This window comes from Platichthys flesus, chromosome 11, assembly GCF_949316205.1.
Source record: "Platichthys flesus chromosome 11, fPlaFle2.1, whole genome shotgun sequence".
In the NCBI taxonomy this organism is placed as follows: Eukaryota; Metazoa; Chordata; class Actinopteri; order Pleuronectiformes; family Pleuronectidae; genus Platichthys; species Platichthys flesus.
In genome coordinates, this window is record NC_084955.1 from 26570646 (window position 1) to 26713138 (window position 142493).

The following is a 142493-nucleotide window of genomic DNA, read 5'->3' on the forward strand; positions in this document are numbered from 1 at the left end:
TGACCTGCAGCAGCTGAACTGATCACAGATCAGTAAAGTTATTGATGATGGATGACGACCAAGCTGCAGATCAAACGTCACAACACAAGGACCAATCATATTCAAGATTAGAACCATAGGTAGGCTGTGACGTCAGACCAGCTGTCCCAATACTAAAATCAAAACAGATGTTTCCCGCGCCTCAGCTGTCAATCAAATCCATTCATCGATCCTTTGAGGATCGATCACTGATCGATTCAAACTTAAGTTCTCACATCAGGGACTGGCGCACGCAATACTTCTCCACGTACTTCGTTACTGTAACGTAGTACGGGTTCGGTGTCAGTACCTTGAACGTCCGGTGAGTCCAGAACTCCAGAGACAAGCGGGACACACAAGAGGGACAGAAGCACCGGGAGCATGACGAGAGGAACCGGAGGACCGGGGACGAGCTCAGCAGAACCGGAGAAGCACCGGGGACGAGTCGACCGAGCGGCAGCTGAGTCCGGGACCGAGTGACTGCCGCTGGCGCGCGCTCAACTCTCCTCCACAGGGCTCGTGCGCGTGGAGTTATTAGCTTAGAGCGCGCGACTGAAAGTAAACGCACACACACAAGATGAACGATAGGAAAGAAGTTTACCGTGACGTCAATATGGTGTCACTGTTTATTTTTATTTTATTTTTTATTTTATTTTAAAAGTCAGAGAGCTGAAGCTTTATCCATCACCTGATCCCAGGTCAGAGTCTGACCTGGGATCAGCCCTGCTGCGAGGGTCTCCATCCACTCGAGAGGGAACATGTGTCAAACACACAATCACACTTTCTACACACACGACGACTCTTTCATTCAGTTATTTCCCCTGAAATGTTTCATTGACTTCAACTCTGCACAAAGAAAATCTAACAATATCAAAAACAAAGATCCAAAGAAAGCGTCTCTTAAACAAAACATTGTGTTTGAGAAGCGTTAGCTTGTTTAAATAGGTTTGAATGTTTGTGTATAAATCTATTTGTTTCTTTCAGCTCCATAAGTTTGAAAAATGGGAGCACAGAATTCAGTTATTAAAGACTGAGTAAATGTCAGTTTATTTAAAAACATGAAATAAGCACAATGAGTGTGTGTGTGTGTAGTTTAAACTCTGCTGTGTTTTGTGTGTCGTCTCACACTTCACTGTTTGTTTCTCATTCTGGAGCGTTGCCGTGGAAACCTGTTTTAACAGCAGGTGGGGGTGGGGGGGGCTGAGATCTCAACACGCACGCGCACACACACACACACACACACACATTCCTGTGTGATGGCGTCATGTGCAGCTGAATGTCTCCGGGGCCAAGACCCACTCTGGGAAAAACCGGTGTGTGTGTGTGTGTGTGTGTGTGCGCTGGTGTGTATGTGTGGTCTGAATGTGTGAGCTTCTATGTAAAAGGTCTTATGATAATATATACTATCAATTGATGCTATGCAGATAAACTTGAACCATGTCCCATCAGTCAGTGTTGATGCAGCTGGAGGACACGTCACTAAGAACCCTCACATCCACTGAAGGACCAGTAGAGCCCTCCTGCAGGAGTATGAACTGTTCAAGGTTCTTGTTCTTCAGGAGATGCTAGAAAGTCATAAACCTCCACCTACATCCTGAACCTTCTCAGGAACCTGTAGAACCCTGTCAACACTAGGTCTGACTCATAAGAACCTGAAGAACCTCCTCAGTCACCCTGATAACCTTCTAATGAACCTCTGGAACCTCCTTAAGAACCTCTAGATCCTTCTGTAGGTTCCAATGTTCTGACATGGAGCCAGGATCCTCAACTCAGGTCAAGCAGCAGGACCTTCCATCACGGTGAACATCTTCACTGACACGTTGTCGACCCTCATCTTCTTCACCTCCTCCTCGTCGTGGATCCTTATCTGACGAGATGAAAACCATTCAGCTCACTTTCAGATGATGAAGCTGAGGAAACGTTTGTTTTATTTACAAATTTATTGTTTCATATTTTTATTCTGTTAAAGGAAGAAAATGAAAAGAGCTGTGATCAAAAAAAAGGTTTTTATCTAAACCAAAAGTCGATCGCGTTCTGGATCAAATAAAAAAATGTAACAGTTAAAAAGAGAAAATGACCAAAGTGACTGTTTCTTCAGGAATCACAAAATCATCGTTAATTAATTCACATTCGTCCAGGATGAGAATCTGTCTCCTGTCAAACATCCTGATCTCAACCTCCGTCCTTCATCACTCGTCTCCTTCCTCCTCGCGGTCTTGGGACCCGATGGTCTGCAGGTCCGGCGGCTCCTCCAGCGCCTCCTGCTGGACATGTTGGATGGACACCATGCCGGTCAGGAGGGCGTAGCTCAGCATGGCGCCCAGAGCCACCAGAGCCGACAGGAACTGCTTCCTCCGCTTGTTGGGGACGTGGTCGAAGTCTCCACCTTCGGGCTGAGACGCCATCTTGTGATTGGAGCTCTCTAAAAGATAACATTGAGGACGTCAGCAGTGTGAAACATCTGGGAGCACACAAACATCTGTCCTAGGACATCAGTGAGGTCACACGCTGTTTTTTCTGTTACCGTGGCTTCGGTTGACAAATGCAGTATTTTATTGTGAAAGGGCCAGCGGGAGCCTGGTCACACTCACCTCGGTCGTCTCTGGGAAAGTAGAGCAGCAGGATGTTGATGCAGAAGCTGCTCAGGTTGTCCAGAGACTTCAGATGCTGCTGCAGTTTCCCATTGGGCAGTTTGGATTTCAGGACCGGCGCCAGGCGACCGAACACGTAGGCGTCCAGAGACGACGGCCTGCGGACGACACGCAGCAGCTCGGACGTGTTGATACTGAGAACAACTTGAAACTGTCGATATTAAACTAAGCACTGAATATCAACTACAGAGTTAAATCTGTTTATTCTCAGATCTAAAACAAATATAACGTCCCGTCATGTCACTCGCTGAGAATCTGACGTCCTGTCGTCTTTGCCTCAAGTCTTGTTGCTCATTTTGAAATGTTTCCTGCTCTCAGGTTCAGAATCCCGTTTCTCAGACTGTTCATCGCTAACACCTGGTTTAGCTCCTGTCTGCTTTGATTGGTCAGCTGCTCAACTCTGTTGTGATTGGTCAGCCGCTTTGCGTATGTGTAGTCAATTATATATATATACATATATAAGCACAATACACAGCAGCTAGCTTAGCACCTAGTCTACACAATTGCTAGTCACAAAATGTGACATCATGATGACGAGGAAGTGTCCTCCAGAAACTTTCCAGACCTTTAACTATTGTAAACACCACAGGAAACAAACAATGAACAACCCTCCATCTCCTTTAATGTTAGCGGCTAAGGTGGCGCCGCCCTGCTGGTTACGAAGAGTAAAACACCAGAACAACTTACGAGTCTCCGAAGAAGAACTTGTGTGAGCCGAGTCGTTGGGACAGCAGGTTCATACATTCGATAGCATCACGGTACAACTGAAAAACAACGACACGAAGAAAATATGAGAACCAGCCATTGAGAACAATTGAAGAGCGGCAGATGAAACATCAAACAACATCTCTCTCTCTCTCTCTCTCTCTCTCTCTCTCTCTCTCTCTCTCTCTCTCTCTCTCTCTCTCTCTCTCTCTCTCTCTCTCTCTCTCTCTCTCTCTCTCTCTCTCTCTCTCTCTCTCTCTCTCTCTCTCTCTCTCTCTCTCTCTCTCCCTCTCTCTCTCCCTCTCTCTCTCTCTCCCTCTCTCTCTCCCTCTCTCCCTCTCTCCCTCTCTCCCTCTCTCCCTCTCTCCCTCTCTCTCTCTCTCCCTCTCTCTCCCTCCCTCTCCCCCTCCCTCTCTCTCCCTCCCTCTCTCTCCCTCTCTCCCTCTCTCCCTCTCTCTCTCTCCCTCTCTCTCCCTCCCTCTCTCCCTCAACAGAGTCACGTCAGGTTGTTCAAATGATTTACAAACTGTCGACTTTAATGATCTTCCCTTTAACGCTCCCTGACCTTTGACCTTTTTCCGAAGTGGAAGCTTTGTTCCTTACGAGCAGTTTTCCAACAGAGAGAACCACTGAGGAGTTTTTTCCTTTGCCTGTAAATGCTCCGACCACTTGAAGGATCGGCCTGGAAACACATGGAAAGCATCAGGTCGTGTTGTCTGTCACTGCTCCCAGTGATTCAGAGGTCGATTCACTGAGCTCGTGTCTCACGGCAGTAGAGTTTAGTTTCAGGTGAGAAGCGTCCTCACCTCCTTCTCCAGCTCCTCTCCGGCCTCCAGGATCTCTTCTCCTCGCAGCAGTCGCAGTTTCTCCAGCTGCTGCCGCTGCATCCGTCCGGGCAGGAAGAAGTTCAGAGGGAAAGGCAGGTGCTCTGCGTACCAGCGGCGAGTCACATCCACGTAGTTCTTTGGTTCGACCCAGAACGTGTAAATCTACAAAAGAATAAAATATAAGGATTTGAATCGAGTATAGGGCTAGGGTTACAACAGACACCAGACGAGCGTCTCACCAGAGCAGGCGTCAGCTTCTCCTCCATCAGAGAGATGAACGCCAGGCTGTCAGCACCTTCCTTCGCCGACAGATCGAAGTCTGCGTTAAATTTCTGAAAGTCACGTTAAATAAATGTTTTCAAGCATGTATGGGCGGGACCTCAATACCACGGATATTGTGAGGAAGAGGCGAGGCATTGTCTTTACATCTGGTTCATCTTTATGTCTAGAATAATAGTGAAGAGTGAATGAACACGCGTGAGGAAACATGAAGAGGAAAAACGACATGTGACTAAAAAACGATCTGCAGCTGAGCGTGAAGGTTTTCTGCTCCGAGCTTCTTCAGCAGCGCTTCTCTCGCTGTGGTTCCTCAGCAGCCGACCGCAGCCAGCACACTGGGTAATGTGTTCCAGCTGCAGCTCCGGCACTTGGCTCAGATCATCGGAACAAGGAGCAGTCAGAGAGCGCTGACGTCCACACGACTGGTTTGGAAACAGGACGTCGACACGTGAACACACACGCTCTGTCCTTCAGGTCGCTTACCGAAGTCTAGAATTCATCATCTACAGCTGAGCGGGAAAAACTAACTGGCAATTGTTTCATGAGAATGATTCATCCATTAGAAAAACCATGTTTTTTCAAACAAAAATAAAAATTTAACAGAAAAGAAATGTTAAATCAAAAGTCCAGTGTGCAAGACTTAGGTGAATTGAATATAAAATAATCATAGTAATGTTTTCACTGCTGTGATTCATCTAAATTGTACAAGTTGTTTCTTTACCAGTAAGGGCTCTTTATTTAAAGGGGACATATTATTCCCATTTCACCACAGTTGATATGGCTCCTTGGGGTCTTATTGAAACGTCTGTAACATTTTTTGGTCATAGATTCTCTGATTAAAATCTTAATTTAAACGATCTGATTTCAATTAATAAAAAGGAGGAATCAATCTTTTAATATTTTCCCATGAGTGAACCCTTTTACATAAGAACGGCAGAAACATTTGAGCCAATCAGTGAAGAAGCGAGTCGCTTCTCTCATTTCACAACTTCTGGAGATGGCGTTTACACTCACACGTTTGTACTTAGTGGGGACACTCATAATACATTCCTTAACCCCTCACCCCCTCACTCCTAGCCCCCAACCCTGAAGGCCGGCGCATGCTTCTGCGTTTTCAGGGACCCGCAAGCGCAAGAGCCCTTACGTGTCCTTACGTGTCCTTACGTGTCCTTACGTGTCTCTTCTTACGTGCTTTGTCCCCAATTTTTTTTTTCTATCTATAGACAAAGCTCTGCAAACCTCATGCAGCCGGCAAGGCTGTGATTGGTCCGCTAACTACATCCTTTCCGGAGTCACATTTCCGGTTTCATGTCCCATAATACCGGCAGAAACAACGGAAGACTAAGAATAAAGAATATGGACCAAATAGAAGAACGTTTGGCTCTGAGGAGCTGCAGTGGCGATGTTAATAAACAGTTGACGACGACTGCCACACACCACGAAGACGTCTCTAAGGTTCTCTCTTTGGGTCTATGCTTAAAAAGGTCCTCACAAAGGAACAAGTACAGGAACACCAACCTAATACAATTATTATCTTCCCCTGTTCATCAGGCTGGTAACAGTGTTCATTTATTTAATAACGCACCAGGTAAGAGATTTCCTTGTTCAGTTTACAGATTTCCTTCTGACAATTTCTTTATATCCAAGTAAAATGGTATGTACAATGAAATATCCGGAACTCAATTGATTTTAAATGAATTAGAAAAACGATGTATTTTCAGTTTCTGGACCTGAAATCCATCAGGACAGTGGATATTAGAACACATGAGGAGGAGAAAGACACAAGGACTCATGTTGACTTAGTGAGGGTTCAGCTTTTTAAAGGAAATTAGAAAAAGATAATTATCAGCTCTGATGGAATGTGCCTCTGGCTGCTGCTTCCTGTTGGTTAATGAGTTTTTCCAGTTGAGAGAGAGAGAGAGAGAGAGAGAGAGAGAGAGAGAGAGAGAGAGAGAAACACACACAAATTCTGGACGTATTCCTCACATGTTCCTCACATGTTCCTCACATGTTCTGCAGGTTCTGTCAGTGAGAACAAACGTCTGAGTCAGTGTCTCTGGTCAGATGTCACCAGCCTCCTGGTAACATCTGACCAAAATTAAACTCACACTGACTTTTAGCTCACACCCTTTCTCCACCATTCGGTTCCTCTGAGGAACCAACCATAGCTGAGCATCCATCTATATCTTCAAACAAGTTAAATTCATTTCTTCACGTCATCATCATGGTGGAATCAAGCCCTGACAAATGTGCAGGTGTTTCAAGATGCAAGACTGAAGAGTTTGAGTTTATTGTCATATGCACATGAAATGCTTGGGTCAAAGGCTCTCTTCTAGAAATGCTCAGATTATTACAAGTTTACCTGTTTCCTCAGGTGTATGATGATTTCAGAGGGTCTGGACAGACTTTCTTTTTGATTGGTCCTCAGAGCAGGAAGTGAACCTGAGGGAGCAGAGTCGACATGTGACTGAGAGAATTCTGTGAACTTGATCCTGAATGAGTGAGCGGGGATCAACCTCACCGCCGGGACTCCGCCAGGGGTTAGACATCTTCTTAACTTTGAGGGGAGCTCCTGCGAACTGAGCGTAGGCCTGCAGACACAAAACATCGCAAAAGATTACACCACAATCACAGAATACTCGCACAAAATAACCCACACACACTTAATGACAGAAAACGACACTATGCTTCAGTCCAGAGTTTCTTCCGTTTTATCTCTGTGTTGTCTGCAGCACGTCCTGTTGACTGTTGTACGGCTTGAGTATCTTGAAGGGCGCCCTATAAATAAAATGTATTATTATTATTATTATTATTATTATTATATAAAACGTATATAAAGACGATCGACTATACTCTATATTAGAGTCTGAGTCACATGACGACAGACTTGATAGATGTCTTTCAGCTGCTTTCTGTTGTGAGCACAGTGATGTCTTTATATATAATCATTAACCATCTTTATATACGGTCTATGACAGTTTAACAGTATGAGCACTAAGGCCAGAACCAGGCCACCGCCACAAGGAGGCGCTAACTCTATAACATTATTTCAGCGGCAGGCAGCTCAAGGCTTCACAGCCGAACTGATCAATAATCAAATCCTGATCTACAGCTGTTACTGAAAATAACGAGGAACACATGAAGAAAATGTATCTCAGATACCAACGCTGCCATCTTGTGGTGATGTACGGTCTGTGCAGCAGTGACTGTAGGGTGGAGCCGTGGTATCAAGATCCCGCCCTTTATACGCTCTGAACCAATCATGAGTCAGCAGCTGTAAATCATGACCTCTCAGCCCGTTTGTATTCTATCAATGTCAATATTTATCAGTGTCAATGCGCGATTGTCAGTGTGTATGTGTGTGTGTCAGTGAGTGTATATGTGTGTATGTCGGTGTCGGTCACAGTTTGCGTGTGTCAGAGTGTGTATGTGTGTGTATGTGTGTGTCAGTGTCGGTCACAGTTTGCGTGTGTCAGTGTGTATCTCCTTCAGTTCGGTTCCGTTCGTGTCCGGTCGGGTCCACACTCACCAGAACCACCAGACAGTCGGAGCTGACGGACGGCAGACCCCAGTCTCCTTCCCAACAAAACAACTCATCCGGCGCCGCCATCTTGAGCCCACACACTACTCTTCACCCGGCAGAGAAACTCATTTCCGGTTATTTCCAAAATAAGATGCTGTTTTCTGTGAGAGATCCTAGACTAAAATAATAACAGTATGATGTTTGAAATGTATTCTTATTATTTTCAGGAAACGGTTGTTTCCGAGTTGTGACACTAACTTCTCATTCTAATTTAGAACACAACACAAAACTTTATAACATCTCCTACTATAACAAATAATAATATATGAGCGATATAACATAATATCGCTCATATATATTATCACAAAAAACAGAGTACATCTTTGACAGCCGCCACTAGATGGTGCTGTGCTAGCTCTGCTATTGATAGTTACTCGTCTGTCTGTCTGTATCACATGTAGCTCTAGAGCTAACTGTTACGTGTGCCTGTGTTTGGGACAAATAAAAGCATCTTAATCTCTTAATCTTAATCATATATCATACACAAATACCCACTAGGCCACCTCCTCAAAGGGCCAGGCTTGGCTCATCACAGTGTGCTGCGTGTTGAAGTAGCAGCTGATAAAAAATCAGGTTCATCACATTTAAAATAAACCAATAATGTAAAAAAGTTGCATCTGATTATGAATGATATACGTTTTTGTAACTCAACTTTTACTCTGCATTTGATTCAAACTGGATTTTAACGGCTGGATTTCTTGTACAGATAGACGGTCCCGCTGATGAAGGGCTTCTCGGCCACGTTGTCCTCGTCTCTATCAGGACTCAGATTCGAGCTTCGCATGTATTTGTCTGCTTGTTTCAATCCAACTCGACTCCACAGCCCCTCGTCCTCCATCAGCTGCAGCTCCCTCTCCAGATCCTCCTTGTATTGCATTGCTTGTGTTTCTGTGTGGTTGCCTCTTGAGATACACACCAGGGCTCCTGCAAACCAAGAACAACTCTCTGAAGTTTTGTCTGAAGGTTTTCATCTCGGCTGTAAACCATCCCAACGACTGGGTTTGTTTCCTATTTTTTTCTAAAGCATTCAGTTTGAGAGCGTGCATTCATTTCATGCTTTTACTTGAACCTGTTGCTAACACTCAAACAGCCTCTGGTTGTGCTCAAACTGTTCGCTTGCACTCAGATATACTGTCAGGTGTAGTGATGACAGTATATCGTTTATGTCCTGTACAGTTACTTGAACCAGTTTTATACTCTCCCACCCTCCACAGCTTTATTTTTCCACCTGCTTCATGTCGGTGTGTTTGAAGAAAGAACAACAACACCTTCATGGAGCAGGACTCTGGCTTATCTCTGTGAACAGGGATCTCAAGGTTTTTACGTTACGTGAACACTGGTGCTAAAAACTCTGAAACGACACCCTCTCTAGTTTCTTTTGTAATTTAGGGAACAGCACCAACAACAAAAGAGTGCGTGAGAATTTCAGTCGTCTTCACTACACCTGACTTTCTATTGGTTGCGGAGTTACACAGACTTGTTGCACTAAAAAGGAGCAGATGTTTCACATGCACAGAAGCAGCAGGAGCGTGAGGAGAAGAGCTGAGGTGGGAGCGCAGGAAATCCCAAACAACAAAATATCAAGTTTGAGCAGAAGCAGCAACTGTCTGAGTGTGAGTGAAGAGTTCAGAGTAAAAGCATGAAAGGAATCGTTCCTGTTCTCAAGCTGAAGGACCACGCTCTGGAATAAAGAAGTAGAAGCACAAACCACCTCCCTGATTCATCTGCATTGTAAACAACATGTGTTTCAGAGTTTCACTCTCTAAACTAAGCCTGACTCTAGTTTTACTGTTCACTGAAGACTCGTGCCCAGTTGCAGTGACGGGGGTGAGCTGCTCACCTGGTTTGGCGGCATGGCAGAGTTCTCTGACAACACTGACCGGAGCGAAACCAGCACAAAGACCGCCGGCGATGATCACCACATCGAACGCACCTGAGGAGGAAGAGGAGTGGGTTCGGTTTCCGAGGCAGAAGACTTCATACAGCTGCAGTGTGCGTACAGTCCGTACATTGTGTGTGCAGTGTGTGCAGTGTGTGTGTACAGTGTGCACAGTGTGTATATAGAGTATATAAGTGTGCACACAGTTTGAGTATTGTGTACATAGAGTTTATAGAGTGTGTGTAGTGTACCAGTCTGTGCAGGCAGTGGGTCTGTTCCCAGTAAAGCCAGGGTCAGGTCCTGATAGAGTCCGGTCTCAGCAGCTTGTTCCATCATTTCTTTACTGCAGTCCACTCCCACAAAGTGTCTGAAGCCTAGTTCAAACATCTGGACTCACAACAACAAGATGAGCAACATCAACACCTGATGAGACTTCCACACAACACGTGTTCAGATTCTGAGGACGGTCCTCTTGAAGATGTTTTGTCACCAGAATCTTACCAGTTTAGCAACCCATCCGGTTCCACAGGCCACGTCCAGAACCAGAACATCTCCAGGACTCCCAGTGAAGTTCTCAGACAGGAACTCTACAGCCAGATGTGGAGATCTGTAGCTCATCAGAGAGCCGTCCTGTTCAGAACACATGTTCAGTTCCAGATGTTACAGCAGCTGGCTGACGTCTGAAGCAGCACTGATCCTGAGGCCCTGTCCCTACGGCTGCACTTCAGTTTGTTGCCCACTAGGGGGGAGCGAAACCAGCTGATCACAATGTTCTTTAAACAAGTGGTTCTCAACTGGTCTGGGTTCGGGTCCCACCATCACCCCTTACCGACAAGCCGAGACCCAATCGAGGAAAATGTTCCACTTCTCAAATTTATTTAATGAAAAGATGGAGCAATTTGAACCTGAGATAATACAGAATATCACAATATGCCAACACAATAAAACAAGTTTAATGATAAACCAAAAGGACCAGCAGGTGTTGATGCTAGAGAGGGAAATATTCCCTCTTACACTCAATTAGCTGCATTTTAATTAAAAACCAAAAAGTGCATCTTAAAGACACAAAGTCATACAACAGACATAACAACTCAGCAACTTTAGGCTTTTTTAACAGACTCAACGGTGCTGTCATACACTAACAAATAAATAAGTCTACTGAGATGTAGTTTTAAAATAAGCAAATGATGTAGCCTTAGCTGAGAATACGTGGGGGTGTTCTTCTGTGCTGTGAAAGTATGGGTTTCTATTAGCATTACAAGTCATAAACACCACATGCTGTTAAGGCAGGGGTGTGCACCCCTCTGGAGCCCCTCTGCAGTCGCTCCATGTACAGTGCTCTGCATGTTGCGCATATTTTTCACGAACGGTGAACTTAACGAATCACGTCCATTTTTGATATCATCATCGTGTCAGGCCGTCATGAACTACCAGGAGCGGGCGAACGTGTGGTTCTGTGTGTGTTTGTGTGTGTGTGTGTGTGTGTGCTCCAAGATAGTGCTCACACAAACACACAGATCCCGGGGCTCCGCCCCCGGCTCACTCGCTCAGAGAGGCATTTGCTTTCTCAGCTAACGATGCAGTCTGACCTGTATGCTTGATGTGTTTAAAGTTTAAAGATGTTTCCTGAGCGAGCACACAGAACCGGCTGAAAAGTTCCCAGCTGGAGAGGAGCAACAAAAGCTTCATTTATTTCAAAGTAGGCCTACACATGTATTTGGTTCTCCTCTTCATACGAGTTTGGTGTTTTCCTTTTTGTAATAATGATCAAAATAGCAATAAATGTCTTTTTTTTTATTGTCATTCTATAATTTAATAAATGCAACAAACTATATTTTTTATATATTGTATAACTATATATATATTACTGTATAACCTGTGTTATCGAATATGTTTTGTGGCTCCAGACAGATTTAATTTAGGGGAAGAGGGGGGGAAAATGGCTCTTTCGATAGTAAAGGTTGCCTACCCCTGTGTTAAGGAGCGTGAATAGGCTTTTCTTCAAAATGTTCTGTGCCCAGGTGAAGGCCGACCCACTGAAAACGGGACCCACAAGTTGAGAATCACTGCTTTAAACTCACTGTTTCGTAGTCCTTGGCCCACGTGTTGTAGAACTGAGCTGTATCTCTGGCTTGAGAACTCTTGCACGACTGAAGGGTGACTATGACTTCTTCTGCTGTTCTAGAGTCCGACATGATTACTGCGCCGTCACACCTGAGGAGACAAGTTGAGTTTATACGAGATTCTAAACTAACACACGAAAAACAAAGTAACATGGAGAGAGAACCTGTGAAATCAAAGACACGCTCTTCGTGTTAAAGGAAGCGACTTGCACTCACCTGTCTGAGACGCTCACTACTGACTGTTCACAGACTGTACTGACTGGATCACAAAAGCTCACTGAACCGGTTTGTGTTTAATGAGTGGGTGGGTTTCTGTTGTGTATTCGTTAGAGTAAAACATGTTGGTGAAAACATAATGATAGGCTTACACGTACGGTGCTTGCCCTCTGGCATTCTCAGAGAGTCCACCAGATGTTTGTCTTATTTACTCTTTACCTTTTGGGGACGACCTTTGACCTAGGGAATCATCTCTGACCAGCTAATGGATGGGTTAAGAAGGAATGTTCTTGATCAGTGTGTCTTCATGTTCGGACACAAAAACGTGCCCTTATTTAGTCAGAAATCCCATGTGGGATGTGTTTTACCTGAAGTCATGGGTGGAACCAAACTCCCTATATAACTGTGTGTAAGACCCCAGCACGTCAGATTTCACTATTGGCTGTGTGTCTCCGGGTATCTAGATGCCCGTCCGACCTGTAATTCCTTGTAATAAACTTCGTTACACTGAAACTACTGGGTCCTCGGAATCCTTCCTTCATCATCAACAACTTCTACAACATCATCAACCTCTCGGCTGCATCAAATATACGATAACTATCCCCAATCTGCTCGAAATGCCAGTCAGCTGAGGGAACCTTAGGCCATCTCTTTTGGTTTTGTCCCAAATTGAACCAGTTTTGGTCTGATATTTTCAATGCTTTTCTGAGGTATATGAGTGTAATATTTCTCCAGATCCAATCACTGCAATTTTAGGTGGCTCCCAGCACCTTTCTATGCTCACCAACGAACACCGTAGGACTATACAATACGGCATGGTCATAGCAAAATGGAACATACTAACTTTATGGAAGAGTGGTGAGGCGCCTTCCTTTAAGGCCTGGCTTTCAGAAACTACCAGTCTGCTGCATATGGAAAGGATCCGACACAATGTCTCTCTCAGCTCTGCAGCCTTTGATAAGATTTGGCAACCTTTCTTTTTATATTTGTCAAGAATGACCCAACAGTGATAGTCATGCTCCACTCACATTCCTTTCTACCAACGTAACTTCATGTTTTTGACTTCTATATAATGACAGGTATGTTCTGTAGATAATTGTATGTACTGTTTCAGAGCAGGTCCCCTTTATTTATTTTTTTTTAATTAATTAATTTATTTATTTTTCTCTGTCTCTCTCTCTCTTTGTACTCTCTGTTGTTTTTTTTGTTTTTTTTGCTGTCTGTACAATATGTGTTTGTCCATGAACACTTGTTCAATGTGTCTTTTTTCTGTCACAAAATGCTTATTGCCTGTTTTATATATTGAAAATTTATAAATAAAATATTGAAAATATACGATAACTCTTTTAGAGCTAACCTGTTTAAGACCCAATCCCATTTCACCCTACCCCTTGTTTTCGAGGCACATCTTGCCCCTTAAATGAAACTACTAGGGTTAGTGATTGAAATCTTCCCCTACGAGTTGGCTCAGTCCTTCAAGAAGCCGTTACATCATCAGTAGTCATCGATGTTACAGTATTTCTCAGTTGTTGACACACAAAAGGCCTCCAGTTCCTATCTGGCCAGAGGTCCTCATCCACATCACAGGCAATGTTCTCCCTGTCCAAGCAGCGTTGGAAGAAACACCTCGAGTGGCTCATGAAGCCCTGACAGGCGTCGCCACAAGCCTCCTCCATGGCCTGGAGCAGTGGGACCCGGTCCCACTGGTTTTCATTCATATACCTTCCACCTCCAAGCTGAAAAGAATTCCTCAATAGGATTCAGGAAAGGAGAATAAGGTGGAAGGTATAGAACGGAAAAATGTGGGTCATCTACCTGACCAGGTGGTACCAGCAGGTCATGCAGGCCATCCAGGAAGATGAGGAGACGGGCAGCGTTATAGAACCCTATGTGTGCATGGTGGTGCAAGATCCCATGGTGATTCATTGCAGCACACATTGTGATGTTCCCACCACGCTGGCCAATGAGGTTTCTGCCCCGCCTCCTCTTCAACAGGTTGAATCCCACCTCATCAATAAAGATGTACTGGTACAACTCATGAGCTGTGTCATGCTCCTTGATACGTCCTGGGTTTGTTCCCTTTGGGTTTAATGCATTTATTGTAAGTCGCTTTGGATAAAAGCGTCAGCTAAATGTAATGTTATGTAAATCCACTGACACAGACAGCATGACAATGCAAGTTACAGTATGGACACAGAGAGGTCAACACAGTGGGCTACAGTGAGACACTGTAGAAAAGGAACAATATTGGATTACAGGTACAATACATCCATGTGTCAGAGCTGAATGTTGGTACTTACAAGCACAAACTCTCACTGTAACTCCTTGATGCCTGTGTTCCGTTCAAATGGGACCCTGAACACTTGTTTCATCCACATGGCAGTCCTATGAAGAATACGCTCCAATGTAGAGAGGCTGACGGTCTGGACGTTTCTAAATGTAGCATGGTCAGCCAGGATCCTGGTTTTTATTTGTCTGAGTGTGATAGAGTTGTTCTCACGAACCATATCTACAATTTCAGTCTCCTGTTCGTCTGTGAAAATGAGGTGAAATTGCTCAACAGACCTGAATGTTTAGAGATTTGAGTATTTGTGTGTTGTAGGTTGATGCTTTGAAATTTTAATTGAGAAGTGTGTGCAACAACTGAACATTGTGTGTAGTGTTTTGACAACAAGGTGATGTGTAATTGACATCAGAGTGTAAAGAATGAAAGTCAGAGTCTAATGCAGATAAGGGAGTGGGAAGTAGTGCCAAACTGGGTCGAGTGATTGGTACATGAAGTGAAGGTTGTGCAAATTGTGCCGAATTTTCGCTTTTTGTGTGTTAACAACTGAGAAAAACTGTAACAATTGAGAAAAACTGTAAGAGATTTGATATCAAAGAGCCATCTTGCAAAGGGAGTGTCAGGTTTAGCCTTTTGTGTGTGAGGTTTTCAGTTGTCTGTGTGCAGTTTTGAGAAAGTCGTTATTGTTTGAAAAATGTGTGTTAACAATTGTGAAAAACTTTAACAGACAAGACAAAAGTTTTTTCGGGGACGTCACTTTAATAACATGCTGCTGTTTGACTACAGCGACAAACCTACAATATCCTAATCTGTGCTAATGCAGGTGAATCAATGACATTTGAAATTGAAAAGCTAGAGCTCGAGATTATTTACAATATGAATCAAAAGCTTCAGGCTGCTAGCAGTGGTCTGTATCAACCCTCAGGAGGGTTTTCATTAGAACAGGTCCGTTCATTAGCTGCTACCCTTCCATGAGCAGCTGGGACTGAAGAAAGAACCGACTCAAAACGGAGGAATCTGTAGCTTCCCCGGACCACCCCACAAGTAGATGGCAGGGGCCCTTTGGCTCATAATAATAATAATAATAATAATAATAATAATAATTGTTGTTATCCTGCTGCTCTCGAGTCAGAGATACCTGCGTTCAGGACCTGATCCAGAACTATAAACTTGATCAAAGACGAACCTTTTAAGTTCAACGTTAAATGTAGAGATGGTGTCAGACTCTAGAACCCAGAGTGGGAGCTGGTTCCACAGGAGAGGAGCCTGGCAGCTGAAGGTTCTACCTCCTGTTCCTCTCTTACAGACTCTAGAACCACCAGGGAACCTGTGTTTAGGGAGAGCAGTGATCTATCAGGACAGGACAGTGTCATGAGCTCGTTGATATGGGTTGGATTGTTCAGATCTTTCCACGTGAGGAGCAGGATCTTGATGTTCAGAGTTCCACAGGGAGCCAGTGCAGAGAAGCTCAGAGCAGTGAGATGATCTCTTCTGGTTCCTGTCAGCTCTCGTGCTGCAGCATCTTGGACCAACTGGAGCTTCTCACAGACTCACTGGGACGTCCTGATAATAAAGACTAACACTGGTCCAGTCTAGAGGGAACAAATGGAAGAGTTTCTCAGCTTCCTTCTGAGACAGGATGTTCCTCATGTTCATTATAGTGTGCAGGTGGAAGAAAGCTGTCCTACAGACTTGTTTTATATGTGGGTCACATGTCCTGGTCCTAACTGAAGGTTCCTCACAGTGGAGCTGGGGGACAAACTAACACCAAGGGGACTATCTGGTCCCACAGTGTTTCTCTCACATGTTTAGGGACCATTACAATGAGCTCAGTCTGAATTTAGAAGTCCTGGGTCGTCCAGACCTGGATGTTCTTGAGATGTTCCTGAAGTTGGACTCAGTGATTAGATTCATCAGCTTCTTATATGTACAGCTGGGGGTCGTCTGCGTCACAGTGGAGGTGGACGAGGGGCTTTCTGAGGAGGTGGCCTAAAGGGAGCAAAAGGTGAGAAGGAGTCTGAGCTTTCACATGTCAAGATCCTCTCTTGTGGAATCATCTCAGCTTCAGTTCTGGAGGGAGACGTCCTCTCTACGTTTAAAATTCAAACCTTCCTTTGTGATAAAGTTATAGTTTATACAGCTGGTCCAGGTTTGTCTTAGATCTTAGTTCTGCTGCTGCAGGTCTAGAAGGTCGGGGTCACATGACACCTGGAGCTTCTCGTTCCTCTTCTCCCTCTTCATCACATTAATGTCTCATCCACACATGAGGAGTCCTGCTGCTTTATCACTTGTAGATCCAGGCTCTGGCTTGATCGATGCTGGGGAAGTCCAGGCCGATTTATTATATTTACATAATCATGAGTTTATCATATTTTTATGAAGATCAGTTCATTATATTTTGATGATGTCATATATCAGCTGTTTTCCTGGTCTATGTTAAACGTGAGGAAGCAGCTTCAGGACGGAGTGACTCATCTCTGTGAGGACACGATCTTGGTCCAGCCTCATCGCGAGCGGCTCCGCGCAGACTCCCTGCATCATCATCCTCATCTTCCTCATCCTCATCATCTTCATCCTCCTCCTCACCATCAGCAGCACCGAGCGGCTCCTCTGCGGCTCCTCTGCGGACCTTCGAGCGGACCTATGCGGACTGGAGCTTCGGCAGCAGCGGCCTGTGCTCGGTAATTTCCCCGCTGGATGTGAAGCTCCGAGCCGGGAGACAGCATCTGTCCGTCGGTGTCGCTCCGTCTCCTTCTCCCGCATCCCGCTGCCCTCAGCCTCAAAATGGCGGACATGATGGAGCTGGGACCCGCCTACGGTGAGAAGCAGGCCCGCTGTGAGGACACACAACCCGGGTTAACTAGCAGGTGTAGCTCGGTGTATTCCAGGGAATCAGACTGAAATGTTATTTATTGTGTTTTTATTGATTAGTGATCGGCAGCTTTTTTGTTATTGATCTGTCTCTCGCCTTTAATGGAATCACGTTAATCAGTTTATCATTTTATTGTTTTATTAATTTTCCCACCTCAGATAAAAAATCGAATATTTGATCAATACAGAGGAAAATGGCGTACAGAGCATCTGCGTCACTTCCGCTCGTCTGTGATGAAACATTGTTTATTGGTCAATAATCGAACTGATGAGAACAACAGAACGCGGTAAACTGCGCGTCCTCGCGCTGGCTCCCTCTGTCTGGGGCCTTCACGTGCGTGCGCATGCCCGTCGGGGTGGGTACCAGGTGACGTCATGTCTGTAGATTTGAAAGTTTGTTATTTTGTCAGTTCTTATTTTTAATTCGGTCCATCTTATTTTGAAAACGGAATCCAGGTCCAAGTAATGGAGTATTTTTACTCACTACTACTTTTACTTGAGTCATACTTTTCACTACCTTCAGAGATTCAGAGAAAAGGGGCAAAGCTCAATACATCTGAAGTGTGTGTGTGTCTCTTTTGGTGTGTGTGTGTTTGTTGGTGTGTGTTTGCTTGTTTGTGTGTGTGTGTTTGTTGGTGTGTGTTTGCTTGTTGGTGTGTGTTTGTTGGTGTGTGTGTCTCTGTTGGTGTGTGTTTGCTTGTTGGTGTGCTTGTTGGTGTGTGTGTGTGTGTTTGTTGGTGTGTGTTTGCTTGTTTGTGTGTGTTTGTTGGTGTGTGCGTGTGTGTGCTTGTTGGTGTGTGTTTGTGTGTTGCTAGGTTGCGAGCTCAGCTGCTCTCAGCTCTTTCCACATCATGACCTCATCTGAGTGCAAAATAGGAAGCACTTTTATTTTGAAACAAACATCAATAGCTCATCAATGATGATGAAACAACAACTTTTGATTTTATTTAATTGTACACAACTTCTATGTTTAAATATGCAAATGAGAGATTGGTTGGTCGGGGTTATGTGAGCAAACAAAGGTCCTCACAAGGGGAGGAGAATGGGTTCTTGTTGTAGACAGAGAGCAGTGTGATGTCATCACTGTTTAGTCACACAATGTCATGATGTCATCACTTGTTATAGCACAATGACTTCATCAGTGACTCAGCTTGATGTCATCCTTTAATCCTCAGTCCAAACTTCCAGTTAGTGATACTATTCACCAGTGTTGCATTGTGGGAACTGTAGTCTCCCGTGTCAGTTCACATGTCAGTTTGATCATGGAACTCTTCTCTGTCTCAGCCATGTCTCCGGTGCTGGCGGGCTTCCTGGGAGCTGGTGTTCTAGTGGTGGTCGTAGTGGTTCTGGTTCTTCTCTGGTCCTTCTGTCAGCGCCGGTACCTGCGTGCCAGCGGGCGCTACAAGCTGCGTGGAGACCGCTACTGCGACGCCGAGGACCCACCCTACAAGTTCATTCACATGCTGAAGGGCATCAGCATTTACCCAGAATCCCTCAGCAGCAGCAAGAGGATCGTTCGCAGCCTCCGCCAGGCGGACCGGTCCGACCGCGACGGAGTGCGAGGCCCCACTGCTGCCTCCACGGCAGGGAGGGGCATGGTGCTGGTGGACGCTGAGAACAACATCCTGGATGTGCCGGGGCAGCTCCAGATGAGTCACCTGCTTCCCCCGGCCAGACAGGGTCCTGGCCACGGACAGGCCCGGCTGGAGCGGGCGCTGCCGGTCCGCGCCGACTACTGCTGCCTGGACAGCAGCTCAGCCAGCAGCTCAGCCAGCAGCAAGACGGCGTCCCCCTTCACCCCCGCCTCCTCTGAGCCAGAGCCGGAGCCGAGTCTCGGCACCATCAGCCTCACCGTCGACTACAACTTCCCCAAGAAGGCCCTGGTGGTGACCATCGTTGGGGCCCGGGGCCTTCCCGCCATGGACGAGCAGGCAGGCAGCTCGGACCCCTATGTGAAGATGACCATCCTGCCGGAGAAGAAGCACCGTGTCAAGACCCGCGTGCTGAGGAAGACCCTGGACCCGCTGTTCGACGAGACCTTCACCTTCTACGGCGTGGCCTACAGCTCGCTGCCCGAGCTCAACCTGCACTTTCTGGTCCTCAGTTTCGACCGGTTCGCCCGTGACGATGTGATCGGGGAGGCGGTGGTGCCGCTGAAGGGCGTGGACCCGAGCACAGGCCGAGTCCACCTGAGCCAGCAGATCAGCAAGAGGAACATGCAGGTGAGTGAAGATGGATTCAGAGACATGTGTCTGGGTTCTGTTGATCTAATTGAACCCTAACGCTACATATTGGGAAAAACATCCAACATTTTGCCTGCACGTATTTTCATAATGTTGAGTCGTCCCCGTAAAGTTACATCGTCCGTCCTTAACCCTCAACAAGCTTGAGAGGTAGACCCCTCCGAGCGTCACATGGTCCCTGTCCCGGGACGAACCGACGTGCAAGAGAGGCCACGTGATATTAGGATGTTATAGGTTTGTCACTTTAGTAACTGCAAACGATAGCGTTGGTTTATTTAAGATTTAAACGATGTTATTACAGTGCCCCCCCCCCCCAACCCTAACCCTGTTTACATTGAGGACCACTGATGATGTAACGGCTTCCTGAAGGGCTGAGCCAATGTCCTGCGTGCCCCCTCGTCTCTGTCCATCGAGCTCACTGTTCTCACACTCGCTCCGAGAGGATCACAAACTAGTCTGAGATGTCAACATCCAGCAGAGTGAGATCAGTAAGGGACAACCCAGGGAGCCGTTGGGTCATGTGACGTGACCCTCAGTGAGGACATCTTCTCTGTGTGTTTCAGTGTGAGAGTCGTGGTGAGCTGCTGGCGTCTCTGTCCTACCAACCTGTGTCTCATCGTCTCAGCGTCGTCGTCCTTAAGGCGCGGCACCTCCCCAAGATGGACATCACCGGGCTGTCAGCCAGTGAGTACGATCAGCTGGAACACCTTGAGAGGACTTTTTACTCTGTCAACAAACAGGATCAGTGACTGTGCTGGGTTAGGGTCAGGGTTAGGGTTAGGTAAGGTTAATCTCAACCTTTATGTGACCCTGTGCAGATATAGAACTGCAGATAAGAGAAAAGAGGAGGTGGTTCTTCACTCTGTCTTCAGCTCATGTAAACATGTTTGTACTTGTCATGACTTTATCTCCTCTGTGGCAGCTGAACTCGTGACTCCAGCCTTCAGAGACACAAACACTAGCCTAGCAATATAAATATAAAACATATAACCAACACTGTCAAATATGGTAATTAGACTGTTACTCTAACCAGTCTGTCTTATATTCAAGACATTAAGTTATTTACTTTTGTTCAAGTTCAGGAATATATTTCTTAAATGGTAAGTAAACTGGATTTTCTTCACACTCAACATATAGTCCAAAATAACGACTTTCTGACTTTCTGACAGAGATAACGCTGCATCCACAGAGACACGAGTCAGAACCCCCCCCCACCTGTTCCACATCCACCAAGTGATCAGGCTCATAAACAGACTGTGCCCCTCCCACTTCCATCTGCAAGCACCCACATACACACACACCCTGATTCCCCAACAAGTCATTATATTGTCTGGACTAAAATGCATTTTACATTAAAAGCTCTTTGAAGGGAAAACAGATAAATGTCAATGAACTCCTTCTGCTAACATTGGTTTTTAATATACTCTTGTAAACATTATTTATTGCTGTCTTTTTCAATTTTTTCTATTTTTGAAGCACTTTTCACTTGTGAGAAAAAACATGTAGATTTCTATGTGTATGAAAATGATTGTATATAGAATCTTCAATCTTGTGATAAGACAAAGTGAGTGTAGATGAGGACGTGTGTTGACCAGCTGCCTCCTCTCCTCTGCTCAGACCCCTACGTGAAGGTCAACGTTTTCTACGGACGGAAGCGAATCGCCAAGAAGAAGACCCACGTGAAGAAGGGCACGCTGAACCCGGTGTTCAACGAGTCCTTCATCTACGACATCCCGCCCGAGCTGCTGCCAGAGATCTCCATCGAGTTCCTGGTGGTCGATTTCGACCGGACCACCAAGAACGAGGTGCTGGGCCGCCTGCTGCTCGGCCTCCACAGCCCCTCCCCCTCTGGCCCCGCCCACTGGAGGGAGGTCTGTGAAAACCCCCGACGTCAAATCTCCAAATGGCACAACCTCAGCCAGTACTGAGGGGCGGAGCTTCACAGTCCAGCTGACAGTGGCCGCCAGCTTGGACTGAACCAGTGAACACCACTGGATATACAGACTGTCTGTACAGCACACACACATCAAACCACACATATATACACACATACATATATACATATATTAAAATACACACACATATACACATTTATATACACATATATATATATATAAATACACATACATTTATACTCATATACATACACACATAGACACACTTAAGAATACAAACGTACACACACAGACACACATGCACACAGACAGACACACTGTTGTGATCATTGTTAAACTCTACATTTTGCAGTTGTTTATTTGAGTCGATAGGAATCAAGCTGTTTTTAAAATAGAATCATGGCGTCCGACTCTCCTCATCTGGATCGTGTTTGTCGATGGGAACAAATGATCCAGTAAGACTTCAAAAAAGAAAAGATCTCCCCTCTTGCTGTTGTCATGCAGTTCATCGCATGTTGTCCCTGAAAAAAAGAGGAGTGGAGCTGCTGACGGACACGTGAAGAACATTTAACTCTGCTTTTAACTCAACGCTGAATTATCCTCGTAGACAAGTCCCCCCCCCCCGACCACATGTTCCACGTCGCTCCGACCGGCAGCATGTTTCCCGCCCGCAGCTTGACGCCTCGATTCCCAGTAGAGAATGAGAAACGGGTTCCAGTCTCAAAGTGTGGCTGAAGATGACGGACGTGTAAAATATGTCGGTCTGATGTTGAACTGAGAGCAGCTGTGATGTCATCAATCGTCATCTCGTCATTGATCACATCAGAGAGAAACATCTGGATGTTGTGGTGAGACCTCGAATCAGAACACACAGCTTCTCTCTCCTCTTCCTCCTGTCTCCTCCTCCCCCCTCCTCTTCTCCTCCTCTTACTCATCTCCTCCTGTGATTTATCGCTCTGCTTTTCTGAAAGACTTCTTGCTGCAGTGCTTGATCAGAAGGGTGGTGGCGCTGTTTCAGAAACACTTTGATGTTATGAAGTTGATTCAGATTTCATGAGAAGAACCAGTTCCACCTGAAGAGCTGATGGCTGCAGATGTGTACAGATGTGAAGAAGTTTGCTGGTTTCCTTCCTGTCTGATGCCCTCAGAGCTTAAGTGTGTTTGAGCGCCCCCTGTTGTTCACCTGGATGCTAACCTCTGTGTTGGATTTGTTAACACTCATTGGACGTGCAAATAAAAAACAAAGTTGGCCGTGACGGCGCTATCGTCCCACATCTGCTTCTGTGTCCACTTTGTTAGGTACACCTGTACAGGGCGACGCAGCATGTTCAGGTTCAACCACCTACACTGACGTATTCACCCTGACAACCATTATTCTAAATTTTAACAACTTTTTCATTAATTATGCATTACATATATGCGTTTTGTGTGTATTTGTGTCTCAGTATGTGAGACTATCTATAGTTATGAGGCCAATTTTGGTTCAATACCATCATTGTATGGACATTTCGTCTGGTCCTCACAATTTCAATGAGCTGTTTGAAGACTTGGTTTTAGGGTTAGGTTAGAGTTAGCATAGGTTAGGGTAGTAAGGGTTAGATATTTAGTTATGAGGGTTAGGAGCTAGGGAATGAAGTATGTCAATGTGTGTGTGTGCTAGGGTTAGGAGGTTAAAGGAAGGACCAAACTGGAGGCCACACATGACAACTTAAACTAAAATCAAATGTATTGAAGTAAATTCATTTAACTAAGGATATATGTTTCAGTTAATCAGTAATGTTTGTGTTTGGATGTGTGAATATGAGATGTATCTAAATATCTAAACAACCTCAATCCAAGCAGCCCAGAGGTGAGAGGGAGTGAACTCAGGTGTCCAGATAAACACAAAGTAGGTCAGAGGGCGAGAGGCCCTCACACCCACTGGATCAGACACAATTCATATCATACAATTATCCAATTAGATTGACTCATTTATTTTATTTTTTATAACCTGCAACTTTACTCTACCACTGACCAATACCTTTTTTACTTCACCCAGTTTTCATGAACCAACAACCTTGGATCCAAGGAAAGTGCTTTTACATAAAATACTGGAAAGAAGAATTGTAAAGGCCATCAAGTAAGTTACAGTACATGTAATGACCAAGGTCCTTGTGATAATGCATCTGTAACAACAACCTCCTATAAAATGGCGGCTGTCCAAATGATAGGCCTGCAAGAACAATCCCCTTTGCATTGCGTCTAATTCAGAACCTGAGTAATGAGTCGACTAGAAAATCACGTGTCCTCAGTGTTTTCAAAGAATGAATGTAACATGTCCTCCTATAACGAATCAAGTCTAGACAACATGTGACAATAAAAATAACCTATGAAGGATGTGTGTCAGTGACATGTAAAGCATCCTTGGGTCTCTTGAAAGGCGCTCTTTAAATTAGACCTATTCTTGTTATTGTTATTTGTTGAGTTTTAACCTGCGGACGTTGTTCACATCACAGTTTCACATTTCACTGTTTAACTTTCTTTCATGTGTTCATATCTGATTCCACTTGCACTCTTCCTCCTCTGTGAAATAAACAGCACGGGTTTGTGCTGCTGAACACGCCCCCTACAGGAGGGTTAGAGTTAGTTCAGTTAACACAAACTCAACAGATCTTAACCAGCTTTGAACGGTTTAACACAGTCACTGAACCAGGGTTTGTTAACCCGAGTTAATTCAGAGAAGGTTGAACCAGCTTCATAGAACTGAGGCCTGTTGCACAAAGTGAATTCAACATAACTTAACCAATCACATACCTGGACAGTTTGAGTGACAGCAGAGCTGAGGATCAAACTGTTGAATAATAAAAAAATCAGACGAGAACAAACATCCAGAATAAAAGACACAGCTCCAGCTGCATGTTTAATGAAGAGAGAGAGAGAGAGAGAGAGAGAGAGAGAGAGAGAGAGAGAGACAGGCAGACAGACACACAGACAGACAGACACACACAGGCAGACAGACACACAGACACACACAGGCAGACAGACACACAGACAGGCAGATAATTTAAAGGCAGTTTTACTGTTAAAAAATTAGACAAGTTCACTAGTTTTATTTCATTTTTTAATGAAAGGCAGGTCTTAAGTAGAGCTACATGATAGTCTGTTGAGGTATATTGTGTTATATTATTAGGGTAATGGAGAGGCGGTGGTCTAGTGGCAGAAACTTGGACTATGGGCAGAGAAGGTCTCTGGTTCGTCTCTGGTTCGACTCCACGGAAAGACAACAAAAGACGAACCTGGATTGATCTGTCCAAAAATCAAAGAGTCTCCCTACCCTGTCTAGTGCCCCTGAGCAAGGCACCTTACTCCCCCAACATCTGCTCCCCGAGCGCCGTACATGGTCGCTCACTGCTCTGTGTGTCCTGCACCAGATGGGTCAAAAGCAGAGGTTACATGTCCCTACCTGCATGAGTGTGTTGTGCATGTCTGTGCATGTGTTTGGGATGAATAAATGCATCTTAATCTTCATATTCCAAACTCTCGGCTTCATAATGAGAGTTCACAAACCAACGGTGACTTCACGCTAAGTTGCCTCTTGGGTGAAACCTTGGTGGCCTCAAGATCAGCTGCAGGGGATAAAATAAACTCTAAAGGCTGCTAGCATCCGTTTCAAAACCCTATTACTTGGTACCGTGCTGTGAGCGGCTCAGGACATGGTCGCACCTTACAGTCCACTACGCTCTGCTTGGGCCAATCAGCTCGTTGCTCCCTCACTGCTCAACCCTCATCAACATAACCCTAACCTTGGCTCCTGATTGGTGGAACCAGCTCCACATCGACATCCGGACATCGCAAAGTTTACACATCTTCCGCCGCAAACCATAAACACAGCTCCTCCGACTTTACCTTGAATAACATTTTAGGACTAACAATTTAGTCGCACTCTATTCTCACTTACTGATAGCACTTTGTAGTTTAGCTTTAGTTCTGGTTTGCTCCTTATGGTTGATGCACTGATTGTTAGTCGCTTTGAATAAAAGCTTCAGCTCAATGAAATGTGATGGACTGTTCCCAACAAAGAAGTGTTGGGAGCTGGTATTCGTGAACTATAGTTGGGCCTTACTGTTCTGGAGACAAAGGAGAGCCTCCAGAACTCAGTCTCCCAGGGTGCTTCAACTTCACACCGAGGTGGTCAACTGACCCTGGACACAATTTTCCACCACTATTGGTCACTCTGTGCCCCATGACCCATGAGGTCACCAGGAGAAGCCCAGTCCCCCTCTCTTCTGTCTGTTTCTGCTCCACTTCCCATAGAGGAGAGGTGCAGCTCCCCAGCTCACCCAGCCAGGGACACTTCCTCCCTATCCAGGCTCTACCAACCTCCAAGCAGCCTGGAGCAGACAGCTGAGACCTTCCAAGAGGCAGCGGCACGAGGTCCAGCCGAAGAACTTCAGAACAAAGCTGCATCGCACACAAAACCACCAAACAGGAGCCACACACCAGCAAGACGACTTCAGCCACAGTGGGTCCGTTGTCTTCATATGGGCTAGCCACCATCTTGAAATCACACTCACACACACACACACACACACACACACACACACACACACACGCATACTCACATACACATCTTTATATAGTAAGTACACCTTTAGTAGTTTTGTACTATTATTAACTTTTAACATTCATATATAATATTTTATTTTGATACTACTTAGTTACTCGTGTTGTGTTGTTGTATTAATTGTGTTGTTGTATTACTTGTCATGTTCTCATCATCACTCGTACTGTGTTGTTGTATTACTGTGTTGTTGTATTACTTGTATTGTTGTCGTTACTTGTGTTGTGTTGTTGTTGCGTTACTCATGTCCCACAGATCACCTGATTTCCCAAACTGAACCGAGAAGAAGAAAATGGATGGAGCAGAATTTTCACTGTGCATCTCAATGACTTGACAAACGCGTGTGTGTGTGTGTGTGTGTTTGTGTTTGTGTTTGTGTGTCTGTGTGTGTTCGATTTCTAATAAATGATGAATTTCGCGTCTGTTTCTCTTCTTTCCTCAGAAATGACCTCATTCAGCGGCTGGTAATTGATTCGTCCCTGACAGACACACAAACAGCAGACGATTGATAAAAGAACTCACTGCTGTGATGTCACATGACCCCGCGTCCAATCAGCTTGCACAGATCAGCCTCAAATACAGTTTCCGCTCAGCAGCAGCACTCACAACGTTTCTTCATCATCTCATTTGGTAAGACATTTCACTCTCATATTTCAAATCCTGCATTTTCTGTTTGTTCACTCGTTTATTCATTCGTTCATTACCTCATCCGTTTGTGTCGCAGGGAACAAATCGTAAAATTATGTCAATCAATTCCTGATTGTTAACAACTTTAAATTAAAATTCATGACGGTGTCAAATTGAAAAATAATAATAATAATTATTCTAATTATTATTTATTTTAAATCTTCTTTAAAAATGTAAGGTTTTCTCCCATCAGGCCTTTGGGTGTGGCTCTCACTCCTTCATATATTTTACAGTGTAGTAGTAGAAACAGATAAACACAATATTTTCATTAATCACCATCAATGTTTTTACTGATTTATTTTTTATCATAGATTTTTATTTTTGAGATTATATTATGGATAATTATTCAAAAAACAACTTTGTTATCAAACAAAGAAAATCATCAAATATTCATGTTTCAGAAATAAAATAATTACACTTGCTGCTCAATATGAATCAAATAAAAATTGTATACCAATAATTCTAAAAGAAAACAATTTAATAGATTAGAAAAAAGAACAGATCCAGGATAGACCAGAAACAGGTTCAGGTTCAGGATCAGGTTCAGGATCAGGTTCAGGTTCAGGTTCAGGTTCAGGATCAGGATCAGGATCAGGATCAGGATCAGGTTCAGGTTCAGGTTCAGGTTCAGGTTCAGAATCAGGATCAGGTTCAGGATCAGGATCAGGATCGGGTTCAGGATCAGGTTCAGGTTCAGGTTCAGGTTCAGGTTCAGGTTCAGGATCAGGATTCTTTTGAAGCTGATCTGTAACTCCTGCCTTGAGGTGATTTTCTTCTTCACGGTCTCTGTGCTCGTGAAGAATGGCTCTCTGTGCGTTTTGAGTCTCTTCAGTTTCATGCTGGTTTCAGCAGAACAGTCGAGTCTTTATGAGCCCATCAGCTGACTGCCTCATGCTGAGGCCTAGTGACGTCACGACCTCTGACCTCTGCTCGTCTCTCCTCAGATTCAGTGACGGAGAAATGTCCTATCTACAAAATTATGAGGTGAGTTCACACGAGTCCCCGCCCCCCCGGGTCACTCGATTAATGTAAACGTCACGAGATCTCAGATTTTGTGAAAAGAAAAAATGTCTGACTTTAATCTCAATAATGTAAATGTCCCTCTTACTCTCCGTATGCTAGTCCTTTGAGGAATGCTTGATTCATTTCAGTGTTTAGTGCTAGTTGAGTTTGTGACGTCACAATGAGACCAGTGAGTTTATTTAGTGTTGTATTACTTTAAGCCAGTAGGGCGGCGCCGTGTTAGCCGCTAACGTTGAAGGAGACGTGATCTCTCTCCCCTGCTCTCAGATCAGCGCCATGCTCAGAGTCTCTCGCCTGCCGCTGGTTCGCTCGGCACTGGAGTCGGTGACTTCAGTGTACTCAGAGGTTATAGGTCGTTACCCCCTGCTGGGGCTGATGGGAGGAGTGGCCGAGGTCGGAGTTCGCAGCGTCTCCCTCGTGGCGATGAAGCAAGCCACACCCATCCTGCAGAGCCTAGAGCCGCAGAGTATGTGTAGATAAATGCTACTGCTGCTACTGCTGCTAATGCTGCTAATGATGCTAATGATGCTAATAATGCTAATGGAGTTATTGATGTTAATGATGCTACCACTGCTAATAATGCTACTGCTGCTAATAATGCTAATGGAGTTATAGATGTTAATGATGCTACCACTGCCAATAATGCGACTGCAGCTAATGAAACCAGTATTGCTAACATCGTGGCATCGATGTGGATTAACAGCAGCAGTTTGTTTTCTCCTCAGTTGAAGTAGCCAACAATTTGGCTCAGTTCGGTCTCGACAGTCTGGAAAAGAACTTCCCGATTCTGAATCAGTCGACAGATGAGGTACGTTAAGAAAACTGCTTTAAACACCAAACTGTATAAACTTTAAACTTGTATATACTTTAAACTCTTTTAAGGGTATTAAACATACTTTAATACTTTCATGCGTTAAGTAGATTTATCCTGTGAAATAAATATTTATTTGGGGGACAGATAGTTTCAAGATTTACCTTGGGGCCGGCCCCCCCCCCCCGGGACATGAACCCTCACCACAGTGACTCTACACTGTTGTGTGGTGCACACTGTCCTTAAAGGGAAGACTGAGGAAAGTTTAAATCAACGTATGGTTGGTGTAATGGATCTCAGCCCCCCCGGGTTTTTATTGTTCAACAGTTTGATCCTCATATGCAGGAAACTCCGCCCCTTTTATCTGCACTGTACAGTTGGAAAGTCTGAGTTAACTTAATGAGTTGATACCCAGCGTCATGTGACCACTGAGCCTGACTGTGATTTTCAGGATAAGTTCAGCTGGATAAACAGATCCTGGACATGTTGACCTCACTTCATAGAACAGATGTCTCTCTTCAGGTCGTGGGTCACCTCAAGGACGCCCTCTTCCTGACCCTGGACGACGTGCAGCTGTGGGTGGTGGACGGTTTGGACGGCGCTCTGGATCAGCTGGAGCGTCTGGCCGACGCGGCGCGGGTGGCGGTGCGGCAGCTGCAGGACTCTCAGGTGGGTCGAGCGGCCTCGTCAGGACTGGACGACGTGCTGAGTCGTCTGGAGGATGCCACCGCCTACTACCTGCCCCTCCCACCCACGCTGCGTGAGTATAGGGCCTCTCTGGAAAAGCAGCGCAATGTTCTGTCATGTGATTGGACATCTGCTGTAAACATGGGTGCACGATGTGGGAGGAGTTAATAATGAGGAACAGTTATTTAATAATAGCAGTTAAAATAAAGTGTAGTAAAACTAAACAACATGGATACAATAGAATAGTGAGAACAGTCCACTCGGAGGTTTGGTGTGACACAAGACGCTAACTCATGTTTCTGCCATGCTGCAGCTTCACATCCTTAAAACCGGTGTCTTTGTTTTCTCCTGGTTGTTGTTGTGGTTGTTGTTGTGGTTGTTGTTGTGGTTGTTGTTGTGGTCAGGTCGGGAGTGGGAGATGCGGGTGCAGGAGTACGAGGACGAGGACGAGGATGACGAGCCCAGTCTGTGGACGAGGATGAGGAGTCTCCTGCTCAGCCTCAGTCTGCAGCTCTACCACCGAATGATGAAGGTCAGGGAGCAGCTGCTGACAGCCGCCGGGACGCTGGGAGACGCCGCTGACAAGGTGGAAAAATGTCAAACTGTCCATGTCCTTCCTGTCTGAGTATAAACCCCTGCAGAGCCACTGTCCACTTGTCCACCGGCCGTCTCTCTAGTCTACAGATGACACGCCAAAGGTCAGAGTTTGGTGACATGGTGAAGCAGCATGGGATTATGGGAGAACACACAGGAAGTCTCCAACCTAAAGGAAGATAAAGATGCTTCAGCTCGATTCTAAAACATCTGCCTCCTGAGTTTGATCTGAGGTCGCCGCCTCAGTTAAAAGCGGGAACGTGATGTCACCTCGAAAGTTACATCATCTAACAATGTCCTAAAAAACAGATGAGACAAGTCCTAACGTTTTATTTTCAAACCTGTGAAATCTGTAGTTTGAATCCAAGTAACTATGTGTGTCATTATAAGAAGTCACATTTTATGATTTTTAACTAAACATTAGCGGCAGCTCGAGTCTGTGTGAAAGAGCAATGTTGAGAATAATGGGAAAATGATTTTCTTCAGCTCTGACCCCGACACTAAGGCCCAGTCGACTGAGGGAATCTGGGTAATGTAGTTCAGGTAAACAGGTGTCTGCTCCTGGACTAACTGGTTCTGTCGTCACTGTCGTGGCAGCCCCATGTCCTCTGTCATGTCCTCTGTCATCACATGTCTCTTTCTGCCGCAACTCAGAGGTTTGGTTTGTTTCTCTGAGCCGAGACTTGACCTCTGACCCCCCTTCTTGTTCTTGTAACCCCCACATGACTCTGATCACCTTTAAGAACAGAGAGAGTGAACAGGAAGTAGGTGAATACTCCTTTGAAGTCTTACAAAGCATTTCCTGCTGTTTCCATTCAGGTGGGTCTGAGCCGCGTCCTTGAGCTGGTCGGTGAGCTGCTGCATCACCTGCAGAACCTCCTCGTGGCACTGGTGTACCGAGCAGAGCATCTCAGAGAGCTGACCATGAACCAGATCAAAAGTCAGGCAGCCATGTTGGTGGAGCTGAGTCCGGTGCGTCAGGTCCGAGAGCTGCCGCTGCAGATCCAGCAGCTGCTCAGAGACCTGCAGGAACTGTCCAAGCTCCTCCTGCAGCTGGTGATCAACGCCACGCCGCTCTACAACCTGGTGAGTCCAGGGGAGAAACACCTGAGCCGCATCTGAAAAGGGATCGGGTGTCTGACCAGTGTCTGAATGTTGTCAAATTGGTCTCTGCAAAATCAGTTCAACCTTGTGTTTTATTCAAAACATGTCCATTCTCCTCCCTCTTGTTCGTCACTTCCTGTAAAGCCTGGTCAAACTTCCTGTTCTCATGATGTTGCTTCTGTTTGTCCTTTTAGTTTTGGAGGGAACTAAAAGCAGTTTTCAAACATGAACTAAACCATGAACATGTTCCTGAGATGTTCCTCACATGCTCTGGAGGTTCTGCATGTGAAACGTGTTTGTCTATTTGTTGATCTTCAGCTGCAGCAGCCGACCGATCAGGAAGTCGAGGACTTTCTCAGCCAGGAGGACTTTTCCTTTGACGGCTCGTCTCGACGCAGCTCAGCTAACAGCCTCTTCCTGAAGGCGATGGACGGCCGTCCTCGTCGCCGCCGGAGTCTCTACTCCCGCGCCAGAGGCTCTGGGGCCCCCCAGAGCCCCGACCCTCCCAACGGTCGGTGCTCCAGCCTAAAGGATCCTGCGGCCCTGGAGATGGACGACCCGTACGTCCCTTCCGACAGCAGCGTCGTCCGCCGGCCATCGGCCGCCGAGCTGCTCCTCACGCCGCTCAAACAGTTCGTCTCTCAGAGCCAGAAGGCCTTCGAGTACCTGAGCCCCAACTCCCCCAACGACACCGCCATAACAACAGCCAACTGAGGTGTGACCCCGCCCTCCCCCACCAGCGGTCACTGCTGCCAACCCACGACCAATCACAGCCTCCCGTCCCCGGTGATCAGAGCTTCCTACCCGACCTGGTTTGTGCGTTCACGTTCTCCGACAGAGCTGTTGGCAAATTAGTTTAAATCGCTCATTAAAAAAAAACAGCGAGTCTGAAGTTAGTCCAAAAAAATGAATTCACACTTTTGATTTCTGCTTTGTATTCATTTGATTGGACCTCACCTCTTTAAATCAGTGATTTCATGATCATTTTAAACAAGCGATCTCCGTGCGACAGTAGATGACTCGTTCAGAAGAAGTTTTTGTTTTTTCCAGAACGTTCAGCCACGGCTTGGAATCAGTCCAGGACATGTGACTAAAAGTTCTTCTAACTGAATAAATGGGTTTTCTGAGATGTTTGTCCTTCAAGTCATTGGCTCAGTTTCCAGTGTCGTACTTTTGATTGAACCTGGATTCCTGAAAATTATAATCTGTGACATCATCAGTGGAGAGTTATGATGACTGTGCAAACGTTTCTTTTCATTATATTTTAATCCAGTGGAAACTGCTTATGGTGATCACGTTTGTGCCGGGCCAAAGTCATCATTATAGGCGGTTGATAACTATAAATGAATTGCATGATAGTCCCAGAGCTGGAGGGTTAGGTAACAAACACACACACTCTCCCACACACACCATGAAACACACATGATCAGAAAAGCGTGTAAAGGGTAAAAACACCAGAATCAGTAAACGATGTAAGTAGAGGAGATGGTTCAGTGATGAATGATAGAGACAGGGAGGAGCAGTAAATTACATAAAACAGATTTTACGTCCAAACATGAAAGACCTAAAGTGATCACTGTAAGGAGATTCTCCAAACAGCATTTGTATAGGAACGATTCTCACTGAAGCTTTGTGATCCATACATCCGGTTTCCACTTGAATAAAATATATATTATGTCAATAATAATAATCATTATTAACAAATATAACAATACTGTTTTTTTCTCCGTTTTCAAACAAAAAGTAAAATCTGTAAAAATTGGTTTTGTCCTGTTTCAATGTTATAAATAAAGTTTCCTGGATTCAAATTCAATGTGTTTGATAAAAGTCAGTTTTATCAGAAATAGACAGAATATATTGATAATTGTTAGTTAACCAGTTCATTTATCGATTCTTTTCCTGATCAATCCATTGTTTTTTAATATCAAAAACTTCGACGAACATGACTTTGATTTAAACCTGATTACTTCAGTTAGTTCCTCTTACGTTCTGACTGAAGTGGAGACGTTCATTCTGAACTGACGTGAACTGACGTTAAAGAAAATAACTTTTCAGTTTACAGTTAATTTGTTCTAATCTGTATCTCAGTGGATCAAAATTATTGATCTGTTCAGTTGAAATAATCAGCGGCTCAAAGGGGCTTTGAACAGAGCTTCAAAACATTCATCTAGATCAACTGACTGAAATATTTATTATTGGTGATTGATTGTTGCATCACAGTAAAAAAACAGCTTGAACAGTCATATGATCATTTCTATAAAAACACATTCACACAGAACAGATTATAAAGTGGTGCATCTGTTCAATTACCATCTTTGTTAGAGCCAGTCCAACAACCCTCAGACTGAAGTAATGAACATCAAGATCAAAAGTATCAATAACGCTTAGTATGAAATCAATAATTAATCAATTAACTTTTAACACTCAGAGTCTGCAGCTCAATGGCAGGAAGTAGAAACAGTTTTAAACAAGATGAACTTCAGTTTGTTCCTTTATTTAGGTTCAATATCATTAACACTTGTTTAGAGGTCGACTTCTTCTGGGTTAAACATCCGTCTTGTCTGTCTTCGTCCTCTTGGGTCCTGGGTGTCCCCTCATCTCCAGAAACTCCCTCAGCCTCTTCCTTGTCTTCTTCAGCAGTGACTCACTGGTGGAGCCACTCTCTGGATGACGTTGGTTTGAATCCAACTTCTTTCTGTTTGCTGGATGAAGCTCTGATTTGAAGGTTTCCATTAATTTGTTCCGAAAACTCTGACGTAGATTCATCAGGTCATCCTGAAAAACAATCAAGTCTTTATATACAGTCACTGATCCTCTTTATATAAAGTCACTGATCATCTTTATATACAGTCACTGATCATCTTTATATACAGTCACTAATCATCTTTATATACAGTCACTGATCATCTTTATATAAAGTCACTGATCATCTTTATATACAGTCACTGATCATCTTTATATACAGTCACTAATCATCTGTATATACAGTCACTGATCATCTTTATATACAGTCACTAATCATCTTTATATACAGTCACTGATCATCTTTATATACAGTCACTGATCCTCATTATATAAAGTCACTGATCGTCTTTATATACAGTCACTGATCATCTTTATATAAAGTCACTGATCCTCTTTATATAAAGTCACTGATCCTCTTTATATACAGTCACTGATCATCTTTATATACAGTCACTGATCGTCTTTATTACCTGTGAGGACGTGTTCTGTCTGAATAGACTCCAGACCTCACGGATGAATTCTACAGGAGTTTGATAAGCAGGAGGACGATGGAGAGTGAGACGCTCTGACATCAACATCAGACCAACCCAAACACAACCGACCTGTAAACAAGATAGAACTCATCAGTGGTGAAAAGGACTCATATGTTCTGTTGGAGCAGACTTAGTGGGTAGTATGCTGGGCCAACTCCCCCCCTGTCTAGGTAATACGTCATGTGACACTGCCAGATCACTTACTGTGTGATATGCCGAGTCCAGGATCAGTGTTCAGATAATGAAACGGGCTAAACGGGAGTATATTCTTTAAATACGCTTCTCTGATAGAATGGGTTTGGTCTTAGGTCAACTAGATTGTTTGTTTTTACGGTTTTGACTTACATTCAATTGAGAGTTAAAGAAAACCAGTCAGTGTGAAAGTGTTTGACTTTATTCCAATTCTGTTAAGGACTAAGTTCTACTTTACTTTCAACCTTTGAGGTAAATACACTTCGTCCTAATCAGGTTTTGGTAAATAGAAGATTTTGTGAACTCACAGATTAAGTTTCTCTTGTGTTGAACTCTGCTGAGTTTCTATTACTGGAGCCTGACTCATGAGCAGGGGGTGTGGACTCTGGTTTAAAACCAGGAAGTGTTTGAAGCGTCAGATTGAGTCTTTCAGGAGAGGAGTTTATAACACTGCTCTGTTTCCTTTTATTGGAATAACTGTTTTTACTTTCTGTGCCTGTGCTCATCGGCCTCGCACATCCATCCCCCCCGCTCCACACGTACCCAGCACCTTATCACAGGGGGCCTCTGGAACTGCCAGTCAGCTCCCAAGACGGACTTCATCTCTGCCTTTGCTACCCAGCAGTCGCTTCACATCCGTGCTCCCACTGAGACTTGGACCCCCCCGTCCTTGACTCACTCTGTCCTCTGACTTCACGGCAGGAGCCCAAGTCATCCCCAGCCCCGTCTCTGACTCGAGTCGACCGAGCCACTATCGAGCATCACAAAGGAAACGGTGAAAATCTAGACACCTTGACAACCTCCTCACTCTCCTCTCTCCTTTCTCTGCCTCTAATTCTGCAGCAAAAAGCTCTTTTTACAAAACTAGAATTCAATCCTCATTTTCGAACCCCCAAAAAACTCTGGTGCATTTGACACAGTGAACCACAGATCCTCATTTCCTCCCTTCAGGACCTCGGTGTCTCAGGCTCTGCTCTCTCCCTGCTCTCTTCCTACCTCGATGACCGAACCTATCTGGTAACTTGGAGAGGATCTGTGTCTGAACCTTGTCCTCTCACTACGGGGGTCCCTCAAGGTTCTGTCCTGGGTCCTCTCCTCTTCTCTCTGTACACCAACTCTCTCTGTCATTCACTCACATGGATTTTCCTACCATATCTATGCTGATGATACAAACTAATCCTCTCTTTCCCCCGATCTGAAACACAGGAAGCAGCAGGAGTCTCTGTCTGACTGACGTCTCTCAGTGCAGGTCTGCACACCACCTGAAAACCTGACTGAACTACTTCTCCTTCCAGGGAAAGACTCTCCCTGCCACGACCTGACTATTAACTTTGATAACTCTGTGTTAGCTAAATGAAATGTAATAGATCAGTGCGTCTTTGGTTAAAGACTCTTCAGTGGTGAACAGCGCTCTCATATAGATGAACCTCAGGTTCACAGTCACCACACACAAGCTCCACAGTGTCACTGTGGATGAACTGACCTTAGAGAGTCGACTGCAGCCTTCGACCTTCAGGTGCAGCAGCACACTTTCACACCTCTGAAACAAAACAACAGTTTAAAACATCTGCAGCTGATACCAGAAAACTATAAATGTTTTTGGTGCGACTTCAATAACTGATGGAATATTAGATTGGTGTGTGCAAACTCTGACCCTCTGGTCCATTAGACTGAGACAGGGACCCTGGGGAATCTTCGGTCTCTTGGATCTGTAGGGGTCTGAAGGGTCCGACAGGTCCTGACATAGTGAACAGTTCCACTCTGTCCTGTAAGACAAAGAGGAGGGATGAAAAGACACCGTATATTATGATGTGGCGCTATAGAATTGAATTAAAGTGCATAATCCAGCAAAACAACTAACTTCTCTGTTCTGAACAAATAATCTTCATTTAGGAGATTTTTAGTTGCACTGAGCAATGCTACAAGATTATGTAGTAAATAAGGTTGAATGTGTTTCACTGACCTGGAGCAGACGGCTCAGGGCAGGGGAACCTTCTCTCAACAATATGAAACGCTTATCTCCTCAGATGGTCATCATGTCAGGTAGATGACACCCAACTATTCCTGCCAGAAGATCCAAGGTCTCAACACAATCTGGGACATAAAGTTAGGTCCATAAATATTTGGACATTGACACAATTTTCACCATTTTGGCTCTGTACACCACCACAATGGATTTTGAATGAAACAATCAAGACTTTCAGCTTTAATTTGAGGGTATTAACATCCAAATCAGGTGAACGGTGTAGGAATTACAACACATTTTATTTGTGGCACACCCCTTTTTAAGGGACCAAAAGTAATTGGACGATTGGCTGCCCAGCTGTTCCATGGCCAGGTGTGTGTTATTCCCTCCTTATTTCATTTACAAGGAGCAGATAAAAGGTCCAGAGTTCATTTCAAGTGAGATATTTGTGTTTGGAATCTGTTGCAGTCAACTCTAATTGTGAAGTCCAAAGAGCTTTCACTATCAGTGAAGCAAGACATCATTAGGCTGAAAAATCAAAACAAACCCACCAGAGCGATATCAGAAACATTAGGTTTGGCCAAATCAACTGTTGGTACAATCTTAAAAAGAAAGAACACACTGGTGAGCTCAGCAACACCAAAAGACCCGGAAGACTATGGAAAACAACTGTGGTGGATGACAGAAGAATTATTTCCCTGGTGAAGAAAAACCCTTCACAAAAGTTGGCCAGATCAAGAACACTCTCCAGGAAGTAGGTGTGTCTGTGTCAAAGTCAACAATCAAGAGAAGACTTCACCAGAGTAAATACAGAGGGTTCACCACAAGATGTAAACCATTGGTGAACCTCAAAAGCAGGAAATCCAGATTGGAGTTTGCCAATAAACATCTAAAAGAGCCTGTACAGTTCTGGAACAACATCCTATGGACAGATGAGACAAAGATCAACTTGTGCCAGAATGATGGGAAGAGAAGAGTATGGAGAAGGGAAGGAACTGCTCATGATCCAAAGCATACCATCCCATCAGTGAAGCATGGTGGACATAGTGTAATGGCGTGGGGATGGGTTAGGGTTAGGGTTAGGCTGCCAATGGAACTGGTTCCCTTGTATTTATTGATGATGTGACTGCCGACAAAAGCAGTAGGATGAATTCTGAAGTGCTTCGGGAAATATTATCTGCTCATATTCAACCAAATGCTTCAGAACTCATTGGATGTGGCTTCACAGTGCAGATGGACAATGACCCAAAGCATACTGCGAAAGAAACCAAAGAATTTTTAAGGCAAAGAAGTGGAATGTTATGCTATGCCCAAGTCAATCACCTGACCTGAATCCAATTGAGCATGCATTTCACTTGCTGAAGACAAAACTGAAGGGAAAACGACCCAAGAACAAACAGGAACTGAAGACAGTCACAGTAGAGGCCTGGCAGAGCATCACCAGGGACGAAACCCAGCGTCTGGGGATGTCTATGGGTTCCAGACTTCAGGCTGTCATTGACGGCAAAGGATTTGCAACCAAGTATTAAAAGTGACAATTAAATTTATGATCATGTTAGTTTGTCCAATTACTTTTGGTCCCTTCAAAAGGGCGGGCCACATAGAAAATGTGTTGTAATTCCTACACTGTTCACCTGATTTGGATGTAAACACCCTCAAATTAAAGCTGAAAGTCTGCACTTAACGTTCATATTGTTTCATTTCAAATCCATTGTGGTGGTGTACAGAGCCAAAATGATGAAAATTGTGTCAATGTCCAAATATTTATGAACCCAACTGTATATACAGAAATGAAGGAATGGCACCTTCACCTAAACCTCTCCAAAGACTGAACTCTTCATCACCTCGGCCAATGAATGACGTCATTCTCATCAGAATCCCCTCTTCTGCTCTCACCTCAGCCTAATCATGAGAAAACGAGTCATGTTTGATGAGCAGGTCTCCAGCTACTAGTTCAGACCATAGTTCTGTTTTCGGACTCCTCCCTTCATGCTCAGTGATACTCTGACTGGTGATCCAGCAACTTCATTGATGAACTCCTGAATCATACTTACTCACTATTGGTAACTCGGTCTACAGAGAGCAAGACAATCTCTCGGTCTTTAATTAACTCCTGAAGCTCCTCTCCTTTCACCTCTAACATCCTTACATGACCTGACTGGGACTTCTTCACCTGTTCTTCTACTCTTTGTCTCAATGGATGGATACAGCTCTCCTATTGAAATAATGCAAGTCACTTTGGAAAACCCCTTTTTCCAACTTAAATGTAAATATGTAAATACTGCAGAAATCCCCAAACCTCACAAGCTTCACTGATTCTTACCACATGTCAGGTCCAACAGGGGGAATATGACAGTCTCTGTGATATCCTCGACCGCAGGATGAGCAGATTATTGAACTGTTATCAGATCCACATGCTGAGCAGTAAACTATCTCTAGTGTCACAGGAGACTCAGGAGACGAAAGAGGTTCTGTGAAATCCCCAAAGTCCTCCGAGATGTCACTGATGTGGGACTGAAACACAAGAGAGCAACGCTAGTTGTTTAGCTGGTTAATGTGTTAATGCTGCCTGGTCCAGATTATTGGCTCAAACATCATGATTGACACGTGACTTCCCACCTGACAGTCCTCATCCAGCTCTTCCAGGGAAGTCTCATCGTCAGCATCTCTGGTGACAACACCAGGGAGTGAACGTTGAGTTGGTAGCAGGGACAATGGCAGTCTGAGTAGTGACACTCTGGGCTGACGTTTGCTCAGACAGAAGTCATGCAGTCCAATCACAGAGCTCAGATCTTCAGCAGTTCTGTCTGTTGTTTGAGCTCGTTTCCCTCTAGATTCTGTTCCTTCAGAATCAATGAATGATGGTTTGTTAAAGTTTGGTCTCTTCTTTGCAGGTTCTGTTTCCTCAGATACGATGAAGGTTGGTCTGTTGAAAGTCGATTTCTCCTCCACGAGTTTGGTTTCTTCACACAGGGTGGAGGTGGGTTTGCTCTGGGCAGGTTTGGTTTCTTCACACAGGGTGGAGGTGGGTTTGCTCTGGGCAGGTTTGGTTTCTTCACACAGGGTGGAGGTGGGTTTGGTTTCTTCACACAGGGTGGAGGTGGGTTTGCTCTGGGCAGGTTTGGTTTCTTCACACAGGGTGGAGGTGGGTTTGGTTTCTTCACACAGGGTGGAGGTGGGTTTGCTCTGGGCAGGTTTGGTTTCTTCATACAGGGTGGAGGTGGGTTTGATTTGGGCAGGTTCGGTTTCTTCACACAGGGTGGAGGTGGGTTTGCTCTGGGCAGGTTTGGTTTCTTCACACAGGGTGGAGGTGGGTTTGGTTTCTTCACACAGGGTGGAGGTGGGTTTGCTCTGGGCAGGTTTGGTTTCTTCATACAGGGTGGAGGTGGGTTTGATTTGGGCAGGTTCGGTTTCTTCACACAGGGTGGAGGTGGGTTTGCTCTGGGCAGGTTTGGTTTCTTCACACAGGGTGGAGGTGGGTTTGCTCTGGGCAGGTTCTGTTTCTTCACACAGGGTGGAGGTGGGTTTGATTTGGGCAGGTTTGGTTTCTTCACACAGGGTGGAGGTGGGTTTGCTCTGGGCAGGTTCTGTTTCTTCACACAGGGTGGAGGTGGGTTTGATCTTGGCAGGTTTGGTTTCTTCATACAGGGTGGAGGTGGGTTTGATTTGGGCAGGTTTGGTTTCTTCACACAGGGTGGAGGTGGGTTTGCTCTGGGCAGGTTTGGTTTCTTCACAGAGGGTGGAGGTGGGTTTGGTTTCTTCACACAGGGTGGAGGTGGGTTTGGTTTCTTCACACAGGGTGGAGGTGGGTTTGGTTTCTTCACACAGGATGGAGGTGGGTTTGGTTTCTTCACACAGGGTGGAGGTGGGTTTGGTTTCTTCACACAGGGTGGAGGTGGGTTTGATTTCTTCACACAGGGTGGAGGTGGGTTTGGTTTCTTCACACAGGGTGGAGGTGGGTTTGGTTTCTTCACACAGGGTGGAGGTGGGTTTGGTTTCTTCACACAGGGTGGAGGTGGGTTTGGTTTCTTCACACAGGGTGGAGGTGGGTTTGGTTTCTTCACACAGGGTGGAGGTGGGTTTGGTTTCTTCACACAGGGTGGAGGGGGGTTTGGTTTCTTCACACAGGGTGGAGGGGGGTTTGGTTTCTTCACACAGGGTGGAGGTGGGTTTGATTTGGGCAGGTTTGGTTTCTTCACACAGGGTTGAGGTGGGTTTGGTTTCTTCACACAGGGTGGAGGTGGGTTTGATTTCTTCACACAGGGTGGAGGTGGGTTTGGTTTCTTCACACAGGGTGGAGGGGGGTTTGGTTTCTTCACACAGGGTGGAGGTGGGTTTGGTTTCTTCACACAGGGTGGAGGTGGGTTTGGTTTCTTCACACAGGGTGGAGGTGGGTTTGGTTTCTTCACACAGGGTGGAGGGGGGTTTGGTTTCTTCACACAGGGTGGAGGGGGGTTTGGTTTCTTCACACAGGGTGGAGGTGGGTTTGATTTGGGCAGGTTTGGTTTCTTCACACAGGGTTGAGGTGGGTTTGGTTTCTTCACACAGGGTGGAGGTGGGTTTGGTTTCTTCACACAGGGTGGAGGGGGGTTTGGTTTCTTCACACAGGGTGGAGGTGGGTTTGATTTCTTCACACAGGGTGGAGGTGGGTTTGGTTTCTTCACACAGGGTGGAGGGGGGTTTGGTTTCTTCACACAGGGTGGAGGTGGGTTTGGTTTCTTCACACAGGGTGGAGGGGGGTTTGGTTTCTTCACACAGGGTGGAGGGGGGTCTGTTTCCAGGCGGCTCTTCCTGCCTTGTTGACCTCTGTTGCTCTGTGTGATCACAGGCAGAGTCGGCCACTGCCTTCATCACTGGAATCGACCGGTGTTTCACAGAGGAGGAAAAAGGAACCTCAGACCTTTTACCGTATGTGTCACACATGAGAGTGGGTTGGGCCGGAGGTGCCGAGCTGCTGTGTGTCAGATTGTGGTGCTTTGGCAGCACTTTGTGTCCCTGTCCAACACGATGAGAGTGTCCTGCAGAGCACACATGACGTCTCCACTGACAGCTCTCTGCTGGGACCGACCTTCTGCCCAGAGGCAATGCAGAGTTTCTTTCAAGCCCCAAGTGAGGCATGACAGCGGAGACACTGTGGGGCCAGCAGGCGGTGGAAGGCTGGTTCTGATCAGAAACACTTGTTTGTTTCAGAACCAGAGCTGGTTTGAGGACTGTGCAGTATGAAGATTGATCTGTCAACTGGATAGAACTGGATGTGATATGCTTCCGACTGACTAGAGAAGAAACTGGATTCAACATCATCACTACTTTAGTGTTTCTCTGCGAAGGAGACCCGGACTCTAGAGTTGAGGAGGACAGAGGGGGGACATGCTTAGTGCAGGTAACTGCCAAGCTTGTTGTCACAGGAGGGGTGGGCTGGTTGAGGTTTTGGCCGGAGGCGGGAAGAAGACTCAACTGAGTGGACAACTGTAACAATACAGAAGAACCACTGACTGAAATGGGGGGAGCAGTGACACTGGTGGCAGTGGTTTGGGGAGATGGGGGCATGCTGGAGGGTGTAGGACAGGTTGAGGTGGGAGGAGGATTCTGATTGGAGGTTTGTGGGATGGAGAAGGGAATCTTCTCGACTTCAAGTTTACCTGGAAAATAAAACAATGCCGTGTGAGCAGCTGATATAACCAATCCACTAGTTGATATTGGAATGTGCTTAAATTCACATCTCATCGTTTCTGAAATTAATAAATGGAACAATCAAACAACTGAAAAGATTAAAAAAGTATTTATGAATAACTTGAATTGAAATGTCTAACTCCAGCGGTTAGAGTCAGTCGGGGGGGGGGGTTCTTCAAACCTACAAAAAAATAACAGAAACTTAAAACGGCTAAAAGGTCCTTGTTTGGAGTTGAATATGAATGTCGGGGCTTGAGGACACTTGATGATATCACAGGAGCAGAATGGAGACATGTTCAAATCCTACAGCCCGTCCACTCGGCGAACACAGATACTGAAGCTCGGTGGAAACCAACTGCAGCTTCTGCTCTGATCAAGAAGCTGAGGCGCTGATCTCTGATCAGCTGAGACCAGACAAACTCTGTGTTTTCACAGTTTGCCAGAGGTGTCAAGTAACGAATTACAAATACTTCGGCCGCGGTAGACACGCTGGCCCTGGGGCGCAGTGCGAGACCCTAAGCACGGGTGGGGGGGGGGTTTGGGTGCCATGCAGTCGAATCAGGCTGTACCGGTAATGATCCTTCCGCTTGTTCACCTACGGAAACCTTGTTATGACTTTTACTTCCTCTCTATGAAACGCATTTTAATGCTCAGTAGTACACATATGGTACTTTAATGTATTTGCATCGTAATAAAATGTGATCATTTTCAATGGGCATATATGCAGCTGAAACGGGCAGCCTAGTGCATCCAACATTTTAATATATAGTCATTATGGCCTTTAGAAAAATGATTTTTTTGAGGAGGGGGGTAGTGCACTAAAGGCCCCTGAGACGCGGCTTGTCCTTAATGGAAAAAAATGTCCCCTTACATTACTTTTACTTTTATACTTTAAATAGTTCTGAAGCCAGTACTTTTACTGAAGTAAAAAGCTTGAGTTGATACTCCAACTTCTACAGAAGTCTTTTTAAATCCTAGTACTTCTACTTGAGTAATGAATGTGAATACTTTCACACCTCTGCTGTTTCCATAGTTAAGAAGCAGTCAGCCCTAACACACACACACACACACACACACACACACACACACACACACACACACACACACACACACACACACACACACACACACACACACACACACACACACACACACACACACACACACACACACACACACACACACACACACACACACACACACACACACACACACACACACACACACACACACACACACACACAGAGAGAGAGAGATATTTAAGGACAATTACAATGAGCTCAGTCTGAATTTAGAAGTAAGAAGTTGTGTGTGGTCTAGACCAAGGTGTTCTTGAGATGTTCCTGAAGTTGGATTCAGTGATTAGATTCATCAGCTTCTTATATGTACAGCTGGGTGTCGTTTTCACCATCACTGTTTCTCCTTCAGATAATTTTCTGTAATTAAGCAACCAACTGCTTCCTGTTTACACCACATGACCAGTGTACATTAATGTTCATGAGACATGTTTTCAGAATGCTTTGGTCACCGCTGTTACTCATTATTTCCAGATATAAAATGATCAGATGAACACAGCTCACCAAAGTTTAAAAGCGTATCGAGCGACTGGCGGTCGACGGTGACCTGCAGCAGCTGCATGGTCTCAGGAGGAGACAGGTCCTGATCCTGAAGATCCTTCAGATGAGCCTTCACCTGCAGAAAGAAAACAATAACAAGTGGTTGCTTAACTCTGTTTTGTTTACAATTACAATTTTTGTTTAAGTTTCGACCAATTAATTCAGAACAGACACAAAAATAAATTCACAGACTAGTGGTTGTTTACTTCTACCAACTAATGTACTTTTAGTTTAGATCCTGACTCGTGCCATAGTGAAGACTGAGGGAATGTAATAAAAGGGTTTAAAGTCTATTTTGTCAAGATGAGTCAATAAATTCTTCAGTTATGATAAAAAATGTGCACTGTGAATTTGTTCCGGATGTTTCTGACATCATGTTGTTGATCACCGGAGCAGATACGAGCTCAGGGAGGAAAGATCACAGTTAGGCTCCGCCCACACTCTTTCAGCGTTTCCAGCCTTGATGATAAAACTAATTGTTTCAAATCAGTTCAAAAAATGAATCATCGCTGTTCATAGTACGTTCTGTAACCAAGGAACCTACTGCAGAGGAGACAATCTACTTGGGAGGCGGCTGTGGTTGGGGGGGGGGGGGGGGGGGTGGAGCCTAACCAGAAGGTCGGCAGTTCAATGACAGTCTTCCCCATGTGCATTCCGATTTGTCCTTGGGCAAGATGCTGAATGCTGAATTGCCCCAATAGAAAAAGTGCTGCCCATAGATGCACCGTGTGAATGTGTGTGTGAATGAGTAATTGGCAATCAATCAAATTGTATTTTATATAGCTCATATTCACAAATCACAGTTTGTCTCATAGAGCTTTAACATGGTGAGACATCCTCTGTCCTTCACCCTCAACCAGAGTCAGGACAAACTACTAAAAACCTGTTAACAGGTACAAATACATAGAAACCTCAGAGACACATGTGAGGACCCGTCTCCCAGGACGGACACAAGTCAACATATGTCACGTGAAGGAAACATCATCAGATTAAAGTTGTTAGCAGCATTGATGAGGGTAGACATCTTGAAGGATAACTTCAACATGAGAAGCCAAGTAAACTGTTAAGAGCTTTGAGTCATCATCTAGACTAGAAAAGATTTTTATTTAAATACAGAACATTGACTTCCTGTTTGCATCACATGACCAATGTGCGTGAATGGTCATGTGGTGTCAGGTGTGTTAGTGTGGATGAAGGGCCAGGTCTCACCTGAGTGCAGCACCTGAACAGGCTTTGCAGGTCCTGGACGTTCTGAGCTCGATCTAAACTCTCAGTCACCAGAATCTGTTTCTTCTGCAGCTGGTTCAGTTTCTCCATCTGCTTCTGAATCAAGTCACTCTCACTCTTCAACTCCCTCTGCTCACATACCGACACAAAATTCAATCTTCATTACAAGAACTTCATTGATTATAGTTACCAGGTCATTTTCTATCCATCAACGGGTCATGGGATCAGCTGTCTGCAGGTCACGTGACGCTACCTTGACCTCCTCCATCAGGTTGTCCATCCTGTTCTTTAGGAGCTGAGCACAGATGTTGAACGATTTCTCCAGCTCCGCTTCCAGCTGAAATTCACCTTCCTTGATTTGCTGCAGCCTGAAACACAACATGCTTATATTTACAGCTGCCTGTCTGCGTGGAGACGGCAGACAGGCAGGGCCGTACCTGGTCTGCATGTCCTTCAGACTCCGACTCGCTGTGTCTCCCTGCGCTCTGATTGGCTGAGTCCAGGTCACCAGCTGCTTCCTGGTATGGTTCAGAGCATCACTGACGAACAGATACCTGAGAGGACGAGATGCAGTCAGCTGATCTGAGTCATGGTGTTCTTGTTAGCTCAGAAGGAGCCGTTGTATCTACAGAGTCCACCATGTTGCACCGCCCCTGTTTCTACGGTTAAACAGACTTACCACACATGGCTCTTTCATGTTGTAATGTTTAAACAGGCGGGCGCATCGTGGAAGCCGTAGTCTAACTTCTTTAGTTTGAAGAGTGACGACCCCCTCCAGCCTAACCTGGACACTAAATTAAGTTTGTTTAAATAAATGTCTCTGTTGTCAACTCCCCTCCCTCCTTGTCCCAGTCTTTGAGCCGGGCTCAAACATAGGCCTCTACTTTACCATGCAAGTGCAGTTAAAAGTCCAGTTCACGTTTGGTACTTTGGTGATAGGATGCACCTGCAGGTGGATCTGAAGACTGGGAGATTCATCCAGACAGATGTATTACCCTTATCCTTCTGTTTAAGTAGCTTCATCCTGTGAAACAAATATTTATTTGGGGACAGATGGTTTCCAGATTTACTTTTTGACAGCCCCCCCCCCCCCCCCCCGGGACCTGAACACTCACCAAAGTGACTCTATACTGTGACTTCTACATCTCAATCACTCTGTTTGCAGAGGCCCTGACTCATCCTGTCACCAAAACACCAAATGCTCTGAGTCTGTGTCTGTCCTCAGTCAGAGAGTCCTCAGAGACAGTATGTCTTCAGAGACAGAGTGGGTCCTCAGTCAGTGTGTGTCAAACTACAGCTCATTATAGAAGCCTCATCATGGGATTCAAACAGAGGCTTCTTCACTTCTCTTCCATAATTAACGGTGAATGGTCGTATTTATAGAAGTGTTCAGACAATAGAAACGATGCTGAAGTTCTTCATCATCTCACCGGACCAATCTAAGGAGCCGTTTGTTTTATTAAAGCGGCCGTGGGAGGCGTGTACCTGTGGTTCATGTGACCAATCAGCTGACAGTCTCGACAGGTGTACTGGAAACATGTGCGGCAGAAAAGTTTGAGCGGCTCAGACGGGTGGAGTCTGCAGAACTTGGTAGGAAGAGTCGAGACGTTTCCTGAGGAGACAAACAAAGACGCCGAGCAGGTGAGAGAGAGAACGCCCCGATCCTCAGATAAAGGAAGTGACATCAGCAGCTTTTGGGGGGGTGGGGGGGGGGTGGGTGGGGGGGGGGTGGGTGGCGGGGGGTCTGACCTGACGGCTGGTTGAGGATCCGGTGTGATCTGGTTACTGTGACTCTACGATGAGCCGACACACAGTCGTCACACAGAGCCTCACCACAGTCCACACACCAACACCTGGAAGAGGAGGTGTCACAGCTGCAGCACTGAGGAGGTGGAAGAGAAGGAGGAGAAGAAGGAGGAGGAGGTGGAAGAGGAAGAAGAGGATGAGGTGGAAAAGAAAGAAGATGAGGAGGTGGAAGAGGAAGAAGAAGAACAGGAGGAGGACGGGGAAACGATGAGACAGACGTGATCAATGTTTCGCTGGAGACACAGGAAGTAAACGTGGACTATCTGGAGAAGGTTCAGCTTAAAAATAATATTTGATCAGTTATATACAGCACATGAAGTTTATACTAAACATAGACAGAGGTGTCAAGTAACGAAGTACTCCTATTTCATTTTGGCTTGTTTTCATTCTGTTTGTCATCGTGCGAGGTCAGAGCAGGGCAGGAGACAGCCCCACCTCCCTCCGGAGTAGAGTTTGAGTTGGGTGCCAGCCGCTCGCGCAGGATGACGGCCAGACCGAGGCCACCACACAACCGGGGTCAGACGGGGGGGACCCTCCCTGCTTTTCCACTCGCGCTGTCTTTTTCACCACCGGTCACTGCACACAACTCGCCTCCTTCACTTTACTGCTGCTTGACAGTGAGAGCCAGTCAGCTGAGCCGCCGGATGCTTTGGGGGAAGGACTGAATTGTGCATGTGCGTCTCTTTCGTAAAAAATGGCAAATAATCGTTTCAACTTGATCGTTTGACCCAATAATCAAAATCACGACTAAATTTTGAATAATTGAGCAGCCCTACCTCTCTTCCAATAAAGGTTATTGATAATGTTCCATTGAAGTTTGACTATTTGCACTGTTACAATACTTATTGGCAACTAGTTATCATGTCTACCGCTCCTCGAAACGCATGTTAATGCTCAGTAGTACATATATGGTACTTTAATGTATTTTCATTGTAATGTATGTCATCATTTTTAATGGGCATATATGCAGCTGAAACGTGTAGCCTAGTGCATCCTACATTTTTCATCATAACATTTTGATATAACATTATAGTCATTATGGCCTTTAGAAAAATGATTTTTTTGGAGGAGGTGGGGTAGTGCACTATAGGCCCTTAGACACAGCTTAAGAGTTTGTCCTTAATGGAAAAAAAAAATTCCTTTACATTACTTTTACTTTTATACTAGCAGTTTTGAAACCAGTACTTTTACACTTTTACTTAAGTAAAAAGCTTGAGTTGATACTTCAACTTCTACAGAAGTATTTTTAAACCCTAGTATCTATACTTCTACTTGAGTAGTGAATAGTTTTGACACCTCTGTACATAGAGTACAAGCTGTAATAAACAAACATCAGTGGACCCTGTCTTTTAGTTTGACTTAATCCAAATGTGATGTGACTCTGGTTACCTGCTGACTGAGGCTGACTTCTGTTGTCTCCATGTTGGGGACAGAACCGTCCTCTGTTGTCTCCATGTTGGGGACAGAACTGTCTCCTGAAATAAAAAGATACTATCAAATGTCTCATGACTGGTCAATAAGAAGCTGCTGAATAAACACTCATTAAATGATATGATGACTACATGATATCATCATATCTAGTATATTAACAAGGGCTGCCACTAACCACTATTTTTCTATAGATTCATCTGTCAACTATTTTACAGATTAGTCGATTAATCTGCACCGATGGTTTCGACGTCGAATAAGTCGAGTTCGCTTAATAATGTGCGTGAGACAGACTGTGAACTAATGTTGACATTTTTATTCTGGTCCTCACTTTATTTAATTATCGAATATGCATCCCATACTTCGTATTCCCCTTATGTTAGGGTTAGGCTTACACACACACACAAATAAATGAAACACTCTTTCAGTATTTGGATCATATCATAATGTTTTGTTCTTTTGTTCATAACCGTCTGTCAGACGACCAATAGGAAAGGTCTTGAGACCAATCCGCTAAAGTAAAGTGACAAAGCAAATGAAATAGTTGCAGACAATCCTTTTATAATAATCCTATTCCTCCAACAACATCGATTCAACACTCGCGTTATTTCCTGTCAGTCCGCTTCTCTGACTCACCTTCACTTCCGGGTTTTTTCATCAAAGTGGAACAAGATTAAAGTCAAAGATGACATTTTGTAGAAAGTAAAGAAACGTGAAGTTTTCATTTCCGGTTTCTTCTTCTTCTTTTGTCTCTGGCCTCCGTCTCTTCTTCTTTGGCTTTTACAAAGAAGTGCAACATAATATTTGTGGAGCGTACCGCCACCTGCCCGGGTGGAGTATGTATGACACACAGTCTTGTTTCTACTTCTCCTCTTTTCTTCATCTGTTTATTTTCAAGTCTTTTTTTCTTTTTCTTCATGTTTTTTTGTGATCTACTTCCTGATTAATCTCTGCTGTGTTAGTCACATCTGAAGGTTTTAGTTTGAAAAGGTCAGAGCACAAATAGGATTTGAATATAAAATTTTGTCGGACTGTGATTTGTTTGGAACTTTCCCTCATCTCAATAATAATATCATTACTAACAACATTAGTCAAATTACCTGCTCGAGGCCCTGAGGTGAAGTTATAGAAAAAATCCCTCATCTGTGTTACATCAAATAACATTAAAAGTTACGTTAATGAATACAAACAAAACAAACTAGTAGAATAAAGATCTTAATTACTTTGTTGTTATTAAAAGCGTTCAAGGAGTAAAACCAGAGAATAAAAAACAAAACACGTAAAAAAGAAAGAGGAAATCAGCAGCAGGTTCCTGAGACTTGATACCACACCTTTATCACCCTCATAATATGTGCCTATACAAACTCTACAAACTATGTATACAATGCAATACACACTATTTAACATCTGTACCCTGCATATATATATATATATATATATATATATATATATATATATAATCTAGGTATAACATTTATAACATGTTTGACCTCTATTAAGGATAGCTATATAACCTCTGTAACCTGCATAACACCTACCGCCTATAAATAAGCTCTGTAATATCTAAACTTTACAATATCTATAGCCTTTGAAATATCTATAACAACATATATTTTATTTAATACCTATCTTTAAACCAGATATAATGTATACATAGCCAGTTTGTGAACTGCATATAACTTAAAAATTGTAAATATACAATCGGTTGTCTTTTGTTTTGCATCAGATTCTTTATTTGACTGAAATATTTCTTTGAATTCACAGATGATAATTTTACACAAATTGCCAGTAATTATGCACTGCTCTGCTGCCGAGAAGGAGGAGGAAGAGGAGGAGGAGGAAGGAGGAGGACATTTATAAAAGAGCCACACTCTACTGATAAACAGTGGATGGATTCTGACTGAGGTGAGTTTCACATGAATTGAATTGATTTCATCATCAGTCAGTCAGATAATAAACATGTCTGCTATGTCATATTATTATTATTTGTATTATTATTATCATCATCACCATTATTATTATTATTATTATCATCATCATCATTATTATTATTATTACTATTATTATTATTATTATTATTATCATCATTATTATTATTATCAGATACTCGATTACCAACCTGCACTTGTTAGTTGGTTCTTTTATCTGATCTGAACCTGTGTTGCTGGTCAGAACTGAATGTTCAAAATGTATAACAATAAATGTTATATACACTTACACACACAGACACACACACACATATATACAATATATATATTTATATATTTATATATACACACACACATTTATTTTCATAGCATAATATGCTAACATCCGCTGGTGGTCACTAACTAATGATTACACCAACTGGTGGCAGGCATTGATGAAAGCAGCAGAACGTGTTATCTCCATCTGGTCCTTTGTTCAAAAGGAAAAGTGTTGAGTTTAAAAAGGTGAAGAGGTGAAGAGGTGAGGAGGTCTGAGGTACTGAGGGGTACTGAACTTTCATAGTCCTGCCACACGAGCCAGTAGCCAGTCGGCCTGTATCATTGATTAAAGCCCAAAACACTTGATGGTGCTGAGGTGCAGAGTTGTGTCCCTAACATCCGCTGGTGGCAACTAACAACTAACATCTTCTGGTAGTTGTTAACAAAAACAGATTTCATCATCTCGTCCTATACTTTCAATAAACACACACATATATGTTTTCATAGCATAATACGCAGTTCAATGATCTTTGTAAGAGAAGGAAACAGAAATAAAGATTCTTGAAAAGAGAACAAATTATTTGAATTGACCCTAACACTATGTGAAAATAAAATGTCACTGGGAGATAAAGAGAGGAGGTGAATCAAGACAAGTTAAAAAGAGATAAAAAAAAGCATAAAAGTTTATTGAAGATTTTGAACGAGGTTGTCATTGTACAACATCTATACTTGTCACACTGAGAACAGAAGGATCAGTGAAGTCACAGTAGATCACTGGAACACATCAGATCCCAAAATGTGCTTTAAAGATAAATAAATAAATATATACGTATATAAATGTATATATACATATAAATATGTATATATTGTCGTTGACATAAAGAAAACATCTGCTCCATGATTTAAATCCTTTAGTCCAAACAGACGCAAACAGAGAGAGAAGAGTAGTGGACCAAGAATCAAACCTGTGGGACCCCACAGACGGTCAGAAGGACACTACCACTCATCTGATGTCTTCTGTTTTTCAGCTCAGTCATGACAAGACGATGTGTGATCTTCCTGCTGATCTCAGGTTTGTGATCTCATCTAATTTCACTCACTTTATGTCCCAAACACATCAAGGGCTTCTATCAGATGTCTCAGACGAGTCCACATGGTCCACAGATACATTAAAGGTTATCTTCGATGTCCAAGTCTTCTTCGTGTCCGGCTCCTCTTCTCCATCCTGAGATGTTTGTGTTCTTCAGGTTTCACGTCACGTGTTAGAAACCTCATCAACACGACCACTCTCTCACTGGGAAGCTTCCACACATTGTCCTGCTGGTTCCTCACATGGACTCACTCTGACATGCTACACACATTTTACCAGGAGGCTGCAGGAGAAGATCCAGAGACACTGACTCAGACGTGTGTTCTCAAAGAGAGAACCTGCAGAACGTTTCTCATTGTCTTCATTAGTTGAGTCTGTCCTCATTGTATCCTGTGTTGTCTCTCAGGTTGGTGTCATGTTCACACCGATTATATCATCAGGCGTTTTCATGCCATTGATCAGAAGGAGACCTGGGCCAAAGCTCAGAGTTACTGCAGAGACAAGTTCAACGACCTCGCCACCATCCTGGACCAGACTAACAATGCCGACGCCCAGCAGGTGGCAGCAAACGGGAAGTTCTGGATCGGACTCTCCCACACCCCCTGGAAATGGTCCCAGGACGACGAGGATGCTCAGCTTGACGACAGCTTCAGCAGCTGGGCCTCGGAGGAGCCGGGAGATGGGAAGTGTGTGAGCATATCGTCTCTCGGACTCTGGTCCGTCAGAGACTGTGGAGCTCAGAGCTTCTTCACTTGCTACAGTGGTGAGTTTAAATAAAGGTTAGCTCAACTCCAGAGGACATGACTGCCCCCTGTCTACGAGAGCTGAAGCCTTAGATGTTTGATTGATAATTGATTAACAGACGAAAATAATTTATTGGTAATTTTAGGAAACGGTGACTTAGATTTAAAAACTGAGCAAAGACAACCAGAACCACAGCCGTCCAATCAGAAGGCTTCTATTCATCAATGATATCAATCAGCTGATGTTTCATCAGGTAAACAGCTGATTTATGTAATCAGCTGCAGGTGAACGTCACATCCTGGAGAAGCAGTTGATGACCTGGTCCGATGCTCGGAGGTTCTGTCGCTCCAGGTCCTCGGACCTGAGCAGCATCAAGACTCAGCAGCAGAACCAGGAAGTTTCCAGACTCCTGCAGAACGTCACAGGAGGAGCAAGTGGGACAGAGAGTGGTGAAGGAAGTGGGGGAGGTGTCTCTGTCCCAATGGCCTGGATCGGTTTGTACAGACACTTCTGGAAGTGGTCTGATCAGAGCAGCGCCCCCTACAGTCAGTGGGCGATTGAGCAGCCTGATGAGAGTAAAGACTGTGTGGTGATGGACGTAAAGTCATCATCAGCTGATTGGTTCAGTCGATCGTGCAGCGAGAAAAATGTCTTCCTGTGTCACTCAGGTGAGTCTTCATCACAGGGTCAGCTGATTCAGGTCCCGCCTCCTTCAGAGACGAGGTATGTGTTTATTCATTTGATTATGAATATGTGTTGTGTTTGTACAGACATCAGAGCCTCGGTGCTGAGGTCGGTGAAGCTTCGTCTGACCTCAGGATCTGCAGACGTGAACGACCCAACGCTACAAGAAGCCATCCTGCGGCAGGTCAGAGGTCACATGACTTCCTCAGAGGGAGGAGACGTGTCTGTCACAGTTACTTTCATGAAGAAGTTACAGTAATCTGAATGTAATCAGATTACACTCAGTCTGATCATGTAATGATAATGTATGTTTCAGATGAAGGAGAAGCTGGAGGAACGAGGGATCAATGAGGACGTGAAGCTCAGATGGAGGGATAATGTCTCCCACAGAGAGGAGGAGGAGAGAGCGCCTCCTGGCGACTGTGAGGAGAAATGTGTTTAGAGTTTATTGATTTGTTTCTTTGTGTGTGGATTTTCTTGATCAAATTTATATTACATCTCATTTAGCCGACGCTTTTATCCAAAGCAACTCACAATAAGTGCATCAACCACGAGGGAACAACCCCACAACAACAAGAATCAGGAAGGTACACAACATGACACACAGACACAACTCACAAGCAAACATAAACAGAGATACAATGAGACAACAGGCAGTAATAATAACTAAACTGAAAACGCTTCTTCAAAAAGAGGTGAAACTAAACACCATGACAATAATCTTGCATGGAGATGTTGGGTAGGATAAACAGTGCCACCTGCTGTGGAGAAGATATGACAGTAGTGCAGTGAGAAGTGAGCGGTTAAGTTACTCACTTCTATTTGTGGTATTTACTTCAATTACATGGGCCCAATTCCTCTATATGATAATTAGATCACCATGTGTATTTAGTTTCATTTCCATGTTATTATTGAACTCAGAGATACGGAGGAGTTTCCTGAGTGAGCACAGCACTGCCTGTAATATGATCCTCTTGTTTTAACAAACTACTTGACCTGCTGAGACTTGTGAAATAAAGAGATTTGAGGATAACATTCTTTTAAGGTTACTTTATTACTTGCAAGGAGGTGTTGTATATTTAAGCAGCAGTGATGTTGAAGATGATGATGAAGAAATCTCCGCAGTCTACGTTCTTGCTTAATAAGGTTTAGTACACAGAGGTTACAGGTCAGGACGGAGAACCAGGTATACCCGGAGACGTTCTCAGCCATTGAAGAAGTCTGTCTCACCGGTGTCAGCGAAGGTGAGCGGAGCATCTGTGGGAGGGCGGCTGAAAACACACACTCACACACACACCTTGGCCATCTCTGACACTCATCGCTACTCAACACCTGATCTGCAGCGTCTCACCCCGAGGCCGTGATGCTGCGCCTGCAGCTAGGGGGCGCTCCTGTCTTCCACCTTGGCAGGCGAGGCTGGTGGGGCCTGGTAGTTGGCCTCAGCGGCTGGAACCTGAAGCGGGATGGAGGGTCCATCCCAAGGTCACAAAAGGTCAGAGACACTGACTTGACAAACTGTGTCCTGTAGGTGGCACCGTCACAGTAATAAAGAAGAAATAGTTCCATATGAAAACATCTGAAAAAAATTATTTAGAGAGTTCATAGTTACAAAGAATAACGTGGACCAAATTGTAATTTATATATTTAGTGGGGCTGTCAAATAATTGCAATTATTAATCAGATTAACCCTTAATTAGAAATTCCTGAAATAATCCCCATTTTCTCTGTATATTGTTGACAGAAGGCTGATATATACATTGTACTTTTGTTAATTTGTTGATGATAACTTCAACTGATAGTTATGAAAATCAAACTAAAACATACCACACCATAATTAAATGTGGGTTAGGGTTCTCTTTGCTCTGCCTCTGAGTAGACATAGGATGATGTTATTCAGAACATTTTGATTTGTATCAAACTGAAAGTACCTTTGTTTATATATATATATATATATATATATATTCAAACTGCTGCGTCACAAACGTTGACAGCCCTAATGTTTGAATTAAGGTTTGAAGCCTTGAAACGTGAACAAAATTAAATTAATCATAAATTGTTATTTAAAATTAACGTTTACCTTCATTAAATTCTGATGATTTTCAGCCTCCACATATTTTTCTGGCACAAACTTAATTTACTTCCGGGTCCAATCTCTGCTGCGTTCAAATGCAAACTATCAGCTCGTAAATATGATCTCTCAAATAAACTGAAAACTTTAGGATGGAAATTATTGATAATTTTGCCTATTTATTTTACAAATTAAAATCTAGAAGAACCGTATGAAATGTACCTGTGTGTTTACCACTGTAACACATGAAAACAACACGGACTCTGTGTTAAATTCGAGATGTAATATTTCCGACAACACCTGAAGGCACCATCAGAGGCTCCTCAGCATCATTTCACAGAAGCCACATGTGAAACTGAGCGAGTACATTTACTGGAGTACTGTATTTAAATAATATGAGGTACTTTGTACTTCACTACATCTCAGAATTAAATATGTTTCAGTTACTACATTTATTATCTCCAGTTATCTAAAGAGACACTCCAGGCAGATCTCTTTCTTTATTTCAAGAAGTTATGTTTAAAGCTCTGATCTGATTGGACTAAACACATATTCAGATCTTCTTTACATTTATTCAGAGATATTTTCTTAATAAAGACTAAATAAAAGGTATGACAATACTGACAAATACTTTTTACTATTTAAATTATTGATCCACACATAAAGATGATAATTATTATGATTACTTATTATCCACTTCTTTTTATTGTCTGCCTTTAGAGTTAGTGTTTTCTAACCCTAACCATGATATAGAATGTCAGGAAATGACACAAGGTGATAATTAACAGTAGAAGAAGAAGAAACCAATCACAATGTACTGATACTGTGATAATGCAACTACGACAAGCTGAGAGAACATTAATACTTGAGTGCTGGATTAATTTTTTGTAGTGTACATTGCTGTGTTGGTATTTTTATTAAATCTATTCATAAAATCTATTTGTCGTTTGTTTCACTGCAGAACTAAATATTCTCATGTTCCCAACTCAGTGGTTTAGAAACTTTAATTTGACCCAAAGGTTTATTACCAAGTTGACAGAGGAGAAAATTAAAATGTTTAATATCTGATCAACATCAATACAGATCGAGACTCTATAGGAGCAAATTTAATCTGTGCAGGTATTGAAAAAAATTATCAATGTGTAAATATATCAGAAATTATCAATAACTTTGATTCTTTGTTAAATTTAAACTGTAAATATTCACATGTTGCAGTTTTTGTAATTTATACAAAATGTTTTTAAACAATAACAAAATATTATTCACATTATGAAAAATCTACAGCATCGCTGCTCGTTCGAATGACGTGAAAATAGAATAATTTTGCATCAAGTAACAAACAAAACATCAAGATAAAATGATGAACAATCTGAGAGTTCTGAATTTCATTTGAAACTTGAGATTTTGAAATCTTCTGAGCTGTGGATCTTTTTCTTCTGCCTCCCATCTGCTGTTAACTTGATGTGTCCACCACCTCTAGCTCAGAACCAGCGTCTGCACAGGGATTCCTTTTGACGTCGGCTATCCTCTGTCGCCACAGGTGAACACCTCCGAGCGCCAGGATGAAGATGCAGATCCCGAGCAGCAGTGAAACGACCACCAGCTCACTGTAGTACCTTGTCTCTGGGACGTTGAGTGTCTCCTTCGAGGACTGGCTGTCCTTCCTGAAGGTCAAGGTGCCGTTCAAACCATCATCCTGGATGTTGCGTTTGGGATTAGGACTGTGGCTGCTGGACGTGACATCGTCCTTAAGGTTGGTTGTGAATTCATCGTCTTCATCCTCTGCGTCTCCTGACGGTCGTATCGTCGCCGTCTGTTGTTTCTCAGGAACAACTTCCTCATAGGAATCGTCTTCACTGTCGTAGCCGGGGTCCTTTGGATCATTTGGGATGATAGAGCGTGGAGAAACCATTGGTTGGACAGTATAGCTCATGACTACTTCCTTGTACCCGCCCTCCTCTGCCTCACAGTGGTACGTCCCAAAGGTGGCGTCGGCAGCATGGAAGATGAGGCTGCCATCAGTTGATTGGATGAAGAGTTTCTCTGACAGGTTTTTGAACCGAGGGGAGGTCCAGGTCAGAGTGGCCATGTTGGATGGTTTGATACACTGGAGTCTAACTACTTCATTCAGACCAGCACTGACCACTGCTGGACAGAAATCATAACGAGTGAAATACATGAGAGAGCAAGAAATTACTGAACGTATTTATATACATTCACTCATCTTTACATACAGTTGTGGATCGTCTTTATAAATAGCGTAAACATTTACCTATGTCCTCACTGTTCCTGATTTGTTGTAAACATTCTTTTTCTACGTTTCCGTTTTCCACGTCCTGAACACTGAGGAGGAAGAAGACAGCCTGTCAGTCACTGCACAAGGCATATGTTCTCAAATTAACTGAAACCTGTTGTAGATCTCTGGACTTGTTTATGATAATTCTATCGAATCTCTATAACAGTAGTTTTCATTTGTGAGACGATGATGAATCCTTCACCTACATGTGTTCACGCTCGTGGTTTAGACTGGTGCACTCCCTCCCGGTCGGACTCCACCCACATAAGGGATCTCTGGCCAGAACACACTGACTGCAGCTTCTGTAAACGGAGCAGTTCGCCACAGGGACTGAGGTGACACCCTCAGACGTTCCCACGTATACCGCCCCCTACAGGAGAGAAAAATACTGTGACATGTACTCTGTAGTCTGAGTGAATGTTCAGTTCTCAGGTGTCAGGTTTACCTTGATGGACGAGAGTACGATGCTTTTCACAAGCTGTGGATGAGTGAAGACCTGAATCTCCTCAATGAACCGGGCGCCCCGATCCAGAAAAACCATCTTGTGCAGGAATCCAGACTCTGTACGTAAGAGGAGTCCATACTTTTTAAGTCAGAACAAAATGTTCTCATCATCGGGTTCGTTCATGCTGTTTAATCCCCTCACCTGTGAGCAGGAAGAGGACGGTGTACTGCTTGCCATTAGCTGCCGTCGTCCTCATCGCAGCCACACGACTGTACTGATGCTCCGAGGAAACAACTGCTGGGCCGTCTGTCACAGGTTTGACTGCACCGCTGGTCAAGAAAGACCTCTTCACCTCCTCCAGCTCAGAATCAGTGGCTTTGTCCAGTCCGCACTGTCGAGCAGCATCGTAACAGGACGGCAGCATTTTAAACAGAACGATCTCAGATTGAAAATGATTGAGAACAAATCTTGATAAGTCCTTAAAGAAGAGGCTGTGGTCATGTACATGTATGTGAGGAAAGGACATGTGTCACCTCCGTGTTAGAGGACATGGAACTGTTCTATTAAAGATGTTTATATTTATGTGGTTTTGATGTAAAACCTCCTGAAGCTGTTTGTGTCCCCCAAAGGGCCGTTACACTGCAATCAATCACTTTTTAAAGATCGCTTGAACTTGATTCAAAGGTCACGGTAACCCCACCCTCCGCTTGCAAACATAAAAAAGAACCTGTGGTAGCTTCAGCTGTCATAAAAACTCAAAGGTTATTTTGTCCATTTTGGGCTACTGTAAAAACATGGCTGCCTCCGTAGAGAGGACCCGCTCCTGATGTAAATATAAAGTATTTCAATATAAAGGGCCTATCCTAGTGTAAAGAAAACAACAATTCGTACAATTTAGATGAAACACAGTAGAGAAAATATTACTAGGATTATTTCATATGAAATTTCTGCCAATAGATCCTTTCTATACACACTTGACCTTTAACCTAATTTAATTTGTTTTAAACCTGACTTAACTTGACGTTACTGTGGTGGTGCGACTCTTGGAATATCTTTGGTGATTGTCCTCACCTGTCCCAGGTACCAGTGTTTTCCCTGCTGTAAACTCCACTGGTGTGTCTTCATGTCGAAGGTCCTGTAGCTCCCAGCGAACACCTTCCTGACGTCCTGCAGCTTAAAGACACAGACAGCAGACTGAGGACCGGAGGACCTGAAGGAGACCAGAGGACAAACTGTGTTATTATCAGAGTGATATTAATATTCATAACATTCTTCACAGAGTTCACAGGAAGGTTTTTCCTCTTCTGATCAAACCTTGGTCAAGTCAGAAGAAGTATAGACTTCCTGTCGACATTTGGACTAAGCTGTTGGAACAAACTGAACTTCATTAACTCTCGAATTGTTTGGTTTATAAAAACTTTTTGAAGACTTTAGATTGGGTCCGAAACCAGATGCGGCTGCCCTGATTGGCTGCTGACACTCTTCAGAGATGAAGGATTTTCTTCAGATGCTCATAAACAATATGTTTTCATGTTTTCTTACCACTGAGAGGTGAAGATGCCGTAGAACAGGGTGTCAGAGGCACTGCCGCCCTCTGGTGGCTGCAGGGTGAACATGTCCTGGAGAATGTTGAAGGGAAGCTGTTTGTGAGATTGACAGAGAAGAGAAGCTTTGGCGAAGGACGTCCACTTCTTCTGCAGTGTCCTCTGTCCACCACTGTCGTCCTGGAAACCATCAGAGAAGACACGACTTCAGGGAAGCTGCATATGACCAAAGTTAATAAATATGTATGTATAATACGTATAATAATATATAATAAGTTGACCAGTGATCGTATATAAAGATGTTTAGTTCCTGTATATAAAGATTCATGGTCACATGATGTTCTCTCGGAGTTTACCCTACAGACTTGTGCAACTCGTGGAATCTGCAGCTTGTCAACGAAGCTGAACTCTTTCCCGACTTCACTGAAGAAGAAGTAGAGCTTCCTCTCCGCCGGGTCCGCCGACGAGCCGACGAACGTTGGCTCTAAAATACAAGAAGTGATGACAGATGAGGAAAGTCATAGTGACAGAAAGAGAAACATTCAGTTTCTTTTAAAATCAGTTCTTTTAAAATGTCCCGCCAGAGATTTGTGCCAGGATGGAAATACAAGTTCTGAGAGAAGATGTTAATGTAGCAATTAAAGATGTAAAAAACATGTACAGTGAAGGAAATAAGTGTTTGAGCCCTTGCTGATTTTGTAAGTCTGCCAACTGACTACGAAATGAACAGTAAATAGTTGTAATCGTAGGTTTATTAGAACAGTGAGAGACAGAATATCCCCAAAAATATCCAGAAAATCACATCATAAAAATTATAAATTGATATACATTTTATTGTGTAAAATAAGTATTTGATCTCCTAGCAAAACCTGACTCAGTACTTGGTGGAGAAACTGTTCTTGGCAAGCACAGAGGTCAGACGTTCTGTAGCTGGTCACCAGGTTCACAAACATCTCATGAGGTTTTGGTCCTAAGGAGGTCTAGCCCTAACCCTAACCCTTTGCAGATATATTATGAAAATTCTACTTTTGTAGTGCTTCTACACGTTCATTTGTTATCTGGCATGTCTACTGTCCCCAAAACTCTGGAAAAAAATAGCTCCCGCGATTTGTTGTGGTTCCTCTATGTCAGAAACTATACGCTAGAGGGCGTCGAATGGGATTACGACCAGATTTGCCGTCACAGTCTGTCTGGTGTGGAGAAACACGGGGGTGTTGGTGAGAGGGGGGGGGTTAAATGATCCTTGTGGTTTTCTTGACCAAAAAATGTTACAGACATTTCATTAAGGGCCCAAGGAGCCATATCAGGGTTAGAAAGGGTGAAATGGGCATAATATGTCTCCTTTAAGGTCCGGACACTTGCTAGGGCCCTCCATGACCTTAATGTGCTTCTTCTTGAGCCACTCCTTTGTTGCCTTGGCCATATGTTTTTGTCACCGTCGTGTTAGAAGACACATCCACGACCATTTTCAGTGTTCTGGCTGAGGGAAGAAGTTTGTCGCCCATGTTTTCCCGGATCATGGCCCCGTCGATCCTCATCTCGATGCGGTGAGGTCATCCTGTCCCCTTAGCAGAGAAACACCCCTGAAGCCTAATGTTTCCACCTCCATGCTGGACTTCGGGGTTCCTGGGGTTATAGTCATCATTTCTCTTTCTCCGAACACGGCGAGTCCAATTCGATTTTGGACTCATCTGACCACATCACCCTCTCCCAGCTTTCTCTGAATCATTCAGGTGTTCATTGGCAACCTTCAGACGGGCCTGTATTCTTCTTGAGCAGGGGGACCTTTCTGGTGATACAGGATTTTAATCCATTACGGCTAATCGGTTACTAATGTATGTTTATCATGATCATCGATACCCCATGAGACAAGACCTTGTGTGGGGCCCCCTTCCTTGCGTGGTGAATTTTTTTTTGCCCTTTTATTGTCAGTGAAACGATTTTTTAACTATTTGATCCGGAATTGATGTAGATGCATATTTTAGAGTAACATGAACACATGGGAAACAAATTATTATCCAGCAATTCACTTTAATAATAAACTAAATTAACTGAATAAAGTACGAATCTTTCTTAAACAGAAACCTGTCTTGCTTAACTTAAAACTATATACGTTCATATAAAACAATAGATAGAAATCAGAACATCCATCCTGAAATAGTGCATATTTTTAGTGCAATAACAAAAGTGCAAACAGAACGTGGTGGGCTGACTCAGCCCACCATGGGCAACAGAAAAAGTGATATAGATATTTTCGTGCACATTTTCCACCCATGTGTTTGCTTCTTCCCATTCCTCCCAGTACGTTTGCATCCTTTTCTGCTTTTTTCTCGGAGGAGTACGAGTTGTGTTGCTGCCTCGAAGCTGCACCGCCCTTCCGTTTTTTTCCCTACTCACCGTCCAGTAAACTGACGGATGTGTCCTGGCTGACGTTAGGACGACTGTCTTTGCTGAAGTGTCGAGAGATCTGTGGTTCGACGCCTCTGAAGTCGCTGGTTGTAGCGGTGAACAACTCGCCGTCTGCACACAGACAAACACAACAGCTGAGGAAACACACGTGACTGTGTGTTCAGTAAAACAACAGGACTCAAAAAGCAACACTTATAGACCTGCTTCTTGTACAGTCAGCCAATCACAAGAGCAGCTTCAGATTCAGAGACTTTCTACTAAAACATTGAAAGCATCCAGTAGAGTCGCTCACTGCTGGTCGTTACACAGAATTAGGGTTCGAGTCTGCACATTTTTTAATCAACAGGCATCTTAAGGCAGGTCTTCCTAAAAGAGAACAACATCCTGGAGGAGTTTCAGGCTTCAGAGCTCGTCACTGAAACTGAAATAATCACCTCAGACTAAAGTCTGAGGAAAACAAGGTTTTGATTCTCATCCTCCTGGAATTGAGCTTTTGATACGATTTCACCACAACGTCCATATCACTCGTCTTGAGAAGTTTATCTGTCTGAGTCCTGAACAAAACGTACGATAAAGGGAGGAAGTTCTAGGTTAACGTTGGAGAACATGTGTCTGACAAACAGCTGTTTTGAGGTTCCACAGGGCAGCTGCCTAGGGCCTTTGTTATTATCACTGAACATGCTGCCACTGGGTGACATCATCAGAGCGCAAATTGTTTCTGTAGTTACGCAGATGAAACACAACTTTTCATCGCTACTGAGCTAAAAAGATGTCAACGCTCTTTGCTGCATCACTAACGTTCTTTCAGGAATAAATACACGTAGAAGAAACAATTTCCTGAAGAACAATGTACATAAAACAGAAATCCTTTAGTTGGCCCAAAATCAAAAAGAGAAACACTATAAAACAATCTGGGTTAGGGTTAGCTGGGTTCTAGCTGCGCTGCACTGGTTGTTCCACACAGGATTGCCTTTAAGGTTCTCCTCCTCACATGCAAGGTTCTGGAGTTACCCAGTTACAAAGATGCCTCTCTAGAGAAATATGTTCCCTCTAGAACACTGAGAACATCTTAGAGGTTGTAGCCCAAAGACAATCTGAGACAGGCTGATGTTAGATATATTACAATTTTACATTGGTCTACACATTTTTTGTCAGCTAGGGGGAGGGGCCTAACAAAGTTAAAGTCGCCTCCTATTATCAAATTGTAATTGTTATCATCGGGTATGATAGAGAATAGCTCAGTAAAGAAATTCCTTTTCTTTTAGATATCATTTTAACATGCTCTTATGTTTCTTAAAAATCTGTTCTCTTCTTATTTGAATCACATTTGAAATGTTTTTATAGCTATTTATAATATATATAGTGCACATTAGGCTGCATTTCTTGTAAGAAAGATGCTATAGAAATAAAGTTTATTATGATCATTATCATCAGTCTGTGATTTTCATGTTTGAGAGTTTGTTCTCTTTAAACAGCTGTGATGATGTCACTGACTCACCGATGGCGATGGCGGAATTCCTCTGGAAGGGGCTGAACGGACACCGACCTTTAGCCCCGTCGTGTTGGACCAAAGAGAAACTCGCAGTGTCCTGTGGAAATGAAAGAAAATCAAGATAAAACTAATGTCAATGTTTGAATACGTGAAACTGTCAATCAATCACATTTTATTTGTATAGCTCATATTCACAAATCCCAATTCATCTCATAGAGCTTTAACATGGTGAGACATCCTCTATCCTTAGCCCTCAACAAGAGTCAGGAAAAACTACTAAAAACCTTTAACAGGTACAAATACATAGAAACCTCAGAGACACATGTGAGGATCCGTCTCCCAGGACGGACACAAGTCAACAGATGTCAAGTGAAGGAAACATCCAGATTAAAGTTGTTAGCAGCATTGATGAGGGTAGACATCTTGAAGGATAACTTCAATACTATATGTCAATCAGTCCTGATGCATCATAGTCTCTGGTCAGCAACCAGCAGGACCATGATCCACCATCCAGATCAGATCAAATCAATCAATCAATCAAATTTTATTTGTATAGCCCATATTCACAAATTACAATTCATCTGATAGGGCTTTAACAGGGTGTGACATCCTCTGTCCTTCACCCTCAGCAAGAGTCAGGACAAACTGCTAAAAACCCTTTTAACAGGTGAAAATATGTAGAAACCTCAGAGAGAGCCACATGTGAGGGATCCCTCTCCCAGGACGGACAGAAGTGCAATAGATGCTACGTGCAGGAGAACATCATCAATAATGATCCATTATAGTCCACAGGCATTGTCCACTGCCGCCAGTTAGGATCCATCATCAGCTGCAACCTCGGTCGTCTTCCACCACCATTATCAGATGCCAACGTTAAAGGATCATTATTATAACGATCAGCCCGCACGATATAGAATCCTTTATTAAACCATGTGTTTGGACTCACGATGAAGGCGTCTCGAGGGCTGAAGGCGAAGCTGCCACAGGTGTAAAGGTGGGTGGAGTTTATCAGCTGCAGCACTCGGACAAAGTTCGGACAATCGTCCTGCAGGCAGAGACAGAGAGACAGACAGACAGACAGACAGACAGAGAGACAGAGAAGGTCAGTGAGACAGATACAAGATACATTTATTGGTCCCACACACACGCACAGACACACGACATGCAAATGGGGGAAATTTGTCCTCTGCTTTTGACCCATCTGGTGAACACAGGAGGACACACAGAGCAGTGGGCAACCACGCACGGCACCCGGGAGCAGGTATTTGGGGAGGAAGGTGCCTTGCTCAGTGGCACTTAGATAGGGGGGTAGGGAGAGTCCTCTTGGACTTTTGGACAGAACCAGGTGTTGTCCCTCCAGGTATTTTTTGTTGTCACTCCGTGGAGTTGAACCAGAGACCAACCAGTCAGATTCTCTGCCTCTAGTCCACCACCTCTTTTTTTTTTAAGATCGATTAACAGACAGATGGACATCGGTGTACGCTATGTTGAGGCCGCTTAGCTTAGCAGAGGTTAGCTTAGCAGAGCTCAGCTTGGCAGAGGTTAGCTTAGCAGAGATTAGCTTAGCAGGGCTCAGTTTAGCAGAGGTTAGCTTAGCAGAGGTTAGCTTAGCAGAGGTTAGCTTAGCAGAGGTTAGCTTAGCAGAGGTTAGCTTAGCAGAGGTTAGCTTAGCAAAGCTCAGCTTAGCAGAGGCTAGCTTAGCAGGGCTCAGCTTAGCAGAGGTTAGCTTAGCAGAGGTTAGCTTAGCAAAGCTCAGCTTAGCAGAGGTTAGCTTAGCAGAGGTTAGCTTAGCAGAGCTCAGCTTAGCAGGGCTCACCTTAGCAGAGGTTAGCTTAGCAGAGGTTAGCTTAGCAAAGCTCAGCTTAGCAGAGGTTAGCTTAGCAGAGGTTAGCTTAGCAGGGCTCAGCTTAGCAGAGGTTAGCTTAGCAGGGCTCAGCTTAGCAGAGGTTAGCTTAGCAGAGATTAGCTTAGCAGGGCTCAGCTTAGGAGAGGTTAGCTTAGCAGGGCTCACCTTAGCAGAGGTTAGCTTAGCAGAGGTTAGCTTAGCAGGGCTCAGCTTAGCAGAGGTTAGCTTAGCAGGGCTAGGGTTAGGGTTAGGGAGCTGCTGTCTCTTGAGAATTACCTCTTGATTCTTCCCTTTACCTCGACACTCCTTGATGTCATCCTCAGACGGACGCCATGACACCTGGACAGACACAGTTTCAGTCCAAACTTTAAAAGTGTGATCTTTCCAACATGAATCTGAGCCTTGTGGATTTTCTGAACTTCATCACGGCTGCAGCAGGTTAATCACCTTCCTCCTCAGGCTGATGACATCACTCTGACTAATGTCCAATGAGAGGACAGCATCTCGTGCCCCGACATACAGGGTGGAGCCATCGTCACTTAACAACAGTGTGGTGGTGTTGTGGACATCATGGAGGCTGAAGTGGACGAGAGGACGTCCTGTGGAGTCTGAGAGACGACAAACAGACGACTATAAGTTTAGCCTGAATCACAAACTGTAAATAAAGATGGATGACATCACAGAAAGTGTCTCTATCGCCCCCTGTCAAGAGTGAGGGAGTGTGGGACCTTGATGCCACGCCTCCACTCCACATCACTACTGCACCGACAGTCATTGATGTGAAATCAGATTCAGCTGATCACACAGTTTATGATCTGGAACATTTGACTCCACATTTAGAAACATGTTAAACAGGAGCACAGATTTTCTCTGAAAACGTAAAAAGGACATTCAGAAATAACAAAAAGACTTTCTGCTCAGGCATGAACTTGTCCAACAGAAATGAGCCGAGAGCAAAACAACCTTCTTCTTGTTTGAGGTTTACTGGCAAACTGCAGGTTGATACATTCTGGGTAAAGGTTTCACACTGACTACATCCTGGTGGAAAGAGGAAATGGTTTCTTCAGTTTCTACTCTTGGTTTTCACCATTTCCTTCAAAGAAAGAACTTCATCGCTGTTGTTCTTTTTAAAGTCACCTGACGAGTTCAATTGTTTTTCTCTGAATTCAGTTCAGAGTTGTCATCCATCATATCTTCACCAACATCTCTCAGATGTCAAAACCTGGTTCAGACCTGAACCTTGTCCTCTGGAGGAGTAAATACCACAAAGTAAAAATACTGTCCAAGTAAAATTCATGCATTTCATCTAAAATCCTACTTCAATGGGAAAACACACAGCAAAGAGGTACTACATCAATAAAAGTAAAATGTCCAAAAATATCCTATTTTACAAAAATAAAGTATCATCATTATTAGTATTGCTGTTCTTGTTAATATTATCTATTTCTTGAAAATGAATTTTGAAAAAACATTGATGCTTAAACTGACTTGAAGTATGCAGTGCAGTACTTGAGTAAATGTACTTCTTCACTTTCCACCAGTGATGTTATACAGCAGGTCCAGTGTCTTTATCTGTGGCGTCAAGAGCCTTCTCATCATGTACGTGTTCTTTGTGTCTCATCAAACTTGTCATCGATGAGGCGCTAACAGGAAGTGAGGGAGCAGAACAAACCACCACAGACAGAACCTCTTCCTGTTTCCGAGGATGTGGCTCAGAGCTTCAGTCTGTGTCTCATCTCAGGTCAAAATAAGAAGCTGTGAAAACACGCTGGATTCTGTCTGAGAGATTTTCAATGAACTGATGAAGAGAAATAAAAAATATTAACAAAGATAAAACCCTTTGTTATTTACAGAAGAGGAAGATACTGACACGTGTTAGTTTTCAGACTAACACAACCTCCTTCCATACAAACGTTTTAGTAATAATATCATAAATAATCTGATTCCACACTAACACACCTGAAGACACGTCACATGATCATTCACTAGACTGGTCATGTGATGTAAACAGGAAGTAGATTGTCTCCTGTGCTCCTCTGAAGGAAGAAGAGTGATGGGGTAGAGTCGGAGCAGGGATTTATTTAGGGTTAGCGACGACGAGATGGAACTGTTACTGACAGTTTCCCTTCCTGACAGGAAGTGTTACTGACAGGAAGTACTAGTGATGCTTTGTGTTATACGCTGGTAAGATTCAGATTAAGATTCGTTTATTTATACCAAACACATGCACAGACATGCACAACACACTCAAGCAGGTAGGTAAATGTAACCTCTGCTTTTGACCCATCTGGTGCAGGACACACAGAGCAGTGAGCGACCATGTACGGCGCTCGGGGAGCAGATGCTTGGGGAGTAAGGTGCCTTGCTCAGGGGCACTAGACAGGGTAGGGAGAATTCTCTTGGATTTTTGGACAGATCAATCCAGGTTTGTCAATTTGTTGTCGCTCCGTGGAGTTGAACCAGAGACGAACCAGAGACCTTTTCTGCCCATAGTCCAAGTTACTACCACTAGACCACCGCCTCCCCCTACAGAGTAGTCAAGTCATGTGACTGATGAGAACCAATCAGGAGGAGAACGTCTGCGTCATCATTTACAAAAGTCTCAGCTTCTGTTTGTCAAGACTAAAACACAAACCCAGAGTTTTCAAACTAAAACGAGACTAGCAGTATTTCGTAAAATGAAAACTATTGATACTTAACCATTTTTACCAGAGTAGAACTTATTGATTATTTCAGATCGAGGTTATTAAGTCTGTAGTTTTATTTTAAGATCACTCATGAAACCAATAATTGAAACCTGTTGCTGAGTCACTTTAAAATTGATCAGAATCTCTTTCTTGTGTTTTTATCTGATGAGTTTTATTATGAAATTAGTATTTGATTTGTTAAATATCAGGTTATGATTAGTTCCAGTGAAACATAGACATTTTTTAATATTAGACGTCATATATTTCCATGTGTCGTCTGTGACGTCATATATTTCCATGTGTCGTCTGTTCACATGTGATGCATTGAGTAATTTCTTAACTGTGTTCATATATTTAGTCACATAAGAAAATGATTCTCACTTTGCTTTTATATTTTTGACACAACGTTGAATGTTTTAAACCAGGAAATAATCATTCCGTCATTTCACAATAAAATTGGAGCTGTGACACAAACTTCATGAGCAATCCCAGAACCAGACTGAATATCAAAACTGATTGATTATTTATAAGAAATGTTTTGGACTCACTGAGGGGGAAGGAGATCCGAGCAGGAGGTAGAGAGCTGGCGGAGGTCAGCACGCCAAGGAGGAGGAGGAAGAGAATGGCTGATGGAGCCATGATGGAGGAGGTGAAGATGGAGGGACGATAATGATAAAGACAGAATATGTTCGTCGTTGTCTTGAGTCGAGTGCAGGAAACTGAATGTGATACTGAGAAGAGACTCAGGAGTCACCACAACTTCCTGTTACTGCAGAGATCGGCTGGGGGGGGGGGGGGGGGGGCAGAAAGCTTCTCTGAACCATCATCGTCTGATGAGTTACTGTTCAAGTAACCTCGTACAGACAACTAAGTTTGTTAAATAGTAATACTATATATATATATATTTATCAAAGGAAATTGTAATTTTCCTCTTCAGGTGACTGTAACAGGTTTTTAATGTTAAGAAAACACTGTCCTCAGACTATCCATTGCTGCAGCTCCTCATGCTTCTGCGTTTTCAGGGGCCTCAAGCGCAAGAGCCCTTCCGTACGCGCGTCCTTGGCGGACGCGCTTACGTGCGTCCGCCAATTTTTCTATTAACTTTACGACAAAACAACGCGAGCCTCACGCAGCCAGCAAGGCTTGTGATTGGTCGGCTTACTACATCCCGTCCGGAGTCTAGTTTCCGGTTTCCTGCCCCATAATACGCGGAAATCACGGAAGATTTAGAAGAACGTATATAGACCAAATAGAAGAGCTCTTCGCAGAAGAGATCCGATAGTATGCTCACTTTTATAACCCGTCACTTACTGGCCGATTTGTCCGCCAGAAAGAGGTACGAGGAGCTGGAGTGGCGATCTAAATAAACAATCGACGAAGAAGAAAGAAGGCTAAGGTCGTCTTCGACAACAAACATTACTCCGCCTAGTGTTCTGGCGGGGAACTGCTTTGTAAGAGGCGCAGCGCTTGGGCCATGCAGAGGAGCCAGAGCATCGTTTACTGAGCCAGCTGATTGCATTGAGTAAACCTGTGTTACTGCTTGAGACCTGGAATCCCAACGGAGGATATATTAGATTCATATTAGATTCATATTTTAGTCATTGTCCGACAACCATTTCACTTGTTCTTCGTCTTTGTATTTAGTCTCATGTTTATAGGGTTATTCTTGGTTCCATTATATGTTAGTACTGTGTATTCTTCTACTTTATTGTGAATCATTTACTTAGGGAGTATATATCGTTTATTGCATTCTATTTTATATTTTGAGCTATTTAAATTCTTTCTATCTGTTTTATTGTTTCTTTGCTCTATTTGCACTGCCCTTAACATGCTGCTGTAACACAATCATTTCACAATTTGGGATCAATAAAGTGCATCTATACATCAGTACCAAAAAAAAAACAAGAAACCAGCAGAGATGATGTAGAAACTGTTTTTATTGAGCAAGAGCACCAGCAGGTAAATCATTCGATCTGAATGATTTAAGGATCGTTGGGTGAAAACATTCGGTCCTGCAGTGGTTTGATAAATTCTACAATGTACATGTTGCTGTGTGTCTGTTTGTTAACTCAAGTAAAACTTAACTGAAGTTAAACTGAAGTTAAACAGAAAGAATTTGAAATTAAACTTAAGTTTATCGATCATTCTGCAGCCTTTTGATTTAATAACATGTCGATGTTCTTTTAATTTCAAATGGTTTGTGTATAAAACTAAATATAGTGTAAAACAAATATATAAAATATATTTACATAAAGTTAGGACGTGATGTTTGACAGAGTGTGAAGCTGGGACACGAGTGTGGACGAAGACAAACTGACGAGTCATCGATTCTGATGGAAGCTAAACTGTTTCAAGTCACAAACAGTTTGAAGGAAGTAAAATTCCACACATCCTTTTTCAAAATCACAGTTTTGCATCCACACTTAACTCATCCTGCTCATCCTCATCCAGCGCAGCCAAACCCAGTTAGAACCGGTGACTTCAGTTAAGGCTTCACTTCCTTTTGAGCCAGATCACGTCCAGAAAACATTGTTGGTCAGAAAATTCTCTGTCTCATCGGCGAAGGCAGTAAAAGTTGATCCGAAGCATCGTGGCCACGAGTTTAAAAAAAGTCTAGATATAATTGAAATATAAAATAAGAGAAATATTTTATCAAAAAGGTAAAACATTCCAAAAACACAGTTGTGACATGTTGTCAGGTTGATGGATTCTATGAATTAAGTCTTAAATTGTACTAGTTACTGAAAATATCGTTCCTCGTCATTTTTTCTGAAAATATTTCAACTTAATTAAATAATTAGAGCTTTCTTCTTGAAATATGATTTTTCGTTTCTCAAATAATGAAAATTAAAAGATTTCTCTCAGTCTCAGCTTTTTAGATGTAATTCATCCCCAAATGTTTAAACGACAGTTTGATGAAGGTTTAGTAGAAGAAGAAGAAAAATGTCGAGTTTGTTACACCAACGAATTAAATCTTCATCTTTATGTTATTTAACTAAAGACGTTTTTCACAGGAACCTCCTTGGGGTCCTGCAGATGGCGCTGCACCTCAGTTTGTTAACTACTATGTAAATCAGACTTTACTCATAGGTTAGATTCCTGTGTCCTCAAGCAAGGCAATTGCCCCCTGAGCCTCCAGGGGACGCTGTTTTCTGACACCAGGACACCTCTGACACACCCACTGGGATCAAAGATCACAAGATTGATTCCTGAGTGTCCACTGCTGAGGTGCTGTTGAGCCAGGCACTAACAGGTACAGACAGTTTCCGTGAGTTCATGAAGGATTTAAATGAGAAACCCAGTGATGATGATGGAAAAGTCTTCATCATCACTGTCTTTGTCATCCTCAGGTCCGCTGGAGACTCAACCATGGAGCTCAAAGCAGCGACGAGGACTCGACTTTCTGAGGAATGGTGGGTCGAGTGGGAGGAGCAGGAGGTCGTCTGCACAGAAACAAACATGAAGTTCTCAGGTTTACGCTTCACGTTCATTTTTTTTCTTTGTTCTATTGTAATTTGTAAAAACCGACATCTCCTAACCCGACATCTCAAAGAGTCGTACCTTTTGGAAGGCCCTGTAGGTGCGACGGTGCTGTGCGGCCGGATTTTGGTGTTGGAGGTGCAGGCAGCGGGTTGAGGTGGGAGAGGGGGAAGGTGGGGATGGGATGGTGGCGCCAGGGGGCGGGGCTTCTTTGGCACGATAGGTTTGAGTGGAAGAGGAACCTGAAGAGAGAAACGTTAAAATGTGAAACTACCGAGCTTATTTATTGATGGTTTCTTTTAGCTAATGCATCGTACGTTCTCTGGTGCCATAGAAATATGAAAAACATGATCCAGCTCAGCCAATCACAGCGAGGGAACCCAGGTGGAACCGGTGACCTGGGTTAAGGCTTCTTTTCATTTTTAGCCAGATCACGTCCAGAAAACATTGTTGGTCAGATCGAGGAAGTCATCAACGTTTATTTCAGCAGTCAGTGGGTGAGAAGGCAGGGAGGACAAAAAAGATTTTAAAGGTCAAAGTACTTCTAGAGTTAGGGTTGGGGTTAGATTACAACCCTCATGAACTTTTAATGTGAAAAATTTGCAGGAAGTTCGTAGTTAACCCCAGACTCTACAATTCATTATTTTCATTATTGTTTATTTTCATCACTGATTATTGCTCTCGGTCTGAGGGGAAAACTTAAAACATCTAGTTTTAAATTAGAAAAGATCTAAGACGTTTCAAAAATATTCCTGATGTTCCCGAATGCCTCACGTCTCAAACCACATCTCGCCACCAGGTCCCAGTAATCCCAGTGATGTCTTCAGTCAGAGCCACACGTTAACATGATCGTTCTACACACGACACAAATGGCAGCTACATGCTAAGAGCCAGCAGGTGGGATGGGGGGTCTACCTGTCCAGGTGTGACGGGGTCAGGGGGGAGTGGCTTGTTGGGAGGAGCTGGTCGACCCAGCAGCTGCTGCAGGTTAGTGAGAAGGAGGAAAGAGAAAAGTGAAGCGACAGAAAGACGACTGGAGGTGAAATTGATGAATGAAACAAAACATCCGAATCACAGGATTTAATGAAGCAGTAGAACAAAGGAGAAAACCCCAAACACACAAACATGAAAAACGTTTGTTGAATTTTCTTTTTCTGTGGGAAATTAACTTTTGTAATAAAAGTGAGAAGAACCATCATAAAATCAACCGATTGAGATCATCCCAGACACACGATACATTAGGGCTGCATGATATTAGGAAAACATGCGATAATGTTGAATGTTGTGATGACGATATGATTTGCGATGAATAAACAAATGTATAAAAGTATAAAGTGTTAAAGTCTTTCTGCTCCGGTTCACTGCTATAGACTTCATACAGTCAGTGGTTGATACAGACGCTGAAATAATGAAAATCATTATTTCCCTTCCAACAACATGGTTTAATTGGAAAGATTCCCCCTGGTTAGGGACACCGTGGACGGCTCCACAGCCAGAGGGAGAGGACACGCAGCCCGGCCACAGGCCACCAGGTCTGGGGCAGACACCAGGGAACCGTGCACAACTCCACCAGCTCCACAGACTGGGATCAGTCTTTACATACAACTTCGTACCTTGAAAGGTTACATTTTTACGGTATTTAGTGGCTCCGTCAGTAATTTACTGCTCCTCTCTGTCTTTAACACCATCTCTTCTAGTTCTACATTCATTTACTAAGTTTACAGATGTAACTGAAGCGGAGAGAGAGAGCAGCAGAGTCAGTGTGTGTGTGCCGTTACTTTCCCCTCAGTTTCAAACACTTTATTTAAGAAGCTACTTCTACCATCAACTGCGTATAGGGTCAATTTGCTGGTTGCTGATTAAACAGTAGAAGAAGAGTTGTCTCGACCTCCGACCAACACGAGCGACCGCGGATCATTTGAACTCCTGTCGACCAATCAGACACGTTACAGTTTGTCTCCATCAAGAACAGATCAGACAGTTGAACACATTTGCTTCGTATCAATTATTTGATCGTTTGCGTTTATTAATGATGATTATTTTATGTGAAAAAAAAGGGTTAAATAACCCTAAACTAACACTTAAATGGCACTTACTTATAGCACTTTGTAGTTTTGCTTTATTTTGAAGAAATTGTACTTTCTTGATTCTTGTCGTCCTTGGTCTGTACCCTCGGGTTTGATGCACTTATTGTAAGTCGCTTTGGATAAAAGCGTCAGCCAAATGAAATGAAATGTAATGTAATGTAATGTAAAAGTGTTAAACATCCTCAAAACATAACGTCCTATAAATATTTTTTTTTATGTAAACATGTTGTTCCCACTATTCATATGACGACAACAACACAAACTGCTCACACACTCTGACCCGTTAGCAAGAGCAGCAGGCTAACGTTAACGCACATGCAGGGGAGTTCAGGTGAGGTTACCTGCGGCAGGGAGTTTAGGGTGGGGTCAGGGGGGAGAGGCTTAGTGGGAGGAGCAGGTCTGTCATGAACCTGATTGGAGAGAAAACAGGAAGCAGAGTGACAGCTGAAAACATGCAGAGCAGATATCAAAGGTCAAACAAGCAGGTGTGTTATCATAAGCAGGAAGAAAAAAAAAACACATCTTCAAGTCTTTCTGAGTCCACAAAACACTTTTTAGTTTCAGGTGTAATAAGCGTTAGAGCAGAATCCAATTCAACTAAAGTAGCTGGTTCTTCAAACAGAAAACAAACAACAGAAAAATCACAACATGTCTCCATTCTGCTCCTGTGATGTCATCAAGTGTCCGGAAGCCCCGACGTTCATATTCAACTAGAAACGAGGTCATTTACACCAAGTTTATTTAATGTGTCTGTGATGCTCCTCAGAGCCACGTTCACATTCGTACGCACACACGAGCTGTCACACACAGGGAGGCGGTGGACTGGTGGCAGGAACTTGGACTATGGGCAGAGAAGGTCTCTGGTTCGACTCTGGTTCGACTCCACGGAGAGACAACAAAAGACGAACCTGGATTGATCTGTCCAAAAATCCAAGAGTCTCCCTACCCTGTCTAGTGCCCCTGAGCAAGGCACCTTACTCCCCCAACATCTGCTACCGGGCGCCGTACATGGTCGCTCACTGCTCTGTGTGTCCTGCACCAGATGGGTCAAAAGCAGAGGTTACATTTCCCTACCTGCATGAGTGTGTCTGTGCATGTCTGTGCATGTGTTTGGTATGAATAAATGCATCTTAATCTTAACACAAGGGCACGCACGTGGTGGCGGTAGCATGGCTGCAGTTACAGCTGTGTCTCGCTGATGTCGTCACGTGACCCCTGGGCGGGAGCAAAGCGGTGCGAGCTCGTGCAGTGTGTGCACCCACAAACATGAACTACAGCAGGAGGATAACAACCGACCTCTAGGCTAAACAACCTGGTGTAACTGACCTGGTTTCTAGTTGAATATGAATATCAGGGCTTCCGGACACTTGATGACATCACAGGAGCAGTTGTTTTTTACATTTGAAGAATCGGTCACCAGTTACTTCAGTTGTGTTGGAATTGGCTTCAATATTGTTTTTCCCTGAAACTCCAGAAGTATTTGTGGACTCCCACACTCACACACAAAGTAAAATGTGTTCTTCCTTCATCCAGGGACAGGGTTGGCGTTTGTGAGGTTGCTTGGGTTACCTCTTTGCGGGGGGGCGTCATTGGGATGTCAGCCTGTGGGTTCAGGTGGTATCTCAGTGCTTGGACCTGATCGCCGTCGTCCACTCGCTCCATCGTCTTAGTTCTGGAAAACAAAAACAGTCTGGAAATTATGAATAGCTTCACTCAGAAGCTGGCGTGACACTTGAAATGAACCTGCTGTGTTACAGTTTAATTTTAATCGACTGGTTTTAGGACGAGGGTTTACAAATTCTGAAGGATCACAGAGTTGTAGGAAAGGTAAATAAATACCAACTGAGCCATCCTGTCCAACAACACTTAAAGCTGCACCTGAAAACTGTTCAATATCCGGACTTTATGAACCAGAATGCTCTCTGCTGTTTTGGGTCCAGAAAGAAAATGTAGCATCACTTTAAACCAGGAGAAAAAAACCAGTGAGACGTGGATCAGTGCAGCTTTAAGTCCTGAAGTGGTGTGATGGGGTCTGAAGGGATCAGTGAGGTGACAGTAAAGACAGGGTCGACCACAGACCAGGACCCGACACATACTCTATTACCTGGAGATGTGGATATGGTCAAACTCCAAGTCCCACATCTCACTGTGAGTAACACTGCATTGTGGGTAAGAAAACACCGCAGGCAAGTTTAGAGACGAGTTATCAAGCAAGTCTCTTTTCTCAAGAATAAAGTTGTTATTTTATAAATAGAGGGATTTCATTAGACATATTAAAAACAATGAATACAGACAGATTATCAAGTAAATATAAACACAATCTTTATGTGATCATAACATATACAACATGTTTTTAGTCTGAATTTCATCTGATCTCCTCCGGAGCCGCGGGGATCCCAGCGGATATTTAGGCTGAAAACTTGGTGTAAACGACTTTGTTTCTAGTTATAAATGAATGTTGTGGACACTTGACACCAGCAGATATAGAGACATGTTATTTTAGGTCTGAAACTTTGATCACTAGTTCCTTCAGTCGTATTGGATTCAGCTGCAACACTGTTTACCTCTGTGGACTCAAACACTTCACCCCCTCCATCATAGTGATGAGGAGATGATGAGTGAATTTTCATTTCTCAGCGAACTATCCCTTTAATAATTAATAATCCTTTTAATAATTTAATCATTTTATTTAGAAATACATTCATAATAACAATAATAATATGTTCTCTCCCTCCCTCTAACTCACACACAAACTGGTGTGTCTTACCGGTTGTGTTGTCGAGCTTTGCGAAAAGGGCTGTTTGGTCTGAGACAGAGAAGACTCCGACGCACACGAGGGAAGCGAAGAGCGAGGAAGAGGAGGAGCACTGGCAGGATGAAGAGGAAGACAACGAGCAGGGCGACTCTGACCGGGTCCGACTCTGAACACACACAAATACACAAAGGGGCGGGGTTAACTGAGTCAGGGATAAAATGGTTTTCAGTTTAAAGGTCCGTATTTTAACCTGCTGCAGCTGAGGCCGGGCCGCTGTCCACGCTGCCGCCATGACCGGAGTGCCTGCAGTCAGGTGGAGCCCAGCCCACATCACAGTGACAGTTACTATTACTGTTACACACCTGAAACACACACATGCAGCAGGTTACACTCACCCACTTTCTTTTACAGGTGAGTGAAGTGTCAAATCTGTGGAGTCGTCCCTCACTCACCCCATGGCCGTTACATTTCCTGCGACAGTCGTCAACGCCGAACACGGACACGTTCTGACACCTCTGGTTCAAACAGGCCTGAAAGAAAAGAAAACAATAGAGACATTTAAATATCACAAATTTTGTGATATTAAAATATAATTGTGACTGTGTGTATCTCTGCTGACTCTTATTTAAATTATCACTCATTTCACATCACGTGATGTTAGAGAATGTGTCAAAAATATATGTTTTAGTTTTACGTTATCGAGAAAAATCTTTGATCTTTGTGAAACCTGAACCGCTCTTTTTTATTTCCTGCTGCCTTATCTCATCCAGAGCTGCTGGGAGCACTGGCTGACCTTTGCGGGTCCGCAGGCGGTGCCCTGGGCCACAGTGGCAGGGTCGGACACGTCATCTCCGAGGTGGAAGAAAGTTCCTCTGCAGATGAGGTCACTGACATTGAAGCGGACAGTGGTGGTGAGGATCTCTGCGTTGGTGCCCAGCAGGGGGCGCTCTCTCCCGCCTTGACACTGAATTCGTCCGCAGTGAACGTCACTGAACATGAGGGGGTGTGTCACTGCAGAACACTCCGAGGATTCTGAAAACTTTGTGTGTACAGTGTGTACTCACGAGTTTCCACAGGGGATGTAGGATCTGTTGTTAAGCTGACCACAGTTCCCATGTTTGTTTCCTTGTTTATTGACAGATGAGAAGCAGACGGCCGGAGCACTGGTGGCGTCTGAGGACAGACACACAACAAAACCTGGTTAAACATCACTGTAAACTAACTGGACCAGTCTAAACTGGTTTAACATCACTGTAAACAAACTGGATCACTCTAAACATCTATAAACCAATTTGGGATCAGTATGAACTAGTTTAAACTGCGATCAGATTTGGGTACAGACTGGTTTTGAACAGGGTTAGGACACTATAAACTGGTTTTGTCTTAAAAAAGTAAACCAGTTTCTTACTGGGTCCCCACAGCGTCTGACACTGGGTGTTCATGCTGGCACAAACTCCTCCGTGGCAGTAGGAGGCGCCATCCTCACAGAGCTCTCCGTTCTGCAGGAAGACATTGGGTGGACAGTGGGGGGAGGAGCCGGTGCAGAACTCAGGGAGGTCACATTCTCCAATCGGCTCCCGACACACCGAGCCCGCTGCTCGCAGCTTAGGAGGGAGGGGCAAAGAGTCATGTACTGATGTGAGCGACAAAGATGGCGTCTGTGAGCGAGTGGTCGAATCTTACTTTGCAGTTGTGACAACAGATTCCATCAGAAGAACACTGAGCTCCAGGAAGCAGCTGACACGTGGATGCATTACAGCAAGGGTCATCACACTCCTGACCAATCAGAACATAGCATCGACAGTGACAGTCAGACAGACAGGTGGGTCAGACAGGTGAGCAGACAGGTGAGCAGACAGGTGAGTCAGACAGACAGGTGAGCAGACAGGTGAGCAGACAGACAGGTGGGTCAGAGAGACAGGTGAGCAGACAGACAGGTGAGCAGACAGGTGAGCAGACAGGTGAGCAGACAGACAGATGAGCAGACAGGTGGGTCAGACAGACAGGTGGGTCAGAGAGACAGGTGAGCAGACAGACAGGTGAGTCAGACAGACAGGTGAGCAGACAGACAGGCACCTCCAGCAGGCCACAGTCACACTCCTCTCCTCGCTCCAGGTACAGGTTTCCACAGCGAGGTCCTCCCAGCAGGAGGTCGGGCTGTGGGACGTTGAAGAGACACATCCCCCCCCCGTGCAGCAGACTGACGGACAGGTCTGCGGCGCTGCAGCTGCTGAACTGCTGACCTGGCATGAACCTGTAGGTTACACGCAATGACAAGTTCAGAGAGTGGGAAGCGGCCGCTGCCTAACCCACGTTGACCCCAGTTCAAACATCTGGTGCTGACCCGGTCGACGGCTCCATGATGCATCCTCCTAGACGCGGCTCATTCTGACAGGAGCAGCGGCGTTCGGCCGTGTCGTGGCTCATCCCCAAATTGTGACCAAGCTCATGTGCCACAGTAGAGGCCACGCCCACCACGCTGACCAGGTGATCCTGAGGCAGATTCAGAAAAGCGTTTCTATCGGACGCTGAGGTGCGGGATTAGTCGGTTACCTGTCGCCATGGTGAACAGCTGACACTCACCACGTTAACTCCACCGGACCTGTCTCTGGAGCACATGGACGACTGGGACGCCATCCCCACTGTGGTGCCGTCAAATGACCCGCCCCTGCACAATAAAACCAAACGTTACTTGTGATGATTACGACAGGACGGATGCTTTTATTTTGGTAACTGTTCCTGTCATACATGACAAGCTGGGCGTTGTCATGGCGAAGGCGTGGCAGCAGCTCTCTGGTTCTCCACTCCAGGAAGTTGTTGAGTGTGTCCGTGGGACTCTTCTCCACCTGGATCTTGTCTCGGTCGCTCCAGATCTCCAGACCGGTCAAAGCCACCCGCACGTTCAGAGGACGGTAGAACTGCAGGAGAAGAGAGAGCCTCTGGTTTCTTCTGGTTCAGTGATGAGCAGGTCAGAGGTCAAAGATCAGATTAGTCTTACCCAGTCCACCTGGTTGGCCACGTCCAGCATGCGGTAGATGATGGTGTTGTTGTTCTTCTGATAATTCATGAACTGAGAGCAGATGAGAGACAATTATGTGATGCATCAGCATTTAAACACAGTGATCACTGCTGCCACTCAGTGTTGAAAGATGTTACTGCAGATAAACATCCACACTGACCTCCTGGTGATCAGCCACCAGCACAAGCTCGATGTATTTCGTCTCTGTCAAGATGTCTCTCTTTTTCTGCAGACAGAGGAAAGAAGATAGAACAAGCTTCAGCAACAGCACGTGGAGCTCTGTGATTGGCTGTTTCTCAGTGAAATGCAGTCTAATTTTGTTATAATTTATTAGGTGGGGGGGGTCTATCTCACCCTGTGTGTGTGAGTGAAGCTGTGGATCGGGGGGAGAGCGGTGTGTGACACCACGCAGCCTCCAGCAACATCGCCCTCCAGAGGACTAGTGGAGAACAATAAATGGACTCCTTCTTCACCTCCTTCTCGACCTCCACTTCCTTCACCACCATCTTCTCCAGTCTCCCCTCCTCCCCACTCCTCCTGCCCCTGCTGGCCGGGGTTATGGTGGTCGTCCTCCTGGGGCTGCAGCTCGAAGCTCAGCGTGGAGTTGATGGCTATGACGCCTCTGCAGGAGGAATTAGGTGATGTGTTCAGTTTTATGCTGCACAGCTGATAAAACTGTTCAAACTAAAGCTGAGAAAACTCGACAACTCCTGAGGTGACTCTTTTTATAGGATGAATTTCAGCTTTGTTGTGTGTCGTCTGTCAGTGCACAGGAGCAATGTGATGTGTCCAGCTCCACACCACTACCAGCGTAAGATGGCAGAGTTTGTATCAGAAGATACTTTAGTTTCATTTCTGGAGGAAGTGGAGACACCTCGACCATCTTTATTAACAGTAGTTGATCATCTTTATATTCGCCTCATATCACAAACAGAGAGAAACGTAAACTCGTGGTGAACAAACATTTATATTGACAAAATGAAAGAAAATAAACGTCCACTTCTCCTGTGATAATAACCAGATGGGTCCAGAGGAGCCTATGGGTACGAACAGTGTGAGAACATAAATGGTGAGTTGTTTTTTACTCATTCAGTTTGAGTGGGAATTCAACAACAACATTTCTAAGATGTTCAGTGTGAGCAGCTTTAGATGTGATGAAATAGTTTCTCTTCATTTTTAAAATCCAGGACACAGTGGTTTGTGTCTCTGAGTCTCTGGAGCTCGACCCTGAAAACCCAAAACTGGATCAGGTCTCTTCAGGTGAGCTGCTGGGTAAACCCCACTAATCCTGCTACAGAGGGCAGAGGTCGCACACATTTATCCAGATCAGTTTAACCTGAAGAGAAATGCTCATGACGTCACTCACATTTTGTGCTGAGAAGGCCAAGAAACACAAAGAGGTGAAACTCATTAAATCCAGGACAAATCAGATTGAAACAGATTTATTTTCTTTCATTGTTGTTGCAGAAGAAAATGTTTTTCTCTTGTGTTAAAAGACGTTTTGGACTCACTGAACTGGTTCTGACGTTCAAAGCTGCATTCTCAAACCCATTCGTGCACAAGGACACAAGCGTTTCATGTGCTCACAGCTGCTGTGATGAACTTGTGTGTCCAACAGAAACCAGGAATCCAGCCAGGCACAAAGGAAAAGCGGATATTTTGTGTTAATTCGGCTCAGGATTCATTTTTCTGATTTAATCCGGAAAAAAACAATGGAGACCGATGCAGTTACTCTAGCTGCAGTTTGTGATAATAAGGTATCAGCTCAGCCAACATGTCTAACTGATTCCGACATCAACACTTGATGAATAACAGTGACTGACCTGAGTCCGGAGCAGGTGCTCAGAGCCACTCTGGACTGAGGGAATCCCCTGACACTGCCTTGGTAATAACAGTGAGTCTGTGGACGACATGATATGTGTCACACAGCTGGAAAACATCACAAACATACACACACACACACACACAAAGACAGAAGGTGGTGCCTTCACTGCCTCACCACAGGGTTGGCTGTCACAGACACGCCGGTTCCGTTGGGCAGGTAGTAGAAGACGTTGGGTGGTTTAGGCAGAAGGTCGCTGCAAAGACACAAATCTCAGATATTTATTAACTTCAACACAGATGTGTTTCACAAAAACACGACAACTAGAGAGCAGATTTCTAATCAGAACATATGTGAAAAGAGAACTCACTAAATGTTGGTGTGAATCTGGATCCAGGATCTATTTTCTTTAACATTTTCACTGATGAAAACAATCAGACTCATATTTCTGACAGTTTGGGATTTGGTGCCGATTGATTAAAAGGAAGGGACTGATGGTTTTCAAACTGTACAGATGACAAAGACCTCTGCATTTTCAGACTCACTGGTTCTTCTCCAGGTCCAACAGGAAGAGTTGTCCTCCCACCTCCAGTCCACACTGCAATCTGTTGGGGTGACCGTACTGAAACACAAGAGGAGAACGGTGAAGAACGTCTAGAGACAAACAGAGATGGTGAGGAACTTCCAGAGACAAACAGAGATGGTGAAGAACTTCCAGAGACACACAAGGTGTTGGCCGTTCAATGTGTTGCAAAGATAAATAGTTCACAGAGCCATATAAAAAAGTAACTCTAAATCGAAGCATACATTTTATTACCATTTTTTTTATAGTGTTTTAGTGGGGGTGTGTCTTTAGACATCCGTTAACCAATCAGTGTGGTTTCCTGCCTGTTAAAGAGTCACTTCCTGTTTGACCCCTCCTCGCTTTCTCCTCTCAGATCAGCCGGAAGTCGCTGTGCATGCGTGTGTTGAGTGTTATGGAGTTTTCAGAGACTGTCTCCTGTCCTCTCTCTGAGACATAGTGCAGCTGGCTGTCATGTATGGGGAAGTAAGAGAGTTTAGCAAAGGTCGAAGGCTTCACTCCATAGACACCTCAGATTTGAGACTGCGTAAGTGTGACTGCAGGAAAGCAGACTTGAGAATATGAGAGGACATCACGCACAGTTGTGTTAATGAATTCTGATTTCCTCCTTGGTGAAGCTTCAAGAAGTATTTAAGCATAAAACATCAAAGGGATCTGCACACTTTCTTCACTGATGAGTTGACCGTTTAAGGAGGGGCGGTGGTCTAGTGGCAGAAACTTGGACTATGGGCAGAGAAGGTCTCTGGTTCGTCTCCACGGAGAGACAACAAAAGACGAACCTGGATTGATCTGTCCAAAAATCCAAGAGTCTCCCTACCCTGTCTAGTGCCCCTGAGCAAGGCACCTTACTGCTCTGTGTGTCCTGCACCAGATGGGTCAAAAGCAGAGGTTACATTTCCCTACCTGCATGAGTGTGCCTTTGCATGTGTTTGGGACTAATAAATGCATCTTAATCTTAATTGACGGAGGGCGGAGCAGCTCTCTCTCTCTCTCTCTCTCTCTCTCTCTCTCTCTCTCTCTCTCTCTCTCTCTCTCTCTCTCTCTCTCTCTCTCTCTCTCTCTCTCTCTCTCTCTCTCTCGTGAGGTCATGTCTCTCGCCCAATCTCCAGATGACGTGGGCGGGGCTCAGAGCTGTCGACCAGATGTAGAGTTGTGGGCAGGGCAGACTATCTGTCACTTTGAATTAACATGACGACATCGGGCGTTTACCTCAGAGAGGGAACGTGAGTCTGAACATTCATCTGGTTCAAATGTGAGGAACTCCATTTCCCTCTTCTCCTTCTTCCTTGGTGGCCGGCCCCTTTACCTTATTCTTTCTACCTACTCGTTTCCTCTCACAACGGTAGAGTCACGAGGATTTCTGCAAGAAATGATCTCAGAGCTTCTGTCAACTGCACAGGAAGTGTCCATCCCCTAATACCCCTCCCCCTCTTCATCCTGTGGTCAGATCTCAGGGTTTCAGCAGGAGGTTCCCTCCTGGAGAAAACTGTCAGCGCTCCAACTTCCCTCTTGTCGGACTGAAGCAGGAGGAAATGAACGAGGGTGTTGAAAGAATACGAAGAGATGAATTCTTCTTCCTCCTCCAGACGACACAACGTTCTGTCACTTAATCTAATTTAATCTAATCTAATCTAATCCCTCACCTACGTTGTAGTTATAAAATGCATCACTGTTGCTATGGTTACTCCTGGCAACATATTCCAGCCTCTTAATCAGAGACCTTTTTTTAGGCTGGTGGTCTCATTTTTGTTTGGGTGTTGTTTTAGTATTGATGAACAGAATCTGTATTTGTAGACTGATTGCGTCACACTGGCGCGAACAGACTGTTCCACTTGAAATGCTCCTGTAAGTCCAGCCGACCAACGTGTCCTTCCACCCCCGAGCAAGGAAGGCTCCACCGAGTGGGTAATATATCTTTAAAATGTAATGTATAAATATATATATATAAATCACTTCCTATATATTCCTATATATGATTCCTATATATGCAAAGGATGTAGGATATTGATATAGAAAAACTGAATGATTCCTAAGATGTAATCAGATAAGCAAATATATAAAATATATTCATAAAATAAAAGTTTGAGTGAATTAATTATTGATTAACCAGTTATGTACTAGTAAAGTTGTAGGGGAACTTCAGTAGCAGTAAGTAATGATTTTTTTTCTCTGACCTGTAACGCTTCGGTGAGGCTCCGTCTCTCTCCGTCCATCAGTACAAAGGGACGTGTCTTCTCCAGCAGGGGGCGCCACCCTCTGTCGACACCTGGGGACACAGACATAAACAAAGATTGACGACATAACAACTCCAAAAAATTATGCCAAGGTGTCTCAATCGCTCTCTGGTGGCTGGCTGCAGTACAGGTCATAAACCCCGCCTCCTCTATGTCTGTGGGTGGGAAGGGAGGAGAGGTCAAGGTCATTTACAAACTGCGTCTCAGCCATCAGCTCTCTCATCTTCCTGTCCGCTTTGTTTACGCTGTGACATCATGAGCGGACGGATGGCGGCCATTGTTTTATTTATCTTTAGACAAAGTGACAGGAATTAATTAAAGGCACATGATTAAAACTTGACGCACAGGCTCAGTGACAGCAGCTGTAGACAGAGATCAGACAATGTTCAGGGGTCACTTGACAAAAAGAGCAAAGCTCATGTGTCTTAAATCAACAAATCACAGAATCATTTCAGACATAACGCTGATATGTTGTCTGGAAAACAAATCAATTAAATAAGGTGAGCTTGTTTCTGTGTCGCTGTTCAGATTCAGTGCAGCAGGATAACGACAGATTAGACACACACACACACACACACACACACACACACACACACACACACACACACACACACACACACACACACACACACACACACACACACACACACACACACACACACACACACACACACACACACACACACACACACACACACACACACACACACACACACACACACACACGTTCTATTCACACCTGACATTTACCCACCTGCAGAGTAATCTGATTACAGGAGGACAGCTCAGAGTTCAACAGTTCAGTTAGAACAGGCTCCGGTGTCATGATGACAGTATTTCATAAAGTCAAATTACGACAGTAACAGAATTTAATTGAATTCTGATCATCTCTATCTTCTCTCCGAGAGTTGAGTCCACAGGTTCACAACATGGAAGGTCGGGACACCAGTGACACCAGCAGACCTAACAAGCTGATTAAGAAGCTGGCTGCAAACCGGACTCTTCTGAAGTGGTGGTGGAAAGCAGGGCTTTGAACACTAACCCTACCTGTTATCCATCAAGGACAACCAGCCCCCTCTCCCCAGCTAGTGGACAGACAGCGGATCGTCTGTGGTATTTAGCCTTTGTCTTTGCTCTTTGTGAAATTGCCCTCGATATACTGCTGTAAGACAATTTCCCAAATTGAGATCAATATAGTCCATCTATGTATATCTATATCTGGGTTAATACTTCACTATTGCTACTGTATTATTACTGCAATTGATATAATAATAGTTTGCTGTGCCATTATAATTGTAATTATTCATATTATATTATATATATTATTCAATATATATAATATGACATTTGAATTTCCCTCCAGTGATCAGTAAAGAGATATTTGTATCTCTCTGTCTGTCTACACACGAATTGTTCAGCCTGAGTAAAGTAGTTGATTAAAAAATACTTTTGCAGCACAGTACTTATCTCGGTATCCGGTAACGTACCTGTGACGGTTGCGGTCAGACCGTCGTTACCGTCCCGCGGTGCGTTCAGGGACCGGCCGACCGTGAGGGCAGCTCGGCCGCTGAGCAGCAGCAGCAGAAAGGTCGCGGCGGCTCCGCTCATCGTCTCTGCGTCAGCGGGAAGCTGCAACAGGTCTCTGCCGGGACGAGGGTCTGTGAGCGCGGCTCGCGTTACCTCACCGTGTCCCGGCACGGGGCGAGGCTCCACCGAAACTCCATGGTGTTCCCCTCCCGGTGACCCGCAGGGTGGAGCGGGTTAGAGCGTCCGCTGGACCGGACCACAGCCGGGGGGGGGGGTGTCCGGGAACTCGGTTACTGGAGCAGGAAGCCCGCCCGGTCTTCGGTCCGCTATCTGCGTAGTTTTCTGACGTTAAAAGTTCCGTTAGCACCGGACAGACTCGCTCGGGTTGTGATTGATCGACACCGGATAGTCCACAAGTTTTTCCCGGGGCCTGAGGCGGCAGAGTACCGCACACAGCGCGTTTATAACGGAGAGACTCCGCAAAGCTTACCGGAGCTAGTTGTAGGCATACCGGAAGTACCGTAATCCTGCCTTCAAAATAAAGGTCTATGAATCTTCACGTGTTACATTTACATTAGAAAAAAAGATTTCAGTTCATTAGATAACTGATCATTTATTTATAATCCATGTTAACCTGCTTTTTACTGTAAATAAAGATATACCACATTTCCCTCAACTGAAGCCAAATCATCTGGATCGCCCCCTGGTGTCTGTGCAGTGCAGATCACAGACCTCCTCCATGTTAGCAGATGGGACACGACCAAAGTAAACAATCGAAGTAGATAAATGTCAAAGATCTTTCTGTCGTTTCAGCTCGTTCTTATCTTACTGATGTTTGTTCAAGTGTTTCTGATCAGTTTGGGCTGAAACAGTTCTTAAATTAAACGTAATGATTCACAGATGAGAATGACCCCTGATTGGCTACGAGTGTGTGTGGGCGGGATACATATTTCAGCTGCATTTTATTTAATGTATGCAGGACAGATGGATTTTATTTTGAAAATATGTTGGATGCAGTATTTACATACCTCAGAGGATTGACAGGTATTTGATGAAACTTAAAATCATACAAACAAACCCAAACGTTTCGTAAATCATACTTTCTGCAGGAAATTAAATCAGATTCAAACTGAAAAAACAATCAGACCAGAGCCGGCCCCACACCAACAGGGGCCCTGACTAAAATGTGATTCGGGGCCCTTCTGACTTTTGACCATTATTACTACATAAGAAAGCAGACTTAGCTCTGAACAATTTACAATATTTATTAATACAGTGCAGTATTTCCGATGTTTGTCCAACGTGACGTCAGCTCTTTAAAAGTTAATAAGTGTGTTCAAACTGTGAGAAGGGAGCGAGTGTGACCTGAGCAGTTCTGGGTTCAGCAGGATTACGGCTCACAACTGATTCAGCATTAGATTAAAAAGAAGTGAGAGCAGCACGTGCTGGAGATCAGCTGGTTACATAACTCTGCTGAAGGCAAACATTGTGGTCATGTGATCATTACACACTCACACTAAAAAATCTTCAGGTTGAAACGTGCAGCGCCACCATCGGGCTCCCTCCACACTGACACCTCTGAGGTTTGTAGATCAGCACTGTGGTTACTATGGTTTCCAGTCTTTTGTTAACGATGACACAGAATTTATCTTCCTGATTGGTTCTCATCAGTCACATGACACGACTACCAGCGGTGAACACACAGCGTTGCAAACACTTCCTGTCGTAACATTTCCTGTCAGTGACATTTCCTGTCAGTAACAAATCCTGTCAGTAACACATCCTGTCAGTAACACTTCCTGTCAGTAACACAACCTGTTGTAACACTTCCTGTCAGTAACACTTCCTGTCATTAGCACTTCCTAAAAGTTACACTTCCTGTAAGTTACACTTCCTGCAGTTAAACTTCCTGTCAGTAGCACTTCCTGTCAGTAGCACTTCCTGTCAGTAGCACTTCCTGTAAGTAACACATCCTGTAAGTTACACTTCCTGTCAGTAACACTTCCTGTCAGTAGCACTTCCTGTCAGTAGCACTTCCTGTCAGTAGCACTTCCTGTCAGTTACACTTCCTGTCAGTTACACTTCCTGTCAGTTACAGTTCCACCTCGTCCTCCCTGCTCCTCCTTCAGAAGATTGTCTGTAACTAAGCAACCAAGTACTTCCTGTTTACACCACATGTCCCGTGGACGTGAATGGTCATGTGACATTTGCTGTCAGGTGTGTTAGTGTGGGTGGAGCCGATGAGCCTCTTGAGTGTTTATATAAAATAGAAAATCTGTTTTATTAATAAATTCACGTTGAAGTGAAACAAACTGAAAATGGTTTATTTGTTGGTCGGAGGGTCTTCCTGTCCGCGACAACAGAGGCGACGCCCACACCGGCTCAGATACTGACACACCTGCAGAACAAATACATCACATGTCAAACAATATGGGGAATTATTGAAGCAAAACTATTACCAAAAATGTGAGTCTCAATCCGTGTGTATCTAGGTTTAGGGATCTGCAAATCTGTACTTCGAATGAGTGTGTGTGAAGAAAACATCTTCATATATATATATGTGTGAAAGTGTATTTATCTCTTTCAATGTAGAGACAAATCTGTGAACACAAACATGGAGATAACGGCGGAAAGGTCGTCAGTTTCTGCTCAGTTGGCCTCTCCCCGTTTTTTTTACACCTGACGTTTGTCTCATGAGGCGATTTGTGTGTTTTCCCATCGAGCAGCCTTCAGAACTAAAGGTCACTAGGTGCTACCGCCACCTAGTGACCTTTAGTTCTGTGAAAAACAGCCAATTTACAGTTATTAATACATTTTCAAATCTGAATACAAATTTGAAGATATTTTCTTCACACAATTTAGGGTCGTATTAGGGTATACAGATTTTCGGATCCATGTTCACATTCACAAATCTAAATACACTGACTGATTGAGACTCACATTTATAACCATAAACCAACACAACTGAACGACAACAAACACAAAACTCAAACAAACACTATTCAACCATCCATCCAAGAAACGTTCACAACAGAATGAATTAAAAGAGTGAAACAGTTTTGTCAACATTTAGAATTAGTCTGCGGATGACAAAAGATTAAATTAATAAAATATACATTTTATTTTTGGTTTATCAATATAACAAGTATTTATGGATAAGTGCATAAACCCAAGAGTTTAAGTAAAAACAAATGAAATTCAGTGATTCTGATCCAAAACCATCATTAAATGAAAATTTGATTAGTTTATAAAAGATTGAAACACAAAGAGAAACTCACCTCCCCACAGCTGCTGGTGTGTTCACTGTCCCGGGAGGAGATCCGACTGTGGAGCTGCAGATTGTAGGCGTATAAAACCCGCCTCTTCTCCTTCTGAGACAATATACCACATTTTATACATTAAATATTGGTTCACAATAAAATTAAAATGTTACAAATATTGAATATGCCTCTTTTAATTTTTCATGTTGAATCAGTTTTATAAAAAATTTGTATTTATTCATTTGGGGATTTTCCTTATAAACAGTCTCTGATCGTCTTCTATACAGTCCCTGTGTATTAATGAGTGTGTATTGATGGGTGTGTACCTTCGGATGGTAGAAGGCGGCGATGACCCGTGGAAGGCGATTGGTGTAAACGTGAAGGCAGGTGAAGAGCGCCATCAACAGGACACAAGCCACACAGCTCATATACACGCCTGCTGAGAGGGGGGTTGGGGGAAACACACACTCTGAGGGGGAAGAGATGATGTTACTTTCAATTGTTGCCCTCTGCTGGATCAGTTTCAAACAACATGATAAATCGATCAATGTCAAATATAAGAACAGAAAATAATATGAATCCCATATTAGAAAGACATGTTTTACAGATCTTTAAAAACTCAATCACTTATGTTTATATGATTTTATAGTTTGCCTCCACTGTATAAGACACACAGTATTTCTGTGTCAGTGTAAAATAATTTTTGTGTTATACTTTTGTCAGTTATAACCTTTGACCTTTAACCTACTCCGGTTGTCGGTGTGGATGTGAAAGTCGGACGAGCTGTTGAAGGCTGAAACCGTTTTTCTCAGGAGGTTGGCCATCATGGATGCCCCGCCCACTCTGATATCCACCTGGTGACTACCTGGAGAGAGAACTTCATTACCCACTTGTCACTGTCTGATAATCGAACCACAGCAGGTACAATGTGTCTTTGGCAGAGTGTGTAATATGAAATCTACAGGTCCTGTTATGCCTGCAGTCCTCCTAAGGAGCTGTGCTTTGGAGCTGACTGCTGCTTGGGTTACTATGTTCCAACAGTCCCTGAGCAGCCACATCCTGAGCTGTGGAATAAATTCGATTATCACTCCAGTGCCAAAAACAGCTTCTCACAATGACTTAAGACCACTAGTTCTTACATCTGTGGTTATGAAATGTTTAGAAAAGAGAATTGTGACAATGCTCAAGGAGGATGTTTCAAGTTTAGGCCCCCCCACACTTGCCTACATTTTTAACATAAAAAAGGTCAAGGAGATGATATTCGACCGCAGAGAGGTGAGAGTTTATGACCCAGTGATAACCTATGACAAAGGTATTGAGCAGGTGAGCACTTTTAAATATGTGGGCATGCACATGGACTGTTATCTGAGATGGAGTGCCCATGCAGACTTGTTGTGTGCTAGCTCAAAAGCTTGACTGTAGACTTTCACTGTTTGTTGTGAGCACCTACGTCCTGTCCATATTTAATTCTGCTGTGCTTGAAAGCATAATTAGATATGGAATGGCAAGCTCTTGTTCATTACAACGTCCATCATTCTACTCAACAAGGAGATGCGTTGAATCAGTCATGCATCAAATAACCCTCGCACTTGACTAGCACATTTCACTCTTTGGTTTTTACGTTTAAATGCCAGTTACTGTTCGGTCTCTCATCTTGCTATATCGTGTTTTATCAATTTATGTGTTTAAGGGCAAGTGCAATAATCAACTCACTTTTATTCTGCATTTTTATTCTGGGTCTTGTGTGATGTGTCTTTGTGTAAAATGTTGTTGTTATTGTTATGTACACATTTCCCTATGGAACAATAAATGTTTATTTGATATTTGATTTGATGATGTCATGTTCTTAATGTTTGAGTCAAGTGTCGAACGAATGTTAATATTCAGTTTCTCATTCTATTCATTTTTCTTCTTTCTATCAAGACTCAATTACATTTCTTGTTTTTTAATAATTTCTTGAGTCTTTAAAATTATTTCCAATTTTAAATATACATCAACTGAGAAAATAAGTTTTCCCCAAAGAATCCAGATCAGTGGATTTCAAATTTCAAATAAAGCTGTGGATGTGTATTAAAGTGTGTGTGTGTGCGTGTGTGTGAATGTGTATTAAAGTGTGTGTGTGTGTGTGAATGTGTATGTGTATTAACGTGTGTGTGTGTGTCTGTGTGGGTGTGTGGGTGAGTGAATGTGTATTAACGTGTGTGTGTGTGAATGTGTATTAACGTGTGTGTGTGAATGTGTATTAACGTGTTTGTGAATGTGTATTAACGTGTGTGTGTGTCTGCGTTTGTGTATGGGTGTGTGAATGTGTATTAACGTGTGTGTGTGATTACTGGTCAGGTTGAACTGGATGGAGGTGTGTCTGCTGACGATGTCCAGAGCCCGGACCACAGAGAAGTCGACAGTCAGCAGGACGATGCACAGCAGAGCGACAGAGAGCAGCTGAAACACACCTGACATCTGACAACACACACAAACACACAAACACACAATCACACACACACACACACACTCTGATTATATTTCTTTCTACTGAGGTTGTGGAGAACTTCAGCCTCTTGTGGTCCAAATCAGTATTACAATTAAAATGTGATTAAACAGAGCATATGAAATGTGATCTGTTTAATTTATATCACAGTGATATATTTATCTTCACCTGAATATATCACTGTGATATAAACTCAGTTATCATGTAACAGATACAGTGTTAAGGATCAGTAGAGTTGATGTTAACAATATTTAATATTGTAAATTATTATATTACATAAGATTATATTTCACTATCATCCCATTCACACCAATTCAGCTTAAATGCTGTTGAATTGAAAGTAAATAAGAGTTAAATTAATTATCCAATGAGCTTCACTCATTGTCTGAAAAGTTTGAAGAAATATCTCAATGTTTTTTTTGACTTTTCTTCTCTCCAGGATGATGAAGATGAGGATGAAGACGACAGGAACAGTTGAACTCACCACTTCCTGAAACTCGTCAGGATGAATCCTGAGGCTCAGAGGGTCGATGAACTTCTTCTTCTCTGATTTCCTCAGTGGCAGCAGGAAACGTTTCCCCTGAACTCAGGAGAGAAACACGTCAGTTGCATCAAACTGTTCTGATGGTGATGGAGGTGATGATGGTGATGATGGTGGTGAAGGTGATGAAGGTGATGAAGGTGATGAAGATATTACCTCTCTTCTTCTGCGGGCGTCGATCTTTCTGAAGTAGGTGGTGATGTAGACATTGTCAAAGTGAACGTCTCTCCTGTACTGTCTGACGTACCAGAATGCCCTGAGGAGGAAGAGGAGCAGGAGTACATTAGTTTGTCCTCTGACTCAGCAGATTTATTAAATTTATTCATGGTGTCATGTCCTCACAGGACTCTGACCTCTCACCTGATGAAGACGCTGATGATGGTGAGGGACAGCAACAGCTGCACAACGTCCAGCAGCTGCTTCATCACGGTCGTCAGGCCGTGGAGAGACTTTTTCACTGACTGAGTGAAGTGATCACTTGCAGCTTCGCCCAGCACAGCCTGCTGCTCCTGCAAGAGGTTAAAGGTCAGAGGGCAGACAGGATGTAAACACAGGTGACTGGCTGATGACATCACTTTCTGACCTGGACAACGAGCTCGGTGCTGAACTCTCTGGACAAAATGTCGACTGAAACGTTCAGATGATCGAAGAGACGACCGAAGTTTCCCTCCACAGGAATGTGCTGCTTACACCAGGGACCCATCACTGACGATATATAAACACCATCACTGACGATATATAAACACCATCACTGACGATATATAAACACCATCACTGACGATATATAAACACAATCACTGACTATATATAAACACCAGTACTTACGATATATAAACACAATCAGTGACGATATATAAACACCATAAACACCGTAAACACCTAACACCATTACTGACGATATATAAACACCATCAGTGACGATATATACACACCATTACTGACGATATATAAACACCATCACTGACGATATATAAACATCATCACTGACGATATATAAACACCATCAGTGACGATATATAAACACCATTACTGATGATATATAAACACTATTACTGACGATATATATACACCAGTACTGACGATATATAAACACCAGTACTTACGATATATAAACACAATCAGTGACGATATATAAACACCATAAACACCGTAAACACCTAACACCATTACTGACGATATATAAACACCATCAGTGACGATATATACACACCATCACTGACGATATATAAACACCATCACTGACGATATATAAACACCATCAGTGACGATATATAAACACCATTACTGATGATATATAAACACTATTACTGACGATATATATACACCAGTACTGACGATATATAAACAACAGTACTGACGATATATAAACACCATCACTGACGATATATAAACACCATCACTGACGATATATAAACACCATGACTGACGATATATAAACACAATCACTGACGATATATAAACACCATCACTGACGATATATAAACACCATCAGTGACGATATATAAACACCATTACTGATGATATATAAACACTATTACTGACGATATATATACACCAGTACCTTCGATATATAAACACCATCACTGACGATATATAAAAACCATCACTGACGATATATAAACACCATTACTGACGATATATAAACACCATCAGTGACGATATATAAACACCATTACTGACGATATATAAACACCAGTACTGACGATATATAAACACCATTACTGACGTTATATAAACACAATCACTGACGATATATAAACACAATCACTGACGATATATAAACACCATCAGTGACGATATATAAACACCATTACTGATGATATATAAACACTATTACTGACAATATATAAACACCAGTACTGACGATATATAAACACCATTACTGACGATATAAAAACACAATCACTGACGATATATAAACACCATTACTGACGATATATAAACACAATCACTGACGATATATAAACACCAGTACTGACGATATATAAACACCATTACTGACGATATAAAAACACAATCACTGACGATATATAAACACCATCACTGACGATATATAAACACCATCACTGACGATATATAAACACCATCAGTGACGATATATAAACACCATTACTGATGATATATAAACACTATTACTGACGATATATATACACCAGTACTGACGATATATAAACAACAGTACTGACGATATATAAACACCATCACTGACGATATATAAACACCATGACTGACGATATATAAACACAATCACTGACGATATATAAACACCATCACTGACGATATATAAACACCATCACTGACGATATATAAACACCATCAGTGACGATATATAAACACCATTACTGATGATATATAAACACTATTACTGACGATATATATACACCAGTACCTTCGATATATAAACACCATCACTGACGATATATAAAAACCATCACTGACGATATATAAACACCATTACTGACGATATATAAACACCATCAGTGACGATATATAAACACCATTACTGACGATATATAAACACCAGTACTGACGATATATAAACACCATTACTGACGTTATATAAACACAATCACTGACGATATATAAACACAATCACTGACGATATATAAACACAATCACTGACGATATATAAACACCATCAGTGACGATATAAAAACACTATTACTGATGATATATAAACACTATTACTGACAATATATAAACACCAGTACTGACGATATATAAACACCATTACTGACGATATAAAAACACAATCACTGACGATATATAAACACCATTACTGACGATATATAAACACAATCACTGACGATATATAAACACCATCACTGACGATATATAAACACCATCACTGACGATATATAAACACCATCACTGACGATATATAAACACAATCACTGACGATATATAAACACCATCACTGACGATATATAAACACCATCACTGACGATATATAAACACAATCACTGACGATATATAAACACAATCACTGACGATATATAAACACCATCACTGACGATATATAAACACCATCACTGACGATATATAAACACAATCACTGACTATATATAAACACCAGTACTTACGATATATAAACACAATCAGTGACGATATATAAACACCATAAACACCGTAAACACCTAACACCATTACTGACGATATATAAACACCATCAGTGACGATATATACACACCATTACTGACGATATATAAACACAATCAGTGACGATATATAAACACCATCAGTGACGATATATAAACACCATTACTGATGATATATAAACACTATTACTGACGATATATAAACACCAGTACTGACGATATATAAACACCATTACTGACGATATATAAACACAATCACTGACGATATATAAACACAATCACTGACGATATATAAACACCATCAGTGATGATATATAAACACCATTACTGATGATATATAAACACTATTACTGACGATATATATACACCAGTACTGACGATATATAAACACCATCACTGACGATATATAAACACCATCAGTGACGATATATAAACACCATCACTGACGATATATAAACACCATCACTGACGATATATAAACACCATTACTGACGATATATAAACACAATCACTGACGATATATAAACACCATCACTGACGATATATAAACACCATCACTGACGATATATAAACACCATCAGTGACGATATATAAACATCATTACTGATGATATATAAACACTATTACTGACGATATATACACACCAGTACCTACGATATATAAACGCCATCACTGACGATATATAAAAACCATCACTGACGATATATAAACACCATTACTGACGATATATAAACACCATCAGTGACGATATATAAACACCATTACTGACGATATATAAACACCAATACTGACGATATATAAACACCATTACTGACGATATATAAACACAATCACTGACGATATATAAACACAATCAGTGACGATATATAAACACCATCAGTGACGATATATAAACACCATTACTGATGATATATAAACACTATTACTGACGATATATAAACACCAGTACTGACGATATATAAACACCATTACTGACGATATATAAACACAATCACTGACGATATATAAACACCATCAGTGATGATATATGAACACCATTACTGATGATATATAAACACTATTACTGACGATATATATACACCAGTACTGACGATATATAAACACCATCACTGACGATATATAAACACCATTACTGACGATATATAAACACCAGTACTGACGATATATAAACACAATCACTGACGATATATAAACACAATCACTGACGATATATAAACACCAGTACTGACGATATATAAACACCATTACTGACGATATATAAACACCATTACTGACGATATATAAACACCAGTACTGACGATATATAAACACCATCACTGACGATATATAAACACCATCACTGACGATATATAAACACCATTACTGACGATATATAAACACTATTACTGACGATATATAAACACCAGTACTGACGATATATAAACACCATTACTGACGATATATAAACACCATTACTGACGATATATAAACACCAGTACTGACGATATATAAACACCATCACTGACGATATATAAACACCATCAGTGACGATATATAAATACCATTACTGACGATATATAAACACTATTACTGACGATATATAAACACCAGTACTGACGATATATAAACACCAGTACTGACGATATATAAACACCATTACTGACGATATATAAACACCAGTACTGACGATATATAAACACCATCAGTGACATATTCGTGGAACCTATTGCACTTCTGTCCGTCCTGGGAGAGGGATCCCTCACATGTGTCTCTGAGGTTTCTATGTAGTTTTACCTGTTAAAGGGTTTTTCGTAGTTTTTCCTTACTCTTGTTGAGGGTTAAGGACAGAGGGTGTCATGCCCTGTTATAGCCCATGAGAAGAATTGTAACTTGTGAATATGGGCTATACAGGTAAAAATTGATTGATTGATTGATTGATTGATATTCCTATATATTTATATATATATATATTTCTCCTGTTTTTATAAATATAAATACAGTTTATATTTTGTTGTACTATCCACTCCAGCACAAAATCACTTTAATACTGGACACTGACACAATCACATCATTGCATTCCATACCTGTATCTGTATATATGCTCTCCGTATGTGATATAAGTGATGTATGTGATTTATGTATATATGTCAGTGATGTGTTAAGTGTACAAGCTACTGGATGACCTGAATTTCCCTCGGGATTAATAAAGTATCCATCTATCCATCTATCTATCTATCTATATATAAACACCATTACTGACGATATATAAACACCATTACTGACGATATATAAATACCATCAGCGACGATTATAGATGTAAAGACCATTAGTAACTATATGTAAACAAAGTCTTGACTGTATATAAAGATTACCTCTCATGATGTCACACAGGAAGTGGAATTTCATAGAGACACAGAGGATGTGGCTTATAACAGGAACAGGTATCGCCTCCATACACTTCGCCCACCTGACCTCGAACCAATCAGAACAGCGCCGTACTCCCTCAGTCACGACACCTGCAATTACATAACAGGAATCTTTTAACCCGTCCATGTGCTCAGGCCATAAGTATTTGGACAGTTACACATGTAATAAACCTGATGTTGTCTGACTCACTGTCGCACTGCATCATGGTCTTTGCAGTGAACTGTTCCTGGGTGCTCCTGTCAAGCTCCACGCGCTGTGGTTTGAACTGGTCGTATCCGTACTGAGCGACGACTTCATCTCTGAGGATCTGAAACTTCCTGCTGATGCTCAGAGCCTCTGACTCAAACGCTGCTTTATCGTCCTGAACACGAAACAACAGCCTTGTGAAAAAAGTGGCCCTTAATCATCAGGTACTGATCACCTCATGCTGAACGTTTTACTGGATAATTGATCATTAATTTGTTTAATTTGTATACTTTTACAAAGTGGTGGTAATAAATGTCTTTAATAGAATAACATGCAGCTGAAATCAAGCGTTAATAACAGTGCACAGCTGATTTTAAAAAGATTCTTGGCTGTGATTGGTTCTCACCACAAGCTGCTGAGTGATGACTGTGAACGGTCTGATGGCGTGTCGCCACAGGAGCTTGCTGTGAAGAACCTGCAGGTCCAGATTACAGCTGAGAGACAGAGCTGCTGAGTGCACGTTATGCACGATGTTAGAGACAGGTCCTGTAATGACATCAACCGACTGCATCAATGATCACACACGCCTTTGTGTGTGTGTGTGTGTGTGTGTGTGTGTGTGTGTGTGTGTGTGTGTGTGTGTGTGAGTGGGTGTGTCATTGTGTGTGTGTCTTTGATAACCTGTGGAGATCACAGACAGGATGAACACCATCAGGTACATTCGGCCACGGGAGCCGAGCATGCTGGGAAACATCAGGAGAACTGAGCATCTGAAGGCGGAGGACAACGCCCCACAAATGACACACACAACTGGAACAGACACACATACAAACGTAAGTCAGAGGAGTGGATTTTTTAGAAAGTAAACATCTGGTAATGGGACGTCTCCTCACCGACAAACACACTTCCTGCTGCCATCTTCAGGTCAAAGGTCAGAGGGAGGCTGTGAATGATGCTCAGGAAAAGAACTGAAGTAAAGGAACCATGTGGGGGGAAATGAAGGTCAACTTAACAATGTAAAGAGCTAAATATATAAATAAGTAATACATATGTATACATTCAAACAATGTTTAAATAGTAACAGCTATTGTCATATAAAAAATATAAAAATTAAAATTCTAGAAAAGATAAAACAATTACATTTTGCAGAAACTAAATAAAAAAAAAAAAAAAAAAAAAAAATATATATATATATATATATATATAAGAGCAAAATGCGACATTTTGTAAAGCTAAAACTAAAAACAATAATGTTACCACATAGAGATGTTACTACCTGAACCACTCACTGCTCCAAACAGAGCTCTGAGCACCAGGTGACACACCAGAAACTCTTCTGATTGGCTGAAGAGGAAGTGATGGACAGCAGGAGGCAGGAAGCTCAAACTGAGCCTCTTCACAGCTGGAAGACACAATATCTGTCTCATGAGGACTGAAGGTAGGACACATCAACTCCTAAAGTAGCTAGACTAGTAGATTTGTTTTGGTCAAACACACTTCCTCTCCAGATCGTATAAATATGTCACCTTTGCAACAGTCTAAGACATCAAAGGAATGTATGACCAGTGACACTGTCACATCAAAGTAAACTGACACGGATTTCTTTGCTTAATGAAAAATTTGTAGCAGTATTTCAGGTATTCCCCGATTAACTGGTATTTTGACATCACAAATACTTAATTAAAATTCCCATTGTTACTTTTTGAATACAAATCGTTTATGTATCTCATCCCTTCTAATGCACAGGGTTAAAAATTACCCATATTTATTTAATGTGTTATTTCATGAGGGTTTCTTTGCTATATTTAAAAAAAGTATTTCATTATCAAAAATATAATATGTTTAATTAATATATTGATTAAATGTCTTGTTTTTGATTATCACAAATCATTATTTTCCCTTTTCCGTATTTAATTTATAAATAAATTTAATTGTGTATTTCCAAATCACTTTTACAAACATGGGTCAAAAACGACCCTTACAGATATTATTCACTATGGAACACCTGCCATTAATTTCACAATCCATTACTAGTGAGAAAGACAAATATGTACAATACTAACTAGCTCTTAGCTAGCTAGCTTCTTTTCTAGTTAGCTCAACAAAATAAATCTAAAATTATAACATTGTTAAACTTAACAGACTGATTGATATGCTTTTGATTTTCTTTGTCGAGAGTGTTAGTATGGCTGGTCCCAATCATTTCAGACTCACGGTTGATCATGAAGATGCTGTACGAAGACCAGGATGAGGAAGATGAGGAAGATGAGGAGGCAATTCTTGGTCTCGATTCCAAGACAGAAATCTCTGATGCTGAGGACCTAGATAGTCCAGGTTCTACAGGATCAAGCTGGAGTTGTGGGTGTGTCTTAGAACTCAGTTCTCCAAAATGGAGAAGGCTCCTTTAATGAGATAGAAGATAAGTCTTCTATTTCATCCAACATTTTAAACTGGTTTGCTCTATTTTCTTGTGTAATAGTAATGAGCACTGTAAAAGTAATTCACCCAGAAAGTATAAGTAGCTATGAAATTATGCCCATGGAAAAGCTCTGTCTGCTGCAATGACTGTTCTTCTTCATTACATGTATGATAATATATTTAAGTCAAAAGCTCTTACACAGACAAGATCATAGGGTTAGGGTTAGGTATGTAATAATCTTGATTTGGCATTGATCCTGCCTATGATTATTATTTTACGAGTGAATGGCATCCACTACCGAGCTTATTACTGTAAGAACAGTACAAATCCCGGGCACAGTTACTAACTCACTATAATCAATCACTTTATGATATGGTCCATTTAACGGTCATTTTAAGAATAATGTAAATCACCAGAAGAAAAAAAGAGTCTCCAGGACACAATCTTATTGAATCTCCTGGACTTTCAAGGCACCGGACTCACAAAAACCGAGCTGGGACAGAGCAGATTTCCCTTGGTGGCAGAGAGACAACCTGCCACTCAATGTAAGAGAAACTGCTCCACACCATTGGTACAATCAATCAGGCAACCGCTAGAGGCACGTGCCGACACTTCCTATGAGGTTGTACACATGTAGAGCAACAAAGTCCCTGGTTGTAGATAATGCTAAAAGAAAAACCCAATATTCAATTGAAACACACTCTATCTAACAATTGAAATAGAGGTTGTGCAATTGAAAAGGGAAGTTGATCTTTTGAGGATAAGAAATAATGACCATTAACTTGTGTATGATATCGATGATATAAGGACCCGAGCACCGACAGGGCAAAAGCCATATAACCCTAACCCTAACCCTTACGTTTGTGAAAGGGATGTTTTTTTTAACTCCACTGTGCATTGTCCAGTCAACACCAAAAAAATATTTTTGTCCCAACTTGGATCAGAGTCTCAGTTTGAACAGCTCCATATGCCAGTGTTAACTAAGAGTCATAGCGCCACCTACTGATCAGCATGAAAAATAAGTTGTTAGGGTTAGGGTTAGGGTTAGATGAGAACGGTAATATCCATGGACCTGAAAAATCGGGTTAGGGTTAGGGTTAGGGTTAGGATAGGGGAAATTGATCCGCCTCCTTTTAAAGGTGGCGGAAGGTGCGCTGTCCTTCCTCCAGGGGGCTACCTGGTCCCTATTGCGATGGTAGGGACGACCTTGTCGTTTCCCATATGCCACCGTCGTCCAACCTCTGTCATTTTGGTCATAATAGGTCATGTTTGTGTTGTGTGAATTTGTAATATAAGTCCGTGTCGCCTTTGTTATTTATATATAATGAATTATAATTTTTAATATAGTTGTAGTTGTTTTCTATTTATTAAGGAGATATTTATAATAAATTTTGTATATAAAATGTCCAATTTATGAAATAAAATCAAAAACTTCAAAAAATAAAAAAAGTGAAAATAAAAATCAAAAATGAAAAACACGTGACCGAGTCACTCGTGTTAACGTGCCACCTGACGACGTTTCGACCCTCTTGGGTCTTCTTCAGGTCAAAAAGGCACGTATGATGGGATGAAATGGCTACCAGTTCTGAGCAGTGAGGTCTTTCCCCTACGAAGATCAGAGCAACAGTGAGGAGACGGAGGGCTCCTCTATATATAGGCTGGCCCTCAGACTCCTCCCCCCTGTTGATTCTAATGTGAGCTTCACTTCTTGTGGCTGTGAATCATCCTGATACCGTGTATCTATGGATTTTTAAACTTGTTTATATATTTTCTTCTGTTTATAATTTTTTATATATTTTATATTTTTTATAAAAATTAAAAAAGTAACAAAATGAACTTGTGACTTTATGATTTTAAACTGTTCTTGTTCTAACTTATTCATAAACAATGTGTTCTGTATTTGAGCTTGTTAATTTACTATAAAGCAATAAAAAATAAAAAAATTAAATAAAAACAGAGACTTTAGGTTTAGGCATAGAATAAAAAATGGTTAGGGTTAGGGCTATGATCCCTGGCTAGGTTTTAAACAGAGCAAATATGAATTAGGGTTAGACCCTAGTAATAACTTAGGTTTAGGCATAGAATAAAAAATGGTTAGGGTTAGGGCTATGATCCTTGGCTAGGTTTTAAACAGAGCAAATCTGAATTAGGGTTAGACCCTAGTAATAACTTAGGTTTAGGCATAGAATAACAATTATTTAGGGTTAGGGCTATGATCCCTGGCTAGGTTTTAAACAAAGCCAATATGAATTAGGGTTAGACCATAGTAATAACTAAGGTTTAGGCCTAGTTCTTCTAAAAAAATGGTTAGGTTTAGGGCAATCTGCCACGTACAGTTCTAATTTCGTCTAATAATTTATATTTAAGCCTATTGGCTCCTTCGTCCCGAGGAGAAAGATCCATCTCCTCTCAATTTTTCTCCTGTCCATGTCCGTCCAAGTTGAATTATGTTGAAGGCCTGCTACTTTAATTGACTGTAGTCCATGTAATAAAAAATGTTTAATCAGGGGAGTATCTGTTTTTACTTTGTGTCTCAAATTGTATCTATGTTGTGTCATTCTTGTAGCTATGGAATTTTTGGTTTCTCCTACGTATTGTTTTCTACATTTCTTGCAGAATATTAAATACACACAATTAGATGTTTGTGGTGTAAAATGTTGCTTAATAATAAAATTTGTCTTTGTTTGCATGTTTCTGACAAATTCCATTTTGCAAAATACTTGTGATAAAATGTTGTTTTCCTTCTGATGTAATGGTGTGAGTGTTGCCCTGACCAAAAAATCTTTTAAGTTTTTATTCCTCCTATAAGCCGAAATAACTTGGAACTTATCCAATAGTCCCTGATCTTGAATCATAGTTTTAAAATTGTTTTTAAGTTTGTTATTCATAATTTTACTTATAGTGGAAAATGTTGTGATCAGAGGAATCATGTTTGTATTCATTTTTGTTTTTTCATCTCTATAGTGCTTTAAACAATGTCTCAAAAATGACCTAGAATATCCTCTATTTACATATTCTGCGGAATCTCATTAGCTGTGATTTTATTAATCCCTTGTATGTGTGCGCAGGATGAAAGCTTGTTTTTAAAAGCAGCGCGTGTGTGTCTGTGTCCTTAAAATGAACTTTGATGTCTAATTTTTGTGTGTGTGCAAATGTCGGTGCTTTAAAAACTGTAGTGTCCAAAAAGTCCACCGAATGGTCATCTGTGACATACTTCAAAGAAATAGAAGCGTCATGTGTATTCAACACTTTAATGAATTCATCAAAACTTTCCCTAGAGTAGGTCCAAATACCCCAAATATCGTCCAAATATCTATAGTAATGAAGCGGCTTTTTGGGGCATTTTGCCAGAGCTTTTTCCTCCCAATCCGCCATAAAAATGTTGGCATAGGCAGGGGCAAATTTTTTGCCCATTGCCGTACCCTTTATTTGTAAATAAAATTGTCCGTTAAATTCAAAATCATTTTTAATAAGATTTATTTCTAATAGTTTTAATATTGCCTGATCTGGCCTTGTAACATCAGGATATTTTGACATTATATTTTTTACAGCCAATAGTCCAGCCTGGGTGTCAATATTAGTATATAGGCTGTCTATATCAATAGTAAAAAATAATGATAATGAATTTTTAGGGATTTTTAAATTTTTGACAATGTCTACAAAATGGTATGTGTCTTTGATGTATGATATGTGTTTTGTAGATAAGGGATTAAGATGATAATCAATAAATTCTGCCGTTTTGTATGTCTCACTACCACAGTCAGAAACAATAGGTCTGCCTGGAGGCACTTCGAATGGTACGGTCCATGTTTGTGGATCCTTGTGGATTTTTGGGAGCATATAGAATCTCCGAGCTCTCGGCTGGTTTTCTCCTTTTAAATACTGTTTTTGTCTACTATTTATATATTTATTCTTATGTAATTTATTTAAAATATTATGAATAACAGGTATTGTTTTTAAATAAATGGGTTCGCTCAGTTTTTTATAATATGTCGGGTTATCTAATTGCCTCTGGGCCTCCATCACGTATTGCTCCCTTCCTAATATCACTACCACACTCCCCTTATCGGCAGGTTTAATAACAATGTGTTTGTTTTGGCTCAGTTGTTTAATAGCTTTTATCTCGTTATACGATAGATTAGACTTTTCTTTGTAACTTTTAAAATGTGTGTTTAGTGTGTCGCAGTCTTTTTGGATCAGAAGGGTTAGGGTTAGGGTTAGGGTTAGGGTTAGGTGAAAACGGTTAGGGTTAGGGTTAGGGTTAGGGTTAGGGTTAGGTTTGGGTTAGGTTTAGGGTTTAGGGTTCAGGGTTTTGATTTTTGTGGCACTGGCCTACTGACCTATTTCGTTCAAACCGGTTGGGAATTTGACAGTGTGGTGATAGTCAGGTTGGTAGAGTACAGCTCCACCATCCCGGGGACCAGGGTTCAATCCCCAGGCAGAGCACAGCAGTCAGGACCGTGGGGCAGAGAAAGGGGCAAGTCAGGACACTCCCCGGGCCTGTCGCAACTGGATGGTGTCATCATTCAGCCCCGCAGGCACAATGGTGTTCATTTTATGGATCCATAATTTTTCTGCCCTCTTTCTCTGCCCAACAGTCCATTGGTCGCTGCTCTCCAAACCTGAGATTATTAGTTTATTGGTGGGGTGTTGCTGGAAATGTTTGACCAGGTGGGTGGTTAATTTGCCTTCCCCAATGTTATACATATGTTGCTTGAGGCGTGTAAGTATTGTATGTTTAGTCTCTCCTATATAGTGTTTATGGCAGGTGGTGCATGTGATGATGTATATTACGTTACTAGTATTAAGGGAGAATGTGCCGAGTGTTGGAAATGCTGTTGTGCTGTGGGGGTTGAATATGAATTTTCTATTTTTGTAATGTGTATTATATTGTATTTGAATGGGGGGTCTATTGTCAGTATATTTAGATTTTATAAGAAGGCTATGGAGATTTTTATTTTTTCTATAGGCGGAAATTGTGTTATGGTTATGGAAAGCCGGATGTATTGTTTGGGTGTGGGAGAAGTTTTGTTTAATAAGGTTATGGAGTCTGGTTGTTTGATGAGAGAATGTAGATATGAATGGAATTAATACGGGTTTGATTTCAGGGTTATTGGGAGGATGATTGGTTGTGGTCTCGGAGAGAGGGTTAGGGTTATGGTTAGGGTTAGGGCCTAGGTTAGGGTTAGGGTTAGGATTAGGGTTTAGGTTCTGGGTTGAGTTAGGGTTAGGGTTAGTAGGGTTAATAGGGTTAGGGTTAGGATTGGGGCCTAGGTTAGGGTTAGGGTTTAGGTTCTGGGTTGGGTTAGGATTAGGATTGGGGCCTAGGTTAGGGTTAGGGTTAGGGTTAGGGTTAGGGTTAGGGTTAGGATAGGGGAAATTGATCCGCCTCCTTTTAAAGGTGGCGGAAGGTGCGCTGTCCTTCCTCCAGGGGGCTACCTGGTCCCTATTGCGATGGTAGGGACGACCTTGTCGTTTCCCATATACCACCGTCGTCCAACCTCTGTCAATTTGGTCATAAAAGGTCATGTTTGTGTTGTGTGAATTTCTAATATAAGTCTGTGTCGCCTTTGTTATTTATATATAATGAATTATAATTTTTAATATAGTTGTAGTTGTTTTCTATTTATTAAGGAGATATTTATAATAAATTTTGTATATAAAATGTCCAATTTATGAAATAAAATCAAAAACTTCAAAAAATAAAAAAAGTGAAAATAAAAATCAAAAATGAAAAACACGTGACCGAGTCACTCGTGTTAACGTGCCACCTGACGACGTTTCGACCCTCTTGGGTCTTCTTCAGGTCAAAAAGGCACGTATGATGGGATGAAATGGCTACCAGTTCTGAGCAGTGAGGTCTTTCCCCTACGAAGATCAGAGCAACAGTGAGGAGACGGAGGGCTCCTCTATATATAGGCTGGCCCTCAGACTCCTCCCCCCTGTTGATTCTAATGTGAGCTTCACTTCTTGTGGCTGTGAATCATCCTGATACCGTGTATCTATGGATTTTTAAACTTGTTTATATATTTTCTTCTGTTTATAATTTTTTTTATATATATATATTTTATATTTTTTATAAAAATTAAAAAAGTAACAAAATGAACTTTGTGACTTTACGATTTTAAACTGTTCTTGTTCTAACTTATCCATAAACAATGTGTTCTGTATTTGAGCTTGTTAATTTACTATAAAGCAATAAAAAAATAAATAAAAAAATAAATAAAAACAGAGACTTTAGGTTTAGGCATAGAATAAAAAATGGTTAGGGTTAGGGCTATGATCCCTGGCTAGGTTTTAAACAGAGCAAATATGAATTAGGGTTAGACCCTAGTAATAACTTAGGTTTAGGCATAGAATAAAAAATGGTTAGGGTTAGGGCTATAATCCCTGGCTAGGTTTTAAACAGAGCAAATATGAATTAGGGTTAGACCCTAGTAATAACTTAGGTTTAGGCATAGAATAAAAATGATTTAGGGTTAGGGCTATGATCCATGGCTAGGTTTTAAACAGAGCAAATGTGAATTAGGGTTATACCATAGTAATAACTTAGGTTTAGGCATAGTTCTTCTAAAAAAATGGTTAGGTTTAGGGCAATCTGCCACGTACAGTTCTAATTTCGTCTAATAATTTATATTTAAGCCTATTGGCTCCTTGGTCCCGAGGAGAAAGATCCATCTCCTCTCAATTTTTCTCCTGTCCATGTCCGTCCAAGTTGAATTATGTTGGAGGCCTGCTACTTTAATTGACTGTAGTCCATGTAATAAAAAATGTTTAATCAGGGGAGTATCTGTTTTTACTTTGTGTCTCAAATTGTATCTATGTTGTGTCATTCTTGTAGCTATGGAATTTTTGGTTTCTCCTACGTATTGTTTTCTACATTTCTTGCAGAATATTAAATACACACAATTAGATGTTTGTGGTGTAAAATGTTGCTTAATAATAAAATTTGTCTTTGTTTGCATGTTTCTGACAAATTCCATTTTGCAAAATACTTGTGATAAAATGTTGTTTTCCTTCTGATGTAATGGTGTGAGTGTTGCCCTGACCAAAAAATCTTTTAAGTTTTTATTCCTCCTATAAGCCGAAATAACTTGGAACTTATCCAATAGTCCCTGATCTTGAATCATAGTTTTAAAATTGTTTTTAAGTTTGTTATTCATAATTTTACTTATAGTGGAAAATGTTGTGATCAGAGGAATCATGTTTGTATTCATTTTTGGTTTTTCATCTCTATAGTGCTTTAAACAATGTCTCAAAAATGACCTAGAATATCCTCTATTTCTTAGAGACCTAAACAGTATTTTGCCTGCTGTAACGAAGTCAGAACTTCGTGTACATATTCTGCGGAATCTCATTAGCTGTGATTTTATTAATCCCTTGTATGTGTGCGCAGGATGAAAGCTTGTTTTAAAAAGCAGCGCGTGTGTGTCTGTGTCCTTAAAATGAACTTTGATGTCTAATTTTTGTGTGTGTGCAAATGTCGGTGCTTTAAAAACTGTAGTGTCCAAAAAGTCCACCGAATGGTCATCTGTGACATACTTCAAAGAAATAGAAGCGTCATGTGTATTCAACACTTTAATGAATTCATCAAAATTTTCCCTAGAGTAGGTCCAAATACCCCAAATATCGTCCAAATATCTATAGTAATGAAGCGGCTTTTTGGGGCATTTTGCCAGGGCTTTTTCCTCCCAATCCGCCATAAAAATGTTGGCATAGGCAGGGGCAAATTTTTTGCCCATTGCCGTACCCTTTACTTGTAAATAAAAATGTCCGTTAAATTCAAAATCATTTTTAATAAGATTTATTTCTAATAGTTTTAATATTGCCTGATCTGGCCTTGTAACATCAGGATATTTTGACATTATATTTTTTACAGCCAATAGTCCAGCCTGGGTGTCAATATTAGTATATAGGCTGTCTATATCAATAGTAAAAAATAATGATGATGAATTTTTAGGGATTTTTAAATTTTTGACAATGTCTACAAAATGGTATGTGTCTTTGATGTATGATATGTGTTTTGTAGATAAGGGATTAAGATGATAATCAATAAATTCTGCCGTTTTGTATGTCTCACTACCACAGTCAGAAACAATAGGTCTGCCTGGAGGCACTTCGAATGGTACGGTCCATGTTTGTGGATCCTTGTGGATTTTTGGGAGCATATAGAATCTCCGAGCTCTCGGCTGGTTTTCTCCTTTTAAATACTGTTTTTGTCTACTATTTATATATTTATTCTTATGTAATTTATTTAAAATATTATGAATAACAGGTATTGTTTTTAAATAAATGGGTTCACTCAGTTTTTTATAATATGTCGGGTTATCTAATTGCCTCTGGGCCTCCATCACGTATTGCTCCCTTCCTAATATCACTACCACACTCCCCTTATCGGCAGGTTTAATAACAATGTGTTTGTTTTGGCTCAGTTGTTTAATAGCTTTTATCTCGTTATACGATAGATTAGACTTTTCTTTGTAACTTTTAAAATGTGTGTTTAGTGTGTCGCAGTCTTTTTGGATCAGAAGATTCACCTGTGGTGGAATCTTATCCGGTGGTGGTGTCCAAATTGAAGGGGCCATGTAAGGCAGAGGTTTTTTCTGCTGTGACTCTTTAAAAAATGAGGCCAACTTTATTTTTCTATGGTAATTTTGAATATCTGTTTCTAATTGTCTTCTCTGATGTTTGTTTATGTCTACTGTTGGGATGAAGGTCAAGCCTTTTTCTAAAAGATCACATTGTGGCTTTGAAAGGTTAAAATCTTTAGCCAGTACCAACACATTTTGTGAGGTTGAACTGTTAGCCCCCTCCTTTAGAAGGCTCGTGGGGCCCTGAAGTTTAAAATGGTGGACCAGTGGACCAGCATTGCCTGTGCGGTTCTCTTGGTCCAGTGGATGTTGTCACTTTCCGTAGAAAACAACTTGTCCTCTAGTTTGATGAGGTACGGCATGTTTCTACGGATGTGCTCATTAAGCGTCCGTAAACAGCTTGACTCTGAAACAGGCAGAGCCGGAGAAAAATTGATCATGGGGATCCAGATCTCAGAGTAGGGAAAGTGCAATTTGGCAGTTCTCAATGCAGACTGCATTTGTTTTACAGAAGTCATTTTGGCCTTCTGACCTCTGCAATTGATGCCAAATGACAAAACCACTTTTTCCACCACAGTTTTGCAGATTACTTTCGCCATTATGGCCTGAGCGTTGCGGAAGTTAGCCCCCGGGTAACTCTCAATCTGTAGGTCCGGGATTGAATAGGGTGGTATTTTGGACAGATTAGAGTCCCCAATGATGAGCCACTTTTTAAAGACCGTCAACTCCCAGTCCACCAATTTGCGGTTGGTGTTAATGTGTCTGGTAACCCTGCAACTAGGTGGTTCGGGTGCCGGAGTGAGGTCCAACAACAGATCCTCCACATCGCTGGATTCCGTAGCTGTTTCCTTTTGGGGAACCGGAAGTTGGTGAACCATTGCTGAAACTACTTGTTTCTTGGCTACTGCGGTTTGAAGAGGGATCAAGTTTGGTGTGGTGTCTGCCTCTAGACCATCGCTGGTGTCCAGTGGGGAGTCTTCCAGCAATGGCCTAGTGCAGCGCCTAGCGCGTGGAGGTATAGGCCAGTCATTGTCACTCGAATCTATCTCCAGCGCCGAGCTGTTCTCAGACACAACACAAGTGTTTTGTCTAACCAGTCTGCGTTTTGTCCTTCGTTGTTTGGGAGACAGCTGGGTAGTCGGCAAAACCGTGACGCCTAACCAGTCTGTCCCTGTGTCAGTCCCGGCCGTCACTGTGTTCTTTGCCATGTTGCGTCTTGGGGCCTGTGCCACCACTTGTTCAGTCCGTTGTGGTGTGTGTTGTGTGTTGTGTTGTGCATGTTGTTTGCGTTGTGTAGCTTGTGGCGGTGCAGGCTGTTGTTCCGTGTCAGAAACAGCCTGCCCGTTCTCATATGTTGTTAGCAGCGCCTCTGCGTGATCTACAACCTCCTGTGTGAGCCTGGACAAATTTTTCCGGGCCCACTTAGTAGCCACCTGGAAAGCTGCTTTCCAGTCCCCGGTCAGATCGCTAGAGATCTCCTTGATGGTTGCTTCCAATCCCTCTATGTAATGTTGCTCAAGAATTAGGAGTGTATTGTACCCCCAATTCTTGGCATTCCCCATTATGAGGTCTGATGTGTTGGGAGTGGGTGCTGCTGGTTTGATCATGGTGGTCAGGGTTTCCACCATGTTGGAGATCATCCGGGGTTCTGCTTTACCCGGTTTAACTGCTACATTCTGCAGGTGATGCACCTGTTTAATTACAGAGTGCATTTTCCTTGCCAACCTGCTAAAAGCTGGGTCAGGTGGTATATACTGATCCCGATTGGTCTGTGGTCTGTTACCACCAGGTGGTAGGAATGGAACACGGTTGTTCTGTGGTCTGTTGCCACCAGGGGCCGTGAATCTAAAAGCAGGCCTGCTGTTGTTCTGGCGGGCCACTGCCGCGTAGGATCTGGACTGAGGGCCCAGGTAGCGAGGACCTGGAGGAGGCACTGGCCGGTTAGGATAGGGGAAATTGATCCGCCTCCTTTTAAAGGTGGCGGAAGGTGCGCTGTCCTTCCTCCAGGGGGCTACCTGGTCCCTATTGCGATGGTAGGGACGACCTTGTCGTTTCCCATATACCACCGTCGTCCAACCTCTGTCAATTTGGTCATAAAAGGTCATGTTTGTGTTGTGTGAATTTCTAATATAAGTCTGTGTCGCCTTTGTTATTTATATATAATGAATTATAATTTTTAATATAGTTGTAGTTGTTTTCTATTTATTAAGGAGATATTTATAATAAATTTTGTATATAAAATGTCCAATTTATGAAATAAAATCAAAAACTTCAAAAAATAAAAAAAGTGAAAATAAAAATCAAAAATGAAAAACACGTGACCGAGTCACTCGTGTTAACGTGCCACCTGACGACGTTTCGACCCTCTTGGGTCTTCTTCAGGTCAAAAAGGCACGTATGATGGGATGAAATGGCTACCAGTTCTGAGCAGTGAGGTCTTTCCCCTACGAAGATCAGAGCAACAGTGAGGAGACGGAGGGCTCCTCTATATATAGGCTGGCCCTCAGACTCCTCCCCCCTGTTGATTCTAATGTGAGCTTCACTTCTTGTGGCTGTGAATCATCCTGATACCGTGTATCTATGGATTTTTAAACTTGTTTATATATTTTCTTCTGTTTATAATTTTTTTTATATATATATATTTTATATTTTTTATAAAAATTAAAAAAGTAACAAAATGAACTTTGTGACTTTACGATTTTAAACTGTTCTTGTTCTAACTTATCCATAAACAATGTGTTCTGTATTTGAGCTTGTTAATTTACTATAAAGCAATAAAAAAATAAAAAAATAAATAAAAACAGAGACTTTAGGTTTAGGCATAGAATAAAAAATGGTTAGGGTTAGGGCTATGATCCCTGGCTAGGTTTTAAACAGAGCAAATATGAATTAGGGTTAGACCCTAGTAATAACTTAGGTTTAGGCATAGAATAAAAAATGGTTAGGGTTAGGGCTATGATCCCTGGCTAGGTTTTAAACAGAGCAAATATGAATTAGGGTTAGACCCTAGTAATAACTTAGGTTTAGGCATAGAATAAAAATTATTTAGGGTTAGGGCTATGATCCATGGCTAGGTTTTAAACAGAGCAAATGTGAATTAGGGTTATACCATAGTATTAACTTAGGTTTAGGCATAGTTCTTCTAAAAAAAATGGTTAGGTTTAGGGCAATCTGCCACGTACAGTTCTAATTTCGTCTAATAATTTATATTTAAGCCTATTGGCTCCTTGGTCCCGAGGAGAAAGATCCATCTCCTCTCAATTTTAGGGTTAGGGTTAGGGTTAGGGTTAGGGTTAGGGTTAGGTTAGGGGAAATTAATCCCACTCCGTAGAGGAGGAAAGTGCACGGTCCTTCACACCAGGGGGCTCCCTGGTCCCCATATGTCACAGGTCCTGTGCTCACACACTAATACACTAGTTATTACACGCTATGATTATAGATACGTGGACTATTCAAACGAACTATTTACAAATGTACATAATTGAGGCTTAGGTCTCTCCGCTCGTCCGAGGGAGGGTTCGTTGCTTAGTCAGGTAAGTATAAGGTAAGTCAAATTTAGCTTTAGTCTGGCCCTGTCGCGACGTTTCGAAATCTTTTGTTTCTTCTTCAGGCAAGGGCAGGTAAGTATGTCAGTTTGAATTAAGTCATGTCATCCCAGTGGTGGTGTCAGTCTGAGACTGCTGGGACATCGCACCCACTTTTATACCCCATCTAGCTCCTCCTCTTTGCAGAATTTCCCATTTCTGAATTTGCCAGTTCCTTTGGCATCACAGTTTTACCTTTTTCACGAAACAATCCAATATGATTTCTTGTGTGGCTTCAATTAATAGCTCCAGTCAAATCTATTATAGGCCCATACTACACCTAGTTGGGTGGGGTCTTTCAGGGAATATTTGCCTTTTTCTGGTCATTCATCCTGTTTTTACTCTCCAATTAAAGCTAAATCAAACCAACTGGTGTGGAGTCTTCGTATAATCCTCACAATAAAGTTCTTGGGTGAAGTTAATACAGATAAAAATGCCCTGCTTAGGGTTTAAAGGTTAGGTTCAGGCAAGGGGTCACCTGGTTAGGGTTAGGGTAGAGGGTCCCTGATTAGGGATATCATGACTCTATTCTCAAATTAGAGTTGAACGTCTGACTAAGAGTCATGAAAGCACAAGACTACTGGACTGAGGACCAGGAAGCGAGAACCTGGTGGAGGCACTGGCCGGTTAGGTTAGGGGAAATTAATCCCACTCCGTAGAGGAGGAAAGTGCACGGTCCTTCACACCAGGGGGCTCCCTGGTCCCCATATGTCACAGGTCCTGTGCTCACACACTAATACACTAGTTACTACACGCTATGATTATAGATACGTGGACTATTCAAACGAACTATTTACAAATGTACATAATTGAGGCTTAGGTCTCTCCGCTCGTCCGAGGGAGGGTTCGTTGCTTAGTCAGGTAAGTATAAGGTAAGTCAAATTTAGCTTTAGTCTGGCCCTGTCGCGACGTTTCGAAATCTTTTGTTTCTTCTTCAGGCAAGGGCAGGTAAGTATGTCAGTTTGAATTAAGTCATGTCATCCCAGTGGTGGTGTCAGTCTGAGACTGCTGGGACATCGCACCCACTTTTATACCCCATCTAGCTCCTCCTCTTTGCAGAATTTCCCATTTCTGAATTTGCCAGTTCCTTTGGCATCACAGTTTTACCTTTTTCACGAAACAATCCAATATGATTTCTTGTGTGGCTTCAATTAATAGCTCCAGTCAAATCTATTATAGGCCCATACTACACCTAGTTGGGTGGGGTCTTTCAGGGAATATTTGCCTTTTTCTGGTCATTCATCCTGTTTTTACTCTCCAATTAAAGCTAAATCAAACCAACTGGTGTGGAGTCTTCGTATAATCCTCACAATAAAGTTCTTGGGTGAAGTTAATACAGATAAAAATGCCCTGCTTAGGGTTTAAAGGTTAGGTTCAGGCAAGGGGTCACCTGGTTAGGGTTAGGGTAGAGGGTCCCTGATTAGGGATATCATGACTCTATTCTCAAATTAGAGTTGAACGTCTGACTAAGAGTCATGAAAGCACAAGACTACTGGACTGAGGACCAGGAAGCGAGAACCTGGTGGAGGCACTGGCCGGTTAGGTTAGGGGAAAGGGTTAGGGTTAGGGTTAGGGTTAGGGTTAGGGTTAGGGTTAGGTTTGGGTTAGGGTTGGGGTTTAGGATTCAGGGGTTTGATTTTTGTGGCACTGGCCTACTGACCTATTTCGTTCAAACCGGTTGGAAATTTGACAATGTGGTGATAGTCAGGTTGGTAGAGTACAGCTCCACCATCCCGGGGACCAGGGTTCAATCCCCAGGCAGAGCACAACAGTCAGGACCATGGGGCAGAGAAAGGGGCAGGTCAGGATACTCTACGGGCCTGTCGCAACTGGATGGTGTCATCATTCAGGCCCGTAGGCACAATGGTGTTCATTTTATGGATCCATAATTTTTCTGCCCTCTTTCTCTGCCCAACAGTCCATTGGTCGTTGCTCTCCAAACCTGAGATTATTAGTTTATTGGTGGGGTGTTGCTGGAAATGTTTGACCAGGTGGGTGGTTAATTTGCCTTCCCCAATGCTATACATATGTTGTTTGAGGCGTGTAAGTATTGTATGTTTCGTCTCTCCTATATAGTGTTTATGGCAAGTGGTGCATGTGATAATGTATATTACGTTAGTAGTGTTAAGGGAGAATGTGCCGAGTGTTGGAAATGCTGTGGTGCTGTGGGGGTTGGATATAAATTTTCTATTTTTGTAATGTGTAATGTATTGTATTTGAATGGGGGGTCTATTGTCTGTAAATTTGGATTTTATGAGGAGGCTATGGAGACTTTGATTTTTTCTATATGCTGAAATTGTGTTGTGGTTATGGAAGGCCGGATGTATTGTTTGGGTGTGGGAGAAGTTTTGTTTAATGAGGTTATGGAGTCTGGTTGTTTGATGAGAGAATGTAGATATGAATGGAATTAATATGGGTTTGATTTCCAGGTTATTGGGAGGATGATTGGTTGTGGTCTCGGAGAGAGGGTTAGGGTTATGGTTAGGGTTAGGGCCTAGGTTAGGGTTAGGGTTAGGGTTTAGGTACTGGGTTGAGTTAGGTTTAGGATTGGGGCCTAGGTTAGGGTTAGTAGGGTTAATAGGGTTAGGGTTAGGGTTTAGGAACTGGGTTGGGTTAGGGTTAGGATTGGGGCCTAGGTTAGGGTTAGGGTTTAGGTTCTGGGTTGGGTTAGGATTAGGATTGGGGCCTAGGTTAGGGTTAGTAGGGTTAGTAGGGTTAGGGTTAGGGCTTAAACTAGGGAGATAGGTGGATTTTATTGTTGGGGGCCCTGTGGTTGGGAGTCCCTCCGAGACCGGAGGCTGGGGTGGAGCATCTGTGTTGTTGGAGCGAGTGAGGGCGAGGGAGGCCAAAGTATTATTTTTAATGTGGCGGAGGAATCGTTTAGAGTAGCCCCTGTGTCTGAGTGCGGAGAATAGAATTGCAATTGATTCGTGAAGATCTGAGGGTGTCGAAGATAGTCTATAGAAACGGATGATTTGTGATTTTATTAAGCCTTTAAATGTATGTTTCGGATGGTAACTTTTTTTATGTAGTAGTGCGTGTGTATCAGTAGTTTTGAAAAAGACTTTAGTGAGAAGTTTGTGAGGAGCCGAATTAATGGAATTATCAAAAAAAACTGTAGTGTCCAGGAAATTAACATGAGAGGGGTCTATGGTGTATTTTACTTTTATAGATGGGTGGTGGTTATTGAGTGTGTTGATAAAATCAGAAAATAAAGTGATGTCGTGGTGCCAAATGCCAAATATGTCGTCTAAAAAACGGAGATAAAGAAGTGGTTGTCGGGTGCATTTGGCCAATGCCTCTCGCTCCCACTCGCTCATATAAATGTTCGCATATGATGGCGCGTATCTCTGACCCATGGCTGTTCCGTGAATTTGGAGGTATTGTTTGTTATTAAATGTAAAATCATTATTGTTGAGGCAAATGTTGAGGAGTTCAACCCTCAACCCTAACCCTAACCCTAGGGTTAGGGTTAGGGTTAGGGTTAGGGTTAGGGTTAGGGTTAGGGTTGGGTTAGGGTTAGAGTTCAGGGTTCATGAGTATGGTTTATTTGCACTGGCCTATTGATCTTAAAGTGGTGGCACGGTTGGAGGAGCTCCGCTCCCTCTAACGGGGGACCAGGGTATGATCCCCAGGCAGAGCACGTCTGCAAGGACCATGGGACAGAGAAAGGATGAATACGGTTGCTGCCTGGGTTGGAGTATTTGTTGGGCGTCATTCTGTCTAAATTTTATGGAGGAAAATTAAATTAAAAAACTAAGTAGACCTGGTTGGGGATTAATTTTATCTATGAAGGTGGTATTTTAATACTGGAGTAACATAGACTAATGAAAAATGGGGATTTATGGAAACAAAATTGTAAAATGAATAATGGTGTAGTGGCAGAGATGACGCCCCTGGCCCAGAGAATCCTAGTTTGATTCCCCCCGAGGCATGTGTGTTAAAGTGGTGCCCTGGGGGGCCTGAGTGGACCCAGGCAGCACGGCTGGTTGTAGAGGGAAAAAAAACAAAAGGGGGGAGGGGGAAAGGGGAAAACACGGGGGAGCTGATAAGGAAGACTACATGAGAGGGAAATTTAAACTGATTGTCGGGTGGGTGTCCTATGAGTGTACTTAGTTGTCATTGAGGCCTGTTGGCGTGATTGTACCTAATTTAAAAATCCATAATTTTTCTGTCCTCTTTCTCTGCCCAATGGTCCAATGGTCTTCTGATTCTAGACCAGAGATTATAAGATTATTGACGGAGTGGAGCTGAAAATGGTTAATGAGGGGGGTGGTTAGCTTGCCTTCCCCAATGTTATATATGTGTTGTTTTAATCGGGTGAGTATGGAGTGTTTTGTTTCCCCGATATAATGTTTATTGCAGGTGGTGCATGTAATGATGTAAATGACGTTGGTGGTGTGGAGTGTAAATGTGCCTAATGTGGGGAATGCTGTATTGCTGTGAGGGTTTGAAATAAATTTTCTGTTTTTATAATGTGTGTGGTATTGTGTTTGTGTTGGTGGTTTGTTATCAGAGTATTTTGACCTTATTAGTAAACTGTGGAGGTTTTTGTTTTTCCTGTAAGCTGATATGATGACGTGATTTTGGAAAGCCGGCTGTAGGGTTTGAGTATGAATGAAGTTCTGTTTGATGATGTTATGTAAACCTTTGATTCTATGTGAGAAGGTAGATATAAATGGTACCGGGACACGGGGTGGAGCAATCCGGGGAATGGAGCGAGTGGGAGCGAGAGACGCCAAAGTGCTGGTCTTGATATGGCGGAGGAAGCGTTTGGAGTAGCCCCTAGACCTGAGACTACAAAATAGGATGGAGATGGAAGAATGCAGGTCTATTACACGGGATGATATTCTGTGAAAACGGATGATTTGAGATTTAATAATGCCTTTAAATGTGTGTTTCGGATGATAGCTAGTTTTATGGAGAAGGGCGTGTGTGTCTGTTGTTTTAAAGTAAACTTTGGTAAGTAGTTGTGAGTATGACAAGTTTTTTGACCGGTCAAAAAAAACAGTTGTATCTAAAAAATTAACTTGTAGTGGATCTATGATGTACTTAACTTTAATAGACTGATGGTGGCTATTCAATGTGTCAATGAAATCAGAAAATAAAGAAATGTCATGTTGCCATATTCCAAAAATGTCATCTAAAAATCTGAGGTAGGTGAGGGGTTTGTGGGTGCACTTGGCCAATGCCTCTCGCTCCCACTCGCTCAGGTAAATGTTTGCATATGACGGGGCGTATCGCTGACCCATGGCCGTTCCGTGGATTTGCAGGAATTGTTTGTTATTGAATGAAAAGTCGTTATTGTTGAGGCAGATGGTAAGGAGTTGAATAATTTCTTTGTCCGGTCTATTGTTGTCGGGGTTGTTATTGAAGTTGGATATTATAGCCTTGATACCGATTTGTGTATTGATATTTGTGTATAGACTGTCTATGTCGATTGTAAATAAGTATGACTGATTTGGAACAACCATGGGCCGGATGGTATCTATAAAATGATAAGTGTCCTTGATGTAACTTGGGTGTTTATTGGAAAGGGGTCCAAGGAAATGTTCGATGTATTCTGAGATATGGTAGGATGTACTATTGCAATCTGAGACTATTGGTCTGCCGGGAGGAACCTCATAGGGTACGGTCCATGATGGGGGTTCCTTGTGGATTTTGGGTAATAGATAGAACTGGCGGGGGCGGGGTTGGTCGGGGCCAAACAGGTAGATTTTTTGCTTGTGGTTAATGGTTTTATTGTCATATAAAGTTTGTATAATACTACGGAGGAGTGGTTGGGTTTGACTTTGTAGGTCTGACGGAATGGGTTTATAATGTGTGGTGTTTGAGAGTTGTCTGTTTGCCTCCAGTAAATACTGCTGTCTATCCATAATGACTATTTTTGAACCTTTGTCCGCGGGTTTAATGATAATATTAGGATTTTGGGTAAGTTCTTCTAAGGCCCTGCGTTCAGGCCCCGAGAGGTTGTCAACAACGTCCCCTGGGGGCCGGTAATAACGCAGGGCCTGTTTGTTCTTTTGCACCAGGTTTATTGTGGCTGTGTGTGATTGAGCCGTGGTGGGTTCCCAATTAGACCTGTGAATGAAGGGTGTCTGAATGTGGTCCGGTTTATTATAGAAATAACTGATGATCTTTAACCTTCTGTTGTATTGGTGTAAATCCCTATGAAATTCCTCCCAGTCAAACTGTAATGGGCGTGGGATGAATGAAAGACCCCTTTCCAATAACCGGATCTGATCTGAAGTTGGAGTAAATAGTGTGGATAAGTTAAGTATGTTTGCTGTAGAGCTCCACCCCAAGTCGACTGCAGGGTCAGTATGGGGCATAGGGTTTGGAGGGTTAGGGTTAGGGTTAGGATTAGGGTTGGGGTTGGGGTTAAGGTTAGGGTTAGGGTTAGGGTTAGGGTTGGGATTAGAAGGTTTAGGGTTAGGGTTAGGGTTAGGGGTGGCGTTTGTGCCCGGTTTGGGTTTGGGTTTTACTATAAATTTAACTGTTTGAGCCAGTAATCGAAAATGAGTTGCGCGGTAGCCGGCTTCCAATGGATGTTGTCCTTTTCTGTTACAAATGTGTCGTGAGGGATCTCTGCTAAAAATGGGAAGTATGTGGCTATTGTGTTGTTGATGTATTTTAAATTGTACTGTTGTTTAACGCTGAGGTTGTCTGAGAAGTTTATGATAGGGAAGTAGATGTCGGCATTAGGGAAGGCAAGTTGGGCCTGTTTGTATAGAGATTTTAACTGTTTGCAGGAAGTCTGCCTGGGGTCCTGGTCCTTATTATTGATCCCAATGGAGAGGACCACTATTTTTGTGTTGGGGTTGGGTACCGTTTTTTCACATATCTTTAAAAAGTGGTACATGTTAGCCCCCGGGTAGCTGTCTAATTGTAAGTCTGGGTTGTTGTGGGGGGGGATTCGATTGATATTTGAATCCCCTAAAACCAGGACTGGTCTGTGGCATTTGAAAGACCAGTCCTGGAGTTTCCGGGTGTGTCGAGCAATGTGTGATGTAGGGTGGTAATTACCTGGTGTCGAGATGTGTAGTGGTAAGCTGAATGGGGAGGAAGTGGAGCAGGGTCCTGCGGGGCTATCGTCGGGGAGTGGAGGTGTGCTGGATCCCCGAATGGCACCAGTGGGAGATGGACTTCCGAGGAGGAGTGGTAGGGAGGTCTCAGATGTGGTTTCAATGGCATTGTTAGCCTTTAATTGCCCGCTCATCATGTTTGGTGACCCTCCCGTTGTGGTTACCGGGGCTCCTCGCTGTTCCATTGTGCCAATTCGGGGATCAGCAACACCTGTGGGTGTGGAAGGGGAAGAGGAAATAGTGTCATGGTTAATTGTGGAGGTATTTGAGTAATTCTGTGTGTTTAATGATATGGATTGAAATTCTAGGGTATTGTTTTGTGTGTCCGGTAATTGATGAATTTGGGCTTGTACTTGTTGTGACCGTTTTGTAACGGTAGTCGGCGTGTCGGAGGTACTGGAGCTAGGAGGTAGTCGTGTCGCTATGGAGTCCCGTCTAGTCACTGTCGGTAAGATGGGGGAGAGTCTGGGGTTTAGCTTTATGCTCCCTCCTGCCTCCTGGGAGGCCGGTTCGGGTCCCCAGGAGACTATTTTCTTAGCCCTCACTGTGGGAGGGATGGAGTTGTTTTGGTCTAGAGGGGTTAGTCTGGAAGTCATGTAGGTTGGGTGGGTCGGTAAACCATTCAATAATCTTAGTCGTGGTTTGGGTATGGGTTGGTCAGGTGGTGTCGGTTTTAGGGGGGGCCTGGTTTGGGGTAACAAGAATGTCTTCTGTCTGTTGGTCTGATATGGGCGGTCCTGTCTGAGTCGCTGGGGTTGAGGTTGTAGCCCATCCAGTGTTGTCTGGCACTGGGTGGGGGTGGGGAGAAGTGGTGTCCGGGCCTGTGGAATTAAATGGGGTTGAAATGTAGGGGGTAACTTACTGCTGACTGGTAGTGGTGGAAACTCTACTTCATCCAATAGTTCCGGGATGGTGGAGAGGGAGCCCTCCAACCTGGTCTTGGTTTTGATAAAAGGTTTGTTATTGTTATTGCTGTTGTTGTGTTGTCTATGCCTGTTCAGAATACCTTCTGTTGTTGTTATGGTATCCGGCCGGAGTCTCTGGCCATATCGTTTTCTAGCCCAACCAGAAGCTATTTGAAGAGCTATGGGGTTGTGTGGTGTATGGCCGAGGGTGTGTATTGTATTTGTGTAATGTTCCTGTAATATAACCATGTTTGCTCTCATCCAATTGTCTGTGTTGTTTTTCACCTTATGACGTGTGGTGTCTGATGGTGTGGCCGGTTTGATGAAGTCAGTTAGTCTGTTTACTTGACGCATCATCCCGGGTGGGAAAGTGTTGCTAGTGATTGCATAATCTGTTACTTGTTTATGGTGTACTGCTTGTATTAGGCGGAAAATTTGTTTTGACGCCGTTCGGGTTGCCGGGTCTGGTGCCTGATGTAATGTGTATGTGGGTGCTGTGTCCATGGCTGTTATCCTGTGTGGATTGCCATGTTTGCATAATGATGCTGAGTGCGTGCCTACAGACATCAGGGGTTGTGGGGATGTGTTTGTGTGTGTATGTGTGAGCTGTGGCCTATGTCCTAGACTACTCGAAGGTACGGGCTTCACTCTGTTAAAAAACATTTTGGAAAATCACTGGAGGGGGCTCTTACCCTGGTGTTTAGTAGGTGGAGGTCTCCTTGGTCCCGTAGATGGATGATGGCTTAAGCCTGGGCTTCACCCAGCTGGAGCTGGGATGTTGTTTGGGCCGTGGTCCAGTAGGGCGAGGTTCAAGCGTCTAAGGTGTCCTGTTGCCACGTGGGTCTCCCTGGTGGTGTAGGTGGAAGTCCCTTAGGTCCCGTAGTTTACTGCTGACTGTTTGGTCCTGGGCACCCGTAGTTGTAGCTGGGGCGGCGTTACGGGCAGTGGTCCAGGTGTTGTTGATGTCCTGTAGCCAGGTGGGTAACCTAACAAAAGAAGGGAACTCCGAAAAAAAGTCTCAGTACAGAGAAGGACGAGAGGGAGGTCTCCAGATGGTTATTTTTAAATATAGTCCAAAAAAAAGGGAGGGGGGGGGGGGGGGGGGGTTTGAAAGGAAAAAATGAAAAATAAAAAATAAAAAAGTATATAAAAAAATAAATATTAAAAAATTATTAGGTCTCTGATGTGGGTCCTTGCCCCAGCCGGGACCAGGAGCCCAAAAAAAGAAGTTATGTAATCTCAAATACAAAAAAGGAAGAGGCAGTCCTTTTTGTTTAAAGTCAGGGTCCACTGTTGGATAACAGGAGGACGGCCTAAGTAATGTTTGCCTCAAGATGTTCAAGACTACTAGTTGTTAATTTTTTGGAAAAAACAAGAAAACAACCAGACTCCTCTGGTCAAAGCAGGGTTGCTGTAAAACCAGAGTTTTTAGAGAGAGGGAGTCTACTGTTTATAAAAATCGGGGGAAGGCCTCGGCCGATACCTTCAGAATGTTTTGGAAAGACATTTTTCTAGCTTCAATTTGGAAAAACAAGGCTCCCACTGGTTAAAGGCTAGGTTGCTTTAAAACCAGAGTTTAAAAAGGAGGCAAATGTTTGAAGCTCAAGGAAGGCCTAAAGTAGCAGCCCCCCAGGGACAATCCAAATATACTAGCTTAAATGATTAAAAATAAGTTTTTCAAATAGTTTTAAAAGCAAGTTGCTTTAAAACCAGAGTTTTTAAAAAAAAAAAAGATAAAAAGTCAAAGCTGACGTACCGTTGAGTAGTATTAAATCCTGACGTTTCGCACTGGTCGATGCTTCTTCAGAGGATGTGTGCTAGGACTGACAGCTCGGGTGGTTAAAAAGTGTTGGAGGAGAGGAAGTGTGCCCCTCCCCCAAGGCTCAAACCACCAATCAGTATTGTGTGTGTGGGTAGATCTGTTGTGATAGGGCTGGTGGGGTCGGCCATTTTGTAGGGTTTCCCTCCAATATATTTGAATCTTGGAGGGAAAGTTGTTGTCCCACACGATTGGTTCCCTTAGGGGGTGGTGGCTGGAAAATAGAGAGAGAAATGTCTGTATTCTGGCTAGATGTTTTAAGACCGTGTTTGGCCTACCAGGATAGCTCTCGGTCTCTCATGTGGAGGACCTGGGTTCAAAACCCCCCAGACCTGGGGCTAGGACCAGGGTCAAGTTTTGTCTGAACAGTAGTTTCTTCGAAAAAACGATATATATTTTTTTATGTATAAAAATAAAAATGTATAGTAGTTGTAAAGCGGGTTGTGTGTCAAGATCAATGGCACGGGCTGGGTTAGGGTTGGGTTAGGGTTAGAGTTCAGGGTTCATGAGTATGGTTTATTTGCACTGGCCTATTGATCTTAAAGTGGTGGCACGGTTGGAGGAGCTCCGCTCCCTCTAACGGGGGACCAGGGTATGATCCCCAGGCAGAGCACGTCTGCAAGGACCATGGGACAGAGAAAGGATGAATACGGTTGCTGCCTGGGTTGGAGTATTTGTTGGGCGTCATTCTGTCTAAATTTTATGGAGGAAAATTAAATTAAAAAACTAAGTAGACCTGGTTGGGGATTAATTTTATCTATGAAGGTGGTATTTTAATACTGGAGTAACATAGACTAATGAAAAATGGGGATTTATGGAAACAAAATTGTAAAATGAATAATGGTGTAGTGGCAGAGATGACGCCCCTGGCCCAGAGAATCCTAGTTTGATTCCCCCCGAGGCATGTGTGTTAAAGTGGTGCCCTGGGGGGCCTGAGTGGACCCAGGCAGCACGGCTGGTTGTAGAGGGAAAAAAAACAAAAGGGGGGAGGGGGAAAGGGGAAAACACGGGGGAGCTGATAAGGAAGACTACATGAGAGGGAAATTTAAACTGATTGTCGGGTGGGTGTCCTATGAGTGTACTTAGTTGTCATTGAGGCCTGTTGGCGTGATTGTACCTAATTTAAAAATCCATAATTTTTCTGTCCTCTTTCTCTGCCCAATGGTCCAATGGTCTTCTGATTCTAGACCAGAGATTATAAGATTATTGACGGAGTGGAGCTGAAAATGGTTAATGAGGGGGGTGGTTAGCTTGCCTTCCCCAATGTTATATATGTGTTGTTTTAATCGGGTGAGTATGGAGTGTTTTGTTTCCCCGATATAATGTTTATTGCAGGTGGTGCATGTAATGATGTAAATGACGTTGGTGGTGTGGAGTGTAAATGTGCCTAATGTGGGGAATGCTGTATTGCTGTGAGGGTTTGAAATAAATTTTCTGTTTTTATAATGTGTGTGGTATTGTGTTTGTGTTGGTGGTTTGTTATCAGAGTATTTTGACCTTATTAGTAAACTGTGGAGGTTTTTGTTTTTCCTGTAAGCTGATATGATGACGTGATTTTGGAAAGCCGGCTGTAGGGTTTGAGTATGAATGAAGTTCTGTTTGATGATGTTATGTAAACCTTTGATTCTATGTGAGAAGGTAGATATAAATGGTACCGGGACACGGGGTGGAGCAATCCGGGGAATGGAGCGAGTGGGAGCGAGAGACGCCAAAGTGCTGGTCTTGATATGGCGGAGGAAGCGTTTGGAGTAGCCCCTAGACCTGAGACTACAAAATAGGATGGAGATGGAAGAATGCAGGTCTATTACACGGGATGATATTCTGTGAAAACGGATGATTTGAGATTTAATAATGCCTTTAAATGTGTGTTTCGGATGATAGCTAGTTTTATGGAGAAGGGCGTGTGTGTCTGTTGTTTTAAAGTAAACTTTGGTAAGTAGTTGTGAGTATGACAAGTTTTTTGACCGGTCAAAAAAAACAGTTGTATCTAAAAAATTAACTTGTAGTGGATCTATGATGTACTTAACTTTAATAGACTGATGGTGGCTATTCAATGTGTCAATGAAATCAGAAAATAAAGAAATGTCATGTTGCCATATTCCAAAAATGTCATCTAAAAATCTGAGGTAGGTGAGGGGTTTGTGGGTGCACTTGGCCAATGCCTCTCGCTCCCACTCGCTCAGGTAAATGTTTGCATATGACGGGGCGTATCGCTGACCCATGGCCGTTCCGTGGATTTGCAGGAATTGTTTGTTATTGAATGAAAAGTCGTTATTGTTGAGGCAGATGGTAAGGAGTTGAATAATTTCTTTGTCCGGTCTATTGTTGTCGGGGTTGTTATTGAAGTTGGATATTATAGCCTTGATACCGATTTGTGTATTGATATTTGTGTATAGACTGTCTATGTCGATTGTAAATAAGTATGACTGATTTGGAACAACCATGGGCCGGATGGTATCTATAAAATGATAAGTGTCCTTGATGTAACTTGGGTGTTTATTGGAAAGGGGTCCAAGGAAATGTTCGATGTATTCTGAGATATGGTAGGATGTACTATTGCAATCTGAGACTATTGGTCTGCCGGGAGGAACCTCATAGGGTACGGTCCATGATGGGGGTTCCTTGTGGATTTTGGGTAATAGATAGAACTGGCGGGGGCGGGGTTGGTCGGGGCCAAACAGGTAGATTTTTTGCTTGTGGTTAATGGTTTTATTGTCATATAAAGTTTGTATAATACTACGGAGGAGTGGTTGGGTTTGACTTTGTAGGTCTGACGGAATGGGTTTATAATGTGTGGTGTTTGAGAGTTGTCTGTTTGCCTCCAGTAAATACTGCTGTCTATCCATAATGACTATTTTTGAACCTTTGTCCGCGGGTTTAATGATAATATTAGGATTTTGGGTAAGTTCTTCTAAGGCCCTGCGTTCAGGCCCCGAGAGGTTGTCAACAACGTCCCCTGGGGGCCGGTAATAACGCAGGGCCTGTTTGTTCTTTTGCACCAGGTTTATTGTGGCTGTGTGTGATTGAGCCGTGGTGGGTTCCCAATTAGACCTGTGAATGAAGGGTGTCTGAATGTGGTCCGGTTTATTATAGAAATAACTGATGATCTTTAACCTTCTGTTGTATTGGTGTAAATCCCTATGAAATTCCTCCCAGTCAAACTGTAATGGGCGTGGGATGAATGAAAGACCCCTTTCCAATAACCGGATCTGATCTGAAGTTGGAGTAAATAGTGTGGATAAGTTAAGTATGTTTGCTGTAGAGCTCCACCCCAAGTCGACTGCAGGGTCAGTATGGGGCATAGGGTTTGGAGGGTTAGGGTTAGGGTTAGGATTAGGGTTGGGGTTGGGGTTAAGGTTAGGGTTAGGGTTAGGGTTAGGGTTGGGATTAGAAGGTTTAGGGTTAGGGTTAGGGTTAGGGGTGGCGTTTGTGCCCGGTTTGGGTTTGGGTTTTACTATAAATTTAACTGTTTGAGCCAGTAATCGAAAATGAGTTGCGCGGTAGCCGGCTTCCAATGGATGTTGTCCTTTTCTGTTACAAATGTGTCGTGAGGGATCTCTGCTAAAAATGGGAAGTATGTGGCTATTGTGTTGTTGATGTATTTTAAATTGTACTGTTGTTTAACGCTGAGGGTTAGGGTTAGGGTTAGGGTTAGGGTTAGGGTTAGGGTTAGGGTTAGGATAGGGGAAATTGATCCGCCTCCTTTTAAAGGTGGCGGAAGGTGCGCTGTCCTTCCTCCAGGGGGCTACCTGGTCCCTATTGCGATGGTAGGGACGACCTTGTCGTTTCCCATATGCCACCGTCGTCCAACCTCTGTCATTTGGGTCATAATAAGTCATGTTGTGGGGTGTGAATTTGTAATCTAAGTCCGTGTCGCCTTTGTTATTTATATATAATGAATTATAATTTTTAATATAGTTGTAGTTGTTTTCTATTTATTAAGGAGATATTTATAATAAATTTTGTATATAAAATGTCCAATTTATGAAATAAAATCAAAAACTTCAAAAAATAAAAAAAGTGAAAATAAAAATCAAAAATGAAAAACACGTGACCGAGTCACTCGTGTTAACGTGCCACCTGACGACGTTTCGACCCTCTTGGGTCTTCTTCAGGTCAAAAAGGCACGTATGATGGGATGAAATGGCTACCAGTTCCGAGCAGTGAGGTCTTTCCCCTACGAAGATCAGAGCAACAGTGAGGAGACTGAGGGCTCCTCTATATATAGGCTGGCCCTCAGACTCCTCCCCCCTGTTGATTCTAATGTGAGCTTCACTTCTTGTGGCTGTGAATCATCCTGATACCGTGTATCTATGGATTTTTAAACTTGTTTATATATTTTCTTCTGTTTATAATTTTTTATATATTTTATATTTTTTATAAAAATTAAAAAAGTAACAAAATGAACTTGTGACTTTATGATTTTAAACTGTTCTTGTTCTAACTTATTCATAAACAATGTGTTCTGTATTTGAGCTTGTTAATTTACTATAAAGCAATAAAAAAATAAAAAAATAAAAACAGAGACTTTAGGTTTAGGCATAGAATAAAAAATGGTTAGGGTTAGGGCTATGATCCCTGGCTAGGTTTTAAACAGAGCAAATATGAATTAGGGTTAGACCCTAGTAATAACTTAGGTTTAGGTATAGAATAAAAAATGGTTAGGGTTAGGGCTATAATCCTTGGCTAGGTTTTAAACAGAGCAAATCTGAATTAGGGTTAGACCCTAGTAATAACTTAGGTTTAGGCATAGAATAACAATTATTTAGGGTTAGGGCTATGATCCCTGGCTAGGTTTTAAACAGAGCCAATATGAATTAGGGTTAGACCATAGTAATAACTAAGGTTTAGGCCTAGTTCTTCTAAAAAAATGGTTAGGTTTAGGGCAATCTGCCACGTACAGTTCTAATTTCGTCTAATAATTTATATTTAAGCCTATTGGCTCCTTCGTCCCGAGGAGAAAGATCCATCTCCTCTCAATTTTTCTCCTGTCCATGTCCGTCCAAGTTGAATTATGTTGAAGGCCTGCTACTTTAATTGACTGTAGTCCATGTAATAAAAAATGTTTAATCAGGGGAGTATCTGTTTTTACTTTGTGTCTCAAATTGTATCTATGTTGTGTCATTCTTGTAGCTATGGAATTTTTGGTTTCTCCTACGTATTGTTTTCTACATTTCTTGCAGAATATTAAATACACACAATTAGATGTTTGTGGTGTAAAATGTTGCTTAATAATAAAATTTGTCTTTGTTTGCATGTTTCTGACAAATTCCATTTTGCAAAATACTTGTGATAAAATGTTGTTTTCCTTCTGATGTAATGGTGTGAGTGTTGCCCTGACCAAAAAATCTTTTAAGTTTTTATTCCTCCTATAAGCCGAAATAACTTGGAACTTATCCAATATTCCCTGATCTTGAATCATAGTTTTAAAATTGTTTTTAAGTTTGTTATTCATAATTTTACTTATAGTGGAAAATGTTGTGATCAGAGGAATCATGTTTGTATTCATTTTTGTTTTTTCATCTCTATAGTGCTTTAAACAATGTCTCAAAAATGACCTAGAATATCCTCTATTTCTTAGAGACCTAAACAGTATTTTGCCTGCTGTAACGAAGTCAGAACTTCGTGTACATATTCTGCGGAATCTCATTAGCTGTGATTTTATTAATCCCTTGTATGTGTGCGCAGGATGAAAGCTTGTTTTAAAAAGCAGCGCGTGTGTGTCTGTGTCCTTAAAATGAACTTTGATGTCTAATTTTTGTGTGTGTGCAAATGTCGGTGCTTTAAAAACTGTAGTGTCCAAAAAGTCCACCGAATGGTCATCTGTGACATACTTCAAAGAAATAGAAGCGTCATGTGTATTCAACACTTTAATGAATTCATCAAAACTTTCCCTAGAGTAGGTCCAAATACCCCAAATATCGTCCAAATATCTATAGTAATGAAGCGGCTTTTTGGGGCATTTTGCCAGAGCTTTTTCCTCCCAATCCGCCATAAAAATGTTGGCATAGGCAGGGGCAAATTTTTTGCCCATTGCCGTACCCTTTATTTGTAAATAAAATTGTCCGTTAAATTCAAAATCATTTTTAATAAGATTTATTTCTAATAGTTTTAATATTGCCTGATCTGGCCTTGTAACATCAGGATATTTTGACATTATATTTTTTACAGCCAATAGTCCAGCCTGGGTGTCAATATTAGTATATAGGCTGTCTATATCAATAGTAAAAAATAATGATAATGAATTTTTAGGGATTTTTAAATTTTTGACAATGTCTACAAAATGGTATGTGTCTTTGATGTATGATATGTGTTTTGTAGATAAGGGATTAAGATGATAATCAATAAATTCTGCCGTTTTGTATGTCTCACTACCACAGTCAGAAACAATAGGTCTGCCTGGAGGCACTTCGAATGGTACGGTCCATGTTTGTGGATCCTTGTGGATTTTTGGGAGCATATAGAATCTCCGAGCTCTCGGCTGGTTTTCTCCTTTTAAATACTGTTTTTGTCTACTATTTATATATTTATTCTTATGTAATTTATTTAAAATATTATGAATAACAGGTATTGTTTTTAAATAAATGGGTTCACTCAGTTTTTTATAATATGTCGGGTTATCTAATTGCCTCTGGGCCTCCATGACGTATTGCTCCCTTCCTAATATCACTACCACACTCCCCTTATCGGCAGGTTTAATAACAATGTGTTTGTTTTGGCTCAGTTGTTTAATAGCTTTTATCTCGTTATATGATAGATTAGACTTTTCTTTGTAACTTTTAAAATGTGTGTTTAGTGTGTCGCAGTCTTTTTGGATCAGAAGATTCACCTGTGGTGGAATCTTATCCGGTGGTGGTGTCCAAATTGAAGGGGCCATGTAAGGCAGAGGTTTTTTCTGCTGTGACTCTTTAAAAAATGAGGCCAACTTTATTTTTCTATGGTAATTTTGAATATCTGTTTCTAATTGTCTTCTCTGATGTTTGTTTATGTCTACTGTTGGGATGAAGGTCAAGCCTTTGTCTAAAAGATCACATTGTGGCTTTGAAAGGTTAAAATCTTTAGCCAATACCAACACATTTTGTGAGGTTGAACTGTTAGCCCCCTCCTTTAGAAGGCTCGTGGGGCCCTGAAGTTTAAAATGGTGGACCAGTGGACCAGCATTGCCTGTGCGGTTGTCTTGGTCCAGTGGATGTTGTCACTTTCCGTAGAAAACAACTTGTCCTCTAGTTTGATGAGGTACGGCATGTTTCTACGGATGTGCTCATTAAGCGTCCGTAAACAGCTTGTCTCTGAAACAGGCAGAGCCGAAGAAAAATTGATCATGGGGATCCAGATCTCAGAGTAAGGAAAGTGCAATTTGGCAGTTCTCAATGCTGACTGCATTTGTTTTACAGAAGTCATTTTGGCCTTCTGACCTCTGCAATTGATGCCAAATGACAAAACCACTTTTTCCACCACAGTTTTGCAGATTACTTTCGCCATTATGGCCTGAGCGTTGCGGAAGTTAGCCCCCGGGTAACTCTCAATCTGTAGGTCCGGGATTGAATAGGGTGGTATTTTGGACAGATTAGAATCCCCAATGATGAGCCACTTTTTAAAGACCGTCAACTCCCAGTCCACCAATTTGCGGTTGGTGTTAATGTGTCTGGTAACCCTGCAACTAGGTGGTTCAGGTGTCGGAGTGAGGTCCAACAACAGATCCTCCACATCGCTGGATTCCGTAGCTGTTTCCTTTTGGGGAACCGGAAGTTGGTGAACCATTGCTGAAACTACTTGTTTCTTGGCTACTGCGGTTTGAAGAGGGATCAAGTTTGGTGTGGTGTCTGCCTCTAGTCCATCGCTGGTGTCCAGTGGGGAGTCTTCCAGCAATGGCCTAGTGCAGCGCCTAGCGCGTGGAGGTATAGGCCAGTCATTGTCACTCGAATCTATCTCCAGCGCCGAGCTGTTCTCAGACATAACACAAGTGTTTTGTCTAACCAGTCTGCGTTTTGTCCTTCGTTGTTTGGGAGACAGCTGGGTAGTCGGCAAAACCGTGACGCCTAACCAGTCTGTCCCTGTGTCAGTCCTGGCCGTCACTGTGTTCTTTGCCATGTTGCGTCTTGGGGCCTGTGCCACCACTTGTTCAGTCCGTTGTGGTGTGTGTTGTGTGTTGTGTTGTGCATGTTGTTTGCGTTGTGTAGCTTGTGGCGGTGCAGGCTGTTGTTCCGTGTCAGAAACAGCCTGCCCGTTCTCATATGTTGTTAGCAGCGCCTCTGCGTGATCTACAACCTCCTGTGTGAGCCTGGACAAATTTTTCCGGGCCCACTTAGTAGCCACCTGGAAAGCTGCTTTCCAGTCCCCGGTCAGATCGCTAGAGATCTCTTTGATGGTTGCTTCCAATCCCTCTATGTAATGTTGCTCAAGAATTAGGAGTGTATTGTACCCCCAATTCTTGGCATTCCCCATTATGAGGTCTGATGTGTTGGGAGTGGGTGCTGCTGGTTTGATCATGGTGGTCAGGGTTTCCACCATGTTGGAGATCATCCGGGGTTCTGCTTTACCCGGTTTAACTGCTACATTCTGCAGGTGATGCACCTGTTTAATTACAGAGTGCATTTTCCTTGCCAACCTGCTAAAAGCTGGGTCAGGTGATATATACTGATCCCGATTGGTCTGTGGTCTGTTACCACCAGGTGGTAGGAATGGAACACGGTTGTTCTGTGGTCTGTTGCCACCAGGGGCCGTGAATCTAAAAGCAGGCCTGCTGTTGTTCTGGCGGGCCACTGCCGCGTAGGATCTGGACTGAGGGCCCAGGTAGCGAGGACCTGGAGGAGGCACTGGCCGGTTAGGATAGGGGAAATTGATCCGCCTCCTTTTAAAGGTGGCGGAAGGTGCGCTGTCCTTCCTCCAGGGGGCTACCTGGTCCCTATTGCGATGGTAGGGACGACCTTGTCGTTTCCCATATGCCACCGTCGTCCAACCTCTGTCATTTGGGTCATAATAAGTCATGTTGTGGGGTGTGAATTTGTAATCTAAGTCCGTGTCGCCTTTGTTATTTATATATAATGAATTATAATTTTTAATATAGTTGTAGTTGTTTTCTATTTATTAAGGAGATATTTATAATAAATTTTGTATATAAAATGTCCAATTTATGAAATAAAATCAAAAACTTCAAAAAATAAAAAAAGTGAAAATAAAAATCAAAAATGAAAAACACGTGACCGAGTCACTCGTGTTAACGTGCCACCTGACGACGTTTCGACCCTCTTGGGTCTTCTTCAGGTCAAAAAGGCACGTATGATGGGATGAAATGGCTACCAGTTCTGAGCAGTGAGGTCTTTCCCCTACGAAGATCAGAGCAACAGTGAGGAGACTGAGGGCTCCTCTATATATAGGCTGGCCCTCAGACTCCTCCCCCCTGTTGATTCTAATGTGAGCTTCACTTCTTGTGGCTGTGAATCATCCTGATACCGTGTATCTATGGATTTTTAAACTTGTTTATATATTTTCTTCTGTTTATAATTTTTTATATATTTTATATTTTTTATAAAAATTAAAAAAGTAACAAAATGAACTTGTGACTTTATGATTTTAAACTGTTCTTGTTCTAACTTATTCATAAACAATGTGTTCTGTATTTGAGCTTGTTAATTTACTATAAAGCAATAAAAAAATAAAAAAATAAAAACAGAGACTTTAGGTTTAGGCATAGAATAAAAAATGGTTAGGGTTAGGGCTATGATCCCTGGCTAGGTTTTAAACAGAGCAAATATGAATTAGGGTTAGACCCTAGTAATAACTTAGGTTTAGGTATAGAATAAAAAATGGTTAGGGTTAGGGCTATAATCCTTGGCTAGGTTTTAAACAGAGCAAATCTGAATTAGGGTTAGACCCTAGTAATAACTTAGGTTTAGGCATAGAATAACAATTATTTAGGGTTAGGGCTATGATCCCTGGCTAGGTTTTAAACAGAGCCAATATGAATTAGGGTTAGACCATAGTAATAACTAAGGTTTAGGCCTAGTTCTTCTAAAAAAATGGTTAGGTTTAGGGCAATCTGCCACGTACAGTTCTAATTTCGTCTAATAATTTATATTTAAGCCTATTGGCTCCTTCGTCCCGAGGAGAAAGATCCATCTCCTCTCAATTTTTCTCCTGTCCATGTCCGTCCAAGTTGAATTATGTTGAAGGCCTGCTACTTTAATTGACTGTAGTCCATGTAATAAAAAATGTTTAATCAGGGGAGTATCTGTTTTTACTTTGTGTCTCAAATTGTATCTATGTTGTGTCATTCTTGTAGCTATGGAATTTTTGGTTTCTCCTACGTATTGTTTTCTACATTTCTTGCAGAATATTAAATACACACAATTAGATGTTTGTGGTGTAAAATGTTGCTTAATAATAAAATTTGTCTTTGTTTGCATGTTTCTGACAAATTCCATTTTGCAAAATACTTGTGATAAAATGTTGTTTTCCTTCTGATGTAATGGTGTGAGTGTTGCCCTGACCAAAAAATCTTTTAAGTTTTTATTCCTCCTATAAGCCGAAATAACTTGGAACTTATCCAATATTCCCTGATCTTGAATCATAGTTTTAAAATTGTTTTTAAGTTTGTTATTCATAATTTTACTTATAGTGGAAAATGTTGTGATCAGAGGAATCATGTTTGTATTCATTTTTGTTTTTTCATCTCTATAGTGCTTTAAACAATGTCTCAAAAATGACCTAGAATATCCTCTATTTCTTAGAGACCTAAACAGTATTTTGCCTGCTGTAACGAAGTCAGAACTTCGTGTACATATTCTGCGGAATCTCATTAGCTGTGATTTTATTAATCCCTTGTATGTGTGCGCAGGATGAAAGCTTGTTTTAAAAAGCAGCGCGTGTGTGTCTGTGTCCTTAAAATGAACTTTGATGTCTAATTTTTGTGTGTGTGCAAATGTCGGTGCTTTAAAAACTGTAGTGTCCAAAAAGTCCACCGAATGGTCATCTGTGACATACTTCAAAGAAATAGAAGCGTCATGTGTATTCAACACTTTAATGAATTCATCAAAACTTTCCCTAGAGTAGGTCCAAATACCCCAAATATCGTCCAAATATCTATAGTAATGAAGCGGCTTTTTGGGGCATTTTGCCAGAGCTTTTTCCTCCCAATCCGCCATAAAAATGTTGGCATAGGCAGGGGCAAATTTTTTGCCCATTGCCGTACCCTTTATTTGTAAATAAAATTGTCCGTTAAATTCAAAATCATTTTTAATAAGATTTATTTCTAATAGTTTTAATATTGCCTGATCTGGCCTTGTAACATCAGGATATTTTGACATTATATTTTTTACAGCCAATAGTCCAGCCTGGGTGTCAATATTAGTATATAGGCTGTCTATATCAATAGTAAAAAATAATGATAATGAATTTTTAGGGATTTTTAAATTTTTGACAATGTCTACAAAATGGTATGTGTCTTTGATGTATGATATGTGTTTTGTAGATAAGGGATTAAGATGATAATCAATAAATTCTGCCGTTTTGTATGTCTCACTACCACAGTCAGAAACAATAGGTCTGCCTGGAGGCACTTCGAATGGTACGGTCCATGTTTGTGGATCCTTGTGGATTTTTGGGAGCATATAGAATCTCCGAGCTCTCGGCTGGTTTTCTCCTTTTAAATACTGTTTTTGTCTACTATTTATATATTTATTCTTATGTAATTTATTTAAAATATTATGAATAACAGGTATTGTTTTTAAATAAATGGGTTCACTCAGTTTTTTATAATATGTCGGGTTATCTAATTGCCTCTGGGCCTCCATGACGTATTGCTCCCTTCCTAATATCACTACCACACTCCCCTTATCGGCAGGTTTAATAACAATGTGTTTGTTTTGGCTCAGTTGTTTAATAGCTTTTATCTCGTTATATGATAGATTAGACTTTTCTTTGTAACTTTTAAAATGTGTGTTTAGTGTGTCGCAGTCTTTTTGGATCAGAAGATTCACCTGTGGTGGAATCTTATCCGGTGGTGGTGTCCAAATTGAAGGGGCCATGTAAGGCAGAGGTTTTTTCTGCTGTGACTCTTTAAAAAATGAGGCCAACTTTATTTTTCTATGGTAATTTTGAATATCTGTTTCTAATTGTCTTCTCTGATGTTTGTTTATGTCTACTGTTGGGATGAAGGTCAAGCCTTTGTCTAAAAGATCACATTGTGGCTTTGAAAGGTTAAAATCTTTAGCCAATACCAACACATTTTGTGAGGTTGAACTGTTAGCCCCCTCCTTTAGAAGGCTCGTGGGGCCCTGAAGTTTAAAATGGTGGACCAGTGGACCAGCATTGCCTGTGCGGTTGTCTTGGTCCAGTGGATGTTGTCACTTTCCGTAGAAAACAACTTGTCCTCTAGTTTGATGAGGTACGGCATGTTTCTACGGATGTGCTCATTAAGCGTCCGTAAACAGCTTGTCTCTGAAACAGGCAGAGCCGAAGAAAAATTGATCATGGGGATCCAGATCTCAGAGTAAGGAAAGTGCAATTTGGCAGTTCTCAATGCTGACTGCATTTGTTTTACAGAAGTCATTTTGGCCTTCTGACCTCTGCAATTGATGCCAAATGACAAAACCACTTTTTCCACCACAGTTTTGCAGATTACTTTCGCCATTATGGCCTGAGCGTTGCGGAAGTTAGCCCCCGGGTAACTCTCAATCTGTAGGTCCGGGATTGAATAGGGTGGTATTTTGGACAGATTAGAATCCCCAATGATGAGCCACTTTTTAAAGACCGTCAACTCCCAGTCCACCAATTTGCGGTTGGTGTTAATGTGTCTGGTAACCCTGCAACTAGGTGGTTCAGGTGTCGGAGTGAGGTCCAACAACAGATCCTCCACATCGCTGGATTCCGTAGCTGTTTCCTTTTGGGGAACCGGAAGTTGGTGAACCATTGCTGAAACTACTTGTTTCTTGGCTACTGCGGTTTGAAGAGGGATCAAGTTTGGTGTGGTGTCTGCCTCTAGTCCATCGCTGGTGTCCAGTGGGGAGTCTTCCAGCAATGGCCTAGTGCAGCGCCTAGCGCGTGGAGGTATAGGCCAGTCATTGTCACTCGAATCTATCTCCAGCGCCGAGCTGTTCTCAGACATAACACAAGTGTTTTGTCTAACCAGTCTGCGTTTTGTCCTTCGTTGTTTGGGAGACAGCTGGGTAGTCGGCAAAACCGTGACGCCTAACCAGTCTGTCCCTGTGTCAGTCCTGGCCGTCACTGTGTTCTTTGCCATGTTGCGTCTTGGGGCCTGTGCCACCACTTGTTCAGTCCGTTGTGGTGTGTGTTGTGTGTTGTGTTGGGGAAAATAAACCCACCTCCTTTAAAAAGGTGGTGGGAAGTGCACGGTCCTTCACTCCAGGGGGCTCCCTGGTCCCCATTAGTCACAGGTCCCGTGCTTTCAAACTAATACAGTAGTTATTACACGGTGTAATTACACATACGTGGACTGTTAAATGAACGAACTATTTACAAATGTACAATTTTAGGCTTAATTCTCTCCACTCGTCCGAGGGAGGGTTCGTTGCTTAGTCAGGTAAGTATCAGGTAAGTCATTTTTAGCTTTAAGTCTAGCCCTGTCGCGACGTTTCGGAATATTTTGTTCCTTCTTCAGGCAAGGGCAGGTAAGTAAGTCTGTTTGAAGTCAGTCATGTCATCCCCATGGTGGGTCTCTGTTTAGAGATTGTCCCTGATGTTTCTCCGTTGAGGCATTGTGTCTTGTCTGAGACTGGCCGAGGAGTTGCAATCATTTATAAAGCCCATCTAGCTCCTCCCCTTTTCAAACTCTCCTGGCTCCTTGGCATCACAGTTTTCCTTTCTTTCTCACAACATTATTTCGTTGTGCCAGATTAATAGCTCCAGCTACGTAATTTTGGGATTTTTTGGTCCTCTACGTAACCATACTACACCAAGTTGGGTGGGGCATTTGAGGGTACATTTTTCCTTTATTAGGGTCTTCCTCCTGTGCTTCCAATTAAAGAATTTTCAAACCAACTGGTGTGGAGTCTTCGTTTGGTCTGATAAACCAAGTAGTGTGGTGAGGTATTTCCAGGTCAATTGCCCTGCTTAGAGGTTAAAGGTTAGGTTTAGGCAAGGGGCCCTATGGTTAGGGTTAGGGTAGAGGGTCCCTGATTAGGTATAGGGGTTGCATGACAGTTCTCATATTTGAGTTACAACACAGAACATCTGACTAAGAGAGTCATGAAAAACACAGGACTGCTGGACTGAGGACCAGGAAGCGAGAACCTGGAGGAGGCACTGGCGGGTTAGGTTGGGGAAAATAAACCCACCTCCTTTAAAAAGGTGGTGGGAAGTGCACGGTCCTTCACTCCAGGGGGCTCCCTGGTCCCCATTAGTCACAGGTCCCGTGCTTTCAAACTAATACAGTAGTTATTACACGGTGTAATTACACATACGTGGACTGTTAAATGAACGAACTATTTACAAATGTACAATTTTAGGCTTAATTCTCTCCACTCGTCCGAGGGAGGGTTCGTTGCTTAGTCAGGTAAGTATCAGGTAAGTCATTTTTAGCTTTAAGTCTAGCCCTGTCGCGACGTTTCGGAATATTTTGTTCCTTCTTCAGGCAAGGGCAGGTAAGTAAGTCTGTTTGAAGTCAGTCATGTCATCCCCATGGTGGGTCTCTGTTTAGAGATTGTCCCTGATGTTTCTCCGTTGAGGCATTGTGTCTTGTCTGAGACTGGCCGAGGAGTTGCAATCATTTATAAAGCCCATCTAGCTCCTCCCCTTTTCAAACTCTCCTGGCTCCTTGGCATCACAGTTTTCCTTTCTTTCTCACAACATTATTTCGTTGTGCCAGATTAATAGCTCCAGCTACGTAATTTTGGGATTTTTTGGTCCTCTACGTAACCATACTACACCAAGTTGGGTGGGGCATTTGAGGGTACATTTTTCCTTTATTAGGGTCTTCCTCCTGTGCTTCCAATTAAAGAATTTTCAAACCAACTGGTGTGGAGTCTTCGTTTGGTCTGATAAACCAAGTAGTGTGGTGAGGTATTTCCAGGTCAATTGCCCTGCTTAGAGGTTAAAGGTTAGGTTTAGGCAAGGGGCCCTATGGTTAGGGTTAGGGTAGAGGGTCCCTGATTAGGTATAGGGGTTGCATGACAGTTCTCATATTTGAGTTACAACACAGAACATCTGACTAAGAGAGTCATGAAAAACACAGGACTGCTGGACTGAGGACCAGGAAGCGAGAACCTGGAGGAGGCACTGGCGGGTTAGGTTGGGGAAAATAAACCCACCTCCTTTAAAAAGGTGGTGGGAAGTGCACGGTCCTTCACTCCAGGGGGCTCCCTGGTCCCCATTAGTCACAGGTCCCGTGCTTTCAAACTAATACAGTAGTTATTACACGGTGTAATTACACATACGTGGACTGTTAAATGAACGAACTATTTACAAATGTACAATTTTAGGCTTAATTCTCTCCACTCGTCCGAGGGAGGGTTCGTTGCTTAGTCAGGTAAGTATCAGGTAAGTCATTTTTAGCTTTAAGTCTAGCCCTGTCGCGACGTTTCGGAATATTTTGTTCCTTCTTCAGGCAAGGGCAGGTAAGTAAGTCTGTTTGAAGTCAGTCATGTCATCCCCATGGTGGGTCTCTGTTTAGAGATTGTCCCTGATGTTTCTCCGTTGAGGCATTGTGTCTTGTCTGAGACTGGCCGAGGAGTTGCAATCATTTATAAAGCCCATCTAGCTCCTCCCCTTTTCAAACTCTCCTGGCTCCTTGGCATCACAGTTTTCCTTTCTTTCTCACAACATTATTTCGTTGTGCCAGATTAATAGCTCCAGCTACGTAATTTTGGGATTTTTTGGTCCTCTACGTAACCATACTACACCAAGTTGGGTGGGGCATTTGAGGGTACATTTTTCCTTTATTAGGGTCTTCCTCCTGTGCTTCCAATTAAAGAATTTTCAAACCAACTGGTGTGGAGTCTTCGTTTGGTCTGATAAACCAAGTAGTGTGGTGAGGTATTTCCAGGTCAATTGCCCTGCTTAGAGGTTAAAGGTTAGGTTTAGGCAAGGGGCCCTATGGTTAGGGTTAGGGTAGAGGGTCCCTGATTAGGTATAGGGGTTGCATGACAGTTCTCATATTTGAGTTAGGGTTAGGGTTAGGGTTAGGGTTAGGGTTAGGGTTAGGTGTGGGGAAAATAATCCCACCTCCTTTAAAAAGGTGGCGGGAAGTGCACGGTCCTTCACTCCAGGGGGCTCCCTGGTCCCCATTTGTCACAGGTCCTGTGCTCTCAAACTAATATAGAAGTTGTTACACAGTGTTATTTCACATATGTGGACTCTTAACTCTACGAACTATTTGAGAATATACATTTTTATGCTTCTTAAACCAACGAACTATTTACAAATATACATTTTTTGATGCTTAGGTCTCTCCACACATCCGAGGGAGGGTTCGTTGCTTAGTCAGGTAAGTATAAGGTAAGTCAAAGTTTAGCTTTTTAAGTCTGGCCCTGTCGCGACGTTTCGAAAGTATTTTTTCTTCTTCAGGCAAGGGCATTTCTTCAAATTAAAGTCAGTCATTAGTCATCCCCAGGGTGGGTCTCTGTGAGAGCTTGCTGTTTAGCTCCTTCTCCGGTGGAGTATGGTGTCAGTCTGAGCCCGGAGAGGGCATCGCACCCCTTTATATATCCCATTTAGCTCCTCCCCTTTTCAAAACCTGCTGGCTCCTTGGCATCACAACTTTCCTCTGTTTCTCAAAACATTATTTTGGTGTGCCAGATTAATAGCTCCAGTTACATAATAATTGGGATTTTTTTGTCCTCTACATAACCATACTACGCCTAGTTGGGTGGGGTATCTCAGGGTATTTTTGCCTTTTGTCTGGTCTTTCTTCCTGTTTATACATTTCCCAATTAAAGCTTTGCAAACCAACTGGTGTGGAGTCTTCGTTTGGTCTTAACCACAAAGTAGTGTGGTGAGGTAATTTGAGTTTAATTGCCCTGCTCAGGGGTCAAAGGTTAGGTTTAGGCAAGGGGCCCTGTGGTTAGGGTTAGAATAGAAGGTCCCTGATTAGGGATAGGGATTTCTGACTATGAGTCATGAAAAACACAGAACTGCTGGACTGAGGACCAGGAAACGAGAACCTGGAGGAGGCACTGGCGGGTTAGGTGTGGGGAAAATAATCCCACCTCCTTTAAAAAGGTGGCGGGAAGTGCACGGTCCTTCACTCCAGGGGGCTCCCTGGTCCCCATTTGTCACAGGTCCTGTGCTCTCAAACTAATATAGAAGTTGTTACACAGTGTTATTTCACATATGTGGACTCTTAACTCTACGAACTATTTGAGAATATACATTTTTATGCTTCTTAAACCAACGAACTATTTACAAATATACATTTTTTGATGCTTAGGTCTCTCCACACATCCGAGGGAGGGTTCGTTGCTTAGTCAGGTAAGTATAAGGTAAGTCAAAGTTTAGCTTTTTAAGTCTGGCCCTGTCGCGACGTTTCGAAAGTATTTTTTCTTCTTCAGGCAAGGGCATTTCTTCAAATTAAAGTCAGTCATTAGTCATCCCCAGGGTGGGTCTCTGTGAGAGCTTGCTGTTTAGCTCCTTCTCCGGTGGAGTATGGTGTCAGTCTGAGCCCGGAGAGGGCATCGCACCCCTTTATATATCCCATTTAGCTCCTCCCCTTTTCAAAACCTGCTGGCTCCTTGGCATCACAACTTTCCTCTGTTTCTCAAAACATTATTTTGGTGTGCCAGATTAATAGCTCCAGTTACATAATAATTGGGATTTTTTTGTCCTCTACATAACCATACTACGCCTAGTTGGGTGGGGTATCTCAGGGTATTTTTGCCTTTTGTCTGGTCTTTCTTCCTGTTTATACATTTCCCAATTAAAGCTTTGCAAACCAACTGGTGTGGAGTCTTCGTTTGGTCTTAACCACAAAGTAGTGTGGTGAGGTAATTTGAGTTTAATTGCCCTGCTCAGGGGTCAAAGGTTAGGTTTAGGCAAGGGGCCCTGTGGTTAGGGTTAGAATAGAAGGTCCCTGATTAGGGATAGGGATTTCTGACTATGAGTCATGAAAAACACAGAACTGCTGGACTGAGGACCAGGAAACGAGAACCTGGAGGAGGCACTGGCGGGTTAGGTGTGGGGAAAATAATCCCACCTCCTTTAAAAAGGTGGCGGGAAGTGCACGGTCCTTCACTCCAGGGGGCTCCCTGGTCCCCATTTGTCACAGGTCCTGTGCTCTCAAACTAATATAGAAGTTGTTACACAGTGTTATTTCACATATGTGGACTCTTAACTCTACGAACTATTTGAGAATATACATTTTTATGCTTCTTAAACCAACGAACTATTTACAAATATACATTTTTTGATGCTTAGGTCTCTCCACACATCCGAGGGAGGGTTCGTTGCTTAGTCAGGTAAGTATAAGGTAAGTCAAAGTTTAGCTTTTTAAGTCTGGCCCTGTCGCGACGTTTCGAAAGTATTTTTTCTTCTTCAGGCAAGGGCATTTCTTCAAATTAAAGTCAGTCATTAGTCATCCCCAGGGTGGGTCTCTGTGAGAGCTTGCTGTTTAGCTCCTTCTCCGGTGGAGTATGGTGTCAGTCTGAGCCCGGAGAGGGCATCGCACCCCTTTATATATCCCATTTAGCTCCTCCCCTTTTCAAAACCTGCTGGCTCCTTGGCATCACAACTTTCCTCTGTTTCTCAAAACATTATTTTGGTGTGCCAGATTAATAGCTCCAGTTACATAATAATTGGGATTTTTTTGTCCTCTACATAACCATACTACGCCTAGTTGGGTGGGGTATCTCAGGGTATTTTTGCCTTTTGTCTGGTCTTTCTTCCTGTTTATACATTTCCCAATTAAAGCTTTGCAAACCAACTGGTGTGGAGTCTTCGTTTGGTCTTAACCACAAAGTAGTGTGGTGAGGTAATTTGAGTTTAATTGCCCTGCTCAGGGGTCAAAGGTTAGGTTTAGGCAAGGGGCCCTGTGGTTAGGGTTAGAATAGAAGGTCCCTGATTAGGGATAGGGATTTCTGACTATGAGTCATGAAAAACACAGAACTGCTGGACTGAGGACCAGGAAACGAGAACCTGGAGGAGGCACTGGCGGGTTAGGTGTGGGGAAAATAATCCCACCTCCTTTAAAAAGGTGGCGGGAAGTGCACGGTCCTTCACTCCAGGGGGCTCCCTGGTCCCCATTTGTCACAGGTCCTGTGCTCTCAAACTAATATAGAAGTTGTTACACAGTGTTATTTCACATATGTGGACTCTTAACTCTACGAACTATTTGAGAATATACATTTTTATGCTTCTTAAACCAACGAACTATTTACAAATATACATTTTTTGATGCTTAGGTCTCTCCACACATCCGAGGGAGGGTTCGTTGCTTAGTCAGGTAAGTATAAGGTAAGTCAAAGTTTAGCTTTTTAAGTCTGGCCCTGTCGCGACGTTTCGAAAGTATTTTTTCTTCTTCAGGCAAGGGCATTTCTTCAAATTAAAGTCAGTCATTAGTCATCCCCAGGGTGGGTCTCTGTGAGAGCTTGCTGTTTAGCTCCTTCTCCGGTGGAGTATGGTGTCAGTCTGAGCCCGGAGAGGGCATCGCACCCCTTTATATATCCCATTTAGCTCCTCCCCTTTTCAAAACCTGCTGGCTCCTTGGCATCACAACTTTCCTCTGTTTCTCAAAACATTATTTTGGTGTGCCAGATTAATAGCTCCAGTTACATAATAATTGGGATTTTTTTGTCCTCTACATAACCATACTACGCCTAGTTGGGTGGGTTTAGTTTTAGAAGATCTATCTCGATGACTCCCCCCGCTTCGTCCGACGACTGGGCAGTTTGGTCTGGGGAGCCAAAGGCAATGCACTGGCCGACGCACGTTGTCAGCACTCTCACAGTCTCACATATCCCCTTTTGCCGAATTGTTTTTTTAAAACTTGATTTGAAGGTTGTTGAATTTTAACGGAGTTGGTTGGGCTATTTTTATCTATAGGCACTATTTTGATTTCCTAGTTTTATGAAACACATCATCAGTAGTGGACCTCAGGGTCATTGGATGTTTCGGCCATTACCACCAGACACCCTCTCCCAAGGAAGGCCCCGCCAGGGTTGATCGGACCCCAGGGTGTGTCCAACTAAGTTTATAGTAATCTAATTGTAAGGTAATTTTAAAAAGGATTCACGGTTTTATTAGGATCAACTGGTTAAGTTTAGGCAATAGATTTAAATGGTTAGGTTTAGGGTTAAGGTTAAGGCTAAGGTTAAGGTTACGTTTTTAAGGTTTAGGGTTAGGTTTAGGCCTCGGCTTCAAGCCTTAGGTTTAGGCATCGGGTTTAATGGTTAGGGTTAGAGTTAAGGTATTGGTTAAGGTTTTAATTCGGATTAAGGTTTAGGTCTCTGGCTCGTCACGACTTTGAAAGGACAGTGTGGTAAAACTCAGCTTTGTGAAACTCACCGTGCTCTGGCCTTGAGCTCCAGTCCTGGTAGAGACTCAGGAGTTAACATCCTTAAAGGTTTAAGCCTCTACAGTGGTTCGACTTTGATAGGACAACTTGGTTAAACTCAAAGGGCTCTGGCATTGAGTTTCAGTCCTATTGGAGACTCAGGAGTTAACATCCTTTAAGGTTAAAGTCTCTTCAGTTGTTCAACTTTAATAGGACAGCTGGGTAATACTCACACACCGCTCTGGGGTCAGCCGGGGTCATCCTTCTGTCGGTTTTGGAAAAAGAGCTAAATGCTATGAAGCTAAGCGCTAGGTAGCTAAATTCTTTTCTTTGTTCTCTCTCCTTTCAGGAAGTGCTCCCATCATGCATTGCGGAAGGGGCGTGGCCATTTTCTAAAATGGCGTCTGAGA

At 42.7% G+C, this 142493-nt stretch overlaps 8 protein-coding genes across 18 annotated transcripts in view; 2 read left to right on the forward strand and 6 right to left on the reverse strand.

Annotated features, from left to right (window-relative positions):
* thbs3a (thrombospondin 3a) overlaps nucleotides 1–522 on the reverse strand; it is a 10700-nt gene extending 10178 nt beyond the window's left edge. Inside the window, exon 1 of the mRNA XM_062398972.1 lies at nucleotides 329–522. Within this exon, the coding sequence (XP_062254956.1) occupies nucleotides 329–401 (73 nt within the window). The 5' untranslated portion in view covers nucleotides 402–522. The remainder of the gene's footprint in view (nucleotides 1–328) is intronic.
* Nucleotides 523–1939: 1417 nt separating this feature from the next.
* Nucleotides 1940–8138, reverse strand: LOC133964741 (metaxin-1-like). Of its 2 annotated transcripts, XM_062398979.1 has the most exons (9): nucleotides 8010–8138; nucleotides 7002–7071; nucleotides 6843–6922; nucleotides 4441–4533; nucleotides 4181–4363; nucleotides 3940–4056; nucleotides 3357–3433; nucleotides 2610–2767; nucleotides 1940–2440 (listed from the first exon to the last, which is right to left on the reverse strand). In XM_062398979.1, the coding sequence occupies exons 1-9, from the start codon at nucleotides 8088–8090 to the stop codon at nucleotides 2208–2210; spliced, it is 1092 nt and encodes a 363-aa protein (XP_062254963.1). In that variant the 5' UTR covers nucleotides 8091–8138; the 3' UTR covers nucleotides 1940–2207. The 2 variants fall into 2 exon arrangements, with proteins under 2 accessions (XP_062254963.1, XP_062254964.1); XM_062398980.1 differs by lacking the exon at nucleotides 3940–4056.
* A 471-nt stretch (nucleotides 8139–8609) lies between these two features.
* On the reverse strand, nucleotides 8610–12520 carry LOC133964742 (methyltransferase-like protein 27). The gene is made up of 5 exons (XM_062398981.1): nucleotides 12024–12520; nucleotides 10444–10572; nucleotides 10194–10329; nucleotides 9904–9996; nucleotides 8610–8987 (listed from the first exon to the last, which is right to left on the reverse strand). The coding sequence occupies exons 1-5, from the start codon at nucleotides 12216–12218 to the stop codon at nucleotides 8746–8748; spliced, it is 795 nt and encodes a 264-aa protein (XP_062254965.1). The 5' UTR covers nucleotides 12219–12520; the 3' UTR covers nucleotides 8610–8745.
* A 4297-nt stretch (nucleotides 12521–16817) lies between these two features.
* LOC133964739 (synaptotagmin-11-like) lies at nucleotides 16818–22846 on the forward strand. Its single transcript, XM_062398977.1, has 4 exons — nucleotides 16818–17383; nucleotides 18721–19658; nucleotides 20243–20363; nucleotides 21297–22846. The coding sequence occupies exons 1-4, from the start codon at nucleotides 17350–17352 to the stop codon at nucleotides 21605–21607; spliced, it is 1404 nt and encodes a 467-aa protein (XP_062254961.1). The 5' UTR covers nucleotides 16818–17349; the 3' UTR covers nucleotides 21608–22846.
* Nucleotides 22847–28127: 5281 nt separating this feature from the next.
* plin6 (perilipin 6) lies at nucleotides 28128–32893 on the forward strand. The gene is made up of 6 exons (XM_062398978.1): nucleotides 28128–28350; nucleotides 28610–28692; nucleotides 29218–29455; nucleotides 29787–29968; nucleotides 30796–31062; nucleotides 31399–32893. The coding sequence occupies exons 1-6, from the start codon at nucleotides 28161–28163 to the stop codon at nucleotides 31792–31794; spliced, it is 1356 nt and encodes a 451-aa protein (XP_062254962.1). The 5' UTR covers nucleotides 28128–28160; the 3' UTR covers nucleotides 31795–32893.
* A 23185-nt stretch (nucleotides 32894–56078) lies between these two features.
* LOC133964738 (semaphorin-4A-like) lies at nucleotides 56079–68549 on the reverse strand. 3 transcript variants are annotated; one of them, XM_062398974.1, is made up of 14 exons: nucleotides 68303–68549; nucleotides 65515–65675; nucleotides 65344–65406; nucleotides 64168–64266; nucleotides 63228–63318; nucleotides 61718–61840; nucleotides 59677–59804; nucleotides 59319–59500; nucleotides 58848–58986; nucleotides 57978–58167; nucleotides 57777–57892; nucleotides 57538–57701; nucleotides 57308–57378; nucleotides 56079–57180 (listed from the first exon to the last, which is right to left on the reverse strand). In XM_062398974.1, exons 1-14 carry the CDS (start codon nucleotides 68391–68393, stop codon nucleotides 56489–56491), a joined length of 2310 nt encoding a protein of 769 aa, XP_062254958.1. In that variant the 5' UTR covers nucleotides 68394–68549; the 3' UTR covers nucleotides 56079–56488. The 3 variants fall into 3 exon arrangements, with proteins under 3 accessions (XP_062254958.1, XP_062254957.1, XP_062254959.1); XM_062398973.1 differs by having other exon boundaries at nucleotides 56079–57183; XM_062398975.1 differs by lacking the exon at nucleotides 68303–68549 and having other exon boundaries at nucleotides 56079–57183; nucleotides 65364–65406; nucleotides 65515–65654.
* A 1124-nt stretch (nucleotides 68550–69673) lies between these two features.
* Nucleotides 69674–85784, reverse strand: adam15 (ADAM metallopeptidase domain 15). Of its 8 annotated transcripts, XM_062398965.1 has the most exons (25): nucleotides 85222–85783; nucleotides 83675–83766; nucleotides 81463–81539; nucleotides 81095–81173; nucleotides 80919–80995; nucleotides 79450–79717; nucleotides 79256–79321; nucleotides 79075–79146; nucleotides 78825–78994; nucleotides 78660–78744; nucleotides 78421–78569; nucleotides 78153–78330; nucleotides 77760–77852; nucleotides 77485–77680; nucleotides 77141–77249; nucleotides 76870–77065; nucleotides 76529–76606; nucleotides 76327–76438; nucleotides 76089–76242; nucleotides 75426–75479; nucleotides 74891–74993; nucleotides 73663–73731; nucleotides 72150–72215; nucleotides 71316–71476; nucleotides 69674–71197 (listed from the first exon to the last, which is right to left on the reverse strand). In XM_062398965.1, exons 1-25 carry the CDS (start codon nucleotides 85340–85342, stop codon nucleotides 71131–71133), a joined length of 2892 nt encoding a protein of 963 aa, XP_062254949.1. In that variant the 5' UTR covers nucleotides 85343–85783; the 3' UTR covers nucleotides 69674–71130. The 8 variants fall into 8 exon arrangements, 7 of the variants coding, with proteins under 7 accessions (XP_062254949.1, XP_062254950.1, XP_062254952.1 ...); XM_062398966.1 differs by lacking the exon at nucleotides 75426–75479 and having other exon boundaries at nucleotides 85222–85782; XM_062398968.1 differs by lacking the exon at nucleotides 73663–73731 and having other exon boundaries at nucleotides 85222–85782.
* A 1773-nt stretch (nucleotides 85785–87557) lies between these two features.
* Nucleotides 87558–110355, reverse strand: dcst1 (DC-STAMP domain containing 1). Its single transcript, XM_062399049.1, has 16 exons — nucleotides 108783–110355; nucleotides 108567–108656; nucleotides 98134–98208; nucleotides 97922–98050; nucleotides 97647–97786; nucleotides 97244–97415; nucleotides 97000–97143; nucleotides 92134–92255; nucleotides 91911–92059; nucleotides 91707–91806; nucleotides 91494–91589; nucleotides 90855–90981; nucleotides 89270–89386; nucleotides 88848–88990; nucleotides 88540–88632; nucleotides 87558–87659 (listed from the first exon to the last, which is right to left on the reverse strand). The coding sequence occupies exons 1-16, from the start codon at nucleotides 110353–110355 to the stop codon at nucleotides 87585–87587; spliced, it is 3345 nt and encodes a 1114-aa protein (XP_062255033.1). The 3' UTR covers nucleotides 87558–87584.
* Between the last annotated feature and the right edge of the window lie 32138 nt (nucleotides 110356–142493).

What these genes read in the sequence shown, in the direction of transcription:
- LOC133964741 (XM_062398979.1), bottom strand. Translation starts at nt 8,090, where the DNA reads ATGGCGGCGCCGGATGAGTTGTTTTGTTGGGAAGGAGACTGGGGTCTG. An exon ending in CCGACTGTCTGGTGGTTCTG is followed by an intron (nt 7,072 to 8,009) that starts GTGAGTGTGGAC and finishes TTGTGTCTGCAG; the next exon opens with GCCTACGCTCAGTTCGCAGG. An exon ending in GAGAGGAGCTGGAGAAGGAG is followed by an intron (nt 4,057 to 4,180) that starts GTGAGGACGCTT and finishes ATGTGTTTCCAG; the next exon opens with GCCGATCCTTCAAGTGGTCG.
- LOC133964742 (XM_062398981.1), bottom strand. Translation starts at nt 12,218, where the DNA reads ATGTTACTTTGTTTTTCGTGTGTTAGTTTAGAATCTCGTATAAACTCA. An exon ending in CCGGATGGGTTGCTAAACTG is followed by an intron (nt 10,330 to 10,443) that starts GTAAGATTCTGG and finishes TTGTGAGTCCAG; the next exon opens with ATGTTTGAACTAGGCTTCAG. An exon ending in CCCACTGCCTGCACAGACTG is followed by an intron (nt 9,997 to 10,193) that starts GTACACTACACA and finishes CTTCCTCCTCAG; the next exon opens with GTGCGTTCGATGTGGTGATC.
- LOC133964739 (XM_062398977.1), top strand. Translation starts at nt 17,350, where the DNA reads ATGGCGGACATGATGGAGCTGGGACCCGCCTACG. An exon ending in GGAGCTGGGACCCGCCTACG is followed by an intron (nt 17,384 to 18,720) that starts GTGAGAAGCAGG and finishes TCTCTGTCTCAG; the next exon opens with CCATGTCTCCGGTGCTGGCG. An exon ending in CATCACCGGGCTGTCAGCCA is followed by an intron (nt 20,364 to 21,296) that starts GTGAGTACGATC and finishes TCCTCTGCTCAG; the next exon opens with ACCCCTACGTGAAGGTCAAC.
- plin6 (XM_062398978.1), top strand. Translation starts at nt 28,161, where the DNA reads ATGCTCAGAGTCTCTCGCCTGCCGCTGGTTCGCTCGGCACTGGAGTCG. An exon ending in GCCCCTCCCACCCACGCTGC is followed by an intron (nt 29,456 to 29,786) that starts GTGAGTATAGGG and finishes TGTTGTGGTCAG; the next exon opens with GTCGGGAGTGGGAGATGCGG. An exon ending in TGGGAGACGCCGCTGACAAG is followed by an intron (nt 29,969 to 30,795) that starts GTGGAAAAATGT and finishes GTTTCCATTCAG; the next exon opens with GTGGGTCTGAGCCGCGTCCT.
- LOC133964738 (XM_062398973.1), bottom strand. Translation starts at nt 68,393, where the DNA reads ATGGCTCCATCAGCCATTCTCTTCCTCCTCCTCCTTGGCGTGCTGACC. An exon ending in GAGTTGCACAAGTCTGTAGG is followed by an intron (nt 59,501 to 59,676) that starts GTAAACTCCGAG and finishes GATGGTTTCCAG; the next exon opens with GACGACAGTGGTGGACAGAG. An exon ending in CGTCCTCTTCCTGCTCACAG is followed by an intron (nt 57,893 to 57,977) that starts GTGAGGGGATTA and finishes TCTTACGTACAG; the next exon opens with AGTCTGGATTCCTGCACAAG.
- adam15 (XM_062398965.1), bottom strand. Translation starts at nt 85,342, where the DNA reads ATGAGCGGAGCCGCCGCGACCTTTCTGCTGCTGCTGCTCAGCGGCCGA. An exon ending in GCTTCACTCACACACACAGG is followed by an intron (nt 79,322 to 79,449) that starts GTGAGATAGACC and finishes CTCTGTCTGCAG; the next exon opens with AAAAAGAGAGACATCTTGAC. An exon ending in CCTACAGGGCCTTCCAAAAG is followed by an intron (nt 71,198 to 71,315) that starts GTACGACTCTTT and finishes GTTTCTGTGCAG; the next exon opens with ACGACCTCCTGCTCCTCCCA.
- dcst1 (XM_062399049.1), bottom strand. Translation starts at nt 110,355, where the DNA reads ATGACCTTTTATGACCAAATTGACAGAGGTTGGACGACGGTGGTATAT. An exon ending in ATTTGGCATCAATTGCAGAG is followed by an intron (nt 108,657 to 108,782) that starts GTCAGAAGGCCA and finishes TGCCTGTTTCAG; the next exon opens with AGTCAAGCTGTTTACGGACG. An exon ending in GCACCGAGCTCGTTGTCCAG is followed by an intron (nt 92,060 to 92,133) that starts GTCAGAAAGTGA and finishes AACCTCTTGCAG; the next exon opens with GAGCAGCAGGCTGTGCTGGG.